General features: G+C 38.4%; 1 protein-coding gene across 12 annotated transcripts; it reads right to left on the reverse strand.

Moving 5' to 3' along the window:
* Positions 1-15,938: 15,938 nt before the first annotated feature.
* RMDN2 (regulator of microtubule dynamics 2) lies at positions 15,939-101,635 on the reverse strand. 12 transcript variants are annotated; one of them, XM_037807031.1, is made up of 13 exons: positions 101,475-101,635; positions 90,495-90,959; positions 82,803-83,750; positions 76,095-76,269; positions 73,992-74,094; positions 69,151-69,211; positions 47,434-47,509; positions 46,375-46,452; positions 41,861-41,959; positions 36,175-36,228; positions 36,005-36,085; positions 24,603-24,669; positions 15,939-16,096 (listed from the first exon to the last, which is right to left on the reverse strand). In XM_037807031.1, exons 2-13 carry the CDS (start codon positions 90,941-90,943, stop codon positions 15,972-15,974), a joined length of 2,316 nt encoding a protein of 771 aa, XP_037662959.1. In that variant the 5' UTR covers positions 90,944-90,959; positions 101,475-101,635; the 3' UTR covers positions 15,939-15,971. The 12 variants fall into 12 exon arrangements, 11 of the variants coding, with proteins under 11 accessions (XP_037662959.1, XP_037662949.1, XP_037662950.1 ...); XM_037807021.1 differs by lacking the exon at positions 82,803-83,750; XR_005212371.1 differs by lacking the exons at positions 41,861-41,959; positions 82,803-83,750 and adding an exon at positions 41,700-41,833 and having other exon boundaries at positions 16,065-16,096.
* Positions 101,636-110,228: the final 8,593 nt, after the last annotated feature.

Raw genomic sequence — 110,228 nt, forward strand, 5'->3', positions numbered from 1 at the left:
TTTCACTACTGTGTTTCCCAACAGTTTCCAGGAACCTATTGCAGTGAAAAACAGGGGGAGCCTGCTTGCCATCTGGCTTTAATTCCTAACTTTAAGAGATGGTTCTGAAAAAGTCTATCAAGACTTAACAAAAACCAACAAAAACTGTCCTCCTTCCTCAGTGCCCCACAAGAGCTCATTTTCTTTGTGACAATGTGTTGGGGCATTCGGTGCATACAGGCCTGCCTACGTGGCTCTGCAGAATTCAGGACCTTCCTTACTTTCTTTTCCCAGACTCAGCTTCTTAGTGAAGTCCCCCGCTGATCATACCATTCATCACTCAGCCTTCCCCACCAGCACTCTAGCATCCCTTACCTTGCTTTGCTTTTTCTGTTTTTTCTTATTCCTCTTTTCCATAGCACTTCCCCTGTTAATATAATGTAAAATTGACATTTCAATTTTGTTTATGGTTTATCATCTGCCTCCACCCCCACCCTGCTCCACAGAAAGTAAGCTTCTCAGGGGCGTCATCTTTACGTTGCTTGAAAAGTGGAGTGTCCAATCATCCTGCTGTATTTTTGACACAATATCCAATAACTGGTTTGTATTATATTTTAAATTCAGACTGTTTTGTCAAATGACCAAATGAAGAACCTACTCACCAAAAGAAATTAGTTAAAGTGGCTGTTTATTGCCCTCTAGACCTATGCTGTCCAATATGGTAGCCACTGGTCATGTGTGGCTATTTAAATTTCAATTAATTTAAATAGGATAAAAAAATTCAGTTCCTCTGTCATGCTATCCACATTTCAAGGACTCAGTAGCCGTATGTGGCCAGTGGCTACCAAAATGGTTAGCACAGATATAGAACATTTTTATCATTGCAGAAAGTGCTATTGAACAGTGCTACTATAGGCAAGTTCATTTGTTATATGTGTTCCTTTTATTTAGTTGGTAACTGTTTATTTAATATCTATTTTGGGTAAGGTACCATGATACAAGATACGAGCTGTACAGGGAGGTTCAGAAACCCTGAATTTTTCAGCATGCGGGTCTGAAGATAAAAATAATATGAAGATACATGTTCAAGAGCCTTGAGGTTGGTCCAGATAAAGTGCTACAGGAATTCAAGGGACGGAGAGATTTGCATTTTCTCAGTCAGGGTATGAAATCAGGGAAGGCTTCTTGGAGGAGATGGGCCTGACACAGAAAACCACGTATTACCTCAGTTCTGAAGCACAGAATACCCAACACTGTGAGATAATTAAAAGAAAAAAGTCATGTAGAATAATATTCTTTCAGAAAAGTTAACTCCAAGCAAGGGATTCAAAGTCGTGGTTCCGCTGGCTTTGGAATTCTGCTCTTACTTCTCCCTCACCTTTGCCTTAGGATAAGCAGCCCCCACATTTACAGAAACAAAGTCTTCTGGCCCTGATGTCCTCAAGAATAGAATCAGGGCAAAGCCAAAGCCCTATGCTTGTGCAGAGCTGAGAAAGGCAGGTGGAGACTAAGAAAACTTGGGTGATTACTTTTCCACCCCTTCCCATCCAGGGCTGGGAGAAGCAATCCAAAGAGGGTCTTCTCCTAATGCTGCTTCTCCTTGGAGGGCAAAGCTCGAAGCCTTTACCTGAAGAGCCCTGTTGCTGGATGATCAGTGACTGAATGATCTTTTCAAGGTACTTGAGGTTCTCTACCTGGGCTTATCCACCCCTTCTCCTGAGTTCACAGGGACTTTCACCAATTCAATTCAATTAGGAGGAAGAGTTGACACCCCCAGAGAAAGATAAACTCACAAGCCAAAAGAACAAGGCATGGGAGGAGTACAATTAGTTCCAAAGGAAAAATTAAATTTCCAAGAGCTAATGTGCTCTCTAATGCTCCACTACAAGTTGGAAACTTGCCTGAGTGGTTATTCTGCTGCTGTTCAGATAGCCTAAACTGGCGTCATTGGCCATCTCCATCTTCGTAGATGAACGTTCTAGCACTTTACATGATGGGTCAGCAAACTATGGCCATGGCCAAATCCTGCCTGCTGCCTGTTTATATGGTTTTTGTATTTTCAAACGGTTGGGAAAAAATCAAAAGAATAATATTTTGTGACACATGAAAATTACATGAAATTCAAATTTCTGTGTCCATAAATAAAGTCATATGGCAACACAGCCACACTCATCTGTTTACTTATTGTCTAAGACTGCTTTTGTGCTATCACGGCAGAGTTGAGTATTTGTGACAGAGACCACAAGTCCTGCAGAGCCTAAAATACACACTAACTGGCCCTTCACAGAAAAAGTTTGTCAACCCCTGTTCCATAACATCAACTTGGGAAGTTACCAACCAATAATGATAATAATGTCTTCCTGCTTCTAATGCACTTTATATTGACAAAGCACTCCCACCTGCATCGTTCCAACCTCTCTCTTGAACAGCCCTGATTTGTGCCAGATCCCTGCCAGGTTCATGCTGCTTTATGGGGGAAGCTCAAACTCACAAAACTAAGATCCCAAATGAGGCCACTAAGGAGCAGAAACAGGTCAAAAGCATTTTTCACAAAGGTAATATTCCAGATGGTTTCAAAATGTAGGCATTTTATTGTAGGCTAGTGAACACAACAATTATTGGAAAGCAAAATTCAGACCCATGTGATGTAATCAACATTGCCAAAATAGAATTGAAAAAAGATCATGGCTTCAGAACATGAAGCCCTTCAATTATTTTCTTTCCAACCTATTTGATTGCTGTAATTTTAAAACATGTAAGTATATGCCATAGTTTCACAATTCTTATCTGTGGCCTAAGATAATGCAACCAATGAAACCATCTTTGGTATCTTATGTAGTCACTGGAGACACTCTGAAATGTGTTTTGAAGCATGCACCCATGTTTTTGCATGCAATGCACAGTAATTCAAGTCTAATATAATTTTATATGCATTAAAATCAGTCATACCCTCATTTATTCAGATCTAATGTACGTTCCTTAATGTTGTTAAGCGCTGTTATATATTATTATAAAATAAGAAGGGACAAACAAATAAATGCATTCCTGCTTCAGAGATGCTCGTTGTGTATTTGAAGAGGGAGGCTCAAACACCCTTAATGCAGGTCAGGAATGCTGTAATATAGATATGTGTGAAGGGCTATGGGAACAAATATCAGGAAATACCTAATTCTCCTAGGGAATGTGGGGAGATGAAGGGTAGAAAGACTCCATAGAGGAGGTACCATATGAGCTGGGCCTTAAAAGAGGTGTAGTATTGACTAGAGAGGCACTGTATTGGGGAAGGGGGATGAGAGGAGCCTGGAGAAGGCCTGAGGTGTGGAAGGCCATGGTCATCTATCTTGTTCTCCAATGGATCCCCAGTGCCGGCATCTCATACATGCTCAACAAATGCCTATCGAATGAATGCATATGATGTGCTTGGCGATGGGCAGTAATCCAGGTGGGGTGGGACGTGTGTGTTCATATTTGTGAGTACTATGTGGGTGTGTCTGTGTGAGTAATGGTTAATTTGATGTGTCTATTTGGCTAGGTTATAGTGCCCAGTTACTTGGTCAAACATGGACGTAGATGTTACTGTGGAGGTATTTTGTAGAAGGAATTGGCATCTACAATCAGTTAACCTTAAATAAAGGAGATTACCTTTGATAATGTGGGTAGGCCTCAGCCAATCATTTGGAGGCCTTAAGAGCAAAGAACTGAAGGTTCCAGAGAGAAAAGGAAATTCTGCCTCAAGACTACATCCTCTAATAAAATAAATAGGTAAACAAAGGTAAAAACAGAAACAAAAAGGAAAAAGAAAACCAAAAAAGAACGCCAAACAAAACAACTAAGACTATACACCCTTACTCCTTTCTGAGATTCCAGCCTGTTGGCCTCCTCTACCGATTTCGGACTCAAGACTTCAACACCACTTGCTCCCTGTCCTGTGGAATTCGGATTTGCCAGCCCATACAATCCTTAAAATAAATCTCTGCACACACACACACACATGTATATGCATACATACATATATGTGTGTATTTTATGCATGCGTCTATAATGTGCATATGTGTGTTTGTGTATGCATGTGTATGTGTGTGATCTGAAATGTCTATTCAGATCCTTTGCCCATTTAATTGGATCATTTTTCTTTTTATTATTGACTTAAGAGTTCTTTATATATTCTAGATACAAGTCCTTTATAAGATACATGATAAGCAGATATTTTCTCCCATTTTGTGGGTTATCTTTTCACTTTCTTTATGGTGTCCTTTGACATGCAAAAGATTTTAATTTTGATTATGACTATTGTTTAGCCATTGTTTAGTCAACAATAGACAGACTATTGTTTATCTATTGTTTTCTTTTGCTCTTGGAGTCATATCTAAAAATCCACTGCTTAGGACAAGGTCCTGAAGATACCTATGTTTTCATCTAACAGTTTAATAGTTTAAACTATTTAATAGTTTAAACTAAGAGTTTAATTGTTTTCTCTCTTACATTTAAGCCGTTGATACATTTTGAGTTAATTTTTGTATAGTTTGTTAAGGTTCAACTTCTTTTTTTTTTGCGTTTGGATAGCAAGTTGTCTCAGCTTCTTGAAAAGACTATTCTTTCCCCACTGAATTGTCTTGGCACCTTTGTCAAAAATGAACCAACTGTAAATATGAGGATTTATTGAACTCTCAATATTATTCCATCGCTCTATATGTCCATCCAGTATGACACTGTCTTGATTATTGTAGTTTTGTAGTGAGTTTCAAAATCAGGAAGTGTGAATCCTCCTAATTTGGTCTTCTTTTTTCAAGATCTTTTTGGCTATTCTGGGTGGCTTGTACTTCCAGGATCAGTTTGTCAATTTCTGCAGAAGAGAGCTGGGATTTTGATAGGGATCGCACTAAATCTGTAGATGAGTTTGAGGAGTGTTTCTACCCTAACAACATTAAGTCTTTCAATCCATAAACATGGAATGTCTTTCTATTTATTTAGGTCTTCTTTAATTTCTTTCAACAATATTTTGTAGTTTTCAGAGTTTAGAGTTTGCACTTCTTTTGTGAAATGTATCCTCAAGTATTTTAGTCTTATTAATTCTATTGTACATGAAAATAAATGATTGACTTTCTAATTCCCTGGATCATCCTGTTAAATTTCTGGTTCGTCTGTCTGTCTGTTGCTTGCCCCAAGCACGATTGCAGCTTTAGATTAGCTGTGATGTTGGCCTTTCCAGTTCCTTGGTCACCAAGTTCCTATTGTTTCTGGCAACACCCAGTGGCATTGTTTTCTCTGCATTTTGTTCCAACTCGAGTCAGCACCACTGGCAGTGAAACTGGTGATTTTCACGGCTTGCCCAACTCTGGCAGAGCTATCACACCAACAGAGTGGGGCTATGAAGCCAGGATGGGAGTAGATTCGCACTGTTCTTGGCTGATGTCCAGCCATTTTTCTCAAATGTTTCTCAATTTGTTGTTTGTATGACTTTGGTCAATTTTCAGAGCCCTAAGATGGTTGTTTTTAACAATTTTGTCTAGTTTTATCAGTTTTTTGGTGAGGGTGGGGGAGTGGAGAGGATTTCCAAACCCCTTGCTCTACCATTCTGGAAGTCCCGTCTGCTGCCTTCTCTTTTTTAAAGATCAGCTGAGGTGAGAAGAAAACCATCAATATCAAATATATGCATATAGAACTTAAGAATCTAGTAAATGCTGACTCTAAAACGTAATAGCAGCTAACATTTATCCAGCATTTTCTATTTGTTAGTCCTGTGCTAAGTGTATTACAGGCATCATCTCATCTAATTCTCACAGAAATCTAGAATTTGGTTTAATTATTGGAGAGCCCTTACTCATTTTCTTCTCAAGAGGAAAACATTTTAAAAAAATCATATATTAAGGAGAAAAATACCCAGAACTTTTCAGGGGTACCTCCATTCTAAACCCAAACACCCTTTAAGCTATTCATTTTTCTTGCTTTGCCTCCAAAACTAGATTAGATTTACACTAGGATTTTTTTTTTTGCAATCAAATGAATATAGAGTAACGTAAGCCTACTTTTGACAAAAAGGATACCATAAAAATGTTCAATCATGTCTATACTGTTTGATGTAATAAAACTGAAAAATTACATATAGAATGAGTCATAGCTTACAGAAGGACTATATTATACAGCAACTTTTAGTACAGATTTGGATATGTCACCTGCCAAATCAAGCAACCCAAACACAACTTCACACAATAACATCTACTATAAGAGGATGGCATCTTTACCCAGTTGTTACTGCTACATTACACCAGCATTACCAAGGAATTCCATTTTCTTTATGCCCAGAATTGACAGAACTATCGGGTTAAGGGCACAGTCCTCCAGATTGCCAAGTCTGCCAAAGACCTCTGACATTGCCTGTAAAAAATTTAGATCCAACTACAAAGTCAAAGGAAACAGTCCCCTCAAGACCTCCCTCACTTCAGGCCAGCTGGCTACAAATTTGGGGGTTTCCCTGACCATCCCTCAGGTTGGATAATTTGCTGGAATAACTCACAGAATTTAGGAAAGCACTCTACTTACGGTTACAATTTGTTAATCGTAACGAAAAGTTACAAATTAGAACCAGACAAAGGAAGAGATGCATAAGGTGAGGTCTGGGAGGGTGGTAAGCGTAAAGCTCCAGTCTTTCTCAGGGATATGTTAACCCTTCCAGCATCTGTGTATAGTAACACACATGGAATGCTGACAATCCAGAAAGCTCACCTGAGCCTTGATGCCCAGAGTTTTCATTGGGGTTTCATTAGGAAGGCTTGATTGATTGAATCAATACCCATGTGGTTGAACGCAACCTCCAGCCTTTTCCCTCCCCAGAGGCTGGGCTGGTATCACATGACTTAGGCCCAACCTTCTGATCACATGGTTGGTCTTTGTGTCAGGCCAGTCCTCACCCTAAAAGTACAGGTGTGAGCCAGGTGCGACAAGGGGCCCACCTGAAAAAAAAAGACTCCGATCACACAGTTCCACACGTTTAGAGGTTATCCCCCAGGAGCAGGGACAAAGGCCAGGCCTTTCTTTAGATGAGGCCAAATTCCTTACCGCATACTTTATATAAAGGAACCTTTGTTCATCCATCTTTCCCCAGGTGTTTGCCCCCCGAGTTTGACTGAACCCAAGGACCAGCCCTGGCCACATGCAGAAGGTGGAAACCCAGGCATTTGGGAGGTAAGCTCTATCATAAAACATGGCAGTACTGCGTAGCAATATTAACTTAAAATACGAAAACTAATTTTGCTTTTTATTCGCTGTTCAGTCTGCAGTTGGTGTCAGAGACCTTTCAGCCAAGTGTATACGTTCTAGCAGAGAAGAGATTACCTCATTCTCGGCCGTGTCTCAGTGGTTCACAGAAGGCTCTTGATACTTGTTTAGATGAATCAATCCTTATTTTACACATGAAGAAACTGAGGATTAAAGGGTTTGTGTAACTTGCCCAAGGTCAAAGCACATCCAAGCTGGTATTTGACACAAGCTGAGTGATTCAAACGCCAAGCCCTGACAATGACCCTTGTTGCTGCTTGTTACACGTTCTCATTGTCGTGGACATTCATCATGACGCTGCCCTTCACGGCTGGGCAGCATGAATGGGAGTTATTGCACAGAAGTGGCCAGACGGGTTTGCTAGACGGGGCGGTAAACGTGGTTTCCAGAACTAGTGGCCTGGATTCAAATCTTGCTGAACCACTTATTTACTATTTGTGTAATCTTGTACCCTTAAGCTCCTTGAACCACAGTTTCCTAATCTGTGAAACAGGGATGATAATAGAATGTGTCTGCTATGATTGCTGTAAAAATTGAATGAGAAAGTACATGTAAAGAGCTTAGTGTAGGGTTGAGTATATATGTCAAATAAACACTAGGTGTTATTATTATTTATTATTTATTATCCTCTAGTATTTTAATTAGGTCGGTGTAAATAGTGTTTTAGTTCTTCACCTTAAATCTTCTACTCATTGCTATGAGACCTTGGGCAAATTGCTTGATATCTCTAAGTCTTTCCTTTTTAAACCAGCAAAATGTTGCTATTAATATTCCTTGCATTTTAGGAAAAATTGAATAAGATAGTACACAAAAGATGCTCATGATGAAGCTTAGGACATAGTATGTAATCATAGTAGGTCCACTAGTGTGTGGCTTGAGCCAGTTTCTTCAGTAGTAAAATGGGAATAACAATACCTTTCTTGTAAGAGTAACGAATAAGATCACAGAGACCCAGGGAGTTTAACTGGCCCTTTCTAGGTCACATGGCTGGTTAATCAAGGCCAGATCTGGACAGTATGCTCCATAAATGGTGACTATTAATTAAAGCCATTACTTGTTGTGCTCCGTCACTCTCTCGCTCTTTTCTCCCTTTATCACACATCCAGAGTCATTCACAGGGGATGAAAGAATAAGGGCCTCCATCTTTCTTACCGCTTGCCTACCCATGGCAGATTTCAGAACTTGCCTTCTTTGTCCTCCCACTCCACACTGCCTCTACCTCTCCCAGTTGAAGCTAATCCTTCCTGTTTGCCCACCGGGTGCCAGAGGGAAGATGGTGTCAGAAATTCTGACCGTGAGGGGCTTTCTGTCTGTCACAGTTGTGTGGGCTTCTGATTCCAGAAGCCACAGTTACTCCCCCATTATTCAGTGGACTTTCCTTGGGCGCCTGCTATGTGGCACGTTTTATTCTAGATGCTGTGGATACAAAGATTTAATACATTTGGTCTCTGGCTGAACCATCTCTCAGGAAGACAGAAGGAGAATGGAAATCCTGCCTCCAAATACCGAGGCTCTTTCAGTAAAGGAGCAGACAGTTCCGTGAGGCAGGAGGCCGACAGTGGATCGCAGCCCTGAAAGACGCAGGAGACAGTTCAGAATTTCCCAGAAAACAGCTTACACAACCCAGGGTACCAGTTTTCCCCGTGGCTCTTAGCCTCTTGAACCGAGATAACCGAACCAGTACACAAAACTCAGCTACTTTGTTTTTTGGGAAAAACCGAAAACACCCCAAGGGAAGGAAGGGCCGAGTGCTGGCACCGGGAAACACTGGCAATTAGCGGTCTGCCCCCACTTGACCCCATGCTCCTCCCGGCCCCTGGGGGCGCAGCACATGCCTCCTTGGAGGGCTCCCGCCTGCAGCAGAGGCCCTCCAGTGGAAAGTCCCCAAAGTGCTCCCCCGGGCTTGGGAGATTTCTGCTGCTAAAATGGCCTTTCTCTGCTGCTGGCCTTTCTAGGAGGGCCGTTCCATGGTCCCATGGGGGAAAAATGGATGAAAGGAAGGGGGACTTGCAGGCATGCAAGCAGAAGTAAATGAATACCGGGCTCTCCAGGCTTTCACCAGCTTACAAATCACTTGAAAGCATCACATTTGTATCTTTTCTTAACATGCTTTCTCTCACCATCTCATTCTGAAGAATACCTGAGATAGATCCGATTTGATCTCAGCTCCAGCAGTAACTCTGTGTGCGTTATTTAGCCTCTGGGAGCCGCATTTCATCATCTGTAAAATGGGGACAGTGGCCTCATGGGGAAGATTAAAAGAGCCAAAGTGTGCAAAGCATTTCATAGAGTATCTTCTACAAGCTTGGCTCTGTGTGATCTTGGGCAAGCTGAGTGCCCGTTTGGGGAATACTTCTCCATGCTGAGCCCAGTGCACAGTGTTCACATAAGAATGACATGAAATGACAGATGTGAATACACCTTGCACACTATGGTTGGTGGTATCAAAGCAGAGAACAATCATTCACTTTGAGTTGAGTCTTGCTTGTGACATGCAACTTCACTGTTGTCCCATTCTATTTTCAGAGATGCATGGATGCATGGACTGCATAGACCAAGCAATGATCCCGGCATCCTCCCCCAAAGGAAGTTAAGCTTGGGAGCCAAGGAATAATCAGCATCTTCTTGGTGGACCGTCCAGATACAGGTCCTGGGGAGGAGAGTTCACCCCATGAGTCTTCTGCTTCATTTGCCTTCATCTTGACACACAGAAATGTGCCTTGGGAACCAGGTAAAAGACAAAGAGTTCAAGCCCAAACCTGGCAGAAGCGAGGGCTTTCTTAGAGGCAGCGCTGACACCAAGCTCTGTTCCTCTGTTGCCAACACTTGGGACTCTTTAGCTGGTCTGATAACTGCACCGGCACAGACCCTCCAGTTCCTGCTGGGTGAAAATCGAGCCAGAGATGTGCTGCTCTGGGCTGCAAAAGTCTGATGGGAACGCAGCAAAGCCAGAAATCCACTGTGCTGACAATGATGAAAGAATGACCACGGCGGCCCTGGGTAACCTTGTGGCTTTATTGTCTATTTCCAGGGAAATAGTGGGTAGAAACATGGGAAAATGTGTTGTTTCATCATTGAAGTCCATTTATTTTCTAGAAATTTAGATTTCTAGGTAAAGGCAGCATGATATAAAAAAGTACTGGATGGGGAATCAGATTCAAATTCAGGCCTGACACACTTGCTACCTGTATGACTTGGGCTAATGTCTACAGTACCCTCAGCCTCGGTTTCCTCACCTATAAAACAGGGATAAAAACTCCTAGTGTACAGGACTTTGTTAAGAAGAATACATTAATGTATATAAAACAAGTGTCACAGAGACATACAGAATATTTCTCCACTTCCCTCTTGAGGGTCAGTCTTCTCTGGCTACTTCTACCCTCCCTGGACTTTTCCACGTGGCTTTTTTCTCCCTATCCCTGCAGCTCCACAAGCAGTAAGACTTGGTTGATGCTCTTGGGCTATTCTCCTAGATTCTGGTCATTTAATAAACATCCACAGAGACAGGCTCAGCAGTGAGCTCACTGCCCAGAGTCCCAGAAGAAGACGTCCAGAGTTCCAGGGCGGGGAGCTGTGGCTCTCGATTCTACCAGATGCCATGTTGCACCCAGCACTGTGCTGCAGACACAATAGGTGTTCAGCAGGTGCTGCTTTCTTCAGCTAATTTGGTCACAAAACATAGTTCAGAACCCTGATGACTTTCCTGAATTCACATTTTCAGCCTGATGGTGTTTTCAGTTTCCCATTGGCTATTGAGAACTTCAAAGAAAGTAAAGGAAAAAAATATGTCCCATCCCTGTGCCACCCTTCTTGTCTTCCAGGGGCTTTGCCTCATGGCAAGGGATGGAGAATTACCAGACTGAGGATCTCTTTAGTTAAATCTCATTTAATGAAAATACTGTCATAAAACCACACATAATCCTCGGGCTAGACTACTGCTGCCTACAGGCCCCCACCTCCTCCGTCCCCAGCTGAGCGCCACCCCCAACAACGTAGTCTGGGATACTGTCTTAAAGGTTCTCCGTGGCTCCCTATTATCTACCCAATAAAGTGTAAATTCCTGGTCCCAACCTACTATTCCACACCTTGGTCAGGATGCATCAAGCTTCTTGCTATTCTCTCAAATCAGTTTCCAACATCCTGTCTAAGCTGTCTCCTCTGCTTGGATGTTCTTTCTCCTTCACCACAAAAGTAAATGATTCATCATCCAAGATTTAGCTCAAATGTTACCTTCCTGGAAGGGCTATGGAGCCTGACCTCGCCAGCAGTTGGTGACACCCTATCTTACATTCCTAGGGAAGGGAGCCCCGTATCTGTTTATGTCACTGCCTCTGTGAGCCCTGGACCCAGAGTCGAAGGATGTGTGAACCATGATCTGTGATTTCTCCTCAGTAATTTGTCAATTGAATTTCCTTTGAGATGAAACTCTAAAAACAACAATAACAGTATGTTTTGGCTCCTGTGGTTGGATTTCCTCATAAACAAGTATGGTGACAGGATTTCAATACTGACTTTTGTATTGACCACATTACTGGGATCAAGTAGAAATCACATTGATTGTTGCAAACCAGTAGGGAAAAAAAGCTGGGTGAACAAAATTTTGCATTTTCCTTGTGGTAGAAAGAATAATGGACTTGAACAATATCCACGTCCTGAGCCCCAGAAGCTGTGAATATGTTACCTTATGTGGAAAAAGGGACTGTGCAGATGCCATTAAGGTTAAGTACCTTGAGACGGAGAGGTTATCTTGGATTATCTGGGTGTGCCCTATCTAATCACACGAGTCCTTACAAATAGAAGAGGAAGACAGAAGAGTGGGTCAGAAGAGGCCATGATGGAAGAGGAAGGAGAGATTGCAGTCATGAGAGGGAATCAATCTGCTGCTGTTGGCTTTGAAGAGGGAGGAAGAGGGTCATGACCCAAGGAATGCAGCTGGCCCTTATAAATTGGGACTGGCACTCAGTTTTCAGCCAGTAAGGAGTCAGGGACCTCAGCTCCACCACCATAAAGAAGTGAATTCTGCCAACGACTTGAATGAACAAGGAAGTAGATTCTTCTCTAGAGCTTCCAGAAAGGAACACAGCACTGCCAACATTTGATTTCAGCCCAAAAGTTGTGTGAGACCTGTTTTGGGCTTCTGATCCCCAGAACTGTAAGGTAATAAATTTGTGTTATTTTAAGCCACTAAATTTGTGATAATTTATATTAATAGAAAACTAATACATTCACCAAATGAATGTGATGTGAGGTCATATGAAACAGATTTCACAAGAACTAGAGAGAGAAAATAGGTGGAAGAATTGACTGTGGCAAACTCAAAAGAACACATTATAGCAGTGGATGCCGTCTGTGGGAGAGGTGATTTAGTTTTACCAAAACAGCATGAAGTTAGTCAATTAATAGTTTGAATTTGATCAGTTTTGTTTGGTGTTATGGTTGTATGAGAGCTGCAAGTACAAGGAATACAACCTTGGTTTTATGTTATTTGTATTTAAATGCAGGACTGTTGTTAAAATAATGAAATATTTCTGTGTTAGTCAGCACATGGGTTCTGTCCCAAGCTTCTCTGTACTTTCACCTCCTCCAGCTGTCGGGACACTCCCAGGACCTCCAGAATGCTGCCCTCCTCCCCCAGCCAGAAACAGAAGGGGTTGTGCCCAGCCCAGTGGTGGGGGGCAAGTGGAGGGCCGAGGGGCTCTGCTCAGTGTCAGGGCTGGTTCCATTCTGATCAGTCAGGGCCTGAGCAGACCCCACTGTGAAATATTTGGAGCCTCACATCTGTCAAAAGAACTTTCTACTAAAGTGACTTAAATCAATACAGGGGTCTGTGAGGCTCTACTCCCTCTAAAATGGGTCCATCTGTTATTCAAATCAAGAAACCCTGTGTTTCTGGGTAGGAAAACTTCAAAATCTTCAAGAGAAGCAGGGGAGAAAATCCTGTTTCTTGAGACCCTGCAGACAGATCCAGGCTCTAATCATGGAAGTTAATTTGGTTATTGCAGGCTCTTACCTGGTTATTCATTTTCAAGAAAGAATCTTTGGGTGTAACTGTAAGCATGCAATAATGCATGCTGAAAGATGAACAAAGAGATCCCATGTTGGAATGTGGCATCAGTTTCTGGACATTGAGATTTTGATGGGCAAAGTGGATGAATGAGCTAGCAAGACCATAATTACCCATGCTCTTCTGAAGCTGGGATTTTTATAACAGAAGCAAAGCTGAGGTTTGGGTAATAAATCTAGTAACTCAGTAGGGAGAATGACAACAACTAGAGCTAGTTCAAAAGAAACCAGAGGGAAGATTTCCATGGGAATTATGGAGCCGGGAGTTGTTCCCTATCTAGCCTTGAGAGGTGGAGAGCATTCCCAGACCATTTTTGAGCCCCAAGCCCTAGTTAGATGCCTCTTGTCAAGGGCTGGGTCTGGAGATGATATAAAGCTACTGCTGGGATGTGTGTCCCTGCTGGTGTGGCTCAGAAACCACCCATGTGACTTTGAGAGGGAAGGCACTGCTTTCTTCCTGGGGGCTTCCAAAAGTGGAGATTCATCTAGGCTGAGTCTCAGGATGAGAGAATAACTGACTTGTACTGGTTTGTATATATTATGTCCACCAGAAAAAGCCATATTCTTTGATGCAATCTTGTGGGGGCAGACATATTAGTGTTAAGTTGGAATCATTGGATTAAGTCATTTCCATGGAGATGTGACTCACCCAAATGTAGGTGATAACTCTGATTAGATAATTTCCATGGAGGTGTGGCCTCACCCATTCAGCATGGGCCTTGATTAGTTAACTAGAGCCCTACATAAGTGCTCAGACAGAAGGAGCTGCGGCAGCTGAGGCAGACACATTTTGAAGACGGCCATTGGAAGCTGACACTGACATTTTGGAGAACGCCATTTTGAAATGCAACCTGGGAGCAAGCAGACACCAGCCACATGCCTTTCCAGCTAACAGAGGTTTTTGTATGCCATCGGCCATTCTCCAGTGAAGATACACGATTGTTGATGCATTACCTTGGACACTTCATGGCCTTAAGACTGTAACTGTGTAACCAAATAAACCCCCTTTATAAAAGCCAATCCATTTCTGGTATTCTGCATTCTGGCAGCATTAGCAAACCACAACATGACTCACACGATTTATTATTGGGGGAACAAGTTGATACCACACTTACCTCTTCAGAGTCTTTCCTTAAGTCAGACTCCGGGAGACTGAGTCACGCAGCTTCGACTGAGGGGAGGAAGCAGCTCAGGCTTTGGGAAAGAAGAAAGCCCTCTGGGATGATGGAGACAGGGGCAAGAGGAAAGTAATAACCCTGTGGGTATTCCCTCATCCTTGAAGCAGTTCTAGAGAAGACAGAAGTTGGGGGGATATTCTTGGCCTGGAGCCACATCCATGCCTGGAGGCCATTTTGGCCTGAACATACTTTGGAGTTTGGAGTGAAGCATCTGCCTTCTGGGTTTTTCCGCAGAGAATAAAACCTAAGCTTGGGTCTGGGCACCAGGCAGGGCAAGAAGAAGCCCTGAGGGTCTCACGTTGCAGGCCCAGGCTCTGTGGTGAACAGGCTGTGAGCTCTAATGTCCAAATTCCTTTCTAGTATTTAGTTCTTGGGTCGATTATAACCGTGGCAGATGGCTGTGGGTCAACAGAACTTAAGCATGTGTATCAAATAGCCAGACTCTTACCTTTCCAACAATTTTATTAGTGAAGCATTCTTTGAGTATCTGAATCACCCACTCCTTGCCAACTGCCAGGAAAGCTGGTAACCAGAGCGTCCCAGAGCTGACCTGGTTGTATGAGGACCAGGAAGTTCTCCAGAATCCCAGGAAATTCAATGCTTTAATCATGGCACTATTATTATTATGACCATTTTTTGGTTAAGGAAGCCAGAGAGTGGCTTGCTTAGTGTCAAATAGCCTGATAGTGTCTGCCCTGGGATTTGAACCCAGGTATCCTATGTCCAAAGTCTGTGCCCATAACCATTATTCTACCCTGCCAAGGTCAAGGAAGTCTCACAGAGCACAAAGACTCGAGTCCCACCCAGGGTTGCTTCTTCATGGTCCTCCATGTGGAAGGACTGGGCCATTGCCCTACTGAAGTGCGGAACTGGGGACTGGAGTTTGTCTTCTCACCAGCTGGGCCTCCCTTTTCAGCTCCTTTCCTCCTGGCAGCCTGTCCATGTAGGGGCACCTGGTTTGGTCTTTCTTTCAGACAGATGGTATAGGACAGTGGCCAAGCACACGGACCTCAGCACTGCTGCTGGGGTTCAACTCCCAGGTATGCTACTTATGAACTGTGTGACTTTGGGCCAGTTACTTAAACTCTCTGAGACTTAGTTTCCCTGTCTGTAAAATGGGGCTGATAATAGCACCTGTCCCAGAGGGTTGGAGGATTTGAAAAGCTAATGCACATTTGGCACTTAGTGTTGCTGTTGTCCCCATTTCAGCCTTGGCTGGGGAGTAGGGAGAGGCTGCTAAAAAAACTATTTGCAGCCTTTGCACCAAGGTAGGTATGACGGGCAGCTTCGGATCTGGCCTGTCTTGCCCAATCCCCCTGCCTTCCCCTTCTAGCTCACCTGCCCTCTATGCTGGATAATCCCAGGAAAGCAGCTAACTTGTGCTCCCCCACCCTCCCAGCCCTCCATCTGAAGGCACCAGGACAGATGCAGCATCTGGTGGAAAGATGTTCTTTCTGGCAGAGGCAGGGTGAGAGTTTACATATCCATGGGCAGACATAGATGGGAAGGACTCAACCTCATGAGGACCTTCTGCCTTGCTTCAGCACATGGTGGTGATGTTCTGTTGAGCCACTGCCAGAAGTCTTCTTGAGTAGGTGATTCTGAAAAGTAAAGAAACACCACTATTCTTGTAATCATAAAAAAGGAAAAGATAACTGGAGGGATAAACATCTCAACCAAGGAATTCTTTTTGTGGGATGGAAGGCTTTCTGAAAATTTTTACTGAACCAAGACATGTGTTCTTTTATAATTAATAGATGCAGTATAAAAATTCAAAACAATATGCTGATTTATTCCATAAAATATAATTCCCAGGCTAACTATGGTTTGTTCTACATTGACACCAAGAGCTGTGGGTAAGGGAAGGAATCTTATAAGGTCTCAGAGTTGAAAAGTTTGGGTTCGCATAAATGACTGCTCTGAAATCTAGAGTAAATTCAACCTCAGGTTCTCTCTTTCTTTCAACTCTTTCTCAGTATATAATGAAAACTGTAAATTCAATTCATCCTTGCAAGTGTTTATTGAGTACTATGGGAACATAGAAGCAAAATAAGATGTGGTGTCTTTTGATCTATTTAGGGAATAAATGTATATACATACGGAGTAGACAAGAATTCAAAGAAATATAGGATTGAGTTAAAAAATAAGAAGCACAGAGGTCAGAGAATGCATGACTGGTTGTTGGGATTGTATCGATAGGGGTCCCATCAGCATAGCAAGGCAAGGGAAGAAAAGGGACATGTGACTTACATCCCCTCCCCCAACAACGTCCCAATGCCACAGCTCAATCTACCTGTTCAACTTCTTATAAAGGGAATTTCTGAAGGTCTGTTTTGATTATCTCACCCTAGAATGGGAGGGAAAGGAAAGCTACTGTCAACTTGTTTATGTACTGCCAGTGTAACAAGCTACTAGCCCTGAGTAGGATGCTTTTGTCCCCCTAAGTTTATCCAATTTAGTATCATGAAGCTAATCAGAACAATTGAAATCAGGAGAGAAACTCAATGAGCACATGAAAAGATGCTCAATACCATTAGTGAGGAAAATGTCAATTAAAATCACAATGAGATACCACCATGCATCCATTGGAATGACTAAAACTACACTGAGACCAACCATACCAAGTATTAGTGAGGACATGGAGCAACGGGAACTCTCGTACACTTCTGATGGGAATACAAAATGGCACGATAATCTTAAAAGCACTTTGACAGTTTCTAATTAAGTTAAACATGCACTTACCATGTGACACAGCAATTGCACTGCTAGGCATTTACCCCACCCCACCACACCCCAAATAAAAACATGTCTAAAACAGACTTGTATATGAATGTTCATGGTAGCTTTGTTCAGAATAATCCCAAACTATAAACAACCCAAATTGTATCAACGGTGAATGTGCAAGCTCTAGAATACTACTCAGCATTAAAATGGAGTGAACTATTGATACATGCAATAACATAGATGAATGAGAAAAACATGCTGCGTGAAAGAAGCCATATAGAGAAGAGTATACACTGTATGATTCCATTTACATGGTATTTAGAACAAATTAATCTTACATAGAGTGACAGAAAGCAGATCTGTTGCTGCCTGGGGCCAGGGGTGGTGGTAGGATCCTGAGTAGGGGTACAAAGGAACTTTTGGGGAGAGGCACACTTTCTTTATCTTCATTGTGGTAGGGGTTACATGCACATATAAACTTGTTAAAATTCATCAAACTGTACAATTAAAATGGGTGTACTTTGTTTTATGTAAATTACACCTTAATAAAATTAATGTAAAAGGAGAAGGAGGAAGTGCCCTTCTGATGAATGGGTTTTAGGTTAGCCCTCACTTCTGATAGAAAGCCTTGTATCTGGTCCTCAAATCTGATAAAATGCCGCAGACTATTGAGGCTGAGTCACGGGCTGGGCAGCTGTGGTGCCTGATCTGCTTGGTTGGGTGACTCTTGAGATCTGACCCAATCCATGGGATCGCACGGGAAACTTAAGTTGAGGTTGAGCTGTAGCTAATTTGTGGCCCGGGAGACTTGGATCACTGCATTCCTCCCGGATCACGTGCATCCTGAGGAGACCGCGGCCCTGAGAGTGTGTCCAGCCTTCAGACAGAGGTGGGGGGTTAGGAGGGGGGCAGCCATTGCTTCTGCTCCCCAGCAAATTGGTGTCTTTGTAAACAAAGAAACTGTGTGTTAATAGCGCCTAACATAGTGGGTTTGGGAGAACTCAGATAAACTCTTCCCTGCTCCCAAATTTCTTTAGCCACTCAGAGAGCCAATGGAACAGTCCTGGTTTAGAGGATTCGCAACTGTTCAATATATCATAATCTCAACCAAGTAAGTTATAAAATATACAGTGAAAATTCACCTGTTTTCTTCAAAACGGGAAGGGAAACAAAGCATGACTGTGAAACATCTTGGAGGCAAATCACCACCATCATGGGTAAGTAAATTGTTCCCCTCCTCAACTCCCCCAGCATTTCAGTTATTCTGTGCCCGTGTTTCTCCGTGTTCCTTACTAAACTGCAGCTGTGTGGACTCAGCCAGGCCACATGAGGTGTGGGTTGATGAGTCTGTTTAAATGGAGTTTCATAGACACAGATTTCTCTTTAAGGTATCTTGCAGGGTTGTTCTTTTTTTTTATTTAGTAATCATTCTTCCACAGATTAAAAAATAGAGTAACTTTGTGTTGGTTTGGGTGTATTATGTCCCCCAAAATGCCATTATCTTTGATGCAGTCTTGTGTTGGCAGACGTATTTGTGTTGATTAGATTTTGGAATCCTTTGGGTGTTTCCATGGAGATGTGATTCAATCAACTGTGGACAAGACCTTTGGTTGGATAATTTCCATGGAGGTGTTGCCCCACCCATTCAGGGTGGGTCTGAATTAAATTACTGGAGCACTATTTCAGCTCAGACAGAAGGAGCAAGCTTGCTACAGCCAAGAGGGGCACTTTGAAGAATGCACAGAAGCGGAGAGAGTAGCTGCAGATGAGAGACAATTTGAAGATGGCCATTGAAAGAAGACTCTTGCTCCGGAGAAACTAACAGAGGACAAACACCCCAAGAGCAACTGAGAGTGACATTTTGAAGAGGAGCTGTGGCCTAGAGAGGAATGTCTTGGGAGAAAGTCATTTTGAAACCAGAACTTGGAGCAGACACCAGCCATGTGCCTTCCCAGCTAACAGAGGTTTTCCGGATGCCATTGGCCATCCTCCAGTGAAGGTACCCGATTGTTGATGTGTTACTTTAGACACTTTATGGCCTTAAGACTGTAATTGTGTAACCAAATAAACCCTCTTTATAAAAGCCAATCCATTTCTGGTGTTTTGCGTTCTGGCAGCATTAGCAAAGTAGAATAGGCTTGTACCACTTATTCCTAGAATGCCTCGCATCAACTTGTTGTCTGCCTTCTGGCTCTCCCTTGCCCGCCAGGCCTTCTTCCTCTCTGTCTTCTGAGCTGCACAGCACAGAGAGAGGGTGTGTCCCCATTCTCCTGGACTCTTGGGCCCAGGATCATGCTGACTTCCCTTTCTGAGCTGTTGTGACCCCATGAGATGGGCATAGCTGTACCCTGACAGGCTTCTGGGCAGACTGGCTACAGTTGGCACTTACACATCTGTTTACCGGCAAAAGAGGCTCTTTTCTCCATTATGTGTTCTTCCTCACTGTGGCACACAGATGTGCAACACACGCACACTCACGCACACACAGACATGCATGCACATGCATACACACATACTTGCATGCACACACACGCATGCGCACACACACTTCCTGCCAAATAAGGCACCTTTCTCAGCCATTCCTGTGAATTTATCATAAATGGAAATCAGACACCTCATCCAAAGCCCATCTTAAATTACTTTGTTTTCCTTTCCAGTGAACTATGTCCTCCCTATGGGAGATACTTATATCTTCTTGGCTAAGTTAGCAATTATAAAAATTCTAGACGTCTTTTACTTTCTATTTTTTTTAGGAGTCTTTTTTTCTTCATTGCCTTAAGCACTTTTTTAGAAAGTGGAAATGATGGAAAAGGAAACAAGGATTGAGTCCCTAAGGACACTCATGCATCGGCATGTACAGCTCGGCATGTGATTCCTTTCCACGTCACGTCGGGCTGGAAGTCAGGGGGCCTGGGACTAGTCCCCTTTCTCACCTTAACTAGGTCTGTGACCTTCAGCAAATCTAACCTTTGTTGCAGCTTCCTTGACGGCCATATGGGGGTGGCATCACTTTCTCAACCTCAGGTTGAGTTAGTTAAACCTTAAGCTGAGCAAGATAAAAGGTTTCGTTGAAATACCAGATATGACAAGAGTTTGAAAAATTAAAAGTTAATACAAATATAAAGAAGGTATGTGTTTTTGTTGCATTTGAAATAAAACCTTTAAAATTTTATTATATTTAGGCACTGTATATGTGTTGTGGCTCTGGGTCTCTAAAGCAATAAAAACACCCTGTCATCTTCATTTTCCAGTCTGTTAGCGACGAAAGAGGAGATAGGTATCCCAGTGTCAGGAATAACCCCCCAGTAACTGCTCTAAATCTTTTTAAGTTTCACACTGGGGTATTGCAGGAGTTACTTTATTACTAAAACAACAGACTGGAAACTGAAACCTAGAAATGGAATGAAAATTACCATTTCAAGACATAAGAAAGTGTTTGGATTATAGAAATGCCACAATGATTCACTTTAGCGTGTGGTCTCTATGGCTTTCAGTAAAGGGAGTGACAGTAAAAAATGAATAGACTATACACATACATGTATTGTTTTTAGGGCAGTGAGAGAGTGCCGTGATTTTGAAGTCTGGGCTTGGCATTGCCGCAGGCTCACGGTGAGTCTCTTGTCCAGTCCCTGGCTGGCCTGCCAGGCTCCCCATTCCCCCACTCCCCTGTCTCCCCCTCCTCTCCTTCCCTCTCCTCTTAAAATTTAATGGTTGTTCAGGCTCAAAGAGGACACAAAAAAGGGCCCCGATACTTTGAGGAGGGAGAGAGCACATCTGGTTATGCGGATTAGGAAGGTTTTGTGCCAGCATATCAAAATCAACGGCAAAACACTGAATGCTTTATCCCAAGATCAGAAAAAAGATAAGAACATTCCCTCTTGCTACTTTTATTCGACAATATATTGGAAGTTCCAGGCAGTATAATAAGGCAATAAAGAAAAGCATTCTGATCAGAAAGAAAGAAGTCACAAATGACATGATTGCCTATATAGAAAATCCAGTGGAATCTACAAAAGGGCTGCTAGAAATAATAAATGAGTTCAGAGAGGTTGCAGGATACAAGAGCAATATGTGAAAATCACTTGCATTTCTATACACAATGAACAATCATAAATTGAAATAAACAGAATTATAATTTGTAATAGCATAAAAATATGAAATACTTAGGGATAAATCTGACAAAAATGTGAAAGATCTGTACATTGAAAACTAATAATAAAATGTAAATAAATGAAGAGGTATACCAGATTCAGGGGATGAAAGACTCAAAAATTTTAAGATGTCAATTCTCTTCAAATTGATCCACACAATCCCAATAAAAATTCCAGTGAGATTTTCTTGTAGAAATTTAAAAACTGATTCTAAAATTCAGGTAGAAATGCAAAGGACCTAGAATATATTTGGAAAAAAACAAAGTTGGAGGAGTAACACTATCTGATTTCAAGATTTAAGATAAAGCTGCAGGAATCAACCCAATGTAGTGTGGGCATTAAAACTGACAAATAGATGAATGGAACAAAACAAAGAGTCCAATGATAGCACGTGCATAAATGGGAAACCGATTTTTGACAAAGGCACAAGGGCCGACCCAGTGGAGAAATGGTAGTGTTTTCAACAAATGTTGTTGGAAGGTTCCAGGCAAGAAGAGCAAAATGTTAAGTTTAGGGGCTCCAAAATCAGAGAACATCAAGATAGGAACTTCAGTTGGTTCAAAAATGTGACCTTGTCTTTAATTGTGAAATAAAATAGTCTTGTTAATTATTCAATCAATAGGCCATAAAGTCCATAAAGAGGCTCTCCCTACACATACAGATTATGCAGAGCAACTGAAAACAATTTCCTTATCTCGGGATGAGGTGAAGGTGGGCATATGGAAACAAAATGAGTTGTTGGAAACTGATGATGTGAAACCAAAAATGGATGTCAATATTTAAAATATAAATAGAAGGAAAGATTTGTCTTTACTTTTTCTCTTCACTCTTCTTTTCCTTCTTCCTTTACCATCCCCCTCCACTCTCTTTTTTAAACCCTCCTTTCTTCTCTCCCCTTCTTTCCTTTTTAACCTGCTCTCCTCCCACCTTTGGTCTTTTACTCCTCTGCCCACCCCCACCCTCCCCACCCCCCCACTTGCTGGCAGTTTTGCACAGTGGTTCAGACTACAGCGTGGACTCTGAAGCAGTCCACCCAGTTCAAATCCCACGCTCGCCATGTTGGGGATGGTATTTAATCTCTGTGCCTTAGTTGCCCTCTCTATGAATGGGACAATAACAAAAATTCCTTCCTCAAAGGGTTATTGGGAGGATTAAATGAGTTAATATAGGTAGAGTGCTTAGAACAGGTAATCACCGTATCAGCATTACTGTTTTGAAAGCCCCTCACTATGCACATTGGAATCCAATCAGTTAAATGTAAAAAGCCTTGGGCTCAAAGGAAAGTGGAGAAGACACGAGATTCTAAGACCTGGAACCCAGCTGGCCAGCAACCAATTCTCTTTATTTATTTGTAAAATGAGAAGTTTGGTCTAGAAGATTATCTGTGTGGTCCTACCCAGATTTTAACTTGGCTTCTTTTGTAGTCCCAAAGTATATTTTTATTATCAAACTGAAAAGCTTTTGGACAACTTTTAGGCACAACTGAGAAGCTGCATGGGTTTTCACATTTCAATGAAGGCTGTTTGTTATTGAGTAAGAAAAATAACTAACATTGCAACTACCTGGAAAATCACAGCTGTTAACATTTTAGTGGAACACTAAGTTACCTCTTTAATGTTTAACAAGAAGTTTTAATACACTGTTTGATTCTTATCTTCTGAAACTGAACATAAAAGTTCTGGATCAGCACTCTCCCTTTCCAAAGTTGTGCTCCAAGTCTCTTAAGAGGTTGGGAGTTTCTGACTCTGGATCAGTTTCCAGAGAAACTGCAATCTAAGAGCAGAAGGGCTGGGGAAAAAAGTCCTTTGCACTTCTGTCTGCAAGCAGAGAATGTACCATTAGCTTTTAGTGACCCAGAAAGAAACAGCCTGGTCTCAGGAACACTCTGCAGCCGTTCTGTCTTTTTCTGGGTGAAACAGCCTGAGTGGGGAGTGCAGTAACTGTAGAAGGCTCCAGTCCACACGGCTCAATTGGTGTGAAATTCCAGGAAGTAAGTATAATAATCTACACACAGTGCTGCCATTCAAGAAAAACACTCTTTTAGAAGGCAGGAGATTTAATGTGGAAACTGTCTTTACTGGTCCCATCACAATAGCTTCTTTGCTGATATAATTTGGGGAAGACTAGAAATATGACAGCGTGACCCTGGATCCGAGCTTACAGCAGGACAATCACGCTAATTTGAAGGGGATACAGAGTGCTCGTAATGGGGAGGGGTTCCCTCTGTTAGCACCACACTAGAGAAGTCATCAAATGTGTCAGAAACACCTCATACTCTGAGGAATCATGTGCTTTTAGGAGTGTTACACTTCTGTTGGGTCAAGTCCTTAACCAAAAGCGACTACACTGCCACCCAATTGACAGACACCAGCTTGTCCACAGGAAAACACATTGGGTGCAGGGACCAAATGGGAGTTAAAAAAATAAAAAGAGAATTGATTAGATCATGTGTCACATTCCAATCACAAGGGTCCCAATCCCACCGTTATCCACTGAGAGCGTTTCTCAATACTCCCCTAATTCCTCGGGAAAGTCATTGTGCTGCTCTCTGCGGGCATAAGCTGCTCCCACGGGCTTGAGCTGCTCCCACAAAGCCTGCAACATGGTGGATTCTGTCATTTGATGCCAACTGCAATCACCTGGCTCAACTTGCACATTCTTTTACATGTTTGGAGCTAGGCAGAGGTGTCCATAGCCCTGTGGACACACTGTGTATCTGTGAGGGGACCTACAGGACTCTTGCCTTCTCTAGCAAGTAGGTTCAATATTAGACTAGTTGTCAAAGGAAAGTGGGCCAGAGCCAGCTGGACTGATTCAGGTGTCTCTATAGACCACTGTAAAAGATGACAGTGGGGGTGAGGGGTGGGGAGTAGCTCAATTCAGTGAACTGGTGTCACTAGGTGTGGAGGGTGCAAAAATTTCAGAGTTTACCAAGGAAAAGACAGGACTAAGAGATGCTATTAGTGCACAGTGAGCTCTCTTTGAGCAGTGGCTGGTCAAGGCTGTACGTGATGGGGAGTCCCTCCCAGCAGGAGAACTTGCAGAGGCAGTGCCATGAGGCCACACCCAGAAGGGGTATAGGGCAAGGGAACTCCCTAGTGAGACGGGATTGGGGGGAGAAGGCTTATGTGTCAGGCGATATTGCTCAGCAGCAAGGTGGGGAGTCCGTGGGGCAGAGAGATCCAAAGTGCAGCAGTGGTTTGGGGTATTTCATCGACACGGTTTGTCTCACCTGCAGTTAGCAGATGGGGCATGAGAATGTTCCATCTCGTGGCGCCATTGCCAGCACTGGATGTCTCCTGAAAAAAAGAAATCCTTGCTAACTTGATGGCAAAATGGCATCTTATCATAATTTTATTTGTATTTCTCTGATTACTAGATACAATATTTTTCTTTTGTTTTGTCTCTTTGAACTTATTTATGTCCTTTGCTCATTTTTCTATTTTTCATTCACATTAATGAAATTATGTGTAAAGTTCCATTTAAGCAACAACAAAATACTCACTAGAGTTCATTTTATTAGATTGTTTTAAATATTTTATTTAAAGAAATATTCTGAAGTCTATAGTTTATTGAGAGGAAAAATATAAAGCATACATGCTCATAGATCATTTTGTACCGACATTATTATAGTAAGTAGATTCTCCAAATAACATGATTAGTTTTGTAGTGCTACTTGTGGAATGCATTTGACAGAAATGTGGTTTTACCTTCAAATCTGAGCACATTACCCTTACATCGAGAAGAAAAAAGAATAATAAAAACACAAATTTGATTAGCTTAAATTTTAGTAGAACACATCTGATTTGTTGAAAAGTAAGTTCTTTTATTTATCTCTTCAAGGAAATGATCATTCTTTCCACCTGATTCTGTGCCTCTTTATCCTATAAAGAAAATATAAATACACAATGAAATTTCAGATGTTCATTTTGACATTCTAGCTACTTTGAAATAGATTTTTTTTTTTTTTTTTTTTGAGTGAGGGCACATTTTTTGAAAGACCATTACAAAGAAACTGGATTTCTAAGGACCAGGCATGATCCAGACCAAGGGAATGTGGATAATGTGGAGAACTGTTGCACTATTTCTGGGCTCTTCCTCTACAGGTCTGGGTAGTAGGATACAGAAAAGAGAGAGCCTTCCACGTAAACTGACACGCTGGATTCCAGCAGCATGTTAAAAGTATCGCTGTTTCCCTCTTCAACTGTGGGATGTGAGAAAGCCCTAGCCCCAGCAGCAGGATTTGAAGACATCTGAGATTCCACTCTAAAAGCCACACAAACATATTTCATTATTGACTTCATCAGGTAGCTTATATTTAAAATTATAAATCATGTAATATATTTTATAGGATACCACATGTATTGCGATTTCTTTAAAACAAATGTGGAAGTTAACAAGGACAGCAATAAATTCAGATGGTAGGGCAATTCCTGTGCATTTAACATTTACTGAACACCTATCAGAAAGGGTATGAGGCATGTAACAAATTTGAAATAAGCAGATGAAGAAAATGAGACAAAGTAGATATTTGGAAGTAGCTATTGGCTAGATGGCTTTTTGTATACCAGAAGTCCTCCAATAGTTTTAATCATAAACATTAATTTACAGACTATATCAAAAATCAGTATTTACTGAAGCTTGTGAAATAATAAGATGAATGATATCTGGAATATTAATGTGTCATTTAACAGAACTTATAAAAATCCATAATTCCAGATATTGAGATTCTATTTATCTTTGTAACCCCAGGGCAAGCTCAGTGCCTCGTATTCAATGGTTCTTAATAAACACTGCTAAACGGGTGGTCAGATGGTAGAACAAAGGAGCACTTTCCATATCTAGGAATCAGTTTCTCTCAGAAGAATGATAAGTCTGAGAAAATTATTTCAATTAGATGTCTAAAGAAATGAACAGTCACCAACTATAGTCAAAGATTTCAAATTAAGAGCTTGGCTTAGTCTTCATTGCACCCAGGCTTCATAAAGCAGAATCCCCCAGCTCACCACCCACTCCTGACTCCCAACCTGGGCGCAAGCACCTCCCATCTTACTTCCATCCCAAGCCTTCCACACAAGTCTTATATGTATATATTTATGTGCAGAGGGTGCTGGCAGGACTCTTCTGTTTAAAAAGTCAGTTTAGACCATCGCCTCACAACCATGTTTTCTTCTATCATTGTCCAAAATGCACAACTTTCAGGCCCTTAATCCTTTCTGGGATTCCCCTCAATGCTGCTGTTTGGGCTTTTTCTCCCCTTCTTCCCATTTTCTCAGACATGTCCACAGTACTCCCTGGAAATTACTTTTAGGGGACTTGCTTTGGAGTCACTTTTATATAGCCAGCAATGTAAAACCTAAGAAAGTAGGTTTTGGGGGGTGGGAGAGAGGTGGGAGCTAATAATAATTGCCCTCTCCCATCTCCCATAGCTGTTAACAAACTCCTTTCCTGGTCACTCTCCTTTTTACTTTTACTTTATTTTTGTGACTTGGGCACCTGGATCACTCTCTCTCTCCAATTCCTGCCATCACTGTGGAGACTTCAGCTTCCCCGTGGACCATGTGCCCAGTACCCCAGCCTTTGAGAAGGTTGGTCTTCTTGTTTCCAATGTTCTTCCCCAACTCATGAACACTAGGGCTGTGCACTGACCCAAAACGGCTCTTCCCTGACAGAGGCACACTATTCTCACAAGGCTGCTCATTCTTTTGGGTCATTTATCCAATTACTTTCAGTACACCACATTTTAAACCTCAACAGGTTCTTTAAGCATTTTTTTCCTTATTTTTTCCCTATCAGCCTTCTCCTGTTTTGACTTAAGTTCCACATCCTCTTACTCTCTTACCAAGTCTAAATCCCTTTTTTCTTTCTCCCTCTGTTGTACTCAACCTGGATCATGACAAATCTACAAATCCTTCTGCTCCTCTATGTAGCCCATGACAAAAGAAAGGGACTCTAATGTGCTCTGGTTCCACTCTCTCTACCTTAAGGACCTTATTCTATCAATTAATCTCCTTTCTCTCTCTCCCTTTCAGCCCTTCCTTCTTTGCTGGCCCTTTTCTCATTATCATTTAAATATGCCCCCATCTAAAATAAACTGTTTCTTCACTCAAACACCCTCTTAACTTTCACCCTACAACTCTCCTCCCTTCTCCATCAAATTCTTTGGAAGGGGGTCTATGGGTAATAACTGCACTTTCTCACCTTCTCGTCTCTCTGCACTCTGCTCTCCACCGCTGTCGCCCCATTGAAACAGTCTGGGTTCAGATCACTAATGACATACACACTATTGAATTCAACAGACTTGTTTCAGTACTTTGCTTGCTTGGCTTCTCAATAGTATCTGGCAGATTTGACCATGCCCATCACCGCTTGGCTGCTGAGTTACTATCTTCTCTGGTCACTTTTTTTCAGTCTCACCTGCAGATTCCTCTTCCTCCACCCATCTCATTATGGTGGTATTTCTCAGGGGTTGATCCGCAGCCATCTGCTTTTCACATGCTATTTAACTTCTATGAGGGATATTCCATACTCTGTCTTTGGACACCATTTATATGCTACATATCTGATCACTTACTGATTTGAAAATCTTACAAGAACAAACTCAACAAGTCTAAACCCGAATTAACTCACCTTCTCCACTAAACTTGGTTCTCCATTGTTTTCTTTGTTGGTAAAGAATGCCTCCATCGACCCAGTTTGGTCTCCCAAGCCAGAAACCTAAAAGCCATCCTTGCATCCCCCTTCTTTGATAGTCAATCTCTAAGTCTTGTAGAGAATGCTATCAACAGTTCTGTGAAATCTGTCCCTTCCTCTTTGTTCTCACTGCCATCATCTTAGTCCAGGCCAACATCTCATGTCTGCACTAATGCAATGGTCACCTCAGTGGTATGCCTGCTTCTAATTTTGTTCCTCTCCAATGCAAGCCAATCTCCAGAGGGCAGCTATTGTGCTCTTCTAAAAGTCTCATTATGTTACCTGCTGCTTAAGACCCTCCAATGGTTTTCCCTTGCCTTTAGGAAAAAGGCATACAAGGCTCTTATCTCTTATTTCTCTCTCTCTAACAATCAACATTTCAGTCATACTGCACACTTGATTCAGTGCTTTTATGTATCTCTTAACTCCAGATTTTCCTCTGTTTTTTAGTGTTTCATAAAGTATGGGTTGTGCATCATTTCACCAGTGTCACCTGGGATATATGAATCACTCACAAAGTGTGTTTATTTGTCCATGTTTCCATACATCCTTGCCATGTACAAATATAAAAGTTAAAACACATTATTTTGTTCTCTACGTATTTCTGTTAACATAAATTATTTTCTCACTGAAACAATTCTTTGTAAAAATGTTTAGAGTTGTATGGAGCAGGCTGAATGGTAGCCCCCAAAACATATGTCCACTCAGAACTCATAAATGTGACCTTATTTGGAAAGGTCTTTGCTGATGTAATTAAGTTAAGGATCATGAGGTGAGATCATCCTGAGTTCAGAAGGCTCCTAAATCCATGACAAATGTCCTTACAGGAGAAGAGAAGGGGAGAAGACACACAGAAGAGAAGACAATGTGAAGACAGAGGCAGAGTTTGGAGTTATAGGCCTACAAGTCAAGGAATGCCAAGGATTGCTGGCAGCCACGACAAGCCAGGAGAAAGACATGGAGCAGATTCTCCCTCAGAGAATCCAGAACAAACCAATTCTGCTGACACTTTTAGAGTTCTGGCCTCCAGAACTGTGAGAGAATAAATTTCTGTTGTTTAAAGCCACAAAGTTTGTGGCCATTTGCTATAGCAGCGATAGGGGACTAATACACTGCATGTGTTAGGGTTCTCCAGGGAAACAGCTGAAAAAATAATGACATTTATTATAGCAATTGGTTCACTCAACCATGGGGATTAGCAAGTTTGAATTCCAGGTCACAATCTGGGGACTCTCATGAAGGTTTTGATGAATTTCCCCGGAGAAGCTGGCTGGCTGAAGTACAGATAGAAGTTCTTTCTAACTGCTAAAATCATTAGTTCTCCCTTTAAGAACTTCAACTGATTGTGGGAGGCTTCTCTCATTGCTGAAGGCAATCTCCCTTGTTGACTAAACATGTAATCAGTCATAGATTCAATCAACTGACTAATGATTTAAATCCACAAATTATGTTCACAGTAACAATCCAGCCCTGTGCTTGCTTGACTAAATATAGCCAAGTTGACACATGAACTTAACCATCACACTGCATAAAAAAATAGAAGTTGACCAACTGATCAACAGTGATGTAGTATTAAAGAAAAGATGTCCCAGTCACTCAGCATAATGTTTAATGGTTTTTTAAAAAACAAATATCAACTTTTCCGATATTCATCAACAACTTTTACTGCATACATATTTGCAAGGACTAATCTACAGGTGACGGGTTATCTCGTTGCTTAAGTCTTACCAAATTTTGCATTCAACATTTCTGAGAATGCTTGGCAATTCTACATCTTTACTACAGTTTTTCAGTAACATGTCATTCAGTAAAAGTCTGAGTTATTTGTTGAAATGTGTGTTACAGGGTTTTGATAAGGTTTTCTCAGTCTGGGTTTTCTGATGTAAATTCCAGATGAAGGCATTTCCACATTGACTGGAGGCCTGGGAATCCCCATGGAGTAAGAACTGGAGGGTTGACTGTGTATGTGTGATCACTGAACACTCTCCTTCATTCATGACACTGAGAGTGTTTTATACAGCTTGAATGAAGAGCTACAAGTGTCACTATATGAGTAAAGAGTTTCCCACATTTATTTCTTCCAATTGCTTTTCCAGCATGAATTATTTGGTATTCCCCAAGAGGATTCCTCCTGCTGGTAAGACTTGCCACTTTCTTCTCTGTTTTACTCTGAGTTTCTGTGTGTACCAAGGTTTGAGCTTTGGCTAAGGCTCTAGGGCTTTTCCCCTATAAGCAATTTGGGGTCTATAAAGGTCAAAGCACAGGCTGAAGACTCTTCCACATCATTACACTCATAGGGTTTCTCTCCAGTGTGCATTCTCTCATGCTGTCTAAGGTTGGATCATCAACTAAAGACTTTCCTGCACACATGACATTCATATGACTTTTCTCCAGTGTAAATGTGCTCCCATCATTTAAAGGATAAATTATTCCTGATGGCACTTCCACACTGATAACTCTCCTGTGTGAGAGTTCTTCGGTGTGAATAAAAATTAGCTCTCTGGCTGAAGTATTTCCCACATTGATTGTATTTGTAGGGTGTTTGTCCACTGGCAGTTAACATCTGTTGAGTCATTGGAGCTCCTCTCCAGAGTGAAATCTCTGCTACTGAGGAGGAGATGAGAGGCTGTTAAAAGATCTGCCCATATTCATCTATTCATTCATTCATTCATTCATTTTTATACATATGAATTCCATGCTGATCATTCTCTGATAGGCTCCAGCTAAAGTGTTTACCACGTTGGTTACATTCATATATGTTACTCTCCTGCATGTGTAGACGTTTCCTCCTTTGCGGAAAATCAATTGCATAGCTATCTGATTAATTCTGAAGTCTTCATTATGTTTCAAACATTTGATATATGAGCCATGTTTATGCAACTGCCCTTTTATAAGAACCTAGAATACGGTTTTGAGCTCAGGTTAATTTCTTTCCCAAATTTCAACTATACAAGCCTTTTTTGTGAGACAGCAGACTTTCTCTCACTTCAAATTAGAGTCATGTGATTGCGCTGCATTCCTACCTTATCCCATTCTCAGGCCAATCTGACTTGGAGGAGCATGCTCCACTCTCATGAATCTTACCATTGAACGCTGTTAGATGACTCTTTCCTGCAGTTATTCTGCATGGAAATTATGTCTTGATTTTTAAGTCTACCTTTCCTGCCTGGACTCTGGTCTGGGGGAAATCCTCTTCCTTCTCTCCATAGCTCATCTCTTTGCCCCACTTAAGAAGTCACATCTGATTTCCAGAGCTGATATCCCAAGGGGACCGGATGACTGATGTTCTCCAGCATCACACTTCTGTACAGCGTTCTCTGAGATGTGTCCACAAGGCCCACTCTTCTTGGGTGAAGTCCACAGCCACATTTTCAAAGGTCACTGTTTCATGTGGTTGAATCATCAGGACCTTGGCTGCCACCCGTCTTTCTCTGAGAATCACCCAGGAACAGGCTGAGCACTAAGCAGGCAAAAACCCCGACACATGGAAACTCAAGTGACACATCATCGATGTAGAGGTTGGTATAACCACATTCTGAGCTCAGAGCTTCTGTCTGTCTCTCTCAAAGGGCCAGGATCCTGCATTTTTTGTTTTTTTACAATTACACTTCCACATACCTCCTCAGAAAGTCTTAAGGTTTAAATCTTGGGGTTTAAAACTTGATTTCCTTAGAAACCCAGGTTATATATCCCCACATCAGGAAAACCTTTTTCAGCCTCTGGCCCAGGTTGCAGTGCCTGGTTTTATTTCCTTATAAATCCCTGTGCTTCCCTTTCTGTTTTACTCACCACACTTTATTGCTGACTTGTTTAGTATCTGCTTTCCCCACTAGACCATAGAATTCATGGTGGCAATGACAGTGTCTGTGCCAGTTTGAATGTATTGTGTCCCCCAAATGCCATTATCTTTGTGGTCTTGTGGGACAGACGTTTTGGTGCTGGTTAGATTTGCTTGGAATGTGCCCCACCCAGCTGTGGGTGGTGACTTTGGTGGGATACTCCCATGGAGGCGTGACACCACCCATTCAGGGTGGGCCTTGATCAGCTGAGCCATATAAAACATGCTGACTCAAACAGACCGGAAGGAGTGCAGCTGTGAGTGACTTTTTGAAGAAGAGCAAGCTTGCTAGAGAGGAATGTCCTGGGAGAAAGCCATTTTGAAACCAGAACTTTGGAGCAGACGCCAGCCACATGCCTTCCCAGCTAACAGAGGTTTTCCAGATGCCATCGGCCATCCTCCAGTGAAGGTACTTGATTACTGATGTTTTACCTTGGACACTTTATGGCCTTAAGACTGTAATTGTATAGCCAAATAAACCCCCTTTTTATAAAAGCCAGTCCATCTCTGGTGTTTTGCATTCTGCAGCATTAGCAAACTAAGACAGTGTCTGTTTTCACTCATTGTTTTCCAAGACTCTAGCATTGTACCTACATATTTATAATATAAATAAATAAAAATAATCTCTCTCATTCGCTCACACATACATATTCAAACAGATTTATTTGATCTGGAAGTACTGGAAAATACATGTTTTGGGAAAATATATCAATGCTCTTTGCTAAAGACTTTGGATAAATAAGAGAGAGACATTTATATTTAACTGTTATTATACTTTAAGCAGTTGCATGATTATCAAACATCATCTTTACTAGACTGGACACTGGTTAAGAATGACTAATCCTAAACTGATGCTATAACATCAGTTATTCTAAGAAAATCAATCAAAAGGAGGGCTAAGAAACTTCTTTTTCTTAACATCAACTTAAAAAATAGAGCCAGGGCCATTATATACTGGGAAATATTAAGAAATAATATACTTTGAATGAAAACGTAAAGAAGATAAGAGTCCAAAGGGCAGAAATAGCAAGTTAAAAGCAGAGTAACACATCCTTCCTGCAACTCATGAAAATGTCTCTTCAAAGAGTGGGAAAGTCTGTCCATCCTATAATGGCCTTTAATGTTAAAAACAAACAAACAAGGAAGAACAAATTCTCCAGGCAAGGATAACATAGGTGAGTTAATCTACAAGAAAGAACTTCAAATCATAAGGAAGTAGGCAAATAGGAATTTCTAATACATAAGACCCTGGACAACATTTCTGGGGTTCAGTAAGTGACGCACTCATTACTGTGAGCTATACAGGACAGGAAGGCTAGGTGAATATTTGTGAACTAATTATATTTTTCTAAACCTATCTGAAAACCCAAAATTTGTCTCAATTAAGATAATAAAATGATTTGTTAATTAATACAGGACATTTAAGCAGTATTAAGATTGTATTACTAAGAGCGACTATTAATAGGAGTGATGGTTCTCAATCTATATAACGATTGGAACTGCAGCTCTGGACTTTATCAGCAGGTACTTTCCAAGACAACTATACCACTGGTGAAACATGAAGAAGTATCCTTTGCTTTAAGCTCCTCCAGAGTCCACCTCTTCCTTGTGGTAGTTTTTGATACATTCCATTTACTGCCCTCTAAGAGTTTGCCTTATAATGGTCATTAATGTTAGTTTAAAATGACACGACAATTTCAAACTACAGTTTTAATCCGATTAGCACACTCTCATCATAAAGCAAAATATTATATAATTCTTTTTAGATTTGAACTTTCTCAATATACTCCAAATCAATGAGATTTAACATTGCCTCCAGGCAAACAACTTTCAGGCTAACAGTGAAGTCATTATTTCATTCAGTGGTCATTCTTGCACTGCCTTAGACATAGGAATCCCTTTTATTTTAAAAAAGGAATGCTTTTCAGGACCTAAGACTATCTTCATAGGATCAAGAAAAATCCATACAAGTAATAAAAATACAGCAGTTTTGAATCCTGACAATGTAAGGCTGCTTACATACATGAATCTGGGATCTAGGGCCCAAATGGCTGACGGTCCCAAAATTGAGTAGCGATAGGATGAGCTTAGAGCTCTCTGGTAGGGGATGAAGACATGTTCACAACTGATTATTATGCAAGGAGTTACAAATGCCAAAAAAAGAAGAAAAATGTGAGTTCACATGAGGGAGAGACAATGAATGAATGGCAGGGTTGTTTTTGCTATAATTAGTGGCATTGCTAAACATTTTGGAATAAAATGGTTAGCAAATCACTAATAGTGCATATTTCAATCTAGAAAAACTCTATAGAGATAGGAAACACTATATATATAACTCACCTATTTCTCATTTTAAAGAATTGAGATATTCCTGATGGTACATTTATTACTTAAAAAAAAAAAAAACACAGGAGTATCAAACAGAGACATCACTGAAAAAAAAAACAGTAATGTGGGAAATATTTGCTGTAATATTATTTTGCTTACTACAGAAATCCTTCCATAGTGACCAACTTTCTCAGTTATAGTTATTACCTATCCTATTTATTATTATTGCTAGTGTAGTTAGTCTTGACTCCTTCCATCAATAGTTACTAAATGCTTATTATGTGCCAGACACTATATTCGACACTGGGGGTGAACAGAAGAGATGTGGTTGCTACTAGTGGGAGAGATAGACATTAAATAAAAAATTACACAATTAACTGGGGACTGATGATGGCAACCCGGGTACACTTCCCCTGCTCTAAGCTGGGCAGCCCATCTAGATGTTTATTTCCTGTTGCAGTTTTATCACCAGACCCCAGCATTACGCTCTTACCCTTCCTTCCCAGTGAGGCTTGGCACGCCCTGCTGTCTAACACCTATCAGCATCACAAATAATCACAACTGTGCTAAAATGATATAAAGGAAAAGTACAGGATGTTCTCTTGCCATGGGGCCATTAAGGAATGTGTTCCTGAAGAAATAACATTTAGACTGAGGCTTGAAAGATGAGTAGGAATAAGGTTGGCAAACGGAGAGGAGGGGTGGTGGGGTGTCAGTGTTTCAGGAAGAAGGGATGATGCGCACAAAGGGTGCAAGGCAGGAAAAAGCAGGTGTAGCACCTTACATCTGGAACACAGGGAGGAAAATAAAGTGGGAAACATAGGAAATTTGAGATTGGTAGGAGCTGGAGCAGAGCCTTGAAGGACATGCTAAAAATTTTGAACTTTCTCCTGAAAGCAAAGGGTTTTCAGCAGGGAAGTGCCATGCTGAGGTTCATGTTTAATCTGTTGCTTTGGCAACTATCGGGAGCCAAAAATGACCTGGCAGGAGGCAAGGAAGGCGGGAGACCAGGGAGGAGGCGTCACAAGGTGAAGTCCAGGTGGAAGAGGGCAGGGAACTGTCCTCAGGTGGTGGCAGTGGGAAGAGAGAGAAGTGGGGTAGTTTCAAGGCATGTTTTAGAAGTTCAGAAGACCTGCTGGCTGGGTGGATGCCTGGGTTGGGGGTGTGGGGGAGAAGGAGATCTCAAGGATGAGTCCCAGGTTTCCCAGTTGAGTGAATGGAGCTGACACTTACTGAAAGGGCAAGAAGCCATGTGGATGCCTTTTAGTTAGCGGTAGCTGTCCAAAGACCAAGAAAATGTTAATTTCTATTTCTAATTTTCAACTTGGCCCTAGATAGCCACAACCAGATGTGAACTGGGGACTGATGATGGCAACCTGGGTACGCTTCCCCTGCTCTAAGCTGGGCAGCCCATCTAGATATTTATTTTCTGTTGTAGTTTAATCACCAGACCGCAGCATTAAACTCTTACCCTTCCTTCGCAGTGGGGCTTAGCATGCCCTGCTGTCTAATACCTACCACGCATCACAATGTTTTAACTGCTGGCCCATGATTTGCTCCCCCGTTAAAGTACAAGTGGTCCCCTGGCGACACGTTATCCTAAAGAGAAATAGCAACCTGAAAAATCATCTTTATACTTCATAGTACCTGAAAAATCCAAGTCAAATGATGTAGTATCAAATAAAACTCCATGTATCTAAGCCGGTTGCTTATTATTTTAAGTGTGGAATAGCACTGATAAATAATAGTAATCATTTGTCACTGTCTGGACTTACCTCTTTGGTAACAGCATTAAGCAACAATGCCAAATTACAGATTTTCAAAGCATCTTCTTTTTGCTCAAGATCAATATAACACTAGAAATGAAAAAATAATCAATATTAAAAATGATTACATTTTCACATAATGGATTCAAAGTGACCTTAAAAAAAGAGGTCTTCATTACCTTTGCCAAGTACATGTAATTGGACTTGGAAAAACCAGGGTGTAATTCTTCAGCCTAATTTAAAAAAAAAAAAAAAAAAAAGAAAAAGAAAGAAAGAAAGAAAAGAAAACAGACAAGAGAATAGCATGGCAACATTAAAAGAACAATAATAACAAGTGAAGAGGATATATTTCAATAAATCAAATAATAACCAAATTGCCTTAAGAATTTAGTTTCATGTTTGATCATTTTATCAGTTCAATTATCTTTTGGGTGGAAATCTGGATAGTTTTGAATTTATCCATTAAATGAAATTGATTATTATGGTCATAAAGCTTGCAAAGTAATAAGATACTTCTCATTACTCTTCTCTACCCTTTCCTCTTTTTTTTCTCCTTTAAAGAACAAAAATAACCAGTAACATACTCTCCCAAGGACAAGTGCTGTACATTTCACAATTTATTTAGGAAACAAGAGAATAAAGCATGACTGGTATTGCACGGCACTCTCTATTAGATTAATATTTAATTTCTTGTAACATCAACACATTTCGTAAGAATTGAATGATAGCTGAAGTCCATTCCATCAAGTACTTTTAAAGGAAAGACAGATCCATGAAACAAATTTAAATCTTTCATAAAAATGTATTGCTAATACTCATTAAATTGTACTTTGAAAGTTATCACCTTTCTGTATATATGTTATATTTCACAATAAGGATATAACTGAAACTGTGGAACTGTAATCCGTAACGTTCTTTGAAATTTGCTCTCTAACTACTTGTTAAATTGTTCTTTGAAAATTATTACTTTTCTGTATATATGTTATATTTCTCAATAAAAATGTAAAAAAATATTTGTAGCTAAGGGCTATATGAAAATTTAATTCAAGAAGCAGAACTACTTGCAGATTTTAATAAGTGACTATTATGAAGGTACTTTATTCCTCTTCTACCAATCTTTTATGTGCCAGTTTCTCTATCTCTGGCAAATAAGAATTCTTTCAGATACATGGTATTGCTACTAGAGAAAGCTCTTCTTCAAACCTAAGTCAATCTTTCCTTTGGAGTTAACTTTTGTTATTGTAAAGGCTAGGCAAGAAGGTTCCTAAACAAACCCTAGTCCCCAATGAGAGGGATGAAGAACCAAAGAGAAGGAGGAACTTTTAAAATTTTACAAAAAGTGCTTGTTTTATAAGACACAAACAATCAGGAAATTTCCAAAATTAAAAAGTGTAAGTTCTTCCTTTCTGATTTTATTCTCAAGTTCAATCTCATTTCAAGGTGTAACCACTATCCACAGTTGGACATGCATCCTTATCAGGCCTTTTACCAAGAACAGGTATACAAAAGATATATATATTTATTTTTTTAAATTTATATGGGACCGTTTTCTTTATATTGCCCCAAAACTTTTTTTTGCCATGTATCTCAGACACATTTTGTTTTGAAGAGCCATATTTTATACCATGGATATACCATAATTCAAAAGCATTCCCCACTAGGCATTTAGACTTACTCTCCTTTTTCACTATTATTAATTATACTCAATGAACATACTTGTTCCTATATTTTTGTGTTCATGTGCATTTATGTCTGTAGGAGAGATTCTTAGAAGCTGAATTGCTCAATCTAAGGATACACATATTTAAAAGATGGATTCTAATGAAGGGAAACCTAAGACTTCGGGTACTGAGGAATGCCTCAACACCTATAAGAGCCCATTCCTTGTAAAGGACATTTTACTCCCTACCCGACCTAAAAAGAGAGGGTACTGGCAAAAGGAGTCCAAAATCTCCTGGGCTGGGAAGTCACACTGAGTGGAACTGAACTGCTCTTTAAGACCAAGAAGGTGAGCGGAGTCTGGACCTGGTGAAGAACCTTCTAGCGAGACACCAAGGCTGCAGACAACTAAAGGATGTTGCTAGGTTCAGTCCCAGACAGCTTCGAATGTCTGACAGAGCCACCCTTGGTGTTGATGGATTCTGGTTGTCCTGCGTCTTGTCTCTTGTCCAATCATTTCCATTTCAATGCTTCTAGTTATCCCTAAGTTTGTTTCTTGAGCCATTCTAATAATAGGGACCTGGACTCTGTGTTCGATTACACTTTCTTTTACGTTTAGTAGTTGCCCTAGCTCTGTCCAAATCCTATCCGGATACCTTGTCTCAACATACGCACAAAAGCAACTTCTTATTTCTTTAATGCTGACATTTTAATTCTTCATATATATCTTATTACTTAGGTATAATTAACCAAAGTGATTATAAATCAGAATATCTCTTTTTATTCTCATGGTATATAAAAAAATAAATGGCCACAGGGACACAGGCTACTAACACTCAATTCATAAAACTGAGCAGATTCTGAACCCTTTACCAAAGGCCTTAGATGAATAACAACAAGGAGGGCATTACTTAGTATAATGCTTTACTTAAGGGGAAATTCCTAGATAGAGTTTTAGAACACCCTTTATCCTAATACTTAGCAAAGAATATTGCACTTGTTTACTTGGCCTTGGCTATCCAAGTTCCTTGAAGGCTGGAGCTGTGTTGGTCATTTGTGTTGCCCACATTTGACACTGTGTTTGGCATTAGGTATGTGCTTAATAAATATTATTGAATAAATTAACTTTGCTTGAAAACATGTCATAACTTCAAGTGGCAGCCTTTCACCACATGAGAGGCCAAAAGAGACCCAGGGCTCGTGAGGGTGCGCACTGTAGGTGAGATCAGGGCAGCCTGTCCCCAGCATTGCCACACCTGTCACACACCCACCCTCTGGCCCTGTGGCTCTCACCTGTGCCACAGGCTGCATATGGTGCCCTCAAGGCTTTAAAAACAATCAGATGACCCACCAGTTACACTCCTAGCTACTTACCCAAGAGAAATAAAAAACATCCACACAAAAGCTTGCATATGGATGTTCTCAGAAACTTTATTTATAATAGCCCCAAAATGTAAATGACTCAAATGTCCATCAGTAGGTAAATGCATAAACAAATTGTGGTATACCATACAATGGAATAAAAAGAAAGGAACTACTGATACACTTAAAATGAAAGAATCTCAAAACAGTATGCCGAACAAAAGCAGCCAGATACACAAACAAAGTGCAAGCTGTATGATTCCATTTAAATGAAATTTTTGAGTATGCAGAACTAATCTATAATGACAGAGCTATGGGGGTTCAGGGAATTGACAGCAAAGGGGCATAAAATAACTCTGGGATGATTCTGAAATCATCTGGGTCATGACCTGAGTTGGTTCCTTTTAAACTCCCCAAATGTATAGCCACACTTCAGAACCAATGCCTTAGAGAATCTGCCAGAATTTTGGATGATGTGGGAAGTATGCTTTAGTTTGAAAAAAATTCCCAGAGGGGACTCCCAGATGGCCTCCGTTCTAAAACCAACTTCCTAGATGCTAATTTTGACAGATTCCACCTGTTAGAAGAGGAAAATAATAATAGGTCACATTTATTTTTAGTTAGAGCATTTAGTACACCAGACCCTGGGCCAAGCAAATTATGTATATATTATTTTATGTATTCTTCACATAAAACCTATTAAGGTTAAGTATCGTTATGCCCAATTCACAGATGGAGAATTTGAGATTGAGAGAATTAAGAAACTTGTCCAGGTCATATAGACAGGAAAAGGCCCAGGTCTAGCACTTCATCTTTCTGACTCTAAAGCCAGTGCTCTTGACCTCTACAGGACCCAATTGGATGGCTCTGGAAATACATTCCTGGACACTCTAAACCTTCTTTGGAGGGAGGGAGCTGGGGGGTAGGAGTCCTACAGTCTGAGTTCCAAGAGCATGACTTCCTGTGGAGTGCCGGCTCCTACAGTCCCTCCTAAGGTGTGGGATCCCCTTCTCCTCCCCTCCACCTCCCAGATTTCCAAGTCCCGCCACAGCCATGACCCTGCAGTCTAAGCTTCTCAGTGTCCTCAGCAGTGCAGGAATTATGGGAGATGTGTGCCTGGTGCCTCCTCACTCCCTTCTGACAAACACCGTGGAACACATTTTCAGGTAGAAGCCAAATCATGACCAAATGGTAGGTTCCCAAGACGGTTTGCTAAGGTGTTTAAAAACTCATCATGAAGTCATAATTCTTTTTTATGAGCTTTTATTGGGCACTTATTGTGTGCCAGGCACTACTTAAGTGGTTTATCTGTATTAACTTATTTAATCTTCAATACAACTCTATGAGGCAGGTACTATTATTGTCTCCATTTGATCGATTAAATGGAGGGAGCAAGGTTAAGCAATCGGCTGGTAAGTGATAGAGCTGGGGCTTAACCAGGGTGATCTGGTTTTCAGAATTTGGACTCCCTACTTCTACATTTTGTGCCTCTTACCACTTTTAATTTCATCTCTGTGTAATTTCATGTACATTAGTGTCTGAAGAACTTGAGTGCGGTGTCCTAAAAACATGATCCCCAATTATAACTTTGATTTTATGAGGAACTGAGTTTAAAATTCGAAAGACATCTTTCTTAGTTACTTAGTACCTTGTACATAAATCATTTATCTTAAATATACCATGATCCATATTCTTATAAAATTTTATATGGTAAAACTAATTCTCAGTGCTAGAAAAAAACTTCATTCATATCTTAATATGACATATCTTTGATTTGTCATTTTGTGACACCAGATATGTTACTTAAGTTCCTGAGGTCTTGATTTCCATTTTTATAAAACGAAAAAGGTCACATTAAATTAGAAATAAGAAATGTATGTTCAATGAGCTTTTATTCCCTGCAGTCTTTTCTGTTTGGCTTGTGCTTGATCTCAGAACACTTATATTTCCACAAATCCCTGTAAGCAGTCACTGGCCATTGTTCAGAGATGGAAAGTAAGATGAAACCTACTTGCCATCTTAGACTGGCTCATCTGTAAATTCCTCTCAGCTCTACAAAATCAATCTCTAATATACAACAAAAACATTAGCATATTCAAGATGTTCGATGATACATTTCTGAGCCTGATCATGTCTATATTATTACAAATCTGAAATAGGTGGGTGGGGAAAGAAAAGACATTTAGTAGCCATAAGATTCTATAAATGGCCCCAGAGAAAGATGAAGCAATTAGCCCAAAGGAAGTTGATTATATGGGTGGAAATATTACACACTTGTGTGTGTATACACACATATTTCTGTTTAGAGTTTTATTAGCAGAGCGATTTCACATTTTAATACAGGAATAAAAATATTGGTTTGGTCTGATACTCCAAGAATCTTCCACAGAACTGTCTGTAACTTGAGGGGTGACTTTTAAAATAATTCTTCTTTTTCGGCATCTTTTAGTTCTTGAATATTAAATTGGTTCTATATTTGGCTGATCAGGAGTATTTGGAACCACATCTAATAATCAGGGTGTGCCTGCTTCTGCACATGTTCACACAACCTGAAGTCTGGGGTGAGGGCTGCGGCACCTCGAACCTTCATTTAGGCCGCCGAGTTATTTTTTTAAAGTAGTTTGTTAAGTCTGGGACTTTAGGCATAACTAGCTGCTCTAAGAAGTTTAGAATGAAAACTTACCTCATGAGAGGCTTAAAACAGAACGTGCCCAAACTAGAATGCAAACTGGGGCTTCGGTCAGAGGTTTGAGAAGAGACAGACTTCCTTGACAACGAGGATAGCAGGGGCTGGTGTAGATGGAGGCCAGTTTGGAACTAAAATAACAGATAGACAAAATATACCTTGAGGAAATTTTGCAAAGCTTCTTCTACAGTTGAGGATGGTATCTTTCCAAACAGGGTGGCAGCCATTTTTTTCTCAATCCAGCTTAGTTTTGAGACCTGGAGACACAGAGCAATATCACTCTCAGTCGTTTGCCTTTGACTCAATAATCTTTCCCCAGTTAAACATGTGTATATGGATATGTATGCAGATATACATACACATAAATAAATAAATATGTATATATATTTATGAGAAGATATCACCTTTACAGTGTCAATATTTTGCATTCCATTTTCTCAATTAATTTGAAAAAAAAAAAAAAAAACAACCCATGAGCTCCAGAAGCACTATTCCAAAACCAATTTAAAATACTCATGATAAGATTTGTGTTCAATCAGAGAAGAAGGGTTAGGGTGAAGGAATCATGCTTGTTGATCTGATTCGGGATTCTAAGCGAGACAACTGCAGAGAACTGTCCCACACAGCACATCATAGCCCTAAACCCAACCATCGCTCTCCTCTCTCCTACTCCCTGCTTCCATCCTGCCTTCTGATCAGCACGTGGCATCTCAGAAACCTAAACAGAATGAGGCACCTCAATCCAGAAAGAATGTCAAAGCTAGGACCAGTATACATATTTACAACACAGGAGAATATTATTTTCTTACCAGTAACCACCTAAACTAAACTTCCTATTTTGTTTTCTTTAACTGTTCATTTGTTCCAAATATGGCTATTAGTTAGATGTTTATTATAAAAGATTAAACTGGTTCAGAAATGAATATTTGATGCAGTTGATGCTCCCTCAATCCTGCCAAATAGCTTCCTTCCCAACCCCATCTTCTAGGTTTCTCAGTAGCCATTATCCTCTATTACAAAAAAAAAATTATTCCCTTGCTTTTCTATATAATTTTACTTACTAGTATGTTTCTTTTTGAACTTTGTAAAAATAATAGCATACTGTTCCATTTTCTTTTATGATTTGTTTTTTTTCCCCCCACTTAACCTTATGTACTTAAGATTTCATCCAGGTTGGTGAGTGTAACTGAAGTTCAGCACTTAAATAATGGTGAAATATTCCATACCAACAATGTAAGAATATCCTTGCAATGCCTCAAACTGATATTTAGGAATAAAGTGGCATCTTCTTGTGGTTTTAATGATCATTTTCTACGATTTCTAATTTCAATATTTATTGTTTTTAAGTTGTTGGTTTTTAAAAAATTCTAATTTAATTGTACTGTGGTTAGAAAACACGGTCTGTATAATATCAGTTCTTTCAAATTTATAATACACGCTTCATGGCTTAATATATGGTTGATTTTGGCAAACATTGTGCATATGCTTGTAAAATGTGTATCCTCAACAGTTAGGTACAAATTTTCACATATGTTCATTAGATCAAGCTTATTAAATGTGAGGCTCCAAAATTTTACATCCTTAAGTATTAACTTGTATTTTTTTGCTTATTTTATTAATTAGCAAAAAAGGTGCCTGAAAATCCACCACTTTGTGGTAGTTCTGCATATTTATTTTTATAAATCAGTCAACTTTCATTTTATATTTTTAGGCTATTATTATGAAAACACTAGTTTAGAAATGCTATATCTTTCTGGTGAATTTTGCATTATTATAGAGTTTTCCTCTATCTCTAGAAATGCTTTTGACTTAAAATCTATTTTCTCTAATCTTCATATATGTATACCAACTTTATTTGTTTATTAGTGCCTGAGATAATTTTTCTGTTTGCTTTCTGTATTTCTTGTCCTTATGGTATTTTTAAAATCGGTTTTATGGAGGTTTTATGTACCTAAAATAAAATTTCATACATTTTATGTGTACAGTTAAATGTTTTGATAAATGCACACAATCCATAACAATCAATCCATAATACATTTACATCACCCCAAAAGGTTCTCTCATGCTTCTTTGCAGTCTGTTCCCTCATCCCAGGCAACCACTGATCTATCATTAAAATCTGCCTTTTCTAGAATTTCCTATCAATGGAATTATACATCATGCAGTCTTTTGTGAAGATTGTTGGTACAATGCTTTGGAGAGTAACCCATGTTGTTACACTGCTAAAACATCTATGAACATTCATGCACAAGACTTTGTGTGGACATATATTTTCATTTCTCTTGTATAAATACCTAGGAATGGCTCTACATTTTGCATTCCCACCAGGAGGTATGAGAGTTCCAATTGCTCCACAGCCTTGCCAAGACTATTGTCAGTCTTTTTAATTTTAGTCCTTCTAGTGAGTGTCTAGTGGTTGCTTGCTGTGATTCTAATTTGTATTTTTCTATTGACAAATGATGTAGAATATCTTTTCATGTGCTCACTTGCTATTCATTGATTTTTTGGGGGGAAGTGATTTAATTGAACATACTAAAATCTGATCTGGAAAACTGTAAAACATATGTGGAAACACTAATTTACTCTTTTTTATTTAATTTTATGCCAACAGTCAGTGTTAGACAAAATGCCATAACTAATAAAGGTCCTGTTCTATTTTATTGCCATCACCCTCTACTGAATTAGTTTCATTCAAGCTCACCCATTTTTCCTTAGGCATAACGCATTTTGAGCCTTAGATGTTTGGTGGTAGATTCAAGCCAGCTCCCTGCCTGGCTCAGATCCACCGTTGCCCACCCCAACAGAAGCCGACATTCTCAGCACTAGGCTACCAGGGTTCATAATTGCCCTCTGGCTGTCAGGTGGTTTCAGTGACGGTTTACTGGACGTTAGAACTGATGTTAACTGCCTTGTTTCTGGCCTCAGGTTGTTCCCCTCACTTTTTTTGTGGGGTCTCCTACTGATTTGATCAGAAAGACAAGCATGCCATATACACACATATGCTTTAAGATACTCTGGCCAGATGGATTAGAGATCTCTAGCCTGCATAATGCCAAAAACATTCTTTACATATTTGTTCGGTTTTGCTTTAGTACCTTTGCAAAGGCTGATTCTTCCAGCTGGAATGAATTCCAGCTTCCTCTTGCACAATCTATATTCATCACTTATATTTATAATGTGCAGGCAGTGGAGCATCCCAGTTGAGAGCAAGGACTTTGGAAACAAACTGCCTGCATTTGAATCATGCTCTACCACTTCCTAGCTGAGCAGCCTGGGCAAATCCCTTCACTTTATAGGGTTTTAAAAATTAGGTGAGGTACAATATACAAAATGCTTGCAACTGCGTAAAATGCTTACGAGAGCCATATACATGTTTTTATAGTCTTGGTTTCTGGTTTTCCTGTATTTTTCAGTCAATCAATTTTTCAATCTGTAAATACTTGGGGATATGCTTATGTTAAGTGCAAAGTATTGAGCTGAATGCCGAAAAGAATACCAAGGAGTATAACATGTGGATCCTTTCCTCAGGAACTTTCAGATAATTTGGGATGATCAGAAAATAAATAGTAAGTTAAAAATGTGAGTTGTTGGAAGGTAGTACACGCAAATGGATAGCATAGTTAACAGTGCAATATTTCAGAGAATGGAGATGTCACATTGTATTTTATGGCATTAAATACGGAAAAAAACCTGAGCCCTCTGATCATTCTATTATTTGACTCAGTCTCACAACTAAGACAAAACAGGACATGGGTCATGTACCTTTTCTCCGTTTTTTAGAAATCAAAATGTAAGTTTAAACTCCTTCCCCATACAATGTTGTAAAAAGAGCAGGGATTTTGGAGTTAAATAAATTTGAATTTGATTGCTGGCTCTTTCATTGACTAGTTAAAAGGGCACTTTGGGAAGGTTTTTAACTTCATAAAGGTTCTTAATCTTTAAAACAGGCATAATAAAAAACTGCTCCATTGGGTTGTTATAAGGATTGAATAGAAGAAATACAATGTATAAAATGCACATCTGGCATATGGTAATTTTTCATGCATCTCTTAAGATATACTTTCACGTTCTGTTAATCTTCCATAAACTAATACTGTCATTGGGATGACCAGCTGCCTTTATTTGAGCTATTTCTATACATATCTCATCTCCCCTTCTAAATTAAGTTCCTTGGAGATAAAGACAGTGCTTTATTCATCTTCCATCAGTTAGCACAAAATTTATGCTCTTGCTGCTCAATAAACTCTGCTGAAGGCAGAAGGTTCTCCCACAGATCTGGGGAGCCCTGCACCTCCTCAGAGTGCATGTGTGTAAGGGCGATCTGCACCTCAGAGAGCTACAAAGGGAGACAGGAGGACAGCTGCAAGGGGAAATGCAAAGGCAGGAAAGGAAAAAAAATACATATATAATATAAAAAGTATATATTATATTGTATATAGCATATACATATATTATAACTTTAAAAAGTTTAAATTTACAAATTATAATATACAATTTATAAATTATAAAATATATAAATTTACATAAATGTGTCAAATATAAGTTGATTTTATAATTTTCCCCAAAGTAGGCCCTGAGTAAAAAAATAGAAGCATGAATAAGACACTGAAAATATATCATGTAATCATAGCATAATCAAATAAGACTTACAGACAAAGGCATTCAAACTTACGGTGTAACAGTATCTTCCCTTGAGGTAATACAAAAAAGGTTCTTTGGGTAAAAGTTCTAGTGCTTTATCTAGATGTTCCTGAAAGAAACATCCAAAGGAAATGTTATCTCCCATGTTTCAGATATTGCTGAATGGAATGGTACCAAGGTCTACTAAACTCTAAAGTGGCTTTAAATGTTGTCCTATGCCCTGTAATCACCACAGTTTATTCTTCTCAATAATTCAATTATTGAAAATGATTGCTCACAACCAGAACCAGAATTGTGACTATGATTTAATAAAGCTACATATAATGTAAAGCAAAAATGTCACTATAAAAGTAGAAAACATCCAAGTCAAAATGTCTGCTGCCCATGACTTGCCTAGGTAACTAACCCTTACTGAATTCAGAGGAGAGCTTACAGATATCAAATGGCATGGAGTAGAGGGTAATGGAGGAAAGACTATTGGTTAGGAGAGGAATCTATTCCCATGACATTGCAACAATGGTTATAGGGAGCTGGCAAACAAGGAAATATTCTTTGCCCATCCCTGTAACTATTGACCCTGAGGGCTTTTTTATTGAACTATCATAACTAGTGGCAAATAATAGGATACGTACATATGGATTACTTATTTTGTCCATCTATCATTGTAAATGTAGTGGCAAATAATAGGATACGTACATATGGATTACTTATTTTGTCCATCTATCATTGTAAATGTAAGCCCCTAGATTGGATTCTACTCTACTCTCCACACCAAGTCAACATGCAGAGAATGTTAACAAATTAGTCCCAGTCAGGTTTTTGATGTTGGCTCAAGTTCTAATTCTCTAGTTTTGAAAATATAATATTCATCTACTACGTGACTTCTTTCAGATCGAGAATAATAATGGTCTTTAGTCACACAAATAGTTTGATGCTTTCTGCCATGGTGCTAACTATTTAAAGGCTGCAAATTCATTTTCCCATTGAGTAAAAAGATAAATTTTTAGAGCATAATTTGTTGAACATGCTGATTTATGCTCATTAATGGAACATACAGCTAAATTAAAACAGTTTTAATATCAAGAAATACCTTGAAGCGATGTCCATAGTTGATTCTGTTTTGTAAGCCCTCAAATTCAGATACATGGCCACACAACACTGCGTACCTGAAAAGGATAAGAGTAATTTAAATGGTGTGAATTTATAATTACCACCAAATATAATATTAAAAATATATAAAGCATTCATTAATATTTTTACAAATATTCATTCAGATACACATGCCCTAGAAATAGTAAATACTTGACATTAATATGAGACCAGCTTCTGCATTTATATCAGGGTACCACCAATCTCACATGTATTTTGTGAGAGTAAAATGAACTAAAACACATAATATGTGTAGAACAGTGCCTGGAAAACAGTGAGTTTCAATAAATGTGAGTTGTCACCGTTGTTATCATATCAATATCAAAGTCACAAACTCACAGAAAAAGTCTAATCACGTATTAAATTGGAAGACATATTGTATCAACAGATTTATGGACTTAAAAACAATAATACCATAAACCAACCACAACTAGCAGACGTATAGAGAACATTTCATCCTACAATAGGAGAATATGCATTCTTCTCAAGGGCACACGGATTATTCTCTAGGACAGACCATACATTAGGTCACAAAACAAGTCTCAAGAAATTTAAAAAGGTTGAAATCATACAAAGTATCTAGATGAATGAAGCTAGAAATCAATGAAAGAGGTAGACTGAAAAATACACAAATATGTGGAAATTAAACAATACACTCTTGAAAAACTAATGGGTCAGAGAAGAAATCAAAAGAGAAATTAGGAAATATCTTGAGACGAATGAAAATGACAACAAAATACACTAAAACTTATGGGATGCCTCAAAGGTAGTGCTCAGAGGGAAATTCATAGCTCTAAATGCTTACATTAAAAAAGAAGAGGCGATCTCAAATCAGTAGTCTAACTTCACATCTGAAGGAACTAGAAAGAGAAGAGCAAACTAAACCTTAAGTGTGCAAGAGGTAGGAAATAGTGAAGATTAAAGCAGAGATAAATGAAACAGAGAATAGAAAACCAAATAGGGAGAATTAATGAAACTAAACAATGTTCTTGGAAAAGACCAACAAGATTGACAAATCTTTAGCTAGACTAACAAAGGAAAAAAAGAGAAAGGACTTAAATAACAAAAATCAGAAATGAAAGGGAGGCCCTTATTATAGAACTTACGGATATAAAAAGGATCATAAGAGGCTACTATGAACAACTGTATACCAATAAATTAGACAACCTAGATGAAAAATGACAAATTCCTAGAAACACACAAATTACCTAAGCTGATCAAGAAAAAAGAGAATTATCTCAAGTAAAGATTCTGAATCAGTAATCAAAAACCTACCTACAAAGAGTCCAGAACCACATAGTTTTGCTGGTGAATTTTACCAAACATTCAAAGAAGAATTAACACCAATTCTTTTCAAATGCTTCCAAAAACTTGAAGAGGCAGGCAGACTTCCTAATTCATTCTATGAAGGCAGCATTACCCTAACATCAAACCCAGATAGAAACACCACAAGAAAATAAAATTACAGGACAATATCCCTTATGAATATAGATGCAAAAATCTTCAACAAAATACTAGCACATTGAATCCAAACTGCACACTAAAAGGATTATACACCATGATCAAGTAGGATTTAACCCAGGAATTCAAGGGTGGTGCAACAAAAGAAAATCAATCACTATAATATACTGTATTAAGAGAATGAAAGAAAAAAAATCACATGACCATCTCAATTGATGTAGAAAGGCATTTAACAAATTCCAGCACCTCTTCTTGATAAAAACACTTAGAAAACTGGGAATAGAAGGGAGGTTCCTCAACATGATAAAGGGCATATATGAAAAACCCATAGCTAACATACAGTGAAAAACTGAAAGCTTTCCCCCAGAGACCAAGGACAAAATAAAGATACCCTAAATCACCACTGCTATTCAACATTGTACTAGAAGTGCTAGCCAGAACAATTAGGCAAAAAGAAATAGAACACATCCAATTTCAAAAGTAAGAAGTAAAACTTGCCGTATTTGCAGATAACATGATTATATACAAAATCCCAAAGAATCTACAAGAAAGCTACTGCAGCTAATTGATAAATTAAGCATAATGGCGGAATATAAGACGAATACACAAAAATCAGTGCTGTATTCTACATATTGGCAAGGAACAATCTGAAAAGAAATTTTAAAAAATCCATTTACTATAGCAACTAAGAGAATAAAATATCGAGGAATAAATTTATCCAAGGATGTAGGACTTGTACACAGAAACCATAAGTCATTACTGAAAGAAATTAAAGAATACCTTAAATAAATGGGAAGATATTCCATGCTCATGGATTGGAAGGCCAATCCATAGGCATCCATTAAGATGCCAATACTACCCAAAGTGATTTACAGAAGTAACTTAATCCTGATTAAAATTCCAACAGCCTTCCTCACAGAAATCCAATTCATATGTAAGCGTAAGGTGTTCCAAATAGCCAAAGCCATCTTGAAAAAGAACAAAGTTGGAGGACTTATAATTACAGATTGCAAAACTTATAAAAAGCTATAATAATTGAAATAGTGTGGTACACAAGGACAGACATACAGATCAATGAAACAGAATTGAGAGTGCAGAAATAAACCCACACAATTGGCCAACTGATTTTCAACAAGGGTGCTAAGTCCACCCAATGGGGAAACAATAGTCTCTTCGACAAACAGTGTTGGAAAACCTGGATATCCACACACAAAAGATTGAAAGCGGACCCCTACCTCCCACTATATATACAAAAATTGACTCAAAATGGATCAACAATCTGAATATAGGAAAATATCTTAGGCAATGAATTCTTAGACTACAACAAAAGCATAAGCAAAAAAGAAAAACAAAGATAAATTGGACTTCATCAAAATCAAAAACTTCTGTGCATCAAAGACATTATCAAGAAAGTGAAAAGATAACTAACAGAATGGGAGAAAATATTTGGTAACCATATCTGATAAGGGTTTAATATCAGAATAGATTTAAAAAAAAAGAAACAAAAAAATTCCCACAACTCCACAACAAAAAGACAAACAACCCAATTAAAAAATTAGCAAAGGACTTGAATAGACATTTCTCCAAAGAAGATATTCAAATGGCCAATAAGCACATGAAACGATGTTCAATATAAGCCATTAGGGAAATGCAAATCAAACCCACAATGAGATAGCCACTAGAATAGCCATTATTAAAAAAACGGAAAACAAACAAGTGTGGTGAGGATGGGGATAAATAGCAAACTTAAGTACACTGTTGGTAGGAATGTAAAATGACGCAGCCACTATGGAAAACACTTTGGCAGTTCCTCAAGAAGTTAAACCTAGAACCACCATATGACCTGGCAACCCCATGTCTAGGTATATACCCCAAAGAACTGAAAGCAGGAACTTGGACAGATATATATATATGGGCTTTGCATTATTTTTGCAACTGTCCTGTAGGTTTGAAATTATTTTGAAATAAAAAGTTTAAAGACCATTATTAAAAGCTTCTCAATCTTTTAAAATTTGTTCTCTCTTTAATAAAAATAAAGCATTCATGCACTCCTTTAATGTTTGAAAATAAAAATAAATATCATGACTAAAAATGAATAAAATAAAAAGTAATTTTAGAATATGGTTTTTCAAATACTCCCCATCTCCCTCAGCCCCTCTGTAGAAAAACTGCAGTATTAGAATAATGCAATCATGGATTATTTACCTTTTTTCTATAGGGAACACAAAATTCACATAAATTATTATTTGACTTTAAATTCAATGCAATATTTGTTTATTTACTCTAAAAACTGGGAATGTGTTATTTTTCACTTTCAGAGTGTTTCTATCTGTCCAAAAGTATTCAGAGTGTTTTTGACTAAGGCAAAATTACCTATTTATGTAGGTATTTCAAATGTAGGTGCTAACTTTTACTGTGTTGTCATAATAACTGAGATGAAAATAGAATTTTGCATGTTATTTATCTCTATCATTTCAGTGGCTAAGCCTAACTTTCAAGCACAGACATAAAGTGAACAATTTTATTAATTTGGAGCAATAAAACCATTCCTGGACCCAAAAGATCACATAATTTCCAGTATCTTTGCACAATCAGTAAAACAGCCATTTTCAAGTTATGATTTGACTATTGTGCCGGTTTGAATCTATTATATCCCTCACAAAAGCCATTACCTTTTAATCCAATCGTGGTGGAATCTTTTGATTAGGTTGTTTCCATGGAGATGTGACCCACCCAACTGTGGGTGATATCTTTTGATTAGATTATTTCCATGGAGGTATAACCTAATAAACCCCCTTTATAAAAGACAATCCCTGTCTGGTATATTGCATTTCCAGCAACTTTAGCTGGAACAACCATTTTAATTTTCTGTTTCTATATAATCAACTGAATTGTCTACAGTAGAACCAAGTGTGATGACTAAATCAGTCTACATTAAAAGCAATGTGGGAACTTAACTAGATTAGACAATACCATTTACAAGGCTAAACACAGTCTTGCCATATGATCCAGCAATCATGCATATAGGTATTTACCCAAATGCATTGAAAACTGATGTCCGCACAAATGTTTATAGCAGCTTTATTCATAAATACTCAAAGTTGGAAGCAACCAAGATGTCCTTCATTGGTTGAATGGGCAAACAAATTGTGGTACATCCATGCAATGGAGTATTATTCAGTGATAATGAGATATGAGCTATCAAGTCACGAAAAGACATGGAGGAAACTTAAATGCATATTGCTGAGTGAGGGAAGCCAGTCTGAAAAGGCTTCATATGGTATGATTCCAACTATGTGACATTCTGGAAAAAGCAAAACTACAGAGGCAGTAAAATGATCAACAGTTGCCAGGGTTTCAGGGGGAGGTGGCGGCAGGATGAGCAGGAGGAACACGGGATTTTTAGGGCCGCGGAACTCTTCTGTATGATACTGTAATGGTGGATACACAGCATTGTGCATTTGTCAAAACCAGCAGAACTGTACAACACACACACAGGGTGAACTGAAATGTAAAATCTATGGTTGTTAGTTAATAATAATATATCAGGATTGGTTCATCAATTGTAACAACCATACCACACTAATGCAGGATGCTAACAATAGGGGAAACTGTGTGTGTTTGTGTGTGTGTTATGGGGAGTATGGGAATTCTCTGTACTATCTGCTCAATTTTACTTAAATACGAAACTCTCTAAAAAGTAAAGTCTAATAAAAAATATCTGCCTTGTCATTTTCACTTCAGGCCTCACCACGTTCTTCCGCAATATCCTCTGCCTTTCTGTTGTATTATCATATGTCTCAGAGAGTTCCAGATTGTGGACCAACTGCAATCCTAAAATTCCACACAACTATTCTTTCAAAATCTCTATTTTGTTATGGGCGTTATCATTTTCCAACTTATTCAGTTTCAAAACCTTAGGACACCTTTAAAAAATTTAAATAGCCTTTTTATTTTAGAATAATTTTAGATTTAAAGAAGTTTCAAAGACAGTACAGAGTTTTCATACACTCCACTTTCCCATATAACCAGTTTTCCCTATTGTTAACATTTTGCATTACTATGGTTACATTTGTCATAACTGTACCAATATTAACACATTTTTATTCTCTAAACTCCACACTTTATTCAGGTTTCCATTTTTTTTTCCCTATTGTCCTTAGGCACTTTTGACACTTTTTTCCTCCTTTATCTCTCCTTCCATAGTTACCCCCATTACTTCTCAACCTTGTTAGGTTTCTTTTCCAACATGCTAAATGCTTGTGAATTATTATTGTCATCCATCATATAGTGATCAAAAACTCTGTTTCTCCTAATTTTGTGCTATTTGCAACTTTTTAAAGTATAGCTTCTGTATCTTCATCCACTGACAAAATTACTGAACACACCAGGGTCTAAGATATAGACCTGGGACTCTAGAATCCTTTGCAGATTGACAATGCTCAACAGCTATCAGGTACCTTCACTGGAGGATGGCCAATGGTGTCTGGAAAACATTCAACACATTGAGGCTCAAACCAGTCAATCAGCATGGGTAACCCAGCGGCGTGTCCACATTTCTACATCTTGTTCACAAGGATGTGATGAGTGAACTGGCTTTGATGCCTTGCTTAAATCTGGATATTTGAGGCCAATTTCCCTACCCTGTCTACCAGGAAAGAAAGAAAAAAATATATCATCACATTTTTAGAAAAATTCATATTGGGTCTACTTGAACTTACTTCCTCATCTAGAGATTCACATAACAACCCAACTAATTATTGTTGCTGAAATCAAAGGAACAGATGCTGTGTTTACTGATCTACAGTGGTGGATTCCATTTTCTGAAAATCAGAACTACTTTTGCACATCTCTAGGTTTCTATTTTGCTCTCTCAGCACACTCTTTCCAAGTTACTTTGAGTAAAGGAAAAAAAAAAAAAACCACCATGATTTATAAATACCATTATATGAAATATGCAGGACTCCCTTTCGAATAATCTGTTACTAGTCGTTCTAGTTTGCTAATGCTGCTGGAATGCAAAACACCAGAAATGGACTGGCTTTTATAAAGGGGGTTAATTTGGTTACACAGTTACAGTCTTAAGGCCATAAAGTGTCCAAGGTAACACATCAGCAATTGGGTACCTTCAATGGAGGATGGCCAATGGTGTCTGGAAGACCTCTGTTAGCTGGAAGGCACGTGGCTGGCGTCTGCTCCAAAGTTCTGGTTTCAAAATGGCTTTCTCCCAGGACGTTCCTCTCTAGGCTGCAGTTCCTCAAAAATGTCACTCTTAGTTGCACTTGGGATATTTGTCCTCTCTCAGCTTCTCCGGAGCAAGAGTCTGCTTTCAACGGCTGTTTTCAAACTGTCTCTCATCTAGAGCTCCTGTGCTTTCTTCAAAGTGTCCCTCTTGGCTGTAGCTCCTCTTCAGAATGTCACTCACAGCTGCACTGCACTGAGTTCCTTCTGTTTGTCAGCTCATTTATATGGCTCCAGTGATTGAATTTAGACCCACCCTGAATGGGTGGGGTTACACCTCCATGGAAATTATCCAATCAGAGTCATCACCCACAGTTGGGTGGGGCACATCTCCGTGGAAACACTCAAAGAATTCCAATCTAATCAGCACTAAAATGTCTGCCCCACAAGATTGCATCAAAGAATATGGCTTTTTCTGGGGGACACAATACATTCAAACCAGCACACTAGTGTTACGTTTTTCATAATCTTTTTGAAATCTATTTCTTTAAAGTCTAAGTCATTATTTATCTTCCTACATATCCTAAATTCAAAGGTGACCTACCTCTTTCTCTCAAAGGGTCATCACTTCTTTCAATGACTTCCACCTATAAGCATGTGTGTGTGTGTGTGTGTGTGTATGCTGTTCATTTTAAAAATGTAATTTGAAGTTGGTATTTCACAAACTTCCAGGGTTCATGGAAACTCCGAAGAAAGTTAATTCACAATATGGTCTTTTACCTCCATCTAGAGGTCATTCTAGCTATAAATGCTTTGGAAAGAATCCTTTTTTCCTTTGAATTAATATTGAATATGTCCTTAATAATTGAGAAACATCACCATTTCAACAACCACTAAAACAACTCCATGAGAAACTCTGAAACACTCTTGATTCAGCACCAATGCTACGGTGAGAGTAGAGGCAGCAAACAAGAAATGCCGAGTATATAAGAACACAAGGTCCTGGGTTCTAGTTTCTTTCTGTTTTCCCATTTATTGTGTGACCTTGATTACTAATCAACACACATCACACATGCACACTCACACACACACACATATACACATGCTGTGCCTTATTTACCCGAACTATAAAATGGAAACAGGCAGCTCTGTGGACTACATGCTATAGGACATATGGCTATAATTTGTGAACAGTAGAGAACAACAAATATTTAAGACATTGTTTATAATTAAGGTCAGGCCCATTTGACCAACAAACTGCAAATCCACTGATGACTTTACTTTCTCAATTCCAGAGTAGTAGTATAGTCTGGTACAATGGAAACAATAGTCTTATAGAAAACTTACGTAGCCTTCAAGTAACAAAACTATTTCATTTTAGAAAAGATGAAGATTAAAAACCAAGTCTTAAAATTGTATGTGCTTTTCATTTATTCCCTAAATATTAATCTTTTAAGGGGATTATCCCTAAAGATTACATGTTTTGTTTTGAACTGAAGGCTTATAAACCATCAAATAACACTGTAGGCCAAGGGTCTGCAAACTTTTTCTGTAAGGGCCCAATAACACACGTTTCTAAGCATTGGGGTCAGACGGTCTGTGCTGCAAATACTCGAAACTGTTACTGTGCACAAACACATAAGTGTGGCTGTGTTGCTATAAAACTTTATATACAAAAAGTCAGACGGATTTGGCCTGCAGACCATAGTTTGTCATTCATGCTGAATGAATGAGAAAATGCTTTTATAACACTGTAATAATCTGAAAAAGATTCCAGCAGAGTAAGATCTTTTCTCAACATTTTATTACAATTAGTTACAGAAACAGTTAACCTAAATTACACATGATATTTCTTAAGTCAAAATTTAGATCTCTTTTTTTCATCACCCCAGACCTGACTGCTACTACTTAACTGAAAGAGAACATTTGCATTCAGTAGATGTTATATAATATATTCTAAGAATTAAGATATAATTGAAACTCAGATTTATTTGATTTTTGTCAACTGCTTAATTTTAATATTTTTAAAATTAAAAACCAATACTGATCAAGAAGTCATGTGCAACAAAATTGGACCATTATTCTGTGTGTGTTAAGATTTAATCTTGTGTGTTAAGAATTTCACGATTATAAACAAAGCAATTATTTCAGAACAAAAGGTGAGAAAGGGTGAACAAAGGAGAAGTAGCCAGATTACTGGAAGGCAGACTGGGCAACCCACTAAGGAAGAGTTAAGCATAATCTCTGCCTACAAGACGCATGTGGAGGTCCTGGTGAAGCTCTTGGAGAAGACTCAACACTGTTTCCCCATGAGAATGTGGAAACTCACACTGGTACAAGTCCTCACACTGAGCATTGACATCAAATGTCCATTTCTAACGTGATTCTTTGTGGGTGCAGACACACATGTGGGAGAAGGAAGAGGACAGAGGAGGGGGAGCAGCCCGGGAGAAAGAGGAGGCGCTCAGAGCAGCCCTCGGGTGTTCTCTCTGCATCTTCGTCTGACCAAGCTGCTCTCAAACCCCTCCAGTTGCGAGGAGATCACGAGAGAGCATGGCCGATCAGTACAAATTCACTTACAGTGAAGACTAGAAGTGGCAGAGTAGAAGTACCTGAACGCATATGTACGTTAATTTATTAGTACGTATAATGTAAATTAGTCGACATAGATGAAGTTGGCTAAAAAACAGCAGCTGAGACTTTATAGCCTGAAGGAGTGGTCTAAAAGATGTGGACCGGATGTTAACTGCACCCTTACCTTCCTCCTGGGATCTGGCAGAGGCATCAAAGGCACAAAGCAGTACTTTATGTATTAGATTCTCCAATTCCCAAAGCAAGATGCTCTACCACTCATGCATGACATGTTAAAAAAAACTGATTGAAAGATTCTGCCTGCCTTAGCCCCACACCCATCTCAAGGCCAATAACTCTGTGGAAGGACAGAGAGACAGGGAAGGAGGATTTCTGCAGGCAGAACTGTCAGGGTGTGGTGGGTTGCACCCCTCACCTTCTCATGGGAGAGGCAGGGGCTCAGCTTGCATCTCCTCTCATGCCAAGAGATGGCAGCTTCAGAAGAATTATTCATATTTTGGCACGAGCTCCTTGAAGCTGAGGGACATAGAAAATTTGACCTAATTCCTGCCTAGGAGGTTTTGAGATGAGATTTTTTGACTGGAGCTTCCCCTGCTGGTGGCAGAGTAAAGAAACAGGTATGCTTTGGGAGAATGGTCTGAGTTCAGTGTTCGGTGGAGCAAAAATGAGTTTCCTGTGGGACAAATGTGGACCTGAGAAAAGGGAGCGGTTATGAGGGAGACTGCTTAACAGTGCCACCTAGAGGAATAAGGAACCTCAAAAAAGGAGTGAATTTCTGGAAACCTAAGGCTGGGGGAAGGATTATAAATAATGTATAATCATAAATAATTATCTTCCAAGCTCCTAAGGTAACTCTGTTGTTGGGGGGGGTGGAGGGGCTAAATGAAACTAAAAAATGTAAAAATGCAACTACAAGTAATGAGAAGTATAAGAATTAAAAACAATATATTTATTTGTATTTTTTAAAATAATTTTAACCATACAAAGAGTTCACAACACAGCATACACAAGATCAATTTTTTGCCCCAGGGATATTCAGCTTTATCCATTCAACTAATTTCCCTAATTTCCCTTTTTCTGAGCTTTCTTCTATTGTGAACGACTTTTCTTTGCCCTGTGGAATATATATACCTTGACTCATCATGGCATTAAAAAATGGCCTGAAGTGCCCTAACCAGAAAATGAGAGATTTGAACTAAATGATAATTCCTGGATATAACTTACGGGGAGGCTCCTGTTGGAGTCTTTTGGGTTACCTGGCATCTCAATAGGATGCTGGGAGCTGCTTTCTTGATTTAATCTTGCCAGGTCTGTTTCCCGAGGCTTGGTCATTTTACTGATCATCTTTGGATGAGAACTTCTTCTGTAATGCATGCTCGGTCCCATCCCCAAACTCTTCCATTTGAGCTTAATTTGTAATGGTCACTTCCTCTCTGGGGCTACCACTTTTGCCCTACGTTTTTGTTCCAGATTCCTTACCTCCCTGAAGTCAGTACTGATAAGGCAACTAACTAACCTGGTCAGATTTTCCTCTTTTTCAGTGTTGCAAAAATGAGAATGGCAACCAAGAAAATGAATTACTTACACAAAATTTGAAGAGAACTTCAAAATATTCTGTAGCAATTTACTTTAAAAAGGTAGTGTAAATAATTCAATTTTTTTATTATCCTTGGATTCCTATTTCTGCTTATTTTAACATTTTTACTCTTATTCTCTCAAATAGATTTATTTCTTGATTTTGTGGTGGTTTTCATAAGTTTAAAGATTATTATATCTCATTTCATAAATGTTTAAAAATATTTGAAACATGTAAATGAGATAAATGTGTAAATATATGTTTAGTGTTTGGAATGGCTGAGTAATGAGCTCAGAAAATCTTCTCCCAAAATTCAGTGATTAAACTGGACAAAACTGTCAAAAGCAACCATTCAAAGACTCAGGGAATTGACCAAAAGAATACAACAAATTGAGAAGTGTTCATTCAAGAAAATCTACTGTTGCTTGGTAAGACCATGGGAGTCTGTGGTGTTTTAGCCTGATGCTGCTCCCATTCCATGCCCCTAGCTACATGGTGCAGTTCTAAATGATAAACAGTCTGTTGCCAGAGGAGGCAGACTTTATTTGGTGGAGCAGCAGGCAGAAAATCCCATGTCCAAATGCATTATCAAAAACAAGTGATCTCAATTGCGAAAATATCAGGGAAGGCTAGACTTACTGCTAGTCTGTGGTCTAGATAATGGTTAGGGCAAGCAACGGGCTGGCAGACCAGACAGAAATTTAACAGGAGGATGTAGGGAATGAGACAGCCGAAAGTGGGCCTTGATAACAGCATACCTAACCCTGGTGGTCTGGAAGCCCCGGAGGGTGCACCAGGCTACATGAACACTCAAGAGAAACTGGAGAGGTCTCTAGCAAGCTACTTATCTTGGACTAAACTCGAATCTTTGTGAATGCATAAAGTAAAAGTCAGGTCAGACTTCTAAACTGCCCCAAATTTGAATGCATTCCCTATGCTACACACAGATCCATCAACAAAGGGTAGAAGCCTTTTTGGTACATGGTATTTAAGCACAAATTCTGACCAATTATTGGCTCACTGTAAAGCTATGCTGACCCAGAAGTGACCTTAGAAGTCCAGGCTTAAAAATAAAAACAATAAAAAATTCAAAAGATATCAAAGGTCACATAGAGTGTGTGGGGGAAATGGACTCCACAGAATTAGGTCAGGCAAGTCACTAAAACAAACAAACAAACAAACAAACAAAAAGCAGCAACAATAACCACTCCTTGACATGGCAGAGGGGGCATAATCAGAATCCACAGTTGCTATACAATGTTATCTAAAATGCAGTTTTCAACAAAAATTATATATACAAAGAAGAAAAAGTGTGACCCAAACACAGACTTCAAAGAAGCTATTATAAATATGTTCAAAGAACTAAAGAAAATCATGTTTAAAGAATTAAAGGAAAGTAATGTGGCAATGACTCATCAAATAGAGAATATAAATAAAAAAATTGAAATTATATAAAAAAGAACCGAACGGAAATTCTGAGGTTGAGAAGTACAATATATGAAAAGAAAATTTCGAGAAAGGGGCTCTAGAACAGACCTGCGCTGGCAGAAGAAAGAATCAGTGAAGCTGAAGATAGACCAAAATACAATGTACAATCTGGAAAACACAGAGTAAAAAGAATAAAGATAAACGAACAGAGATTCAGAGAAATGTGGGACATCATTAAATACATCATTATATATGTGTAATGGAAGCACTATAAGTAAAGAAGCAGAAAAAAATATTCAAGGAGAAAATGGCTGAAACTTCTCCAATTTGATAAAATAACATCAGTTATCACATACAAGAAGCTCAACAGACTCCCGGTAGGATAAAAGCAAGGATATCCATACCCAGAAGTAAAAATGTTGAAATACAAAGACAACTGGAAGCAAGGGAAAAATGACTCATCACGTATAAGGGAACTACAGTAAGATCAACAGGTGACATCTCATTCAGAACTATGGAGGCCAGAAGGCAGTGGGATGACATATTCCAAATGCTGAAAGAAAAAACTGTCAAACAAGAAATTCTATATATAGAAAAACTATCCTTCAAAAATGAAGGGGAATGGGACAAGCCTTGGTAAACAAAGAGTGAGAGAATTTGTTGCTAGAAGATATACCTGACAAGAAATACTAATGGAAGTTCTTCAGATTGAGAGGAAGTGACCCCAAATGGAACCTCTATATGAAGAAATACGGAGCAACAGTAAAGATAACTGCATAGATAATTGTAAGGGAGAGCATAATTTTTTCTCTTTTGTTAATTAATTAAAAAGACAATGGTGGACACTTCCAGAAGAAGGCGGTTAGGAGAGACATGACAAAAAAACACCTCTGTGAAAAATACTAGATAAAAGCCAGAAAGTGACCCAGAACACCAGTTCCAGTGATGCACCAGCTGGACAAGGACTGCTAAATCCACAGGGACTGTGCACTTGGTGAAACTGGGAGTCTGCATTCTGAAACGAGCGAGTAAGCCTGCCAAATAACCGGCAGCCACACTGCAGTGTGGAGAAGCCATGGGTTGGAGTCTGGAGTTGGACTAGCTCTTTCTTAAAAACCCAAAAGTGGCTGTGGATACAGCAGCGAGAACCGCACAGGGAAGCGTGGCAGGAACGGGGTCTCTACAACCTCTGAGTACACCTCAATACCTGGCATGGATGATAGCCTTTTGTGCACCCACTGCTTATTGTCTTAGAGCTAGGAAAGCAGAGGTTAGCCAAAAGGGGAAAAAAACCACACCCCTTACAGCCATCTTCCCGGTGGGCTGGGAACACTCCTGCCTGGCACTGGCACCACAGTCCAGAGCTGTGCCAAAAAACCCAGTGCAATGGTAAGTGTTTCCAGCAATGCACGCACATGCCACAATATTGGGCATGGACAATAGCCTTTAGCACACCCGTAGCTAATTGTCCTGGAGCTAGAAAGGCAGAGCAGTGTGAAAAGGGGGAAAATAACATGCCCCATTCAGCCATCCTTTCAGCAGGCTGGGAACGCCCCTACACAGCCAGCGGCTCAGAACTTCCCTTGAAGGTCAGCACGCACTTGTGACGTAGTGCAACCTTCCCTCAGCAGAGGCCCTAGAGGGGCACGGCTTGGAAGAGGGACCCACTTGGAAATCCCAGTGACCATATGTCAATACCAAGGACTTGTGGGTCAGTGGCAGAGAAAATCTGTGGCGAAACTGAAATGAAAGGTTAAACCCTCGAAACAGCCTTAAATCTCCAGGAACACCTGAGAGCTTTGATTGTTAAAGCTGCCCTCACTCCCTAACTGCTCAGACATACACCCCACATTCAGGGCAGACAGCACCAACTACACATGCAAAACTTGGTGCACCAACTGGACCCCACAAGAATCAGACCCCCACACACCACAAAGACAAAGTTGGGGAGAACTGGCTTGAGGGGAATAGGTGGCTCACAGATGCCACCTGCTGGTTAGTTAGAGAAAGTGTACGCCACCAAACTGTAGGTCTGACAAATTAGATAGAAGACTTTGAATTAGCATACATATCCTAAAAGAACCCTATCAAGTTAAGCAAATGCCAAGAGGCCAAAAACAACAGAAAATTTTAAAGCATATGAGAAAACCAGACGATAGAGATAACACAAACCCAAACACCCAAATCAAAAGATCAGAGGTGACCCAGTACTTGGAGCAATTAATCAAAGAACTAAAGACAAACAACAAGACTATGGCACAGGATATAAAGGACATGAAGAAGAGCATGGCACAGGATATAAAGGACATGAAGAAGAGACTAGAAGAGCAAAAGAAGAAATGGCAAGAGTAAATAAAAAAATAGATGATCTTATGGAAATAAAAGAAACTGTTGACCAAATTAAAAAGATTCTGGATACTCATAGTACAAGACTAGAGGAAGCTGAACAATGATTCAGCGACCTGGAGTATGACAAAATGGAAAATGAAAGAACAAAAGAAAGAATGGAGACAAAAACTGAAAAAATCAAAATGGACCTCAGGGATATGATAGATAAAATAAAACATCCAAATATACGGCTCATTGGTATCCCAGAAGGGAAAGAGAAGGGTAAAGGTCTAGAAAGAGAATTCAAAGAAATTGTTGAGGAAAATTTCCCAAACCTTCTACACAACATAAATACCCAAAGCATAAATGCCCAGCAAACTCCAAATAGAATAAATCCAAATAAACCCACTCCAAGACATATTCTGATCAGACTGTCAAATACTGAAGAGAAGGAGCAAGTTCTGAAAGCAGCAAGAGAAAAGCAATTCACCACATACAAAGGAAACAACATAAGACTAAGTAGTGACTACTCAGCGGCCACCATGGAGGCGAGAAGGCAGTGGCACGACATATTTAAAATTCTGAGAGAGAAAAATTGCCAACCAAGAATTCTTTATCCAGCAAAGCTATCCTTCAAATTTGAGGGAGAGCTTAAAATTTTCAGACAAACAAATGCTGAGAGATTTTGCTAATAAAAGACCTGACCTACTTGAGTTACTAAAGGAAGCCCTACTGACAGAGAAACAAAGAAAGGAGAGAGACATATAGAGAAAGGTTCCATTATATTAGATGAAGATGCATTTTTTAAGCCATATAGTGACCATTGAATATAAGTTTGGCTTTATTAACATCATAGTCATCATAAGACACAATGCTATATTAAATTATTTTTAATTACATATTTCGGAGATGAATAAACAGACATTGCAGAATGGTGATATTATGAAGGAGAAAACATACATCCTATTCCATGCTACCATTTCTTTCACTCTATTTCAAATGGATAACTCAGGTTGATGCTATGGCATTCTTTCTGAAACACTAGAAGTCAGAAGATGAAGATACTTGCCTCACTTTTCTGACTTGCTGATTGTAAATGTGGTCATCTCACTTAACCTGTAAGATGACTCTTAGTTTCCTAATTGATAAAACAGGAATTAGACTAAGAATAATTAAAAACTATTCAATTTAAGTCTGAAAATATATACTTCTTTTGAAAATCCAAAGGAATACTCTAATACTTTTTGAGAGCATTGAAAAATGTGTATTCTCAATTATGTTTTATTGGTTGGTGTAGATTAGATGCCATTGTCTGGACGTAGGCATGGGATATACAGAGCAAAGGCAAATAGGGAGCAGTGGTGGTGAAAATGTCTATTTATATATGGAGAGACATCTGTTATTGTAGTCATTGAACCACTAAATTTAAGTGGCAATTATTAACTTCTATTTCATACACTGAAACAAAAGAACATTAATTGTGTACCCAAGATTTGCTATTTATTGCATAGTTAATGGAAATTACTGAACCATTTTAGCTTCTGAGTTCAGATAGAGGGTTTGGCAAAAAAAAATCTATTTACTTTCTGATCCCTAAGCTTGTACAGTTTACAGTGAGAATTCCTATAAACAAAACAAAATTATCTCAATGCATTTAGTTCCTTGGTTCAGATAAAAATAATTTCAGCAGCAAGGGTTTTGTGTAGGCATGTTTGTAAAAATACAAAGGAGGAAGAAGGGGAAGAATTGATCTGTATTCAGATTTATTCTGCAACGTATGTATGGTGAGAATAGTGCAACAATATCCTCATCTGTAAAATTTATAACACGGGCACTATTTTGTGATATCAAATAAGATGACTATAAATATCTGAGAATTAAATACTATTCTGAAACTTAAAAAAAATAATAGAGAGGAATATAGGGAAAAAATATACCTATTGCAAACTAACCACAGTTAGTAGTATTTAAACTTTCTTTCATCAACAGTAACAAATGTACCATACCAATACTATGAGTCAACAATGGAGGGGGGGTAGTTAGGGGTACGGGAGTATTTGAGTTTCCTTTTTTTTGTCTGTATTTCTTTTCCGGAGTAATGAAAATGTCCCAAAAATTGAAAAAAAAAATTAATTGCGGTGATGGATGCACTGCTTTATGATGGTACCAGGGCAACTGATTGTACACTTTGGATATTTGGATAATTGTATGATATGTGAACAATCTCAATAAATAAAAAAAAATTTTAAAAAGACAATGGCATAAAACAATAATTATACAATTGTGTTCTTGGGCTGATAACATATAGAGATAGCACAAGGAGGGAGAGAAAATGGAGCTATAATGGAGCAAGGAAATGACACTATGGTATTTGAATCCATAGGATTGAAGAATTCATAGGAATGAAGAGTACCAGTAATGGTAAATATGACTCTGCTGTATGTTCTTTTCCCTCTAACTTTTTTAGAAGACATAAGAGTCTATAAAGCAATAATTATGACACTGCTTTAGAAGACATAAGATTGTATAAAGCAATAATTATGACAGTTTTGTTGGGTTTATATCCTATATAGACATAATATATATGACAACAATAGCACCAAGGAGTGGGAAGTAGATAGAGCTATGTTGGAGCAGAATTTCTATATTTTACCATATGCTCTGTGATAAGTTAAGATGCATATTGGGTCTTTAGAAAAGTCACTAAAAAAATCTCAAAAAATATAATTCAAAATTAACAAAAGGAATGAAAATAGTATACCATAAATTATGCATTTAATATAATATAGCAAAGGAGAAAGAAAGGAGCATAAAAAACATGAGACACATAGAAAATATATAGAAAAATGGCATATGTAAATCCTACTATATCAACAATAACATTAAATGTGAGTGGGTTAAATACTGCCAAAAAAGGGCACAGATCATCAGTTTGGATTAATAAAAATAACATCCAACTATATGCTGTCTTCAAGAGACATACTTTAGATTCAAAAACACAAATAAGCTGAAACTAAAAGAATGGAAAAAGGTATACAATGCAAACAGTAAAAATAAGACAGCTGGAGTGGCTATACTAATTTCAGACAAAATATACCTTAATATAAAACATGTTACTAGAGAAAAAGAGGAACACTTTATAATGAAAAGATATTTAACTCATGAGGAAGATATAACAATTATAATCATATGTGCACCTAAACATAGAACCCTAAAATACATGAAATAACAACTGACAGACTTGAAGGAGAAATAGATGATTCAATAACAAGACTTGAAGACTTCAAAACCCTATTGTCAATAATGGAAAGAGCTCCAAGACAGAAAATCTGCAAGAATATAGAAGATTTGAACAACACAATCAACCAACTTGATATTTTTCTCAAGTGCACACAAAACATACCCCAGGAGAGACCATATACTAGGCTGAATACATTCAAAAATCATGGCTATAGTAAATAATACAATTATGAAAATGTGCTTTGATTAATTGTAACAAGTGTATCACTCCAATGCAGGGTGTGAATAATAGGGTGGTATATTGGAATCCTGTATAAACCCACAACTTCTCTAAAATATTTTTAAAAGGATTCAAATCAAACAAAGTGTGTTTTCTGACTGCCATGGAATTATATTAAAAACTAACAACAGAAAGAAATTTGGGAAATTCATAGATATTGGGAAATTAATCAACATGCCTCTAAATAATCCACTGATAAAATAAAAAATCAAAAGGGAAATCAGAAAATATTTTAAGCTAAATGAAAATGAAAATACAGTATATCAAAATTCATGGAAGTAATTAAATCCATGCTTACAAAGAAATTAATAGATGTAAATGCCTATATTAGAAAAGAAGACCTCAAATCAATAACCTAAGCCTCCACATTAAGAAACTAGAAACAGAGCAAACTGAACTGAAAGCAAATATAAGGAAATAAAGTTAGAACAGAAATCAATGAAATAGAAGACAGAAAACAATAAAGAAAATTGATGAAATCAAAATTGATTTTTTGAAAAGAACAACAAAATTGAGAGACCTTCAGCCTAACTAACCACAAATTACCAAAATTGATTCAAGAAGAAAAAGAAAATTTGAATATACCTATAATAAACAAAGAAATTGAATAGTAATTTATAGTTATTTTTAAACTTCCCCAAAAGAAAAGCCCAGGCCCAGAAGGCTTAACTGGCAAATTCTACTCAACATTTAAAGAAGAAATGACATCAATCATTCACAAACTCTTTTGGAAAACAGAGCAAGAGGCTTCACTTCCCAACTCATTTGGTTACCAAAGCTAGACAAAGACATCAGAAGAAAAGAAAACTATAGGCCAGTATTCCTCATGAATACAGACATAAAAATCTTTATCAAAATATCAGCCAACAAAATCCAGAAATACATACAAAGAATTACATACTATGACTGTTCTGGTTTGCTAAAGCTGCCATTATGCAAAATACCAGAAATGCATTGGCTTTCTTTTTTTAAGATTTATTCATATACCATACAATCATCCAAAGTATATAATCCATTGATCACATTGCCATCATATAGTTGTTCACTCATCACCCCGAACTATTTTTTTAAAACATTTTCCTTGTACCAGAAAAAAGAGAAAGTAAGAATAAACAGTTAAGAGTAAAAACAGAACACCTAAATTGTGCCCCCCCCCGCCCTATTTTTCCTTTATTTTTTCTTTCCTCCGTTCTACTCATCCATCCATACACTGGATAAAGGGAGTGCGATCCACAGAGTTTTCACAATCACACTGTCTCCCCTTGTAAGCTCCATTGTTATACAATCATCTTCAAGATTCAAGACTACTGGGTTGTAGTTTGATAGTTTCAAGTATTTACTACTAGCTAGTCCAATTCATTAAAACCTAAAAAGAGTTATCTATATTGTGTGTAAGAGTGCCCACCAGAGTGACCTCTCAGCTCCTTTTGGAACCTCTCAGCCACTGAAACTTTATTTTGTTTCCTTTCACATCCCCCTTTTGGTCAAAAAGATGTTCTCCATCCCATGATGCCAGGTCTAGAGTCCTCTCCAGAAGTCATATTCCATGTTGCCAGGGAGATTTACACCTCTGGGTGTCAGATCCCATGTAGGGGGGAGGGCAGTGATTTCACCTGCCAAGTTGGCTTAGCTAGAGAGAGAGGGCCACATCTGAGCAACAAAGAGGCACTCAAGGGGAGACTCTTAGGCACAATTATAAGAGGCCTAAGCATTGGCTTTTAAGAAGGGGACTTATTAGTTCACAAATTTCCATAAAAGTGTCCAAACTAAGGCATCGACAAGAGGATACCTTCACTGAAGAAAGGCCAATGGCATCTGGAACATCTTATGTCAGTTGGGAAGGCACATAGCTGGTGTCTGCTGGTCCTTTGCTCCTGGGTTGTTTTTCAAAATGGCTTTCTCCAACATGTCTCTGGGCTTCTGTCTCTCTTAGCTTCTCTCAGCTCTCTGCCTGGTTCTCCTGGAACATTTCTCTCTGTGTCTGGGAGTCCTCTCTCAGCTTCTCCAAGGCAAACTCTGGGCTTCATCTCTTAGCTCCCATGCATCTTTGCTTGTTCTCCCAGGGCAAACTCTGGATTACATATCTTAGCTTCTCTCCAAAATGTCTCTCTCAGATTCTCTGAGCTTCTCCTCTCTGAGGGCTCTCTTAAAGTACTCCAGTGAACTAATCACTTGATAGGTGGGGTCACACGTCCATGAAAATGGTCTAATCAAAGAGTCTCACCTGCAGTCTCACATCTTCATGGAAACAACCTAATCAAACATCCCACCCTAATCATAAGACTAATAAGTCTGCCCCCACAAGATTGCATTAAAGAACATGGCTTTTGTGTGGGACATAATAGATTCAAACCAAGCACAATGACCAAGTCAGATTTATCCTGGGAATGCCAGGTTAGCTTAGCATCCAAAATTTAATTAATGTAATATACTATATTTATAAATAGAATAAAGGGTAAAAACCTAATAATCATCTCAATAGGTGAAAAAAAAGAATTTGACAAAATTCAACACCCATTCATAATAAAAACTCTCAGCAAAGTAGGAATAGAAGGAAACTTCCACAACCGATCAAGGGCATCTACAAATAACTTTTGGCTGATATTATACTTAATGTTGAAAGACTGAATGCTTTCTCCCTAAGATCAGGAACAAGGCAAGGATGTTTGCTTTCATTACTTCCACTCAACATTATTCTAGAGGTTCTAGTCAGTGCAATCAGGCAAGAAAAAGAAATAAAAGCTACCCAGATTGGCAAGGAAGATGTAAAACAATCTCTATTCTCAAATGACATTGTTATATATTTAGAATATCCTAAGGAATTCACACATACACAAAAACTACTAAAAGTAATAAATGTGTTTAGCAATGTCACAGGATAAAAAAATCAATATACATGTAATAAAATGAATTCTACTTCTATATATTAGCAGCAAACAATCTGAAAATTCAATCATTAATATAGTTCCATTCACAAAAGAACAAAAAAAGAATAAAATACTTAGGAATAAATTTAACAAAAAAAGTTCAACTTGTACTCCCAAAACAAAACACTGCTATATGAAATTAAAAGACTTAAATAATTGGAATATATACCAATATTACTAAAATGATATTTAGCCTAAAATAAGAAAACAGCTTTGAAATTTTTAATGAACAAACATTGTCTATTTAAATACCCTAAACACATGGCATATTTTAAGATATTTTATTCTTGGAAAGATTCTGTCTACCTTTCATTTAGAGACATGGCATCGTTTTAGTATGTTTTCAAACCAAATGTTATATTAAACTAGATTTCATTAAGATGAACCGTGTTCAAAACCATTTGACTTGGTAGATTCACTTGTGAAATCTTCAATGGAAGTTTAGCTAAAATATATTTACAACATGCATAATGAAAAATACATGAGACTGTGACAGAACAAGAACAATTACTGTGCTATCCCCTAAACAGATTTTTCAATGAATGTGACTGACAGGATAAAAGGGTCAATAATATTTTAAAAATCTATTGTAATGCATAAATAATATTAAATTTGTAAAATACTGCACAAATCATATATACTTACCACAGATGACAATATCCATTCATAGGTGCTCTATTAATAGCTCTTTCCCCTAATGTTTTCCCTGAAAAATAAAGGTATCTATACTTAGTACCTTTATGTGCATTGGTAATGGTGGTGGTGGCGTGGATTAAGTCAGTGGTCCTCAGAGTATGGTCCGAGGACCAAGAGCATCAGTGTCACCTGGGCACGTGTTAGAAAAGCAAATTTTCAGCCACACAGCAGGTCTACTTGATCAGGGATTGGGACCCAGAAATCTGTGTCATATAATAAGCCTCCAGTGATTCCACTGGATTCCAGTTAGAGAACAATTGGACTAAATGATGTAACCAAGTACAAAAAAAAAAAAAAAAAAAAAAAAAAAAAAGTCATTCAGCCATCATTTGAAAGGGTAATCAAAATTATTTTGCAATCAGTTCAACCAACATTTATTGAGTACCTACTATAAGTACCATATTGTGTGACCCTCTGTGAAAATAGTCAAATAAGACACAGTCCTTGACCTCCAATGGCACACAATCCAGTAGTCAGCAGGTACATAACAAATAAATTGCATGTGAAAAATAACACGGTAAAAAGAGCTCAGCAGAGTAACTCTACCTGAATTAGTCAGGGAAGGCTTCCCAGAGAAGTTCTCTTCTAATTAATTAGTCACAATAAAGAGCATGCTCAGTTACATAAATAATTTCCCCAAAGCATTTTACTTAGTTTTAAAATAATTTTAACAATGTAATAACTACTTTGGGTAGAAGTTTGTCTAATGGCTTAAAAAATCTAAATGCTTGCAACCAAACAGAACCACATTCTGAAAATCCTTCTCAAAATGGGCCATTTTATCTTATTTCTTCATCCTTTTTCCCTTGCTCCATTTTGCCTTGACTAGAATATCCAATGACCAGAAAAAAATGCTTCTCTAAATAAGTGGTTGAGATATTCTTTACAAATAAGGATTTTTCATTCTAAAATCATTGTTCTATTTGTTAATTTGTTAAGGTGGCACTATATAGGTCTATATGAAGGAAACTACTATGTGTAGAATCTACATAAACTAGAAAATGTCAAAAGTAAAGCACTTTAACGATACCTAATATACTGGGGACATATTACAGGAGTCAGTAATTTTTAAATGAATGATTAAAAAACATAAATATTCTTTAATGTGCAAACATCAAAAACCAAAGTAACATTTTAGCTACATTGTCAAATGAACAATAGCTTTTAGCTAACAATCACAAGCCTAAGATAGAAGAGATTCCTTCCTTGAGAATATAAAGGAAGCTCAGTAGTATACAGACTGGTTTCACAGCCTCAATCATACAGCCATAGCCTGAAAGGAAGGCTATTTCTCTTACAGAATTGTATTTTGTGATCTATTTGAGGCATTCATATCAATCACTTAATGATGAAACTTATAATAATGTTCCTTTAAACATAAGATTCTTATTTTATGTGGAATACATGGTATGATAAAAGAAATTTTAAAAGCTGAAATTTTAGTTTTTTCAGTTGCCTATTGTAATTGCTCAATTTTTTAATGCAGTTTTATTGAGATATATTCACACAGTGTACAATCCATCAAAGGATACAATCAATGGCTCACAGTATCATCACATAGTTGTGCATTCATCACTACAATCAATTTTAGAACATTTTCATTACTCAAAAAAAAAAAAAGAGAAAACCGAAAACATGGCTGGCATCTGCTGATCCCAGATTGTGTTCCAGCTTCGCTTTCAGCTCCTGTGCATTCTTCAATATGTGGCTCTTGGGACATTTTCTCCTCTCTTAGCTTCTCTGGAGCAAAAGTCTGCTTTCAACGGCCATCTCTCTAAGTTGCAGCTCTGAGGTTCTTTTGTTTGTGAGCCGCTTTATAAGACTCCAGTGAACTAATCAAGGCCCACGCTGAATGGGTGGGGCCACACCTCCACAGAAATATTTAATCAGAGGTCACACCCTAACCAAAGGTGTCACTCACAGTTGGGTGGGTCACATCTCCATAGAAACAATCAGAAGGTTCCAACCTAATCAACACTAATACCTCTGCCCCTACAAGATTGCATTAAAGAGTATGGCTTTTTATGGGGCACACAACATACATATACAAACTGGCACAACGTCCCATACCCCTTATGCCTCGCCCTGTCATTGACCTCTAGCATTGGTGTGGTACATTTGTAAGTGCTGATGAAAGAATATTAACCTGTTACTGTTAACTATAGTCCATAATTTGCAATAGGTGCATTTTTCCCCATATACTGCTCTATTATTAACTCCTTGTAATAGTTTCATAGATTTGTTCTAGTTCATGTTAGAAATTTTTTTGTATTTGTACTGTTAATCACAGTCATCGTCCACCACAAGATTTACTGTGTTATACAGTCCTATGTCTTAACCTCCAGCTTTCCTTCTGGTGACATATATGACTTTAAACTTTCCCTATCAGCCACATTCACACAAACTCAGCACTGTTAATTAAACTCACACTAACGTGCTACCATCACTTCTATCCATTTCCAAACATTTAAATCCAACCTAGTTAAAAATTCTGCACATCGTAAACAAGTGCACCCCATTTTCTCTCCTCATTCTATCTCCTGGTGTGCTGGTTTGAATGTATTATGTCCCCCAGAAAAAGCCATATTCTTTGATGCAATCTTGTGGGTTACACATTTTAGGGGGGATTAAGCTGGAACATTTGGATTAGGTTGTTTCCATGGAAATGTGCCCCATCCAACTGTGGGTGATAACTCTGATTGGATAATTCCCATGGAGGTACTACTCCACCCATTCAGGGTGGGTCTAAATTAAGCCATATAAATGAGCTGACAAACAGAAGGAACTCAGTGCAGCTGAGAGTGACATTTTGAAGAGGAGCTTCAGCCAAGAGGGACACTTTGAAGAACGCACAGGAACTGAGAGAGGAGCTGCAGATGAGGGACAGTTTGAAGACGGCCATTGAAAGCAGACTTTTGTTCTGGAGACGCTAAGAGAGGAAAAATGCCCCAAGAGCAACTAAGAGTGACATTTTTGAGGAACTGCAGCCTAGAGAGGAACGTCCTGGGACAAAGCCATTTTGAAACCAGAACTTTGGAGCAGACGCCAGCCACATGCCTTCCCAGCTAACAGAGGTTTTCCAGATACCATTAGCCATCCTCCAGTGAAGGTACCTGATTGCTGGTGTGTTACCTTGGACACTTTACGGCCTTAAGACTGTAACTGTGTAACCAAATAAACCCACTTTAAAAAAGCCAATCCCATCTCTGGTGTTTTGCATTCTGGCAGCATTAGCAAACTAGAACACCTGGTAACCTATATTCTAGATTCTATGTCTGTGAGTTTATATATTATAATTAGTTCATATTACCAAGGTCATACAATATTTTTTGTGTCTGACTTATTTCACTCAACTTAATGCCCCCAAGGTTCGTTCATGTTGTCGCATGCTTCAGGACTTCATTACTTTTTACTACTGAATAATATTCCATTGTATGCATATACCACATTTTGTTCATCCATGCATTGCTTGATGGGCATTTGGGTTGCTTCCATCTTTTAGCAATTATGAATAATGCCACTATGAACATTGGTGTGCAAATGTTAATTTGTGTCCCTGCTTTCAGTACTTCTGGTTATATTCCAAATAAAGGGATTGCCAGATCATAGGACATCTCTATACTTAGCTTTCTGAGGAACCACCAAACCGTATTCCACAGCAGTTGTAACATTTACATTCCCACCAACAGTGAGTAAGTGTTCCAGTTTCTCCACATCCTCTCCAACATTGTAGTTTCCTTTTTGTTTGACAGTGGCCATTCTAGAAGACGTGAAATATTCTCATTGTGGTTTTGATTTGCATTTCCCTAATAGCTAGTGAAAATGAACATCTTTTCATGTGCTTTCTAGCCATTTGCATTTTCTCTTTGGAAAATGTCTATTCTTATCTTTTGCCCATTTTTAAATTGGATTGTTTGTCTTTTTATTATTGAGTTGTAGGATTTCTTTGTATATTCTGGATATCAAACCCTTATCAAATATGTTGTTCCAAATATTTTCTCCAGTTGAGTCAGCTGCCTTTCACCCTCTTGACAAAGTCCCTTGAAGCACAGAAGTATTCAGTTTTGAGGAGGTCCCATTTATCTATTTTGTCTTTCATTGCTTGCACTTTGAATATAAGGTCTAGGAAACTACTGCCTATCACTAGATCTTGAAGATGTTTCCCCACATTTTCTTCTTAGTGTGTTATGGTACTCTCACTTATATTTAGATCTTTGATCCATTTTGGATTAATGTTTGTATAGGGAGTGAGGTAGGGGTCTTCTTTCATTCTTTTGCATATGGGTATCCCATTCTCCTAGCACCATTTATTGAAGAGACTGGTCTGTCCCTATTGAGTAGACTTGGGAGCCCTGTCAAAAAATCAATTGACCATAGATCTGAGTGTCTATTTATGAACTCTCAATTTGATTCCATTGATGAATATGTCTATCTTCATGCCAATACTATGCTGTTTTGACCACTGTGGTTTTATAATATGCATTTCTTGTAATGGTCCTTCCCTGGTCTCCCAAGCCCCAGAACTGCTGTTTTGGACAGTTTCTGTCTGTTCTCCAAGTGTTTTTGGTGGAGAGTGAGTTCTGCCTCTCCTTATTCCACCATCTTCCTGGAAGCTGTCTCACTCAATTGTTTTTTAAAGAACATATAATTTAGTCCTAAAAAAACTCTTTCTGTCCTGAGGCTGTATGTATTTTTTTTTGTACCAGCATATATTAAAATAGATTTAGCTTTAATCCAAGTTTAGTGGTTCATCACCACTCAAGGATAATCAATCTTTAAAAAATACTTACCAAGATTAGCATAATGTTTCTTTTCCTGTGTATTTGTAGATAGCTCATACATGTCTCCATGAGCACGAGCAAACCGCCAAATAAACTCTATTTCATCTCTAAACTGAAAAGAAAAGAAAGTATTGTACAACAATAGTTTATCTTATTAACTTGACCACACTATGAATGTTTTCCAGTGAAATTTTTTAAAATTATGGAGATCAATGGGTATTTATAGATGAATCTATGCATAACATATATACATATAACATTTTAAATTCAAATATTTATAATTAAGAAATGTGACCTAATACGGTGTTACACTTCGATCTTAAAACCAATTATTTTATCCAGACACTATCTCCACTTGTGTAAAAGGGGAAATTGATAGGTGTCAGAATCTACAAATTCTCTACTACACCATTCTTGTCTTGGAGCTGTAGTAACCTCTTCTTATTTTCCTTTCTAAATATTGCTATGATACCTCAGTGAGTGTGGTGGTTACTTTCATGTGTCAACTTGAAACCGCCAATTAGCAACCACTGAAATAGCCCCTCCCTTATTGGTTTGAAAAAGTTTCCATTTCTTTTTTTTGAGCTCCCTCCTTCTCATGTTTATTCAGAAGAAGCTTGCTTCATTGCAAGAAAAGTTACTGTTTCCTTTCCTTTGCAGCATCTGCTAAGGCCAGCTCTGACCATTTCTAGCCACTGAGCATGCTAAGCTTACATTTTAAGACCAAGTATGATTTGCAATGGAGCATGCTCTGCTAAACCATTCCCTTTAGCCTGCCTTCCCCCAACTAGATTAGTCCACAGCATCTCCCCCCATCCTTATCCACCCCTTTTAGCCCAATTCCCCAGACAATATAAGACCCCAGGCTCCATTTTGTTTGGAGAGACTAAACTGAGGCTTTCCGTCTGGCCTCCTTGTCGACTATGCAATAAACTGTTTCTCTTCTAGAAATCCTTGTGACTCAGTATTGGCTTCCGTGCACATCAGGCAGACGAGCCCACTTCTGGCAGTAACAAACTTGGCTATGCTGTGGTGTCCAGTTGTTTGATCGAGCAAGCACTAGCCTGATGGTCACTGTGAAGGTATTTTGTGGATGGATTTGCATTAAAAGTCAGTTGACTGCATCTATGGCTGATTGCATCTATAATCAATAAGGGAGATTGCCCTCAGTAATACAGAGAGTCTCCTCATCCAATCAGCTGGACATCTTTAAAGCCAGAACTGGTGATTTCAGAAGTCAGAAAGAAGAATTTCTCTCTACTTCAGCCAGTCAGCCAGCTTCCCGAAAGGAATTCAACTTCACCGTTACTGGAGTTTATAGCATGTGGCCTGTCCTATGGAGTTTGGAGTTACTGGACTTCAGAATCACCTTTATCGGAGTTTCCAGCTTGAGGCCCACCCTATGGAATTTGGGCTCACCAGCCCCCAGAGTCATATGAGCCAATTCCTATAATAAATCTCTTAATATCTATATGTATGAATATTATTAATCTCTTTATATATGTGTATATTATTAATTTCTCTCTTTCTCTCTCTTTCTCTCCCTCCATACATATATATATATCTCCTGTTGGTTCTATTTCTCTGCATAACCCCAATACAATAAGCATTTCAAATACTATCTGTAAGTTGGATGGCATATACTCAAAAAAGAAGCCACATTTTCCACTTGAATTAATAACATAACCCTGGAAACTTCATATAACTTTTCGACAAAGGTTAGGCTTAAATTGAACATGGGAAATAACAAACTTTATTTCTCCCTGGGATATTGCAACTTGCCCCCACCCCTGCTTTTCTTTGGTGGTGGCAGTGGGAAGGTTGGGTTTCCAATTTGGAGTCAACATTGAACACTGAAAAATGACTACTGGTAGAAATAGCTTTAAATAGTGATAGCTGTTGTATTGCTAATTATAAAACAGAACAGTCAAAATGTGGTGCCACCCTCCCACCCCATAAAGCAGTATTAGATGCATTGGCATAATGTCCAGTTCTTCCTCTTTCAGGCTTCGTAAACTATGAAACAATTATTACAGTCATAATGTAAATGGGATAACAGATTAAATAAAAAATTAAAACTATGCAAACATGTTCTTGTCACACATCTCTTACCTTTTCTTTGTGGTCACACAGTAGTTCAAAACTGTCCATCTTTCCAGACTCACTCTCACGTAAATGATCTGCCTTCTGTAGAAGGATGTCTAAATTTAATTCCTCTATATGTGCATTAAATGCCTGAGGGACAGGAAAACTCTGTTCTTCTGTGTCAGTATTAGCTGTAATATACCTAAAATTGTAGAAATAATCATCAACTCCTTTGAAAGCTAGACTCTAACAGAGTGATCCTTTCAAAATGCAAGCCAAATCATGCTACTTTTCTGCGTGAAACCCTGTGCTGACACTCCTGTTCACCCAGTCCTAAGGGCAGTCTATAAGGCCCTGTGTGATTTCTCCCCCACTCCCATTAGCTCTCGTACCTCACTGACTACCGGTCTCTCCTCACTCACTCAACTCCACCCTGGCCTCCTACCTGTTTCTTAACCATGCCAAGCACACTCCCACCTCAGGACCTGTGCTCTTCTCTCAGACAGCTACATATCTCACCCCTCACCTCTTTCAACTCTCTGCTCTGATGTCACCTTCTCATTGTGGCCCATCCAGACCACTCTGTTTCTGTGCTATAACCTCCCCACTCCACCCCAGCACATTCCCTTCATCTCCAATCTCCCTTCCCATGTTTAACATGTTTTCCATTGCAGGTATCATCTTCTAACAGACTATGTAATTTACTAATCTATTACATGAGCTGTTTTTTTGTCAGTAACTGCCTACCCCCTGCCACTAGAATGCATCTCCCTGATGTAGGGTTCTTTGCTTTATTAACTGATGTATCGAGTGCCTAGAATAGCACATGGCACACAGTGTATACTCAATGAATTTTGCTGAAAGGATAATAGAGGGTTGTAGGAACTTAGCCATTACTCAAACGTCCACCTTTTTTTTTAATGGTTCAAGATGATGTTCCAACTTTTTAACTTAGTTTTTAAAAATTAACGTACCCTCTACCATTTCATTTTTGGTGGCATTCAATGGAAACAATTTATTTTTATTTATTCAAACCCTGCCTTGCTCTAAAAATATTTTAAGGACTTCTATAGGGCTATGTAACACAAAAGAGAACAAATTAGAGTTAACATAGAAGCAGTGAGAAAAAAAAAGATAAAAGCAAGGCCAAAGTGAATGAGGTCAATAGAAAAAACAAAACATACTTTAGAAATCTGTACATTTGCTATAAGGGACACAAATGGGCTCTACATCTTCTATGAGGCAATGCAATAAGTCACATAACTCACAGTCCCTTTTGATAAATCAAGTTTTCAGGAGAAGTACAACTATTTCCAATATTAAGACTCCAAATAAACTTCTTTCAAAGTTATTATATGTGAAATAACAACCAAATTCTTCAACAAAATTCACTATAAAGGGAAACTCCATTCTTCCAGTTTTTGCTTAAACCAAAAACCTCAAAAACATCCTTGACTCTTTTTCCTTCAAAGCCATAACCAGTCTGTTGGTAAATCTTGTTGGTACTACCTTAAAAATATATCCAAGTTCAGCCACTTCTCACTACCTCTGCATGACTTCCCCTCATGTCTTCCTGCTTTTGTCCATGACCCAAATAGTCTATTTTCAACACAGTAGCCAGAATGATTCTTTATAAACTTGAGTTAGATCATGTCATTCCTGTGCTAGAAACCTTCCAATGGATGTCCAACTAAGAGTGAAACCTAAGTCCTCACTGCGGCCCACAGGGCCTCACAAGCCCTGGCCCCTCCCTCTGACCCGGTTTCCCGCCACTCCCCAGTTTGCTCACAGCACTCCAGGCACTCCAGCTTCCTTGCCATTCCTTGAACACATCAGTCACATTCCTGCCTTAAGACCTTTGCATTTGCAGTTCCTTCTGCCTACTATGTTCTTATGTACTTCATGTCCTTGTTCAAATATCACCTTCTCATTCTTTACATGGAAAACCTACAGGAATTTACAAACTGTGAGAATAACTAGAGAGTTTAGCAAGTTGGCTGGATATAAGAATAACATAAGAAAGTCAGTTTTATTGCTATTTATAAAGAATATGCTCCATTTATAATGATCTCAGAGAATGTGAAACACCTAGGAATCAATCTAATAAAAGGCATGTGAAAATTCTATGGAGAAGATCATAAAAGCTGTATCAAAAGATGTTTTAAAAAGACCTAAATACGTAGAGAAATATATCAAGCTCATGGCTAGGAAAACCCAGTAGCATAAAGATATGAATTCTCTCCAGATCAGTCTATGGATTCAATGCAACTCCAGTTAAAAAAAAAATCAGGAATTTTCTAAAAGTTATACGGAAGAATAATGAACCTAGAATAGCCAAGGTGCTCTTGAATAAAGAGAGCAAGGAGAGGACACTCACCCAACCAGATATTAGGACCTATCATAAAGCTATAATAATTAAAGACAGTGTGATATTGGCACAAGGATAAATGAGTGGTGAAACAGAACAGAACCCAGAAACTGACCCATGCATATATGGAAATGTGGTATACAACACAGCTGGCATGTCAGATCAATGGGAAATTAAAGGATTGAGCTGGAGAAAAAAAGGGCTATTTCTATGAAAAAAGATGAAATTGAAATGCTAACATAATCATGTTAAAGAAAAACACAACTCTAGATGATATAAGGTCTTAAGTTTTAAAAATATTTTTTAACTTTTACTAGAAAATACAGGTAATAGCTTTTAATCCTTGGGATAGGGAAAAATTTCTTAAACAAAACACAAAAGCACTAACTGTAAAATAAAAGATTAATAAATTTGACTACATTAAATTGATTCAAAAATGAAAACAGACAAATTAAAAACTGGGAATAGATATTTTGTAATACAACTGACAAAGATTAATATCAAGAATACATAAATATTTCCTAAAATTCAATTAGAAAAGCACAAGAAAATCAATAGAAATATGCTCATGATATATAAATAGGCATTTCCAAAATGAGAAAATACATATAGCCAATGAACATATAAAAGATGTCCAACATTCACTAGTGATTCAGGAAATAAAAATAAAGATCACAAAGAGATGGTGTTTTATGTCTATTTGATTTCCAAAATTTAAAACATCTGATGATACCAAGAGTTGTGTAAGATGTCAATCCACAAGATATGACGTGAAAGTAAATTGGTGAAACCAACCAAGAAAGTGCTTTGGCATTACCTCCTGACTTTGAACTTTTATATACTCAAGGACCCATAATTCCATTTGTACAAAAGGAGACGGAATGAATAAATGTTTTCTATGTTAAAGCTATATAGAAAGCAAAGCAAGGAATGAACAATCTAGATGGAGAAAGATAGTTACCAACAGGTGAGGGGAGGCAGGGCAGCCAAATGGTTTGATTGACTAGGTCCCATCTTTTGTTTTAAGAGGTGATTCATGCATGTTTCTTACATTATTTAGAAAAACAATAAACAAGTGAATAATCATGAGTTAAAGATGGTTTTTAATCAAATTCTATACATCGGAGAGGTAACAGGAAAATAGTAACCAAAAGAAAGTAACTGGATTAATATTAGACACAATTTCTTTATGGAAAAAAATCATTTAATCTAAATAGGGACATATAATAATGCCAAATCGTTCAATCCACGAGAAGTTAGAGTGGTTTTAGACTTGCATGCTTCTGAAAACACAAGCCTGAAATATACTAAGTACAGTAACTGACAGAGATAAAAGAAAAATAAACAAATCCGAATCAGAATGGGAGATATCTAACATAATATTCTAAGTAGTTGCTAGATATATGAAAAATAGTAAGAAAATACAGAAAATTTAAATATTAAAATTAACCAGCTTGAATCCAACCAACATATCTAGAATCAGACATCAAATCCTGGAGAACACTTTCTTCTCCAGCATTTACAAAACCACCATGTACACAAGTCCACAAAGCAAACCTCAAAAGGTAACAATCTCTATCATACAGACCAAGTTCTCTGATGTCAATGTAACTAAATTAGAAATCACCACTAAAAACAGGAAAAAAAAAATCACTATTTAAAAATAGAATTTAAAAACACCTTTACAACTATTTAGCTACCAAAATGATTAAAAAGAAAAAGATAAAAAATACCAAGTGTTGGTGAGGACGTGAAGATGTGAAGAAAATGGAGCTCTCATGTATGGCTGATGTAAATTAGATAACTATTTGGAAATAAGTTCGGCTGCATATCCTAAAGCTGACATACGCATACTCTATAATCCAGTAATTTCACTCCTAGCTATCTACCCAATCATAAAAGCCCTAGACTGGAAACTACCCAAATGCTTATCAAGAGTAGAATGCTTAAATACTGTGGTCTATTTATACAATGGAAGACTATTTAGCAATAAGAATGAATGACCTGCAACTGCACACAACAAAACAGATGAATATCACAACCTATTAGTTGAAAGAAGCTGGACACAAATGATTTCATGTAAAAGTTTTACATAAATATATGATTTCATTTGTATAAAGTAGAAAAACAAGTGGGTCTAATCTATGCTTTTAGAAATCAAGGTGGTTATTCTTATTGGAGCCAGAGGCAAGGGGTAATTGGAAGGGGGCATGTTGGGAATAAACTGAGGTGCTGATAATATTCTGCCTCTAACCTGGGTGCTGGTTTCACAGTTAAATTCACTGTAAAAATTCATTGCATTTTTGCAAGTACATTATATTTCAAAAGTTTAAAACTAATTTAGAAAACACATATCCACATAATCACAGGTAAGAGAAAGTAAGAGAAGAAAGTGAGAAGTCACTGATAAACAACATTAGGCATGAAACGAAGTCATTATTACTACAGTTAGGGCACAGATTTTAAATAATAGACAATGATGAACAATTTTATGCAAATACATTTGGAAATTAAATGAAATAGACAACTATCCAGAGAACTATAACTCACTAAAACTGCTCAAGAAGAAACCAAGCACTTAGACAAAAAAATAAAATCAGAGCTGCCCAGAATGGAAAAAAAGAAGAAAAGCCATCTCAATTGGCAGGACATGATCTGGTATATAGAAAATCCTGTGAATCCACACACACAAAAAATTATCAGAACTAAAGATTAAGTTCAGCAAGGTTAGAGACTATGAGACTGACACATAAAATTCAATTGTATTTCTATAACACTAGCAGTGAGCAATCTGAAAATGAAATGAAAATTTGAGTTACAATAGCATCAAAAGAATAAAATACTTAGGAGTACATTTAACAAATGAAGTGTAAGACTTGTATACTGTAAACTACCAAACAATGTTAAAAGAAATGAAAGACTTAAATAAGTGAAAAGATATCCCATGTTCATGGACTGGAAGACTTAGTATGGTTAAATTGATCTAGAGTTCAATGCGATTCCTATCAAAATCCCAGGTAGTTTTTTTTCCTTCAGAAATAGACAAGCTGATTTTAAAATTCATATGGAAATGCAAGCAACATAAAACCGCCAAAACAATCCTGGCAATTTTGAAAAAACACACACTTCTTAATTTCAAATTTCACTACAGTAATCAAGAGAGTGTGATACTGGAATAGGATAGACTTAAAGATCATTGGAATAGAATTAAGGGACCAGAAATAAACCCTTCCGTTTATGGTTAACTGTTTTTTGACAGAGTGCCAAGAAAATTCAATGGGGGAAAGAATGGTGCTGGGAACACTGGATATTCACCTGCAAAAGAATGAAGTTGAACCCCCCTACCTGAGACTATATGCAAAAATTAACTCAAACTGGGTCAAAAACCTAAATGTAAGTGCTAATACTATAAAATTCTTAAAAGAAAACATAGGAATACATCTTCATGACCTTGGACTTGGCAATGGTTGCTTAGATATGACACCAAAAGTGCAAATGACAAAAGAAGAAATAAACTGGATGTCATCAAAATTACAAATTTTTGTGCTTTAAAGGACAACCCACAGAATGGGAAAAAATATTTGCAAATCTTATATCTGAAAAGGGACTTGTATACAGAATATATAAACAACTCATGATTCAACTCAACAATAAAACTACAACCCAATTAAAAAAATTGGCAAAAAATTTTGAATAGACAATTCTCCAAAGAAGGTACGGAAATGGCCAATAAGCACATAAAAAGATGCTCAACATCATTAGTTACTGGAGAAACGTAAATCAAAAGCATATTGAGATATCACTTCACACCTGCTAGGATGGTTAAAATAAAAAAAAACAGCAATAACAAGTGCTGACAAGGATGTGAAGAAATTAGAACCCTCATATATTGCTGGTGTGATTATAAAAATGGTACAGGCAGTTTAGAAAATACATTAGCAGTTCCTCAAAATGTTCAACAGGGAATTACAATATAACTTAGTAATTCATTCCTAAGTATATGCCCCAAAGAAATAAAAACATATGTCCACACAAAAACCTGTAAAGGAATGTTCATAGCAGCATTATTCATAAAAACCAAAAAGTGGAAACAACCCAAAAGTTCATCAGTTGACTAAACAAAATGAGGTACATGCATACAATGGAATATTATTCGATAATAAAAAGGAATTGAGTATTGACAAATGCTACCACATAGATGAAACTTAAACTACTAAGCTAAGTGAAGGGCCACATATTGTATGATTTATTCTAACTTAAGTGAGGGGAAGGGGCTTCTGTGAGAACTGCACAGTATGTCCACAGACTATCGAGAGTGCCTGGGGATTTGAGCTGTCCTTTGGAGAGAGGCTAAAGTCTGAAGTGACCTTATTTTAGGACTTTCAGTAGCTGAAGATTTGTCTTCATGATATGCATCAGAAACGTTTTCATCTTCAAAGGAGCCTGAGGTAACTTCACTTTCAGATGGGATAAAGCAAGCAGCATTCTTAAAAACTGAAGGAAATCCAGCATTAGAGAGGTGATTAAAAGTTACACTTTGGTAGGGATGTTGGTGAGTTGTTGCTGGAGAATGATTTGGACTTTGAGAACCAGAAGGAATGGAATTTTTCAAATCTTTCTTTAATTGGTGTCTGTCATGAATATCAGTGGCAATCCCATTTTTTTGACAGGAAGAGGAAACACTTGGATGAGAAACGGAAGTCGCTGATGGTCGGCGATGGGTAGCTGCATCAACAGTGTTCCTACGGACTGAAGAAGTGTGTCTTGTTCCGAGATTTATAAAATGTTTACTGTAATATTCAGGAGCAGATAGTTTTCTATATTTTTCAGCACCAGCAGTACCTGAGTCTTCAGAAAAGGTTTGCATTTCATTCCAAGTACAAACGTTCTGAAAACTTCTCTGAGCATCAAAAAAAGTTTCACTTTTGTAGCAGGAAATTATACTGAGCCTAAAGGAAGAGAAATATGCTCGGGGTCTAGGGAGAAAAAGAGCTGCAGTTGTAGAAGGGTTTAAATCTTCCAAGTATCTTTGTTCTTGAGAATCAAAGTTAGCTCTACTTTGAGACTGAGAAAGAAAACAATTGCTCTTTTGAAGTTTAGGGAATAAAGAGCATCTTCTTCCAGAGAAAGGTGAGTAAACAGATGTAGTTGATCGAGCGGAAAAAAAACTTTTATTTCCTGCAGATGACCTTCTCCGCAGTGCAGGATGAAGTGTCTTAAGGCCAAGAGACAGCGTGGCTGCATTGTGCAGGGGGTCTGAAGTGACTTGTTCTTCAGGACAGTTTGGTTGGAAGCTCTGATCCTCTTTGCAGCAGCTGGAGTGAGAAAAGTGTCAAATGAGGAAAAAAAAAATAGGGAGTAGAGGTGAAGACCTGCCAAGTTCCTGAAAAATAATATCCACTTTACCAAAACGGAAACAACAGGGAACAAGAAAAACATGACAGCTGATGCTGATGGTCACACAAATGTACCCAACAGGATGCCTGAGCCTAAATTTATCTCTAACTGTGTACACAGCACCCACCCAGTTCATTAAACCTTGGGAAGAAAAGTTGGAAGTCTCAAGGAGGCAGGCAGAAATAAAGACCAGGGGAAACACATGAGAGAGCTTTAGAACTAAAGGATTCCCCTGGAAAAAAAGGCAAAACTTCCTGTTTTAAAAATAATAAATTGTAATATTTGTTTGAGATTAATAAACTACTGTAAAGGAATTAAGTGGAATACATTTATACCCTGTTGACTAGTTCCATTTTAGAATACTAACCATGGTTGAAGCATACCTCTCTGGAAAAAATATTTCAGCTAATTATCCAGACCTTCCAGATACTAATTATTGTGGGAAACCAAAGGGAGCATTAAACATGGTATATGAATATTTTCAATGTCCTTCAGCATAAGGAATATGGAGAGGGTTTTGTTGTTGTTGTTGTTCAAAGGCCTACCTTAAGCATTTTCCCATATTGAATTTAATCCAAAGTAAATCTCTCCCTTCCCTTCTAGGCCATCATCCTTACACCGTAAATGCCCTGTGTCGGTGGAACAAATCAGAAGACTGAAAGCTAGACTGCATGTGGAATTCACATGGCAATAACACAGAATGTGATGACAGCAGACTCTAGAATCTAACGACATCAGTTTAGAATAAAATTGTTCTGTGGCTCACCTTTCTGAAAAGTCGCAATTTGAGTGACCATGGAATATATATTCTAACTTAATTATGTTCAAGGAACCAGCCAACAAATCAAGGGGCGAGAAAACAGCAGGACAATAGCCTACAGGACACCCGCACAATCATTTACTTGGAACTTTGTCTCTCACTGGCTGCCCGCCACACTTCTGGCTTGGCGAATTGTTCTTGCATTTGAATACTCTTTACCCCAGGTTTTTACAACCCTTGGTGATTTGGAAAAGTGACTGTTACAGACTTTGGCTTAAGATATATTGAGAAGGAAAAAAAGACAGCTAGCAAATGTCATTGTCCCCCAAATGGAACAATCTTCATCCAGACTGGCAGTGAAACGTGCCATCTGATTGTCTGGGTCACATGTACAGATTTGCTATGCCACTGTATAACACCCCTTGGAATACTTAGAGTACACCCAAAGGCAAAGTTAAGTTATTAGACAAGAAACACTGTCCTCTCCTTTTCCAACTCAATTAGCAGTACTGTCTCCATAGCAGGTGCCTAAGGATGTGTGTAATTACTTATGGCGTAAAACACCCCCTTTAAATACTAGCATTTACCTACCAAAACCCTGAGCCTATAACTTACTACCACGCCATGCCTTTGTTTCCTTCCTAATGCTCTATTTTGGGATACCGTTGAACAAATTGCTTTGCAGAGCACTAAAGCTTTCTAATTTGCACCACACAACTGTCAGATTTGTGATTTAATTTTACCCTACTTGTAAGCTAATAAGGTTGTCTGTTACTGTTTCAAGGATGCTGGCAGAAGGCATGAGATTCCCGGGTCTGAGTGAGAGGACTTCTGGCAGAGCAAGCAGCACCTATGTCCTCCCCTTGACCTCAAGTCTCACGGGGACAAGGCAAGAGACCCAGAAGGCACACTTGCCGTGGGTTGCATTACAGGAAAAGGAACACTGAGCTTGAAGAACTACCACTTTCAGAGCAAGCAGTAAGGAAACCTGCTCATTCTGCTCTTTGTCTACCTCATTCTTCAAGGTTTCCTACCAAGACCCTGAGAATCAGCCCAGGTAAAGTGGTGGTCAGGGCCTCCTATACTGGCACACCCGGCGAGACGTGCAGGAGCATGAAAGGACTGTCTCTCCTACAGAAATCGATCATTTTTAACCCTTTTTTGTGAGATTGTAGTCTACAGTCTCTCAGTCACACTAAGATCTATGATTGTCTTTTCCAAAAGGACAGCTTTTATAAATCGTATCAATAGAATATGTAATGCTTGTGAGGTTCCTAGAAGAAATTTCTCTCTTCAAAACTGGGCCCGTTTGAGGTTTAACGCTGACACCAAAGGTCCTCCAAAGAAGCACCTGCCCCGTGAGACAGTCCAAAGGAGATGAGAAGGTTCTGACTAGATCTCAACATGACCAATCAGTTCTGCCCAAGGGATATAAGAGGGCTGACCATTGCCCCCACTGAAGCAAAGAAACGATCATCCACCCCAACAACAGGTGTTTGAGTGTGTGTGTGGTGGGAGAAGAGCCCAGACATTTGAAAGGAAAAGAAATCTCATACTAGTGTGGGTAATAGCTAGAGGTTGTTGTAGATTGTTCTGGGTAGAGAACTTATCTAAATCTTTAGATGTCCTTAAACTGTGTCCCCATTGCCTTGTTTTAAAAGTACTAAAATTAGACCTATACTGAACCCCAAAAAGGTAGTAACCCTTCATAATGGTAAACACCTAAAACATACACCTCCTCCGTTCCCAATTCTCTTTATCCTATTAGTTCCATTACCCTGGCACCTTCTGCTTACATCATGCCCCATGGTCACATGAACCTGCTCTTTTCCTACTATTGTCCCTCTATTCCCACCAAAATCAATACTCCATCCTGATGCCTCATCATGCCCCAGGAACACCTTGTTTACCTGCAATCTCATCAAAACTACAATCTCACCATATCTCAGCTGGATGTTAGGAAATCTCAAAACTTCTCAAATTTTTGGGTGCATTCCTGGAGAGCTAGTTAAAATGCAGATTCCTGGGCACTACCCCCCAGAGATTCCAATTCACTAGGTCTTGGGTAGGGCCAGAGAATGTGCATTTCCAACAAACTCCCAGGCTAGATGGATGTTGATGCTGCTGGTCCACAGATCACATTTGAGTAGCTCAGTTCTAGAACATCTGAGAGGTGAACAACCAGCAGAATCAAGTTCGAAGGGCCTTTGCGTTACTGCACAGCAGCTTCCAGTCTGACACTGAATGATCCCAGGGCTAAGTGTCCTTCCTCCTGGTGCCTAGATGGTAAGTCCCTTTAGGAACCTAGAATGCACCTGAGGGGAAGGAGAAAGGAAGGGGGAGAACTCAGACTGTGACTGAATCTTTAGCACAGAGATGAGCTCTAGATAGGAGCTAACTTGAGTTAACTTGAACTGGCAAGTTTGTTTCCCACATTAGCCAAAACAGAGCTCATGACCCATTCTGAATTCAGTTACCAAGAAAAATGCAGTTATCTTTAGCTAATCTGAGTGTAAAGAATGTAAATTACTTAACCCATTACATTACAACATTAAACTCTTTCCACATAGGTTAACTCTTTGATGTTTGTTACTCGGCATGGTTATCTGTATGTGACTTGAAAAGTACAAGAAATGTTGCTTTGGGATTGCCAAATAATTTGATAGGCTATTTCTAGAATTCCTGATCCACACATTAATCCCTTTAAAAGGAAGAAGGCTAATAAAATTCACTAGATAGTAGTTATTAAATGCTAAGTATTCAGTTAAGATGTAGAACCAATACACAGTCAAGGGATTATTTGAATTGATCCAATAATAAGTTAGGAGCAGTCTTCAAAACAAAAGAAACAAAAAAGTGCATATTTTAGGTAAACATGTATAGGTGTGTTCTAACAACATTAGATGACTTATTTTCTTACCTGTACTCTCAAGGTCCTCAGCTTTTGCCTATCAAACCCACTTGCAAATTCTCAAAGTTGGATCAATTCAACCATCTGACTTCTCCACTTCCATATATGAAACTCCAAGAAAATGTGATCTATTGATCTTCCCAAATTGCATGAGTCCGACACTCATGTTTTTGTCAACAATTAAGGATAGATATATTTTTCCTTTTTTTGTGGAAAACTAAGAGGATTAATCAATTGTGACTGATATTTGATTTTAAAAGAAGTCACATGAAAATCTATGGGCATCTCTCCCAAAAGATAAATTTTACAGAGAGAACATGTTCTTGTGGTTAATTTTGCTATCAAGGACACTGTGAATTGAACTCACCTTAAATGAGATAATGGGGTTATGACTGTATCTCCCCATGGCCAGTCATTTCTGTCCCATGGGAGGTTATAAAAGGACAGGTAATTTCAAATTTATGCAAATATACTTTTAAAAGGCTTTGGGTTTTTTTTTTTTTTTTTTAATATTTAATTTATTTAAAAAGTTTGTTCCTAAGTATTTATTTTAAAAGATGTGTTAAATCTTTATCTTATTTTGTTGAATCCAGGTTTTTTAGTTTTTATTTGTTTGCTTATTTTATTTATTTTCTTAAAATGGGGCTAAATAGGAAAAATTTTCTCTGCCTTTACTTTATTAAGTGCCATTCACTGCCATCTATTCCAAATCATTAGGGCTGTTTTACACCTACTCCAGGGCTTCACTGCTAACAAAGGCACCTAGGATTAAGCAAGAAGAGGGAATGTCTTACCTGACATGGATCTTAAAATCTGGATATGTCTAGTTTTTCTTAACAGCTATGTGTCTTGGTTTCCGAGGGCTGCCGTAACAAAACATCATAAAGTAGGAGACTTAAGACAACAGAAATTTATTGTCTCACAGTTCTGGAGGTTAGAAGTCTAAAACTGAAGATCTGCAGGGCCATGCTCCATCTGAAACCTGGAGCCTCTTCTGGCTTCTGGAGTTTGCTGGCAATCCTTGGTGTTCCTTGGCTTGTGGATGCATCTCTGCCCCCACCTCCACATGGCCTTCTTTCTTTGCCTCCATCTTCGTGTGGCATGCTCCTCTGGGTCTCTGTCTGCCTCTTCTCCCCTTCTTATAAGGACACCAATCATATTGAATTAAGGCACACACTAATCCAGTTTGACCTCCTTTTAATAAACATCTTCAAGGATCCTATTTCCATAGAAGGTCACACACATAAGACCAGGGCTTAGAACTTGAACATGTCTTTTGGGGGGACACAGTTCAACACTGTGTATGCCTGTCATTCATAAATTTCTCAAATCCTCTTTGAATCTATGTAAAAAATTATGCCTATACAATTCTTGAGGTTAAGTCCCATAATTATCTTATTTGTCCTAAACTTATATCGATTTTCAAGGCTGTCTCTCTTTCAAGATTTTTAGAATTTCTTGAAAAAAATTGGTGCTCAACTTACCCAGGACCTTTTCAAATTAAGGCTGCTCACCCTTTCCCGGGGCTACCACCTCCCCCATCGTCCAGTGGGTCTTCTCTGGCTAGTCCCTAGTTTATTACACCCTTTCTAGGCTGCCAGAACTGCACATGAGACTCCCGATGAGGAAACACAATAGTCTCACAGAGTAGGATAACCATCTGGCTGGTTTCAATAACTCTCAAAGGTGCACAACATCATACTGGGATTTTCCGCTTAATTGGAGTAATAGCCTGATGTTCTCTATAACCTTAACAATTATCAAGTCTCTTTTCTGAGTTACAGTTCTGAATTATTTGGAATCATTTCAGAGTCCTTTTAAACACTTCACTTGCCTATTTTAAAACTGGTCTAAAGGGTTTTTTGTTTGTTTTATTTTGTTTTGATTTAATACAGGAACACAAATTTTTAAGACCTTGCTATTATGTAGAATCATCATTTGTGGCTCCTCCTATCTGAAAGATTTCTCACATAATTTTTCCAGTTCATACAAACAGAACTAATTCCAGTTCTAGGACTGACCTCCAAAGACGTGATCAATTACCTACACTTCTTTATGAAATTACCCTTTTATCCCATCCTTTGTTTCCTTTCTCCAGATCCCTTTGCCCAATTCTATGATCATTTAGTAGATAACTCATTCATTTCAGAAACATTAACTTGCATTTATTCTATGCTGTATTAGGCACAAGAATAAGGTGTTTACAAATACAACGATGAAAAGATAGGGTCCCTTCCTCAAGAATTCCATGCTATGTCATATTCACTAGGCTCTTTTATTTACCTGCCTATTTTACGTCTCAAAAACACCATTCAGGCACAATTTCTTCATTTGTAAGTCGTTTGTTCCCCCCACTAAAACAATATTATCTATGTTCTTAGGGTTAGACCTACCTCATGGGAGGATGAAACTGAATCACTTAAATGGTCTCCAATCTTTCTAGAACTATGTGCTGTCCAATTCAGAAGCCACTAGCCCCATGTGGCTCTTTAAATTTAAATTAATTAAAATAAAAAATTCAGTACCTCAGTTGCACTAGCCACATTTCAAGTGCTTAATAGCCACGCATGACTAATGGCTACCACATTGGACAGCACAGATACAGAACATTTCCATCATCACAGACAATTCTATGGAACAGTGCTGGTCTAGGGAGATCTTATATAAGGAGTCACATAAATACAACACATAAAAATATGTTACACATTTTGGCAAACAATTATCGTCTTCCTCAATACTTCAATGATGCCACCTGGTACTAGTAAGTTATTTATATTGGTTTTGTCTACAAGGTCTAAACTATCTTTAATACTGACCGCTATTGAATATGACTTTAATTATAATCTAAGTCAAAATAATCATAATCAATCCTTTTCATGTCTTGTTCATAGAAGAATATATGACAGGAAATACATAATGAAAATATCTAAATAGTAGCAAAAATGCAATGAATAATCAATTCAACATGGGAAATGTCTTAAGCAAACTTACCCTCCTTCACTTTCTGCTTCCTCTGAACTATAACTTGTGGCTGAACTTTGCACTGTGGCAAGCTTTCTCTTCCTAGCTCTGTGCTGAGGACTTATCCTATGAACACTTATCTTTCCTCCAAGCTCCTCTTGTACATACTCCTCCAGCTCTGTCATAGTTTCTTTTAGAAATCTGATTTCCTCTCTGAGTTCTTCCATACTGGTGAGTAATTCATTCAACTTCTCCAGGATCTGAAGTTGCCTTCCTTGGAAGATCGCCGCCGTTCCATGGTCATTAGGCATTTCGTCTTGCAAAGTCAACGGATGAAATGCATCACCCAGAGGAAAAAAACTAGGAAAATTCATTGCTTTCCTGGGTTTACGGACCTTGCGGTACCACAGAAGCAAGCTAATTCCAGCAGCGCCCACCAGGATGCCAAGTATCAGTTCTTTTTTTGTGGAATGCAGCATCTCTTGGTTTTTGTTTCTAAAATTAAAAGTGTAAATGTAAATGAATGTTCTTTCAATCTTTGTCCGCAACAAAAGTATTAGTGCTTTTTCAATCAACAAAGCTAGGTCTGTATCGTCAAAAAAAAAAAACACTTGATAAATCATAAACCAAAATATATTGTGAGTAGTTACCTCTATAATGTATGTGGCCCAATGAAAATATTTATTTTAAGGACATCACTGAAGTCTAGAATAAAGTAATATCTACTTTAATTCAGAATTTGTATTCCAAATGCTGATCTGAAATTTACTCTTTACTGTATTTTTAAGAGGATTTGATAGAGGTAAAACAGCACTGTAAATTTCTGAGAAAGCTAAGAATTCAAATTATTCTTAACTGTGTCTAAACCTTTTATGTGTATAAAATTACTTGGTGTGCCGATGTCTGGATCTTAGCTAGTATTTAAAGCAGGCCAAGAAGCTCTTCCTTAGCACGACTTCCAGTTAGTGCTTAAATGTAGAGTAATAAGACAAAATATTTAAAAACCCAGGGCTTTGGGATTTAAAATATGCTGACAAAAAGGGTAAAGGACAATATTGACTGTGTTTTAAAACTTCAACTTCCATGTGAGACCAAGGGTTTATATTTCCTAAACAATTTAACTCGTACAGTTTGTTCAAATATCATAATTACATGGAACTTTGAACAGGAAATGAGACCTGGTAGGTTTGTATAGGTTAGTGTGAATAGCGACACATCCCAAAGTAATTTGGGCAGAGAATAAAATATATATGCAGGGCCCCCCGAGGAGCTGGGGGGAAAATGTGGAAGTGTTGGACTTCCTCACCTGGGCTGTTGCTGATGTTCTCACAAACATTGAGGACTGACGGCTTGGTGCACCGAGCCCCCTACCTTGGGGCTTGCCCTTATAAGCTCTTTACTGCAAAGGAGAGGCTAAACCTGCTTATAATGGTGCCTAAGAGTCTCCCCCTGAGTATCTCTTTGTTGCTCAGATGTGGCCCTCTCTCTCTCTCCAGCTAAACCAACTCGGCAGGTGAACTCACTGCCCTCCCCCCATGTGGGACCCGACTCCCAGGGGTGTAAATCTCCCTGGCAATGCAGGATATGACTCCCAGGGATGAATCTGGACCTGGCATCGTGGGATTGAGAACATCTTCTTGACCAAAAGGGTGACGCAAAATGAAACGAAATAAAGTTTCAGTGGCTGAGAGATTTCAAATGGAGTTGAAAGGTCACTCTGGTGGACATTCTTATGCACTATATAGATAACACCTCCTAGGTTTTAATGTTTTGGAATAGCTAGAAGCAAATATCTGAAGCTACCAAACTCCAACCCAGTACCCTTGATTCTTGAAGACAATTATATAACAATGTAGATTCTAATGGGTGACAGTGTGATTGTGAAAACCTTGTGGATCATACTCCCTTTATCCAGTGTATGGATGGATGAGTAGAAAAATGGGGACAAAAAATAAATGGAAAATAGGGCGGCAGGGGGGGATGATTTGGGTGTTCTTTTTTACTTTTATCTTTTTATTCTTATTTTTACTTTTTCTGGTATAAGCAAAATGTTCAAAAAATAAATTGGGGTGATGAATGTACAACTATATTATGGTACTGTGAACAGTTGATTGTATACCACAGATGACTGTATGATATGTGACTACATCTCAATAAAACTGAATATAAATATAAATATAAATATAAATATAAATATAAATATATATATATATATATACTGGCAAGCATTGGCAAGTTTGTGATCCAAGAAATGCTAATATCTATGCAGTTTTTGTCCCCTTTCTTCTTCCTCTGCTTCTATGTATGAAGTCTCAATGTTTTTGGTTTTTTTCCCTTCAAATTTTCACTTTTTTTTTAATAATAATAAAGTCATTTCTTTTGACATCCTTTCTCTTTCTGATCATTCATCTTTTTGCATTCAAGGCCCAGGATCTGAACCACCTCACTTCCAACATAAACTGAGCCACTTGGACTAATTGCCACCATAAATCCTTCTACAGCAAATCCCATCTTCAACTACTTTTAGCACCTGTTCTGTTCTCAAAGACAAAAGACCATTAAAGGAAAACATTAATATAAAGTCCCCTTCCTTCTGAGACTTTGAAATGGGCAGGAAGTATAACAGTATTAGGATAAACTTTTGTAATTAGTGAGATAAATATAGTGAGACATTTTTACAGACTTTGAAATCCCCCAAATTGTTTCCTCATCAATTTCCATCTTTCCTAAACAGGTGTTCTCTATTTTTAAAATACAGTTTAACATATTTGAAACTTTGTCAACAACTTTGGAGAAATGTTAAAAATAATGATAAAGTGTCTATTACTGGAAGTTAATCTGTAGAGGGTATTTTGTGTTTGCTTGACCGTCGCCCAACCACAACCACTTTTGCAAGAACCACATTAACACAGCACTGCAGCCTCTGGAACAACTGGAGAAGGAATTAAAGGCAATAATTAATAATCTGACATTTTACAGGGAATTCAGTGTACAGGAGTCCATAAAATGCCACTTCTCTAAAAATAATATTTAGGAATCTCTATCAGCTTTTACAAAACGTTTCATTCCTCTTTGAATTAATCCATAGTAGTAAATGATTTCTGAGAACCTTAATATAATGCATACTTTGAAAATTTAGTATATTACCAAATTTCTACCATAAAGAAATTTAATGAGATGAAAGGAAAAAAGAAGTTCACAAAAATCTAATAAAATATCTTTTGGGTTAACTGCCAGTTCCATATATTCTATTTTTTTTAAAACGCCTAACTTTTTCTTGTTCTTGTTTTTCATTTTTACATACACTGTACAATAGTCATACAATACTATCATGCAATCATACAATCACTCACAATCCACTAACTGAATTATTAATCAAACACACTGACCAAACACTTGACATCTATGAAACACACACTTAAACATTCTATCCATATAAGACAATCATATGCCTAGTCAAAAGCCATGGAATTTAAAACAAGGAAAGCACTTATAAATCCATGCTCTAACTTCTTTATTAGATGAGTAAGGTCAAGCCCAAAGTTCAGCTACAGAGCTGGGAACAGAAGTTTGATTTTTGATTTTTTTTTTTCACTCAAAGTCTTGTACACATTTTACTTCAATACAGCATCTTGGGTTACATAATATTTTTTAAAAAATTGTTTACTTTCCTCAAAATAACATATGCAATATGCATCATTTATATAGTATTCATTCATTGTTTAGTCAACAAATGTTTATATAACAGGCATTGCATTAGGTGCTGGGGATACAATGGTTAAAAGAGAAGCCTCATAATATTTTTCCACATATGATGAATTTTCTAGGTAAAGTTTACTTTTAGAATTATTTTGTCATACAATTTCCTAATATATACGTATTTTCTAATAATATGCATCCTTATATAGAAAAGACTGAATATCATTTAACTTATTCTGGATAAATGAAGCAAATTTTTATGAAAATAACTTTGAGTCCTTCCAAGGAAAGAAATGGCCTCCAACTGCTATGTTTTGTTTATTTATAAAACCCAGTTGGTTTATGTTTTTCTCCTTCATTGATACACTTTTACTCTTTTGGTTTGGGATATCATTCTGCCTGTTTCTACTAATTCTTTTCTTAAATCCTTATCCAGTTCCTGGCATTATCCTATCTCAGTATCGTGGACTATGAAGTCGGATATACAAGCTTGTTAGAAATGTTTTTAAAATAACAAGGTGTTGGTCTGTTTGAAGTTCTCTCCCAAGTAGAATGAAGCTTTATAACATAAACAATGTGAAACCATGTTGGATGCTAACTGGTCTTTTGGGCCTACTTTATGTTTAACAGAAAAACAGCTTTAACAAGATTGATGAACAGAACCTTGGAAGGTGAAAGTAGTGTTCTGAGTTAGATCACCTGTCTTAGAATCCCACTTCTTCCATCTTTGCTGTGCAACCTTGGACTTGATGCTTCAGATTTCTCAACTGTGAAATGGGGATAAAAGTCCTTCCATGACAGGTCTGTAATGAGGTTTAAATGAGCTAATCCTTATAAAGAAATTAGCAGTACATGGCACATAATAAAGGCTTAAATGTTATGATGATGATGATGATGATTTACTGCGCTCCAGCTTTATGCCCATATCTGGTGAGGACCTTTACAGAGATTGTACGTGCCATGAGATCTGTGATTTTACAACCTGCTTTTTTCACTATGTGCCCAGCACCAAGCACAGTGGCTAGTTCAATATCCGAGTGTTGAGACAATAAACAGTTTTTAAAAAGTTATTAGAAAAACTATGAGATCAGAAACCTAATTGTGAAATATCAAAATGCATGGCATGTTTTTCCTAGGGATGTTCCTGGGCATTCAATATAGGTAAATTTAATTTTGAGATGGCAATGCTTTTACTTGGATTATATGAAATTTTCAATTTGTGCTAATGATCAATTTTAAGTGAAGCAATAAATTTTGATGGAATTTCTAGAGGCATGATAAAGATAACCATACAAAAAGAAAAGGGGTGAAAACTATCATTAGAGGAGGGAATCTATTTTAAGAACCCGAATTTGACTAGGAATCTGGAAACTTGAGGCAAGCAAACCTAAAATGTGGGTCCCCAGAGCCACAATTCTGAGGCTCTTTCTTACTTCCAATCTTCACAGTAAAGAGTATCTTGGATTCTTTTCAAAGCAATTACTAAGAACAATAAAGAAAATCCTTACATTCTACTTACAAAGAGACTTTAAAATTTATTATATTTACTTTTCCTTTAAAAAGTTTTTTCAAGTTAGGGGGGACTTTGATGATGCCAGAAACATCCATGACAACTCCAAGATTCAAGATAAATTTAACATAAAGGTTATCTGAAAAAAGAAATATAGAAATATAAATCCATATGTGCTCATTTCCAGTAGTAATTCTCAGAAACAGACTTCGTGAGATCAAATCCCAATTCTAGCACTTATTAGCTGTGTGACTGTGGGGGAACTTATTTAACCCCTCTGTGCCTCAGTTTCCCCACCTGTAAAATGGGGGATAATAACAATACCTACCTCACAGGACAGTTTTGAAGAGTAAACGATAAAACATCAGCTAACATTTATTGAGCACTAAGGCTGGGGCACTGTGTAAAAGGCTTTACATGTGTTAACTAAGTCAATCTCATCACTGCACATAAACACTTAACACAGTGCCTGGCACATAATAAGCACTCAATAAATATTAGCTATTATCATCATGGTATTATCAAAAAATGCAGAGAAGAAATATTCTAATAATATCAATGTCATAAATAGAGTGGTTATTAAAATATATATTTCACTGAAAATTCTCTAACAATTTATTTTGCTATAGAGAAATCAACAGACTCAAATATACTTTTATAGTACTTAAAGACTGAAACTTCTGCTTCAGGCCATGTGAGGATAACAATGTCTAGAATCACCTTCCTACTGTAAACAACTAGAAAACTGGACAAAATACGTGAAACAATTGTTTACAGACACTGGAAAACCAACAGCACAGGATCATGATCCTTGAGTGAAAGGAAACAAATGAGGTTAAGTCCTACATTTCCCCAGCTTTCCAAATGGAGGCAATTTTAGGACTATGGCACAGGAAACGGAAAACCAAACAGAGAGCTTAGAAGTCTCTCTTGAGTTGAAGAGACAGAGATCAGAGTCAGAGAGACTGCAGCATCTAGAATTTGTACATTAGAGTGCTGAAGATGAGGGTGCTATGCAGAGGAAGACACTGGAAATCTGCATAGGGGTCTCCTGAAATCTTCTGCCCATGCATGCGTGACCCCATCAGGCCAGGAAAGAGCAACTTCCAGGGAAAGACAGCAAGCTGAACAATTATTGAGCTTACAGAGAACCAAATAGAGTGGAGAGAGCTCTTGGAATACATGAGACTTTCAGTTGAGACCCTTGAAGGATAATGCCTCAGTGGGACCAAAGTAGCCCGAGATTTAAGGCTATTCTAGGCTTTCCCTAATCCAGATGAAAAACAAGCCTCCAAAGGACCAAACTGACTCACCAGTAAATTAGCTGTGTTCATAAATAAAGTCCAACACTCTATAAAGGAATAGAATATCCAGAACTCATCAACACAAAATTTGCAATGTCCAGCACACAATAAAAAATTACTAGACTAAAGAAGCAGGCCTTTGACGAAGTGAAAAATCAGTCAATTAGAAACAAAACCCAAAATATAGAGATGATATAATTAGCAAACAATTATGTTGAAGGATTTAAACGAAAATAAAAACACGAGGAAAAGAAAAATAAAAGGTATTAAGAAATAAATGGAAGTTCTAGAGATGAAAACAAAATATCTGGAAAAAAAATTACTGATGGAATTAACAGCATGAACAACACTGTGGCACAAAAACAACAACAACAACAAAATCAGTGAACCTGAAAATGCAGCAATAACAATCATCCAAAATGGAGCACATAGAGAAAGAAGAGGCTTGGGGCAGGGGGAGGGGAGGGCTGGGAGGTAGAAAAAGCAGTGGCTCATTGACCTATGGGGCAATGTCAGGCAGTCTAAAACACACATGGTTAAAGTTCCAGGGGAAAAAGAGAGAGAGTAGAGGGAAAAATATTTGAAGGAAAAATGGCCAAAAAATGTCCAAATTTGGCAAAACCTATGAACCCACAGATCCAAGGTCAACATAATCCAAGCAAAATAAGTAAAGAAAACCAAAACAAGGATTTGGTGTATCACTGACAACCAATGATAAAGAGATTATCTTAAAAGCAGGAAGAAAAAAGAACACATTGTATACAGAAAAAAAAAAAAAAAAGATAATTGATGTCTCTTCAGAAACTATGCAAGCAAGAAAACAATGAATTAGCATCTTTAAAATGTTGAAAGGAACTGTCAACTTAAATTTCTATACTCAGTGAAAAGACTGTTCAAAAATGAAGGTGAAATAAAGATGTTTTTCAGACCTAAAAAAGCTAAGGGAATTCATTGCCAGCAGGTATGCACTACAAAAAATGCTAAAGGAAGTTCCAGAGGCAGAAAGAAAACAACAGAAACTTGGATCTACACAAAGGAATGAAGAGCACCAGTAGTAGTAAATATGTGGGTAAACATAAAAGTCATTTTCCTCATTTTAAAACTCCTTAAGAAAATATTTGCTTACTTTATGCGAAACGATAGTAACATATCATGGGGTTTATAATGTATGAAAAGTAAAACGTAAGATAACAATAACACAAAAAATGGGAGGGGACAAATGGAAATATGATGTTGTAAAGTTCTAAGATTAAAATGACATGTTATAATACTAAATTAAAGATGCATATTGCAAACCCTGCAAGTACAAGTGTGGACCTTTGATGGGAACAAACATGCGTTCATAGTGATGAAAGATATGGCAGTTCTTATGAGCAGAGATTCAGTAGGTGGGTAGAAATGAAAGTTCTCTTTGATTACCTCATTGTTCTAAATGAAATAGTAGGCAAAACAAACAGCTGAGTGTGAAAATGGGGGAGGAATTCTTGGAAAGAGGCAAATTCTGAATTAGGTTGTGCATCTGAAATTTGCCTTCCTATGGTTTATATCCTGATTCCATATTCTAGCAAAGTGTTATCATTTCCTACACTCTAAATGGACAACTAAATGTGATGTTTCAAACAATGCCCTATGAAAGAAGGTCTGAGGGAATAAGGGACAAGAATCTGTTTCCAGAAATCTGCCGAAAAGAAGAATGTCCCCCTTTAAATTCCTGAGTGATCTCCTGGACTGCACTGAACATGGGGAATGACCTATTTGGTTACCCTCCTACGTTACAGAGTGGAGGATTTTAAGACAATAATTGTCAAGAAATTATCTCAGATGTAGATTACAAGGGGTGACAGTATGACTGTGAAAACCTTGTGGATCACCCTCCCTTTATCTAGTGTATGGATGGATGAGTAGAAAAACGGGGATAAAAAACTAAACGACAAATAGGGTGGGACAGGGTGGATGGTTTGGGTGTTTTTTTTTTTACTTTTATTTTTTATTCTTATTCTGATTCTTTCTGATGTAAGGAAAATGTTCAGAAATAGATTGTGGTGATGAATGCATAACTATATGATCGTACTGTTAACAGTTGATTGTATACCATGGATGTTTGTATGGTATGTGAATATATTTCAATAAAACTGAATCAAAAAAAAAATAAAAGAAATTATCTCAGGTGTTGGTGATAGGATATCCAAAGATTTAAGAATCCCTTCTCCTAAATCCCAGGGCTCCAGTAGGAGACATGGGTTCTTAAATGGGCCTGCCTGACCTCACGGTACAGTACCCCCAGATTTTTTTTTTTTTTTAAGCAAAAAGTATTTTTACCTAATTGGGGTAACTGGGAACTCTTAATTCTAACCATCTGCCCACTCCCATGCCATCCAGGAGACACAATAGCAGATTTGGATCACTTCCTAACTTCAGTTGAAGTTGCAGGTAATTATTAAGAGCTGTTCAATTTTATTTCCACAAACAATTATAATCACAAGTTAAATAATCTTGAAAGATTATTGTAAAAGGACAACAGATATTTTTAAAAGTCACTATATGCCCATGATTTACATTTGCATCCCATCTAATAATAACACAAGCTTGATCCTGGCTTTTTTGGTCAGTAAAAAGATTAATGCAGGCTGTTCATACACTGATCTAGAAGTCTATTAAAAGGAATCTTCCTATTCTGATTGCTTTCTTTGGCTGAGAACTGCTGGGTCTTCCGTGAGTTTTGTTAATAAACATAGTCTAGTTTGGAATTTTTTCATTTAATAAGTAAACAAACAGAAGTTTGTAAATTTCTAGGAAGGAGACCTTATCCCCCAGTCAGGGCCAGGTTTCAACGTGTGGGGAAGAATATCATATTTTGTTTGACCTTCCTTTAGGAATGACACCAATTCTAAATTATCTCTTTGCAGCAGGTCCTGTGATTACCTCTCTTTTGCAGTTAAGGAAACAGAGGCATTGAGCTGTCAAGCCATTTGCCCAGGGGTCACCCTTGATAGCCTCTGTTCCCAATTCCCAGATTCACTGCTGCATTACCACCTTTCAGGGGGCATCAAGGACAGAAGAAGAATGCTGTCTGGGCAGAGCTGTTCAGAGCTGAAATATGATTTCAGAAATATAAACATTAATTGGGGAAGAAACTAGAATCAATGGAACAGGTATTTGTTTTAAATAACCACAATTGGAAGCAAATATCCCAAGCAGTGTTTGAGTTTTATAATATAAAACGGATGTGTTTCTAAGCCAAAACTTTGAAAAGATGTCATTGATTAGAAAAAAAGCAACATAGAAAAGGCATAAATCGAACACATGCTTGCCTGCAGTATAATGTCAAAAGATTATATTATGTCATTTTATATCTTTTATACTTTTAATTATCAAATTAGTAGCATCTAGTTGGACTTTAGAATCTAAACATGGTAATTAAAAATTTTATTGACTAGATGTTAGAACTCTAATATTTTAATAATCAGATGCTATTATTCCTGTTACAAGTTTTAATTGGTAAGGTGCTAGTAAAAACAATAGAAAATAATAGATATTATTTCTAGATAAATTGGCATCTAAAATTAATGTGACACATAAAGAGCAGTGGTGAGAACCAAGAATTCTACTGTAATAATAAATCATCAAAATGTTAAGACTCTAAAAAACTACAATAAAATTCCTTTATAGAAACTCTAAAGAAAAATTAACTTCAAAAACATTTTTATTTCATGTATTGGCTTTAACTTTTAGATTTGGAAACTTTGCTTTAAAAAATGATGATGATTTTAGCATATATATTCACAATGAAATGCAGCCACAAACTCTTAGGGGGAAAAATATAAAACACACTCTGATAAACTCAGAGAGCGTATGAAAAATTTTGCAAGAAGGGTCAAGAAGCATGATAGGTTACACACCAGACTAAGGTGTAAGCTTCCAAAGAGAATTCTCCAGAGTCTTTGAATAAGTGATCACATTCCCCCTAGAAGCCTGGATAACCTGAGCCTTTGGAGTAAATTCCAATACTCATATTTCATCAGTTTTCATTATTTTGTTTTACAATTTCTTTTTAATTTAGGGCTCCCTGGTGTTTATTTCAAAATACTGGTCACGCTGAAAACCTGGCTTTCATTTTTGTGTAAAACACGTACAAAATCCTAGTTGGAGCAAAAAATAAAACAAAACATGTGCCCCTGAGTCAAGACGGAAAAGTAACCGAGCGGGTGGAGGTGAGAGGCGGGCAGGTGTTTCCAGTAGAAACTCCGGCTTCTGCGGGCCGGGCCGAGGCGCTCCCCACCGGCTGCTGCGCCCCGCGCGAGGGCTGGACTGAGGAAGCACCGGCGGCCCTCCGGGGCCAGAGCTCAAGAGAAGGCTGCACCGCGGAGCCGCCCCGAGTCCAGGCGGAGGACGCCCCCGGCCCCGCGCGAATGAGGCAGCAAGGCCAGGAGGACGCCCGCGCCACCCGGAAGCGCCGCCGGAAGTGCCTTCCCCCCTCCCTGCCCGCGCCGCACGCACCTGTGCCCGCCGCACAGTCCTCTCTGCGGTCGGGAACCGGGCCCGGCGGTGCTGGCTGGGCGGAAGGCGGAGGGCGGAGAGCAGTCCCGGAGGCCGCGGGTAGCGAGTCCGGCGCCGGGGTCGCCTCCTTCTGAACCCAGATAGCGGAGGCGCGGGGGAGGAGCCCGTGGCCACTGCTCCTGCCCACTTCCGCCTCTTTTCCGCGAGGGGTTCAGCCCTCCCGGGGGCGGGCGCTTAGCGCACCCCTTTGCAAAGGAAGAAAAACTGCGCCCCCCTGGACGCCTTGGCCCGCGCCGGACACTGTTTGCTCGAATGCAGCCTCCCCTTGAGGGCCGAGCTCTCTCCCCTCCCCAGACCACCGCGCCGGTCCCCACGAGGGGCTCCGCGCGCCCTCTCCACCTCCCAGCGCCTTCCCCATCCCCATCCCCGGTCCCTCCTGCTCCCCACAGCCACCCACCTCGCCCCCCACGTCCCCACAAAACCCCTGTTTTGTGCCCCCTTTTATGCATAACTTTGAACGCAGAGGTCTTGCGGTAAACTAATCACCTCTACTTTTACAGTCGCGTTTTCCTAACCTCGCTTTTATCCACGTTCCTTTTGCTTAGCAAAAATCCCAAACCCTTAGTCTACTTAACCGTTCTGAGTTGCCTTCGGGTAAAAATCACTATCTTCTGAGAATGCCCACCAGTCAACATTGTACTCAGCTGCACTTTCTATGGCGTGTATGATGAAAATAAATTGAGATTCTCCAAAATAAATTCTTACAACACACCCCTTTCTGTGTTGCCCTCACCTTGAGCATTTACTCCTTTAAAGGGAGACTCACATAGAATTTAATTACCAAATTCCCCGCCAAGGTAATGAGCAGGATTTAAAACGGGTACACTCCAAGATTAGGTGAAACTAGCAAAGATCATTTTATTAATAAAAAGCTATATTGTATTTAGATCAGTTTTGGGAAAGGGCAGGCTAACAACACTTAACCTCTCAGTTCCCAAGTATTTGAAACTAGTAAAGAATTCCCTTCTATGCCACCACTTTCACTCCCATTTAATTATGGTTTGCAAATAATGCCAATATTTGCTTTATGTAACCAGAATATAATATGTAAACCTGTCATGTCGGGTGATAGTAGGTTACTCTCTTAATAAGATTTGGATACAAAAGAAACTTTGTCTCTTCGGTATTTAAAAGAAGCTCAGAGCACGTTGAGATTAAAGTTTTCAGGGAAGGTCACGCTGAGCTGTTCACTCTGCTTTCCCAGCACGCAGCACATAAAGCCTTAGATAGAAACGAGTGTGGCCTGAGTACAAGGCCTCACTAATCGTCAGCTCCAAGAGGAAGACGACAGCCGGTAGTGATTTATTCTTTAAGGTCAGGATGTAGGATAACATAGCTAGCCTCTTTCTGTATTTCCATCTAACATGCTCCTCCACCTGCACCTCCAGAACTGTTCATTCTATTCCCTCATCAATAAAAGCTGAGGGATAGAAACTCAGAGACTGCTGATCTTTGGTAAAGTTAAAACTAAACAGCAAAGAGAGGTGCTCTCTTGCCGGTCACTGTTGCAGGAATGACATAAAAAAAGAAATGATTGCCTCCTCCTGATTCCCTTCCCCTCAAACTAGGATTGTACAATCTAAAAGGAACTTCTGAAGGAGAAAAAACACTACACGTCTCAAAGTTACTGTTATTCATCACAACAGGTACAGCATTACAATCAGGCAAGAGCTCAAGTTCTTCACAATTGTCTCCACTCCTTTTTCCAGCTTCTCCCACCAATTCCACCAGGCGTCATCCTATTCTTCAGCTATAGCCAAACTACCCAGTAATCTTCCCACAAGCCACACATTTTCCAGTCTCTGTGTCCTTTTTGTGCTGTTTCTTGTGCCTAGAATGCCCTGCTCTTTGCCACCTGTCAAAAACCAAGTCATCTTGTTTGATCTACTTCCCTTTAGAAATTATTCTGCACATCCTTCTCCCGCAAAGCAGTATTCATTCATACGCCTTCAAGCCTTTGTGGAAGAGGAGGAGTTTAAATGAACACAAAGCCCCTCGCTTCTGTAGTTCAATATACCAATCTTGGTACAATGTATTATTGGTGCTTGGCCAGTGACTGTGATATGTCCATACAACTGTGACTAACTTCAACTCAAGGATGGCAGCCCTTATCCTTGTCCCCCCAGGGCCTGGAACAGTGCTCATCCTCTGTAATAGATAAATATTTGAAAGACTTTCTTTGAAAGATACATTATGCTCAAGAGAAAATGGGAAATTTCTAGTCCTTCATATAGTAATAGTGTGAGAAGTATGTGTCAAGGTTTTTTGTTTTTGTTTTGCTTTGTTAGTTTGTTTTTCTCTTGGCATTTATCTGAGTGGTTTTATTTCCAGAAAGCCACTGAGTGGCAGTTTTTGCCCTGTAACAGTTACCAGTACACTGTATCATTAACTACATGGTCTAACGGCACCTATAGTCAAATCCTTTTCACCTTGCCCAGTGAATAAACCATTATGGGAAATGAAGTGTTTAGTTAAATGGCAATCAAGCTTTCTGTCCCCATCTCCTTGGAAAAATATCCTTGTCCTTTTGTTAGAAATTTGATCTGGATTTTACTTTAAAGCTTAGGTATTAGTGATGCTGGTCAGATATTATAATTTATGTTCCAAGGCTGCTTTATTTTTGCTCTTCAAATTTTCTAATTTGTAATCCCCATTTCTTCATTTATAAAATGAGGATTGAGCTCTAAATGTAATTAGTGTCACCATGTAATATCCAAATCCCACCTCGAAACAGCAAAATTGACCTTCCAGGCTGGATTAGGGAAATATTCTATTGCAAAATAGCTGCAGAGATTATTTTTAAATTAAGAACAAACTGAGAGAGAGAGAGAGAGATAAGGAGAATTAAAAGAAAGAAAACTTAACTCCACAGCCTGGTTGTACAGGTGGAGCAGTCGTGGAGGTAGGGAGGAGCCACCCAGTTGTTCTTTCAGTGAATTATCTTAGTCTATCTTCCTGAGAATCCAATGAGGTTGTGATGGTTTGGGGCTTTATGGATCCCAGAAGATCATGTTCTTAAAGCTAATCCATTCCTATGGGTGTAAACCTATAAGGGTGGGACTTTTTGATTAAGTTATTTCAGTTGGTGCATGCCCCAGGTGGGTCTTAATCCTCTTATTGAGGTCTTTTATAAGAGAATGAAATTCAGAGAAAGAAACAGAGGGAAAGACACAGGTCAGAGAGAAAGCCACAGACACAGCTTCCAGAAGCAGAAAGCAACAAAGCCTGGAAGAGCAGGGAGAGCCCAGCAGACGCCGCCATGTGCCTTGCCATCTGACAGAAGAGAAGCCAACCCAGTTCTTGTGTATTGCATTTCAGCAGCTTTAGCAAACTAGAACAGAGGTAAATAATACTTTTATCTCAATTTTACGGTTGAGGAGACCAGGTTTGGAAGGTGACGAACCTTGCCCCAGGTCATGTGGTTGGTTGATTTTAGAAGCAATATTTAATCTTGGCTTTGTCTGAGCTCCATCTCTTTTACTGACTCCCCATGAGTCTACTCTGGGCTGCCAGGCCTTGCTGTTGATAGACCTCTTGAAGGAGACTCTTCATATACCTTCCTTAAGCACACTGCACAGTATTGTCAAGTCTGAATCTCCCACTTCCATTATGCATGGTTCAGTCTTCATTGCTCCTCTTAGAGGAGGGACTGACTCCTCAGACCTGAGCTCTTAACCCACGGAAGGATTCCCCAAAAGTGTTAACTGCTGTCTTTCAGCCACAGGTATAAAATTATGGGGTGTCTATCATCTTCAAGTTAGCTCTACAGTTGGGGAGAAGCAGGAAAATACTATGTCTAAAGTAAACATCTTTTTTTTTTTTTTTTAATTTGGGGGGCTCTAGAACACAAGAAAATTAGAAAAAATGTCTGAAAAGACAACTATGATTAAATTGAATTTCCAAGGGAAAAATGCTTTCTTTGGAAAAGGCATAAGGATACACTTATTAAATATTTTCATAAGACTAAGTGATTAGTGCAGTAAATTATTAATCACTTAAATACAATAAAATGGTTGACTCACTATTTCTGAGCTGAATGGATCAAAAATGCTATTTTAGAAAAATATGTACAAAAGAAAAATTAGCAATAATATTTATATACCACAACTTAGTAATTCAGTGTTGAATCAATTTATTAAAAATTCAACTACTTCATTAAGATATAGTATACTTATTAGAAACTTTACATTTTGTTAGACAATTTAAATTTTTATTCAATGAAGAAACATACATTTGCAGAAAGGCATATATTTTTGCTACATTGATACCAACCTTGCTTAGTGGTTTGCAGCAGGTCTTTTGTGAGGTTTTAAGATAGGAATGAAGTTATAAAGATTCAGAAGTTGCATAAGATTGTGTAAGTGAGATTCTTACACTGATTTTTGATAATAAAGCAGCCTCAGAGACACTCTAAAATGAAACACAACAAATTCAGAGTAAAGAGTAATTTTGCCTCTTCCTCCTGCAGTTTTTCTTCATTTGAGAGAAAACATTCAGGGACATCTTTGACAGAATATAGATCAACTTCACAAGCCAAGGTTAGTTTCCTTGTTTGGGGCAGATTAAAAATAAAGTTTAACATCTGCTAGTTAGACAAAATATTGTAACAAGACAGGTATATAAAAAGTAGTTACAATAATTGGATAACTTAAATTATATATAATAACTAGAATAAAAGATTTAACTTTTGACTTGGGTGGAAAGTTGATTTATACATGATATTCTGCTGGAGAAAAAATTAGGCTAGCAGTTTTCCAGACCTATTATCCACAGATAATACAATACAAAGAAAAGTCATTCTTCCCTTAGAAGCTGATCTCTTTTAAGAAATTTCTTGATAGCTAGAAAGAACCTCTTGATAAGAAAATCTATAGAGAGGATCATTCTGTGCTGCTCTAGGACATGCTAGTTAACCAACCATTGTTACCACTGTTTCCATTTTATTAAAATTGCATTCCTAGCATTATAATCAAGACATATTTAGACTGTCGTTCAAAGAACTGAATAACTGTAATTCACCATTGTAATGATGTTAGAGGAAAAGTTGTCTCATAAAACAAGTGACCAACCCATATATCTTGTAATCCAAAATAATTTTAGTTTGATTATTTGGAACTGGGAACATATTTTACAATAAACATTAGGCAATAATGGTGGTTAGTTTCCTAAGGGAGCCCAGAAAATTCTTTATAATCTATATGATAACATACATTATGGTTTTCAGTTGAATTCTAACTCAGACCCCTGATGTCATCATGTCTGTTGCTTCCACTTAAAAAAAAAAGAAGGTGGTCTTGTTTCCAGCAGCTATTGCAGCTGGTAGCTATCCTGTGTTATAAAAAGAGGAACCCTGTCCTCCAGCCATGGCACCTGCTTACCAGCTAATGAAAGCAGAATTCCTCTGACCCCCAGCCAGAGCCTCTGACAGGTTTCCCACCAGAAAAGAACTATCCATTTAGCCACAGGGCTCTTTGACTCTCTCACATGAAGCAAAACAAACCTTCAACCCCCCTTAAGAAAAGAAATAAAGGTCAATTCAGATAGGAATGACATTACATTTACACCTTCTCAGTAATGAAAGCCTCCAATTTCTCAAACAGAAGGGTTCTAAGAGGAGCCTTTGTTCTGGACATAATTACTAGCCAGTCACTCATGAATACAGGAAGCATAAAGTACAAGTAAACTCAAGGGATGACTGGATTTAATAAGTAAAAGACAGTTAGTAAGCTAATTTGAATAACTTAAATATTCCTGTACAAAAAATACAATATGACTTTACAGAGTGACAATACAAGAACTTAAAATATTATCATAAAATATTTCATTCTGAGAATCCAATTTTAGACATTAAGGCATTTTCATTATTTTCTTTTGCTAAATGCTTGTGATTATGGAGATATGACCATAAATGGGTAGCACTATTTTCTCCTCTTTTAAAGATGTGGAGACTGAAAAGATCTTTCATAAAAATAATCCATTGCTATGGTGGCTTAGGTTATGGCTTATATTGACAACAGACATGAAACACCTAATTGAAAAATGAAAATTTAAGTTGATGATACAAAACTTTTAAAATACTTTATTGCCACCAATTATCCTTCCTAAAAACTTTCCATCAACCCTGCCCTCTCCTATGTTACGTCCTTATCTCAAGCCCTTTGCTACCAAATACTTGAAGAGAAAAGTTTCCACTTAGAGCCTGCACTCCCTGACCTCCCAGACACTTCTCAGGCTACTGCAGAAACCACTGCGCTAAAATTGCTCTCATCAAAGAGAACAAAGACCTCCTGACTTCCCGAACCAGTGACTTTTGATCTCTCTAGAGCAAGGTTTCTCAACCTTGGCACTATTGACATTTGGAGTCAGATTTTTTGGGGGGGTGGGTGGGGGTGGGGGTTGTTCTGTGCTGTTGCGGGAGCAGCGTCCTTGGTCTCTACCCACTAGACACCAGTAGCACCTCCCCACCTGTGGCAAACACAAATATCTCCGGATACTGCCAAATGGTTCCTGGCTGGGCAAAATCACCCTGGGTTGAGAACCACTGCCTTAGAGCAATGGGTATTGTTGGTTATTCACTCCTTTTCAAAAAATCCCTTCTCCGTTGGCTTTTCACTCCCCACAGGTTCTACTTTCCAGCACGGTCATTTGAGAAACACCTCCAAACACTTCTGCTCTTGACGCTTCCTTGCTGTGTCCGGAATACATGGCGCTCTTTCAAACATCCGTGCCAGCACATTCACTCTTTCCATAGCTGGCACTGTCCCATTTCCTCATCTGGTAAGTCACTTTAATACCTCCTCTTTTTCTGTGCTTCTCAAGTACTTTAGAGATCCTACTATAGCATAGAGTTGTACTGTGATTCTTTTTCTTAGTCCACCTTTCCCATTAAACTATGATCTACTCAGGAATAATGTCAAAGTCTAATTTTCAAAAAGTTAAAATCATGACTCTCACAGAGATATAGAATGATCATGTCAAATATTTTATTCAACTTGTTAATAAAGGAAACTGTGAAGTGGCAAGTCTGGTTCAAATGAGAATTTAAGAAGTGAGAGTTAGATAGTCCACCAGGAAGGCTATTCTGAAGTTGCTGGATTAGAGATCCAACTAGTAATGTCCTACAGGACAGTAAAATTGTAACCTTTGGGCTTACCTTTCCTCCTAGATAGAAATTATTTTCTTATGTACCAGACAAGATCTATATGTTAATATGTAACTTCCTAGAATCTGAATCCTAAATTAACAGTAAATAGTAAAGTTAAATGCAGGCACATTCTCCTAGAGAATGAAATAATGCAGTTAGGCTTGTTTAGTAATGTCCAAACATTGAAAGAATATACTATACTTCTTAATTTCTAAGTTTTAGATAATTTTTCTTAAAAGCATGAATCATGTCTTATTCGTTTTTCTAATCCCAGTACTTGACATTCAGTAATACAAATCTTGAATGAATGGAAGGATGGACTGACAGAAAATTAAAATATTAGGTATCTGAATTCTTCATTTTTCCACCAGAAAGTTTGGAAAGTCCAGACGCGACCAGCCTGTGTGATTGCTTTCTGCTTGCTCCACTGCCTGGCTTGTACTCCAGCTTCCCAAAGTGGACTCAAGCCCTGCTCTGAACTACAGCCTGCTCGCATGAACTTTTACAACCAAGCTAGCTCTTGCCAGTTCTTATTCCGGAGGGACTAAACCATGTCTCTTTTTTCTAGCTGCTGCTCTTTCTTCAGTTAGGAACCCTGGATGCATCCTGTCCCCGGCCTGTGAAAGCTGCTATGGTTCATAGACCTTATATCATGCCAGCATCTCCCACATTAGACCCCCTGGGTGTCCACCCCAGCCAGGCTTGTCTGAGTGGTCTCTGTGAGGTCTCCCTTCACCCTGGGCCCTCCAACCCTGTCCAACCCCAATTTATTCCACTCTGCCTGGCAGTGGCTCTTGAGCCTCAGAACACCATAAAGTACTGGTTCCCAAACTTTGCTGCACCCAGGGATGAGATTTGAATCATCCAGTGAGATTTAAAAAACCCCCAGGCCCAGGACCTACCCCATATCCACTTAGTTAGAATCTCTGGGGGTGGGGCCCAGGCAGCAGCTGTTTTAAAGCCCCCCACAGGATGCCGAGGAGGAGTCAGGGCTGAGAATGGTGTGATGGGCAACAAGGTCAATATACCTTGTGTTTTTCAAGTCTCCTCCCCGGGTTCTGAGGTTGCCCGGGGGCAGGGAATGCTGATCAGCCAGAGAACAGGGTCTGGTACTAAGTCCTCCCAACAGAAAGTGAGGTAGAAGTAGGGCACTGCAGTGGTGAGAGGATAAGGACTAGCTGTGCTTTGGGAACGAAGATGCCCTTTTGATATAAAACAACTTTCCTTTCTGAGGCAACTACACGATTCTAATTCTCGAGGGTACCTTGTACTGAAATGGATTAAGGTCAACTAAAGCCATGGAAAGAGGGATGAAACCCTAAGCTTATTGTTGTTATTGTTGCTGTTAAGTTGGCTAATGCTGAGTAAGATGGCTTACAAGGGAGAAGGGCCCCACTGGGAATGGAACATGAAATTGTAGGAAAGCTTAGAAAGAAGAAAACCAAGTGGAAACTTTTTACATCTTCCCTAAAGCCAGCCCAGTTTATCAAACTATTCTCATCAGCATTTTACTTTCCAATGTTTGGAATTCGTTTAAATATATGTATACT

The sequence above is a fragment of the Choloepus didactylus genome, chromosome 17, assembly GCF_015220235.1.
Source record: "Choloepus didactylus isolate mChoDid1 chromosome 17, mChoDid1.pri, whole genome shotgun sequence".
In the NCBI taxonomy this organism is placed as follows: domain Eukaryota; kingdom Metazoa; phylum Chordata; class Mammalia; order Pilosa; family Megalonychidae; genus Choloepus; species Choloepus didactylus.

Bases quoted from the DNA above. Each gene is read 5' to 3' on its own strand.
- RMDN2 (XM_037807031.1), bottom strand. From the start codon at position 90,943: ATGCTGCATTCCACAAAAAAAGAACTGATACTTGGCATCCTGGTGGGC. The intron at 74,095-76,094 runs GTAAGAGATGTG...TTTTCTTTTCAG, and splicing joins TGTGTGACCACAAAGAAAAG to TTTAGAGATGAAATAGAGTT. The intron at 47,510-69,150 runs GTAAGTATATAT...TATCCTTTTCAG, and splicing joins AATGGATATTGTCATCTGTG to GTACGCAGTGTTGTGTGGCC.